The sequence below is a fragment of the Gymnogyps californianus genome, chromosome 3 (assembly GCF_018139145.2).
Source record: "Gymnogyps californianus isolate 813 chromosome 3, ASM1813914v2, whole genome shotgun sequence".
NCBI classification, from domain to species: Eukaryota; Metazoa; Chordata; class Aves; order Accipitriformes; family Cathartidae; genus Gymnogyps; species Gymnogyps californianus.
The window spans coordinates 20,282,080-20,397,542 of record NC_059473.1 but is presented as its reverse complement, the minus strand read 5'-3'; the positions used below and the strand labels follow the sequence as shown (position 1 = coordinate 20,397,542).

Genomic DNA, 115,463 nt, shown 5'->3' with positions numbered 1-115,463 from the left:
GCAGAAACACTTCTTAGCTATTGTGAAAGTTTAGAAGACTGAAGAGACCGATCACTCCATATCAAAAACAACCAATGAAATGACCAAGTGTAGAATATGTTGAACAAGTGGTATCTTTATGTGTAAGAAAACTGTCTTGGGACATTCTAGACTAAATACAAATGCTTGAAAAGCAAGAAACACTTCCCTTTTCTAGGTCTGGAAAGTTATAAAAGAAAAAAAACACCCTTGAATTTATCATTTATGGGCTGACTAGAACTAATAAAACTTTGGCTAATTTCTCTCTCTTTTTTTTTTTTTTCCCTTTTTTTTCCATTTTGCTTTAGAGGAAGATGGGGCAGGAAGTCCAGATCTGAATAATAGGAAGGAACTCTTTCATTAACAGGCTGGGTTTTTTGATGATAACCATGTGAGGCTGCTTTGGCAGAGCTGAAATATTATATTAGAGAAAATCCTGGAGAGATGGATTAGCAGTTGAAGCTGCATGATGAAGGTAATGAATTGTTTGAGTCCCTCCTAGCAGGTGTATGTGCGTATACTTTTCCTTTTCCTTTTCTTCTGCACCAAATTTGAGGTTGCTGGAAACAAACCAACTAACAACGAAGAACAAAGGAAGAAAGAATAATTTAGAACAATGGCATTTTCCACAGTACCAGCTAAATAAACGCTTGAACAGACACCTGCATATGCTTGCAACTTTCAAAAGATGAGATATGGATGAAAACCAACCGCCTTCCTTAAATAACATTTCCAGAAAGCATTCAACAGATAGAGGATTTGTAAGCAAATTACACTGGGCTGCGATTCCATCACTTCGTGCAGAGTATGGTCGGTATTTTAGTAAAGGAGTGGAATATGGAAAGCCAAAGCTTGGCTGGAGTTGCAACTGAAAGAGAACATGAAGGGCAACAAAAAGGGCTACAGGTACATCAGCAGCAAAAGGAAGACAAGGGAAAATGTGGGCCTGCTGCAGAACTGGGTGATTGACCTGGTGATAAAGGTCAAGGAAAAGGCTGAGATACTCAAGGCCTCCTTCACCTTGGCCTTTACTGGAAAAAAACCCTTCCACATCTCCCAAGTTTCTATGGCTGGTAGTAGAGTTTGGGGGGAGAGGGAGACTACCCACAGTAGAGTAGGATCAAGTTAAAGTCCACTGAATCAAACTGGGCATATGCAAGTCCACTGGACCAGATGGCGTGCATTTGAGTGTTGAGGGAGCTGGCCAGTGTTATTGTGTGCTCACTGCCTATGACATTTGAAAGGCTGTGGCATTTAGAATACTGCTGATGACTGAAAAAAGGCAAATGTTACGCCTTTAAGTTCAGTTATGTCTGACCCAACATCACTGACTTCGGGCTTAGTGAGCAAGGGGAAAGCAGAGTATGCCACTTAAACTTGACTTTATTAGGGCTTTTGATAGGGTCTTCCTCAGTAACCTTATAACTGGGGAGATGTGGATGTGGATGGGATGGGCAGACTGTGTGTGAAAAACTGGCTGTACCACCAGGCTTGAAGGGTAGCGCCTCATTGGTTTGAAGTCTGACTGATGCCCAGTTAGGAGGGATCGGGGATCGATACTGGAGCAAGTCCTGTTTGATATGTTCATCAATGACTCAGGGGGTGGGACAGGATGCACCCTCAGCAAGTTTTCAGCTGATCTCCATGCCAGACTGGGGAGGTCAGTTGACATACTGGAGGCCACAGCTGCCATTCCGAGTAGCCTTGGCAAGCTGCAGGAATGGGCCAGTGAAAACCTCGTGATGGTCAACAGAGACAAGTGCAGAGTCCTGAACGTGGGACAGACTATCCTCATACAATGCTACAGGCTGAGCGCCAACTGGCTTGGGAGTAGCCCAGCAGAAAAGGGCCTGGCCATCCTGGTGGACAAAAGAAATTCATCATAGGAGTTCAACACCTACAGGGCTGCATTATCAATATACCCAGCAGGTATGTACTCTCTGTGCAGCACTGGTGAGGTCACATTGGGTATCCACTGTCCAATTTTGGGTCCTCCAGCAACAGCCGGTTCAGTGGAGGCTGCTAAGGTGGTAGAGGCTGGAGCACGTGATGTACAAGGAGAAGCTGAGGAAGTGGGTTTGGCTACACCAGGATCTAATTACAGTGTTCACCTTCCCAGAGGGAATCATAGAGAAGAGGGCACAAGGCTTCTCTCTGAGATGTGCACCAACAGGACAAGAGACAAAAGTGAAAAGTTGCACCCAGAGAAATTCCAACTGTGTATAAGAAAACAAAAGTTCAAAGTGAGAGTGGTCAAGTACTGGAACGCGTTCCCAGAGTGGCTGTGGACTTTCCATACATGGAGATACAACTAGACTGGACAAGGCTTTGAGCAACCTAGTTTAGCTTTGAAGATAGCCCTGTTTGTAGCAGGAGGTTGAACCAGTGACCTGCAAAGGATCTCGCCCAACTTTAATTTCGTTGTGATTATAAATACACTTCCTAGAAGAATCCCTGTGGTATGGGGGGAACAATATTGGTGACTCAATAATTGTCATGTCTCAGGGGTTACTGATACTATGTCCCAAAGCTTCAGTAGGGACATCATGTTGTCGAGGATAAGGACATTAGTGCTATTGTTGTAACCTAATTAAATATTAGGTAATCACACTGTGTCTTCTGTCCGCCAAATTCATGTAACGTACACTGATGTTGACCTCTGCGCTCTCCTGGGCAATCACAGCATGGTGTGGTAACAAAAATAAATGTCAGAAAGTGCTGAGGATCCCATGTGGTATGGAATGTCCTGTTCAATACAGGGTGTGTCATATTATTATATGGTCAATACAGTTTCTCATAGGAAGAGTATACATGGCATGGCTTTCTCTGTATTTCTGTTGCCATAGGTGTCTTCCTGGATGCACAGGATGCCGTGTATTGGGAGAAGTCAGACTTCTCTGTGTGGGCAGATAAAGCATGCATGTGCAAGAGGTCTGATGCCAGAGTGGTACTTACTGTGCAACTTCTCTGAGCATGTACAGCAAGACAATACTGTATATGCTGTGAATCTGACATGTCAGACTTGCTTTACATGCATGATTTATCTGTCTGGGACTATCCTAGATATCAGCCTGCAAAATCTGGCTGTGTATACTGCGGTATATCAGTCATTTTCAGCTATATTAGGAAGTTATGTGTAGCCAGGATTTGGAAAGATGGTAAGCCACCGTGTCAATGCTTCAAAGAGATGTTTCCACACTTGGCAATGAACAGAATAACAGTGTGCTTGGACTTTTTTTTTCCTCCACGTCTTGATAGGCATAAATGTTCACTCTAACACTTAACTAAATCCCCTTCTGACCATTGTGTGCAGCAGGAGCTGGCAGGTATTCCACAGAAAAGCCTAGCACTGATTTTGTCCCATGGGGCTTTCCAAGCCCGTTGTTTAGAGTGTCTCCTGTAGTCTGTGTTCCTTAATATTAGTGTGTCAATTTCATGTCCAGGTCTGAGATGGGTTATCGGTGTTTTTGTGTGAGATTAGATTTATCTTTCTATTGTTGCAGTTGTTTTACTTTTCCTACTGGAGGGCCGCTCCCCTGACTTTTACTTCTTGCTGGCTCTCAAGGCAGTTGTTATTTCAGGCTTGTTAATTGTGTCTGCCAACTCCCACATAGCTCCTAGAGCCTAACCCTGAGTGGGGTAACACACCACTTTCTATTGCCTATTAGGACCTGCCTCTCCCAGAATATGTACACTAGTCCTTTCTCTCTGCTTTTTCTGTTTTCTCTAGGGGGTTATATTGCAATGAGCTCTTACACCTGGAACTAAACGTTCAAGACCAGGCATGTAGACTGTAATATCTCATATCCACTCTGGAATGGGCAGAGAGGGGAAATTATTACGTAATCACCAGCAGATTACATCTTAACATTAAGCTTGTGAATAGCTCCTTGGAGCCCTGGGATTACTTAGTAATTTTTTTTTCCTTCTTAATCAGGAATATATGGTTTTCCCAAGTCCGTGTTTAAAAAAGCAAGTGAACTGCCAGACCCTCCTTACTTGCTTTGGACAAGAGATTAAAGGTTAGTGTCACAAGAATGTCATTGCACTACTATTTAAGTGCCCCTTATTTTAAAAGAAATCACTAGTTTTTGTTGCAACTGTATCTTTGCTTAAAATACAACTTTCTGTACAAGCTTCTCCATCCTTGTTCGTGCATAGCATTTACATCAGAAATAAAGAGCCACAAAATTAGAGGAAAGGTGCCTTCATGTGGCTCCATACATTTACATCGTAAAAAGTCTTCACCACTTCATCTAATTTGTAACTGTTTTCCAGTACATCAGCTCTAGCACTTACTCTCATACTTAAGACCTCATAAAGTTTCAAATAGCTACCATAATAAAGAACGCAAGACACCACCAATAACCCAGCACAAAAATACTTCTTCTGCGTGCTTGAAAAAGAGTGTTGTTCCAGAACCATACAGACCTGAGAAGTAGGAGGGGGAAACAGAGTCATGGCACAACAGCATTGCACGGTATTGAAGGCTGATCACTCAAGCTCTCAGTAGGACACTCATGCAAGACAGAAGTTCCTTCTGTAGCTAACAGCAAGCAGTAAGATGTTAAACCCATGTGATCTGATGACCTTTAAACGTTACATTATGATTTTCAGAAGAGTTTATTCAGGTCCTTTTCCAAAGGCTTCTAGTATCTTATAGGTTTTTTTTTTTTGTCTTTGACTAATATACTTGGGTCTTTGGTACTAAACCAGCCTGATTTCTCAAATAGAAAATGTAATATTCCCCAAATTTTCTAAAATACCTGTTTTTTTAAGAGGGTATAATCTGTGGAGTATAGGCAGAGACAGTTTTTACTGACACTTGTTTGGGGTGACTAATATACCTTATTCGAATCTTTGCCTCACAAATAATATAGTCATTTCAAATACTTGCAGATTAAACCTTTATGCTTTTGTGGCTTCTCTCTTAAAGAAGAGTGCCAAGAGGGTTTCTGAAGCATGGTGTGGTAGGTAGGCTTTACTGACATTCATTTGGCTGCATTACTCATTACCAGTTTGACTAATGGGAAGACACCCTATGTATTGTCATTCCTATTTTTATCCGTCAGCACAAGATGATACAATATACTCAATTACGTCTGTAGAATTTTCGAATTAATTCCTAGTTTTCTAGAGATACTAACACCTTCTTTGTAAGCATCTCCTATTTAATAGCACTTCTTCAGAATGCCACATCTGAGAGAGGAGCGTGTCCTGCTGGATGCACTCAGAGCTGGGAGGCACAGTGGGAAGTAGTTCCAGCTGGAAGGAGGAAAGGGAAGTTTTGTGAAATTAGGATCAAAGGCTTGGTCTTTTAAATATTTCAGTGCACGTGTAGACATACTTCCATGGGTAGTACTATTTGCTGCATTTTCAGAGTTGAAACCTGGTATTATGAATTATAACAAATCTGTCACCTCGAAGTAGCTAACTATATTGCACACTGTGGCCACTCAAAACCTCACAATGCATTCTGAAATGAGCTCAGGCTTTCTCTCCTAAAAACAAAGGCTCCTGTCCCTGAAGCTAAAAGAATCCCCATGTGTTGTTAGAAGTCCACTGCCAAAGACGTGTAGTGCCAAAGACACAGCTGAACAGAACAAATTCCATTTTGCCAGGAGCATTGACACAAATACAAAGTAGGTAGCTTGATAAATCTGCTTTGCTGTTATTGTTGTAACAACGGTATTAGCAGGAAAACCTTGATAGAACTTTGTTTTTAAAAAACATAGTTCATTATATTCATCTAGCCTGACTTTATACATCTCTAAGTTAAGCATTTAGCCCAAGCTATTTTTCTAGGCTTCCTCTGGAGAGATGGAGGCACCTACAAAGGTGATTCATCCCAGATACTTATCTTAGGATGGGAGGAATCACTTCCTGGTGTCTTTCTCCATTGACATTAGGGGAAGCCTAGCTCAACTACATTAGACTACGTCACTAACTTGTAGGTGAGTAGAGTGAAAAGAGGTAAATTCTGGCCTAAATTCTACCACTGTAATGGTAGATTTGAAAAATGCAAACAGTGTCATCATGGGTGAAAGATGCCGATGTGCCATCGACAGTCACAGTAAGTTATGACAGTTGAACACCTACTCCTATATCACTGGGATGCCAACCTGTGGCTTTTGAATTGCATGCAGCTCAGAAGCCAAGTTGGAGCCATACTGTCACATCACTTCTTGTGATCTGTCACCATCTGTCTTCAAGGTCATAATGGTTCCTAATACTCAGCCATGGGAGAATACTAGCCAGGAAGGGATGCTGAGGCCAATATTGACAGATCACCTGAAGAAGCAGCAGGTCTCTAAGGACATCCTCAGGAAAGATCCTAGGATGACCTTCAGGGATCTCTGAGAATCAAGACCTACTACCTCTTACCTTGAAGCTGCTCCCAGAGCTTGCCATCCTCTTGATTCTTCAGGGTATGTGTCTTGTGACTCTTGGGCCTAGCTAGAGTCTAATAAATGGAGTTCATTAGATAGTAAAGGGTGGTCACTGCTGCTCAATTAGTTTTGTTGCTTTCAAAAATATGCACATTATTAAACTTATAGAAATATTATTATACTTGCACAGGAACAAAAAACAAGGTGAAAGCTTAGTAACCGTTACTGATTAAGTGCAGTAAGCATTCTGAATATACAAAACTGCCAGCAGTTTCTCATTATTCCCACAATCTCTTTTCCTTGGTAAGAACAAGAAAAATACAGGTATCAGGTATCCCATCTTAGAAATAAAGCTTTCTCAACAAAACTCTAAAATATACCCTTTTGTTCACTAAACCCATTCATTTTTCATATTAATTTTTAAATTTTATAAGGTCACTTACCCCATAACAGATACTTGCAACGCCTTCTTCAGCAATATTTTGGTAGCATTATTTCAACATTGAGAAGAGACTTAGGATCATCTATTTCATTGTTATAAAAGCTTGACCATCCAGATACCTTAAAATGTCTGGTACCATAACACATTATGACTTCACTGAAGTCTTATGAGATATTTGATGCTAAAACATCCTTAATCTGTCTTCTACACAGAACTAATATATTACTGCACAACTTTTATAATTGATTAAATATTAATATTTTTGATCATTATTGTTAATAAAATATTAATAACATTAACAAAATATATGCCCACTATTATGTGAAAAATAAGACTATGCTACTTTACATGTGTTCTAAAGTTTGTCATAGGAATAACAATTTTAGCTATGCTTTTCAGCACCTTTAATGGTTTTTATCATTTTACCTACATAACATGTATACTTATAAACTTTAATTTAGATTGTAAATAATTTAATGTATGTAACAAACCATATGGATATTTGGTCTGAATTTTTTCAGCTACAGATATTCTGAATACAAAAAGTTGAGGCACATTCAGATTGTCAACAGAGCTGCTTCCATGACTTTGCTTTTGAAACAAGTCTTCTTGAATAACATTGCATAGTTATTGCAGTATCAGGCATTTTCCAAACATAATTAAAATATTTAATTTTTCAGTGAAGCCTTCTAGAAGGCTCAACCTGCTGAATTTTAGGTTGGGCCTTTGTAATCCTTGGAGAACAGCGCTACTCCATGTTTCAAAAGGGAGCATTTTCAGGGGCAAGGCAATATAAAGCCTCTGAGATGGGAAAGTTTTGCTGCTTGGATAAACGTAATCAAAATAAGATGTAGAAATCATGTCTTCAGTGGTATTCAACCTGTGCTGATTTATGCTTTTCTTTTCTTGATCAGTGGACATATATCAGTCTTCTAATTTCTAAAGATGTTTTCATCAAGGGTTGTCAAGTTCAACTATCATTTTTATTTGTCGTTACATTGGATTTCTATTTGTACACATCAGGCTGCAAATTTTTCTTTCAGTTTTTTTAGAGGTTTTCATAGGCAGGAAAGACTATCGTCTTGTTCTGAGTGACACTGACATGCAAATAAATAACACTGAAACTCGGAAGAGTGTTAATTAGAAATTGTTATAACCTGACTGACCTGACTTGGCATTACGGTATCTTGCCAAACTGGCTTTTTATTCTTACGCGTGTCTGATTTGTGTTTGTGGCGGGAAGCTAATGATTTCATGGAATTGTTTGGCTTAATCCTGCTTTCTTTACACTGCCGAAGTTTTATGTGAGGAAGAATAAGTAATATCAGAATGAGGTTCACTGGCTATGACCCATGGTGATTACCCCAAATAATATTTGGTATAGCTGTCTATTTTAGTAAGTTTGGGTAGATGGTATATTGGACCTGTTATTTGTTTACTTAAATGAGATTTACATTGGTTTAAGACTGGCTTACACCTGGGTGATTCTACTGGCTTCAGTGCAGTTTTTTTGTAATTCTTATTGGTGTGAGGTCACAGTAGGGTCTATTGAAACAAATTAGCATTTATTGAATGACATAATTAATCAACAACAACATAAGACCAACTTTTTGTAACTTCTGATCACATTGCCATCCTTGTAGCTCTGTGGAAGAAGAGCAATTTAGGTGGCTGTGAACAAGAAGGACCGCTGTGTCTAGCCGGACCGGAACCTCACTTAAAGAGGTCCCTCAGTTAAAAGAGAAGCAGATCTTATCTTTACATCCATATGTTCTACATAGACATCAAAAGGCTATTTCTTAAAGTCTTTGAAGTGAGGTGGATCTAACATTTGGCCTACTCCTCATTCCAGTTCCCACAGGGACACTGGACTGTGGGCTGGGGCTATGGAAGCCACAGGTCTCCGGCCTTAGCCTGCCTTCCCAGCTGCTTGCCACGCTAATTAGCCGGGGTGGAGCGCCCTGATGACACACCTATACAGCATCTTGTTTTGGAGTTAGTTGGTAGGAGTGCTGCGCTGAGCTGTGCAGTCATATCCTATATTTAACTATAGATTTATATGAGTCATAAATCAGGTAGCTAAACCAAAGTTATTCAGAATATGTAGCACAAATGATGCAAATACCAAACAAACACTGTGGGACCCCACTCCGTGGCCAGTGCTGTATTCAGTAATTGTCTGTGTGGTTTGACATGTGGGGTTGTGAGCAGCACAGGAGCATTCTCAATATGGTGTATCACATTGTCCTTTTTGCATCTCCTGTTTTTCATAACTTTTTGTAATATTTCAGGAAGAATTCCTGGAGGTTATTTTTTCTGTTTCCTTAGGAAGGTATGTGGTAGTAGCCACAATCCGACATTACATTACATTGCATTACTTACAGTACATAAAACACGATATTTTTAACATCCATGTACCAGTAATCCCTGTAGGCCAGGCAAAGTGAACCCTATTTTTGTAGATATTTAGTACAAGCATAAAATTAATGTCTGTCCATGCCCCAGTAAGCTTACAGTTTAGAAAGAGGAGACAAAATGGGAAGGTAATATAAACAGAACAGTTTGAATAGGGGGGATTCTACTGTAGGTTTTTTCTTAATGTTGGCATCAGTCTTTCAAACTATTGGAAAGGAAGTTATTATTGAGAAGCGATGGGAAGGGGAAAGGGAAGACAAATAGTGGCACAGTGCTGTGAAGGGAAGGGGCTGAAAGAATAAATTTGAATCAGAGCTTTTGGTAACTGACTTCATAGAAATAATACAATAGCAAGGGGAGAAAAAGTCCATGGTCAAATCACATGAGGAGTCAGTCCAAAATTTCCAAATAGATTGCTGATGCTTGCTGGCAGCTTTTAACTTCAGCTGGAAGAAAAGAGCCTCTTTTCCCCACAAACTAGAATTAATCTGTAATGCTTTTCTCCTCCAACTCAAGTGACTTGTGTTAAGGGAGCAGCTTTCAGACAAGGACCCTGGACCAAGTCCTGTTTGGGTACAGTGGAAGATTTCCAGCTGTATTTTAAAGCACCATTCACCTCTTGTGTCTGAACTGTTAATTTGCAGTGGGATCACTCCCAACTTGCACTACTGCTAGGACATTAATGGTCTAAATAACTGCACCTGCTATGTTAATGAAAGTGTGCATGATAGCTCCAGTAATTTAGAAAATTAGGTATTGTGTTGGGGTGGGGAGGAGGAGAGAAGGGTATAAGGGGCGAGAACTTGGTCAAAAGAAATACAGATTTCAGATCACTTGCTGTATTATTGCCAGAGTGTTATCAGTGCTGCTAGTATAATGCTTTCAGTATTTTACCGGCTATATTCAGCTTTGCAGTTGAATGTGTTGAAGAGTGGGAGGGCTTTTTGAGTAAAGAGACAGGGAATTGGAATAATGTTAATTAAAAAAAAAATCCTTCCTGTTTTTCTGCTGGCAGTGTTTTAAGATTGTGAGATTTGTTTAAGACTGATCCCTAGCAGAAGATAGGCCATTAGACCTCCTTGAATCATAAACTCACAGGAAAACAGGACTGGAAGGGACTTTGAGCAATCCATTCCTTGCTCCAGTCTGCGAACATGTATACCAATATGATTCCTGATAAATGTTTGTCTAACCTGTTTTTTAAATCTTTCACAGCCTCCTCAAGCAATCTATTCAAGTCCTTAACTATGCCTACTGTTAAAAGGCCATTTCTAATGTCTAATCTAAACCTCCCACCTGCAGTTGACACCCATTACTTCTTACTGTGCCACGCTGGGCATGAAGAACAGCTTAATTCTCTTCCTCTCTGCATCCATCTTTTATGTATTAGATAATGCTGACATTCTTCTGAGTGTGCCTTTTTGTGTACATCTGGACTTGGATGAAAATAGGTTAAAGGAAAAAATAAGAAAAAAATACATTTCTGGCTGAGACAGTCATTTTAGCCAATCAGGCAGCAAGTGTCTGAAATGGAGGAGTTGGAAAACGCTGGGCAGGGCAGGGTGATCTGCTTAAGGCGATCTGGGGCCCTAAACATAGTGCATAAGAGGGAGGCTGGTGCGTGCCATGTGTTACACATCTCTTATGACAGTGCCTGTTTGGCATTTCTGTCTCACCTGCCCGTGTCTCAGCCTGTATCTCTCACCCGTCACCTGAACTGTGGCCAGGAACCGTAGGTGCTTCTGTCGAGCCTGATTTTCAGGGATTAAGTTAGTTCTCTGCTTCCATTTTTAGTTCTCTCCATTTCTGAAGTCAGAGATGGGTAAGAAAAAGTAGGGAATGAGAAAACTTGAAATGTGACAGCAGTTACAAGTTGCCCAGCTGGTGGGGACAGAGTTAGAATTAGGCCCACACTCCTTCATTCAGCCCTCAAATGTCGAACTCCAATATGTGCCAGGAAATACCTTCCTCCTTCCTTCTTCACATCTTACAGGTCCTGGCAAAGATCCCCAAAACTCTGTTGTTCAGAATGATCCCAAACATGAGTCCCTGACTGACCTCAGCACCTGCTCCAGACCAGTATCCCTTAGCACGCGTACTACAGAGGCTTCTCAAGCATCCTGCAGACATTGTGGTGGCCCCAGGCACTTAGGAACACCAGGCTGCTTGTTGTGACACACTTTGACTGTCCACTGTGTCCTCTCCCAACTGTCCACAGCCGTGCCAGCCCTTCCTGATGGTATTCGTTCCGAGTGTATGGCGTCTAAACTGAAGCTTTATGGTGACATGGTGTAAATTATGTTGTATGGTAGCCTGTATAATTGCAAATAATTTACTTGGTGCTGCCTACGCTTTGGATGCATGGAGCAGCTCTCCAGTACTCCAGGTGTAAGGTGTACATGTGGGTTGGTGAAACCAGCCGACCAGATAGATACACTCCTCATCTCATGGGGTCCTTTGTGGGGTTAACACTGGCGTGTCCCTTTGGAGCTGACAACTGAACAAAGACACAAAGCAGTTCACATGATTTAAAGCTGTTGTCTGCAAACTTGAATGATTATGCTGGGGTCACATTTTCTTTTCCGTGATGAAGACCACAAACTTACTTTTAAATTAAAAAACATGAAAACTCACGTTCTTCTGCTAGTTGTGTGATTCTGAGAGCTGGGACCTGAAGCGTAAGGCTATAGTGTTATGTGTACTGCCAAGATGTTTAGACTTTCTTTGAGTGAATGGGTTTCTTAAAAAACGGAGAGGAAATCATTGATTCTCCTCTTGCATAATTTTTGAAAGAGAAGGCCTATGGAAATTATTCCTCAAGTCCATGAAGTCTAAAATTGCCTCATTCCACTCTAGCAGTGAAAATACTTCACAAATGTGCAGTATGACAGGGTCTTACCTGTAGACTAAATTTGGAAGACAAGTCTCCATTTTGCTATAGTTTCTAAAAGAACACAGTTTGTATTAACTCTGACTGCTTTTTATTTTCATTGAGGAAACCATTTCCTTGTCTTGGAATGGGGGTGGCTATTAATATTATGGGTATAGGAATTGGTATTATCTCTGATGATATGAATCTGTTTTGAAATGAACCTGGAAAAGTCCTCCAAGCGTAGAGTTTACTGTTGATAATTCTGACACCCAGTGGTCATTTAAAGAACCGTAAAAATGTAGTACAGAATGACTGCAGTGAACCTAAAGGCTACACAAAGTACTGAGGTTTACACAACAAATGTGTGCTTTTAAGAGTAGTACTCTTTTCCTCAGTAATGTGTACAGATAGTAAAAATAAGCTATTTCAGCAGTTATAAGCCTTTCATCCGTTTAGTTTATGTTATACCATATTTAACAAATAGATATATACATTTGTATTTACGTGTACAAAGCTTTTTAATATCTTGTGAGGCTGAGGTTACAACTCCGATAAAACACACTGGATGACTGACAAAAAATTGCTTTATCGCTATGAAGTATGGAATGGCTTTTAATTCTTGTTGGCGAGAAGCTGGCTCAGAAGAAGTCTGGGAGATAAAGGGACCTTGTTTCCTCTCCTTTGTTTGCCACTGACTCATTGTGTGGCTTAGAGCAAATTGCTTGTGTGCATGGCTGATAAGTACTTCAGTCAGTACGTTCATAAAGGTGCAAGGTGTAATTAGTATTAGTCTAGGTGGCATTCACCTCCAACCACGTATGCCATGGTCAAGAATGATTAAATTATATGCTGTGTATAATGTGTCATATTTATATTCCAAAGCATAATATTACTTTATGAGCTGTGTTTTATTACAGAGCACCAGATACAGATTTAGTCCCATATACCTGGTAAATGAGAAATTAAATTCTATGGTTTATGGATCACTGACCATAAAATATTTACTTTTGATGGCATGTTTTAAATAAAGGAATACCATAAAAATTCATAATATCTAATTGCAGTGGACCAAGCAGCACATGCCCGTTATATATATTGTTATATCTATTGTTTGGGAATGTCTCATGGAACCACCAAAGCTTTTTCTTACAGGTAAGAAGAGTTACACAGCACAAGGAGCAATGTCAGAAGGCATCCACTCATAAACCTGGAGATCAGACAGGGCTGCAAAGTCAGTTATTGCCTAAGGCCCTCTTCTTGGCTGCATTAGCTGTGGCTGTACTGTGTGCCTCAGGAGTGCTCTTCAGCTCCCTGAGTGCGTGTGAGCTGTCTACATCCAGAATTGGGATGACATCTGAATTCCCACCTTTGTTCATCTCTACCCTACCCAGTGTCCTGCAGGGAAACTGCGGCCAGAAAGGGAGCAATGAGACATTCTGGCAAGTCCACTCCTATCAGGGTGAGGAGAGAACCAAGACAGACAGACAGAGAGACAGAGAGACAGAGAGACAGAGAGAGAGAGAGAGAGACAGACAGACAGACAGACACACACACACAAGCTGAAAGGCTGTGTTACAGCATTACTTTCTAAGAACATCAATATTAAATTTTTCACACTTTTTTTTTATTTTTTATGACCATCAATGTTTCATATTTAATAGGATCACATGAAATATTTGTCTTAACCAAAATCCTTAAATGCTGAATTCAAGATAAAAATACCTTAAAACAACTGCACATGTTGGAGCTAAATTGGTTTATCATGAAAAATACAGAGGTTTTATATGTCATTACCTGGATTCCTATAACATTTAGTAGTCCTAGTTTCACACCCTGCTCTCCTGATCTTTACAAGAACACAAAGAAAAAGTTAGTTCCTACTCTCAAAAGCTTACAATCTAAAGATACCACAGGTAACAATAGATGGAAACAGGTAGAAGAGTGCACCCAAAGAAAATGAAATAATACTTCATAAAATGCATTGTTTACTATGTAGACTAATAGATTGTCACCTGGTGTTCTTAACTGCAGGACGAAGAGTGGTTTTGTCTTCCAGCTTCTGATAAGAACAGAAGTATGTGATATAATGTTGTTCTAACATAAGAATATATACTGGTGCTTCCTGATATACTAACATATGTATACACTTGGTACAATTCTAGTTTGGTCTCCAGGAGGAGACCATGAACGGATCTTTTGCTTTTTAAACTAACCCTGAAATACGGATATTTGCTACAGAAATTTGTTTTTGCTTAGTGTCCCTCCACTGTTTATATTTGAATGACTTGAACTCTGGCTCTGGGTCATAGATGCCTGCTCTTGTTTTTTTTTATATTACATGTAGCTCGTTTCAATCCTACTACTAGTTTTTTTATTGTTGTTGTTGTTGCTTTTTAGCCTTAAAATTTGATTTTAGTCCTGACAGACTGGACAAACCATGTTAGAAACCAGTTTGTCTTCTACTTTGTTTATAGCATTTTTTTGCTAGCCAGCATAAACAAAGCCTGGGGCAATTTGCCATCCTATTCTAGACAGGATGTCTAACAAGTGTAGTAAGTGCAAGATCTTTTGTTTACATTGTGAACTGAGTTTGAGTTTTTTGCTGCCCAGTTCTGTATTCTTTATTCTAAAAGTGTTTTCTTATCCTATGAGGAGAAAGCTACCACTCACAATGTGCAAATCTGCATTTTTAGATAAAAGACGATCCAGATATGTGCTAGCTGGAAGAAATGTGTTCCAATACTTGAATTATAGGGGAAAGAGTATGCTGACAGAAGAAAGACGTCTGACATGTATGTTGGTATTTACCTTAGTTTATGTTTTGGGAAAAGCGTGCTTGAAAGAGCATGAGTAGTGATGTATTTTATCCCTTCCTGAACACTGGAGCCCAGCATGTACTGGAAGGGAGTCTCCTGGTAATTGTTATTAATCGCTATGATGTAGCACGCCAGTGGCTCATGAAATGTCTCCGATGTCTCACCGAAACCAAATGTTTCAGATACAGACGTAAATATCATAAAATACACTTTTCCCAATAAAGCTACACCCCTACTGATTAGCTGGTGCCCTGAGGTCTAGTGATAATAAGACCTTCTGACTTAAACCTCCACGCTCATCCCTCTTCACATCGCCCTTCTGTGACAAACCAGCTCTTCCAGCACTCAAGTTCATTTCAATAATTAAAAATTAGCTCCTCGCTCTCAAGAGCATTGAGGCCTAGCTCTTTGCAAGTGGTGGCTGCTAGATATACACATGAATTTATTAATTTCAGGGAGGGAAAAAAAACAGGGAGAAAGAAGAGAGCTTAGGACTGGAAAAAGAGCAAGAAGGTGGCTGCAGGAGCAGCGCCAGAGCCTGGAAGCAGGGTGAGCCACAGTGCTCTGTCAGGAGATCAGAACAAGTGGATCCACCCTCATAATCTTCTTGCACAACCCCTGACATGGCTGTGTGTGGATGTGTTTCACCCTGAAAAGAGATGAAAGGAGGACAGACTGCTGACTTACACAACAGTCAGAGGAGACAGAAGTGAATTTTTAGACTCAGCCCCTGCAACCGGTACACTGAGTAAAACAATAAGTATAAACGATGTAGTAAGCAAGTTGATTTTGTATCAGGGTCCAACATTTAATAATTATCAGGCCAAACTCCTGCCTTCTGGTGTTTTGAATGCTGAGGTATAAAACTAAAACGTGTGAAATACAAAACAGGATTTCTGGATGGTGGGAGTGAGCAAGATTTTATAAAGGATGTTTCTTTAAATACTGCTACAGCAGTTGTCATACAGATCATACCATCTCACTAAGTCACAGGAGTTCAAGAGTTGAAAATGGCCATTTAGGACTTGTGTGTACGAATAAGTGTCAGAGAAGCTGGATAAATTCTTTTCTCTTGAAGTTGAAAAACCTTCTCAGACACTACAAATGACAGAAATTTCATCTTGTTCACCAGAAAGCCTTTCCAGAACAGTTGGTGACTCGTAGTTTCAATGTCAGTCCTAAAAGCCTTCCAACATGAGGAGAATATGAAATGATGAAGCATCCTCTGCCGCGCGTCTGTTTGAAGTACAGCACAATGCCATCTTAGCACCAGTGTTTTCAGGAATACAGGCACCGGTCTCAGTCACTAAACACCCCTGTTGTGGCAAGACGGGACTGTCCCTTCTCTGTGGAGTTTTTATGGGGTTTTTTTCATCTTCAAGCACAGATAGCCAAGGGAGGAAGCAACTGACTGACTGATTCATTACTGTGACTACTGAACAAAGGCCCCTTTAAAGAAATGTCTTTGAGAATAAACAGACAAAATTATCAATTTTTAGCCTACTGTTGATTTACAGTAGAAAATCACTCAGACATTCTTCCTCGAAAAGTCCTGTCTGCCGCTCTGCAGAGGCTCAGATGGGGCACTGTAGCTTTGCTTCATCATCAGTTATATTGTGTACTATTCCAGGAGAAGTACAGGGAAGGGGCAAGAAACCAATGGAGAAATTTAAAAAGTTAGGGATATAAAATCTCAGCCATGGATTATAGCAGGATTTCAACGCAGCTGTGCTAGAAATGTGCTCTATTACTTTGGACAAGCCGTTGCACCTGTTGGCACCTCACACCCTTATTTGATTTAGGCCAGAAGTTTCATGATTAGCTTAAGCCATCTAAGACTGTACTGCTGCCAAAAGGACATTCCTCCCCCTTCTTAGATCAGACCAGGCACCCACATGACCATATAATAAACTGATCCAACTGAAAACCAGCCTTGGGGGGGGGGGGGGGGAAAGGAGACATTAGTTTTTAATTGAGTCTGGAAGTTAAGCAAGCCCTGTGTGCTGCCAGACGGTTGCTGTGCTAATGAAATGGATGGACTGGGAACAAGCAGCTAGGAGGAGGAAGAGGTTAGACAACTGCCCTCAGTGGCAATGAGATTCAACAGGTGAGTCTCATTTTAAGTGGGTACATCTACTTTAGCATGCAGTGTGGCCAAAGAAGATTTGCTCTGTAGAGAGAAACAGGTTGTGCTGCTGTCCCAACAGCTGTGCTGTGTGCTTCGGAGGGGTTGTGCTTTGGGTTAGCCCTAGGCTTTTCCCATGCGGGAGCTTGGTGTATTGGGTACGCTCCTGGAGCACATCTTCCAGCTTATGTAGATGCATCCAGTATGTACCTGGGGGTACCACTGGACTAATGTTTTTTGAAACGTCTAGGTGCTACCATAATATGAAAGTATTTAGAGTCTATTTAAACTCTTTGTTTGGGGGTGAGAGGCAGGAATGTAGCAGACCCGATGTTGAGCAAGGAAAGAAAGACTACAAGGATTTCCTGTGGTTTTATCCCCACAAAAGACTGAGTCTCTTCTGTGGTTCTGCTTTCAAGCAATGGAGGTGTGCCAAGGCTGAAGCTCAGGTCTCCGTGCGGTTCCCATTGGTGATGGTGCGCTTGATGCTTTTCGGGTGATGTTTGTGATCATTACCAACACACGGCTCCGCTCTTCTCAGCTCCTGGATGCTTCACCAAAACAGTCTGTGGACTCACACTCTAGTTTAAATGTGCCTTTTTGAGCAGAGTCCTTAATTTGCCCTTTGGGGGTGTTTTGTGCAGTTCAGTGCATTTAGCACTTTACGAATATTTTTCATCCGTCACTTCGGCAGTAAAAGGAAAGACAGCAGGGGGCACCAAATCTGCATAATTCTGTTAAAATGACAGCATCCAGGGCCACGCTCATAAAATTGACGTTGTTATGCACACTTTCAGTTTAACACCTGGAATTTCTTTCCAGCACTGGTATTTTCTAAGATACCTCTTTGCTTCTCAGGAGCTACAGTGGTGTAAGTGGGGGTCGAATTTCCACAAATGTAGAAATCTGGGCCAGTAGCAGACCTTTCTCCTGCCAGTTATCATCCCACTCCCTTCCCTACTTGGTGCTGTAGGCTCCAGAGCTCATGCCCAGGAAGATGCTCTCTCTAATACTAAATTCAGGAAGGCATTTGTATTGGCAGAATTGGATTAACTGAAGGTTTTGCCTTTCAGTTCCAGAGTATGGTGGTATCGGCATTGTGGAAAGATTTTGTGCTAAAATCAGTGTTGGACTTTCTAAACAACTTAACCTCTCAATGGCCATGCAAAATGCTTTCAAGCCTAAAATAAGTGATGTAGCTTAACTCTGCCTCTGTTCTTTTGCAGAAGCTGGAACTAAGCTTTCTTACAACTTACTTTTTAATAAAAAAAAATCCTCTGCAAAATAAAAATGAAACACAAAATATATTATCTCATGGTTCTTTGAGTATTGGTTTAAATGTAATCCAATGAGGTATGGATCTCATTCGAAAGCCTTCTTCATGTGAGTAGATCACACTCATGGAACATCTGTGGGTACACTCCGAAAAGTAAAACCTATTATTTGTATATATAATACATATATATTATTTGTATTTTAGAAGTGCTTCAGGATTGGATCCTCATTTGATAACATACAAAGGCACGTAACATTGCAGTTTGGCAGACACTTTGAGAAATCTATTAATTGGGAACTACTACTAGTGTATTTCTGTTACAGCCAAGGACCGGGAAGATGAAAAAACACGTTCAAACCTTGCTGAGATGTTCACGACATAATTTTTTTCTGCCCCGCCTGCCCAGTCTTGGATTTCTGTTCTCCTAAATTTACAGTCACTTTCCTTGAAAAATCAGGCCATAGAGAGATAATGAGGCAGAAAAGATAGTCATGTGACTAAGATGAGAGCCTAGGACTGAGACATGACTGCTCATTCTGTGGCTTTTGGTAAGTCATTTTAGGGTCAGATTCATAAAATCATTTAGTTATTTGAATTTTAATTTCAGCTGGTTAGGTGCACGCCTAAGTAAGTAGTGCTTCTAGGCTTATTTATCTACTTTAAATGTAATCACTCATTGGATAAAATAGGTAAACAACATATATACCTGCTAAGCCTTCCAGAACAGCATGGTCTTACACGTAATTGCTATTGTTTCAGACAGCAGGAAAATAATGTCTTGTTGTCAGATGACCAAAACTCAGATGATAACAGCTGCACGTGTGCATATTAACAGCTCAGTAACTGTCTAACGACGCCTGTCATGCTCTGTGTTGAATGGATGGCACATGCTCAGCTGATCTGTGCATAGACAGTCAGTCCAATATATTTTGATTCAGTGATATTGGCAGATCTGAAATGTTAAAACCAGGAACTAGAAAGCATGTATGCTTTCCTCCAAGGAGATATCTCCTCACTGGATTACTCTTCATGATTGGTTTACTGAGTCTTATCACAGCATTTTCTCTCGGGGTTCATGAATCTTATAGTTTTGACTGTGCAGTTTCACAGATTCACTGACCTTACAGCATTATTGTGAAGACAAGTACATTAAATATTGGGAAGAGAACTGATACTGCCATAATGGGGATTGCCTAAATATCTAGTCTAAATAGACTCTACGTTCCCGTGGATTTCTTTAGAGAATGTTTACAGCCTTGAACTTTTAGCTTCATTTGTCCTACTCACAATAGCAGGCTAAGACAATGATCTCAAAACCATACTTTACAGTCACCTGGCAAGAACTGTGTAAGACTCATGATAACAGTGTGTAAGATAACTTGATTAACGGTGTATAATTAACAGTATGTGATTAACAGTGTGTAAGATATCTTGATAACTGTGTAAGACTCTTGCTCACTCCATAGCTCTTAAACCTTGTCAGCTTGAAGCTCAAGAAACTGGGGCCTTTCTCACCCATGACCTACTTCATTGGTTTCTGTGGCATGACTCCTAAATAAAGTTAGGAAACCTGCAAAACAAACTGACTGCTCCCCATGCTCAGTAGCAGTGGATCATAGAATCACAGAGTCACAGAATTGTTGAGGTTGGAAGGGAGGTCTGGAGGTCATCTGGTCCAACCCCCTGCTCAAGCAGAGTCACCTAAAGCAGGTTGCCCAGGACCATGTCCTTGAATATTTCCAAGGATGGAGACTCCACAGCCGCTCTGGGCAACCTGTGCCAGTGCTCAGTCACCCTCACAGTAAAAAAGTGTTTTCTGATGTTTGGAGGGAACCTCCCCTGTTTCAGTTTGTGCCCATTGCCTCTCGTCCTGTGTTCAGACACCTCTGAAAAGAGCCTGGCTCCATCTTTGCACTCTCCCTTCAGGTATTTATATACATTGATATGATTCACTTGAGCCTGCTCTTCTCTAGGCTTAATAGTCCCAGCTCTCTCAGCCTTTCCTCATATGAGAGATGCTCCAGTCCTTTAATCATCTTCATGGCCCTTTGCTGGACTCTCTCCAGTATGCCCACATCTCCCTTGTACTGAGAAGCCCAGAACTGGACACAAAAATGCAACTCATAGGATAACTGGACCTTTCCTTTTTTAATAATTTGAGACATTTCTTTCTTCCCCACATTTCCATTGCAGCCTGCCTTCTGGGGGCTAAGTCACTTGTCCTACATGGCCATAACAAGTCTAATTTTCACAACCAGGTCATTCTTTGCTGGGATTTTCCCCTGGTAGAAAAACTGGTGGTTGGTGGGTGTAGATGTGTCAAAACTTCAAGCAGACATGGACAAGAAATCTGAGGATTTCCTTAGGCACTTCTTCACCATACAGGTCAGTACCTTGCACTGCTTATAGTGCTGAAAGGTCAGTCCCTGTCCTAATCCTCTCCTATCCCAGTCATATTTCATCTTCTTCTGTCTTTCCTACACATCTCCCACTTGTGGCTCTCTAGTCCATTCATAATATAATACCTAGCAGGCATAAAACAGCAGAATAAAAAATGACCGTAAACAGAGCAAAGTTGGAGTCAGACTGCTCTGAACAGGATGGCCGTATCCAGGCTTTTGTTTCAGACTTATGTAAAGACATCATGTACATTAAGTAAGTCCTCAAAGGTTTACAGTTCTATCCATTCTCAATTATTCTTTGCCATGAAAGTCTCCTACACCTGGAATGAAACCTGAGATAAATAACAGAAGTCACTCAATTGAGCTGATACTCTCAGTAAGCAACGAACCAACGTAGTTTGTGAGCTCTGAAGTACCAGAGTCGCTCAATTATTTCTAGATGTGCTTGTGCAGTTCAGCTGCCTGCTATAATGTTACATTTTAAGGCTACACTTTCCCCTGCTGTTTGTTTACTTCACTGCCTTTCCCTGTTCCTGCACGGCACTTACCAGTTGCAGAGAAATTAGCATTTCTCCTTCTGCTTGCCAATAAAGTATGATCCTCCACACAAACTCACCCAAAAGGTTCTGGCTGGTAGTGGGGTTTAATCTTCTTTCTGAAATTTAGCTACCCCATCCATCAGATATAATACCAGAAGAAGCAGTTCGAATATTGGGGCTTAAGAATACCTAGGTCTTCTCTTTTTTGAGGGAGTAAGTAGAAATTTTTAGAATGGATTTCAGATATTGTGCTTCCCTAAATCTCAAGAAACCGTTTGAAGAGACTTGAATAAAAGGTAAGAGATCATTTGGCCACAAAAATGATCAGATGATCAGAGGGATGGAACACCTCTCCTATGAAGAAAGGCTGAGAGAGTTGGGGTTGTTCAAGCTGGACAAGAGAAGGTTCTGGGGAGACCTTATCGCAGCCTTTCAATATAGAAAGGGGGCTTATAAGAAAGACAAAGACTTTTTACTAAGACCTGTAGTAACAGGACGAGGAACAATGGTTTTAAACTGAAAGAGGGTAGACTTAGATTGGAATAAGGAAGACATTTTTTATGATGAGGATGGTGAGACACTGGACCAGGTTGCCCAGAGAAGCTGTGGATGCCCCATCACTGAAAGTGTTCAAGGCCAGGTTGGATGGGGCTTTGAGCAACCTGATCTAGTGAAAGATGTCCCTGCCCATGGCAGGGGGGTTGGACTAGATGATCTTTAAAGGTCCCTTCCAACCCAAACCTTTCTATTATTCTATGATTTAGAGTGTGTTAGGTAAGGTAACGAATCTCTGGTTTGAAATTTGTAACCAAAATCTAGCTAACCATGCAGTCTTACACCTTAGATGGAGCATGCATGACATTTTCAAGTGTAGGTTAAGGAAGCATGGTTTGGTTGACATTTTTACATGACTATTAACATCTTGTTGGGAACATGCAAGTTTAGCAACATATTCTCACTTTTGTGTCTTTACCAATAGAAAAGTCTTTCTAATTTCTAATTTAAATCACTTTTTGTAATTTAAGACCATTACATTTTATTCTATCTGTAGTGGGCAAAGAATATTATATTCTATTTCCACACTCACTACCCCTTTACATATTTGAAGATTGTTTTCATGCGTGTCTTCAGAGTTTTCTTTAGGTGAAATGAGCTCAATTCTTTCTGCGTTATCTCAGAGGCCATGTGTTTTACATCTCTAATATCTCCTGAAGTATCTCCAAGTGGTGCATGTAGTTTTTACAAGTGTAATGTCCCAAAATGTCATTACTTCACATTTTCAGTGCTACATTTTGGTTAATATATCCCAGTACAATGTTTTCTGCTTTCATTCCAGATTGATACTATTGACTCACGTTCAGTTTGTGATAAAGTATGCAGCTATTTTTCTGAGGACTGCTGCATCGTGTTGGGAAAATGCATCTGGTTTTGCTATTCATGATTCACTGTTAAAGTGGAAGGATTTTGCACATGGGATTGTGTAAGATTCTACCTCAGGTCTAGCACTAGTCAAAACTTCCATTAATATTTTGGATAACGCAGTAGAGAGGATTATTAAATACCATTCAGCCACCAGCTGCAGGGGATCCCTTAACTGCCTGTGAAAGGGTAGGATGCAAGTTGAGAATCATCACAAGTTAAGAAATCAGTGTGAAAAGTATGCACAAGGACCTGCAGGAGGAAGAGACTTCCCCCGAAGCCTGAGGTGCCCTTGCAGAACCGCTTCACCACTCTGCAGACTGAAGAGGAAAGACTCGTCACATCAGGAGAGATGCTGGAGCTGAGTAAGGCAGCCTGATCTGCTCCCCATATAACAACCAGCGCAACTAAAAAAAGGCGACGGGTGATAGTAGCAGGTGACTGTCTTCTGAGAGGTACGGAGGCACCCATCAGCTGACCTGATGCACTCTCTAGAGAGGTGTGCTGCTTACGAGGGGCTCGTATCAGGGATGTCACCGATGACTACCAGGCCTCGTACAGTCCATTGACTATTCTCCGCTGCTGTTGTTTCACGTGGGCACCAGTGATACAGCCAGGTGCAGTCCGAGGAGTATCAAGAAGGACTACAGAGCTCTGGGAGCAGTGGTAAGGGACCCTGGAGCGCAGGTAGTTTTTTCATCAATCTTCCCGGTCAAAGGGAAGGGGTCTGAAAGGGCTAGTCAAATCTGGCGAATCAACAAATGGTTACGGGACTGGTGCCACAGCCAGGGGTTTGGCTACTTAGACCATGGGACTCGCTTTGAGAAACCTGGTCTACTGGGGGCTGACGGGGCCCATCTGTCAGAGAAGGGGAACAGCATCTTCGGTCATAGGCTTGCCAAGCTGGTGAAGAGGGATTTAAACTAAAGTTGCCGAGAGAGGGGAACCTCAATCCATCCCACTCCTACCAGTTTGATGCCAGTGCCAGCAATAGATGCCCAGAGCCTGGAGAGGGATCACAGGTCAGCTGGAGAGCAACTGAAGAGCAGCACAAAGGAATTCCAGCCAGTAAGTCAACTTCATTGGGGGCCCAACTTAAATGCCTCTGTGCAAACGCACATAGCATGGGGAACAAACAAGAGGAGTTAGAGACATGTGCACGCCTTCCAGGCTATGATCTTATTGGCATCATGGAGACGTGGTGGGATGGCTCCTGTGACTGGAGTGTTGGAATGGAAGGATACAGGCTCTTTAGGAAGAACAGGCAGGGGAGATGAGGAGGGGGTGTCGCCCTCCATGTTAGTGACCAGCTGGAGTGCATGGAGCTCCACCTGGGGATGGATGAGGAGCCGACTGAGAGCCTATGGGTCAGGATTAAAGGGAGGGCAGGGACAGGTGACATTATAGTGGGGGTCTGCTACAGGCCACCTGACCAAGAAGACGGAAAGAATGAGGCCCTCTATAGACAGATAGGAGCAGCCTCGCGTTCACAAGCCCTGGTCCTCATGGGGGACTTCAACCACCCCGATATCTGTTGGAGGGACAACACGGCAGGGCATAAGCAATCCTGGAGGTTCCTGGAATGCGTTGATGATAACTTCCTTCTCCAAGTGATGGAGGAGCCAACGAGGAGAGGTGCTATGCTGGACCTTGTCCTCACCAACAAGGAGGGGCTGGTGGGGAATGTGAAGCTCAAGGGCAGCCTTGGCTGCAGTGACCCTGAAATGGTGGAGTTCAAGATCCTTAGGGCAGCGAGGAGGGTGCACAGCAAGCTCGCTACCGTGGACTTCAGGAGAGCAGACTTTGCCCTCTTCAGGGGTCTACTTGGTAGAGTACCATGGGATAAAGCCCTGGAGGGAAGAGGAGCCCAAGAAAGCTGGTTAATATTCAGGGATCACCTCTTCCAAGCTCAGGAGCGATGCATCCCAACAAAGAAGCAGTCAGGCAAAAATGCCAGGAGGCCTGCATGGATGAACAAGGAGCTCCTGGACAAACTCAAACACAAAAAGGAAGCCTACGGAGGGTGGAAGCAAGGACAAGTAGTCTGGGAGGAATACAGAGAAATTGTCCAAGCAGCCAGGGATCAGGTTAGGAAAGCCAAAGCCCTGATAGAATTAAATCTGTCCAGGGATGTCAAGGGTGACAAGAAAAGCTTCTATAGGTATGTTGGTGATAAAAGGAAGAGTAGGGAAAATGTGGGCCCTCTCTGGAAGGAAACGGGAGACCTGGTTACCTGGGATATGGAGAAGGTTAAAGTACTCAATGACTTTTTTGCCTCAGTCTTCACTGGCAAGCGATCCAGCCACACCGCCCAAGTTGCAGAAGGCAAAGGCAGGGACTGGGAGAATGAAGAACCACCCATGGTAGGAGAAGATCAGGTTCGAGACCATCTAAGGAACCAGAAGGTGCACAAGCCCATGGGACCTGATGAGATGCATCCATGGGTCCTGAGGGAACTGGTAGATGAAGTGGCTAAGCCACTATCCATCATATTTGAGAAGTCATGGCAGTCCGGTGAAGTTCCCACTGACTGGAAAAGGGGAAACATAACCCCCATTTTTTAAAAAGGGAAAAAAGGAAGACCCAGGGAACTACAGGCCAGTCAGTCTGACCTCTGTGCCTGGCAAGATCATGGAGTGGATCCTCCTGGAAACTGTGCTAGGGCACACGGAAAATAAGGAGGTGATTGGTGACAGCCAGCATGGCTTCACTAAGGGCAAATCGTGCCTGACAAATTTGGTGGCCGCCTACGGCGGGGTTACAGTGTTGGTGGAAAAGGGAAGAGCAACTAACATCATCTACCTGGACTTGTGCAAAGCATTTGACACTGTCCTGCATGACATCCTTGTCTCTAAATTGGAGAGGCATGGATTTGACGGATGGACCACTCGGTGGATAAGGAATTGGCTGGATGGTCACACTCAAAGAGTTGTGGTCAATGGCTTGATGTCTGAGTGGAGAGCAGTGATGAGTGGTGTTCCTCAGGGGTTGGTATTGGGACTGGCACAGTTCAACGTCTTTGTCAGCAACATGGACAGCAGGATTGAGTGCACCCTCAGGAAGTTTGCCGGCGGCACCAAGCTGTGTGGTGCAGTTAGTTCACTTAAGGGAAGGAGTGCCATCCAGAGGGACCTTGACAGGCTTGAGAGGTGGGGCTGTGCGAACCTCATGAAGTTCAACAAGGCCAAGTGCAAGGTCCTGCATGTGGGTCAGGGCAATCCTAAGCACAAATACAGGCTGGGCGAAGAATGGATTGAGAGCAGCCCTGCGGAAAGGACTCGGGAATATTAGTGGATGAAAAACTGAATATGAGCCAGCAACGTGCACTTGCAGCCCAGAAAGCCAGTTGCATCCTGGGCTGCATCAAAAGAAGTGTGGCTAGCAGGTCAAGGGAGGTGATTCTCCCCCTCTACTCCACTCACATGAGTCCCCACCTGGAGTACTGTGTTCAGCTCTGGGGTCCCCAACATAAGAAGGACATGGACCTGTTAGAGTGGGTCCAGAGGAGGGCCACAAAGATGATCCGGGGGCTGGAGCCCCTCCCCTACGAGGATAGGCTGAGAGAGTTGAGGTTGGTTAGCCTGGAGAAGAGAAGGCTCAGGGGAGAACTTATAGCAGCCCTCCAGTACTTAAAGGGGGCCGACAGAAAAGATGGGGAGGGACTCTACCAGGGAATGCAGTGATAGGACGAGGGGTAACAGTTTTAAACTGAAAGAGGGTACATTTAGATTAGATATTAGGAAGAGATTCCTTACTGTGAGGGTGGTGAGGCACAGGAACAGGTTGCCCAGAGAAGTTGTGGATGCCCCCTCTGTGGAAGTGTTCAAGGCCAGGTTGAATGGGGCTTTGAGCAACCCGATCTAGTGGAAGGTGTCCCTGCCCATGGCAGTGGGGTTGGAACTAGATGATCTTTAAGGTCCCTTCCAACCCAAACCATTCTATGATGATTCTATGAACTCAATAAAGAAAAATGAGAAGTACTGCATTTAGGTAGGAATAATTAAATACACAATATTAAGAGTGGGAACAATCAGACAGCACTGTGAAACAGTGGCAAAATCACAGAGTTAGGATATATGGCTTTAATTGCTCATTCCTTTTCCTAAGACCTGTTACTTTGTTATAGAAAGAATTTTGTTTCATTTCATACAGTTTTACCCCGATTAATCATTGGTCCTTGCTATTTTTTTCTTGCTCTCTTCTGGGTACTTGTTTATTTTAAATTAACAGAAAAATAATGGAATAAATAATTAAACATGCCAAAATGTTTATCATTCTGAGGCTATTCCCTCTTCTGAAGATAGTTTTTATCTTTACCAGTCTTCTGGAACCTCATCTGTCTTTCAGGATTTCTCAAATATGTAGCTGGTCTGAGATTATAGCAACTTTTAAAATATAAACCACACTGGAAATGTGTGCCAGTCTCCTTAGGTAAACTGGCTTTCCTGTAGGAACATTTCATGCATGTCTCAGACTGTCTCATAATGTTCTGTAGTATTTGATAAACATTTTTATTGCTGTCAAAGATAGTAAAACATTAGTTATTATTGTGAAAAAGCACATTTTCACAATACATCTAGATACCATAAAACTTGCAAGTTGAAGCAGAGTCTCATTTAAGAAGTTGTGTAGACAGAACAGTGAATATCTGCTGTTAGCCCCTGTGAATTTGACAGATATTCAGATATGATATCATGTGGTCATCTACTTTCACAATATAATATGACAACAAATTCAGGTGCCTCAGATTTGAGGCCCAAAATTGCAGGGTTTGGAATTCACATCTGACGTTCAGAGACAGAAGACACTAAATAAGTTAACAAAAGAGACGGTGCATAAAATGAGTTTATACGACTATGGTTGGTGCAGCTTTGGACCAAAACAGAGTCAGATGATTGCTCTTAGTTTATCTGGAGACTCCCTCCATTTTGATTTCACATCTTGCCTAGGAATTCAAACAAGCTGAATATACCTTTGCCTTGCAGCACAGTTAAATTAATGTTTCTGTGATTTGAGTTTCTAAGCTGAAAGTTGTCTTCTTAAAGAAGACCCTGGCTGCGTAGTGGGAAAAATTGAAGATGTCATGCAGTATTCATGCACTTCTGTAGCTAACAGAGGCAATGGGTTTTTTTGAGTCTTACAAGTCAACAAGTCAATTTCATTCATTTTAACTTGTTCCCTCTGGTTTCTAAGAAATGAAAGTGAGAATATGTTGCTAAACATGTAAGTAAATGTACTCAGCTTAAAGCAACTCTCAGCCCCCTGTGCCTTTTACAGAACACTGTTAAATTACATCTTAAGAAAACACAGTACTACCCTTTGAACAGATGCTCAGTGTTTTATGAGCATTTTTTTTTAAGTTCAATGAAAGCCCAACACTTGTTAACAAAGAATATTGATAAATATAATCAAAGGACTGGAAACTACATAATGTGTTTGGTTTAATTCAGACCTGGCAGCCCTGCAGGATGAAATAATCCACGTAGGATAATTTTGGAATGGGTGAAGGTGCACATGCTCCCCAATGCAGTTTCTGGATATGAGTGTGGAGGCACCTTTTGTTGGAGCAGAAGAGTAATTAAGGCTTTGCTCCTCTTCGCTTGCACCGAGATGATTAGCAGGGGAATCTCGTTGTACTTGGTACACTTCTAGTTTTGCAAGGCAAACACTTTTCTCATAAGAGTTGGATTTGCTTATTTCAGACAGGCCAGTGAACAACCATCAGAGGACAACTTCTCTCGGCCGCTGTGTCAGGCTCAATGCAGTGTGTGCACACCTCGCCACACGCAGCTACCCTAGTTGCTCAGATGAGTAGTTAGTTGTTAGGCAGATCAAGCTGTTTACTCAGCTACTCAGCTCATTTGCAGTAATTCTGCCTTCTTCCTTGGGATGTACTAGTCCCTCCTCTTCAAGGTGAAAATGAACTCAGTAATGCCATTTGTGGACACAGACCATCTTAATTCATTTTCCCCGTGACTTTTGTGATAGACTTTTTTTCTTTCTGGGCATCTATTAGCCTGCTAGTCAGCTCCAAGCCACCTCCCCTATTTATGGGCATTTTAACAGAAAGAAATTAATAAGAATTCACATCGGGTGTGAATTTACAGTTCACTAATTCACACTATTCTTGCTGGAGACATTTCAGTGCTAAAGGCAAAATAGCTTACTGCACTTTCAAAGCAAGATTACTTTCTCCTAGCAAGACAAAGTGGCCTTAGGGGGAATTAGGGCAGCTAAGCTGCAGTGCTTGGAAATTTACACCCCAATTATCGCAAATTAGCTTCTCCATCTGGGCCAGAACAAATATATGAAGAATACTCAGGGGGTTGTCCAGTGTGTTACCTTTTCCTGCAGTATGATCTCCACTGAGATTTGTCTGGTCATATTCAGATCATCACAGTGGAAAAATCTTCCGCAGTTCAAATCAGCAAAAATGCTTTCTGATTTTCAGTTATCTGGATGTTCGAAGTAGCTCTGAGAAGGTAGCATACATATATACATTAGTGACAACAGTAACTGACAGATCATTAATATGAGTTGTAAATGCCAGTACTGGTAAGATGTCATCTTTGCTTCCATTTGAAGCCTGAGCGCCAACTTGATTAGCTTTGCTTAACTGAATAGTTTTGCTGATGTTAATTGTTTCAATGAATACGGAATTATTGCCACTAAAATGAATGCTTCAGAAGCCAAAGTAACCCCTCCACCTAAATACTTGCTGAAAAATATTTTTCTTTTAGATAACCATGTCCACAAAGAAAAACTGCCTGGAGTCAGTTTGATTTTGAGAGTTGCTTAAATTGCAATCCAAAGCACTCTTACAATATCTGTTAGGGAAAAAAAAAGTTCATTCCTATTATATGCTGTTTCACATCAGTTTATAGAGCAACAATTTATGTAACCCAGTCAGCAAGAAACACATATATATATAGCATCTACCCCTCTGAATCAATTAGCTGTCAGATGTCAAGGCAATTACATTAATGTAAGGCTGTTGCAGGTTCAAGGAGAAGAGAGCTTAGTTTCTCTATAGAAGAACTAAATGCCTTGAACTGAGAAACAGATTTGTGTGTGTGTGTGTGTGTGTGCAGTACTTGTGAGTCATGGTAGTTTCTTAAAGGCTTAACTTTCTGAAGTTGACATGAGTCATTCTTCTCTTCCCAGGTAATGACTAGTTAAGATCACATTTAACTCTTCCATTTCTCCAGTAACCTCTGAGATCTGTATTTCATTGATCTTCCAGTGAACAACTGCTTCAGAGTTCTGAGTGACAAAGTCTTTAAGAAATAACACAGGAGAGCTCCATTTGGAGAGCATGGATAACTAGAGCTGGCACCTGTTACTGCTCAGCCACTTTTGTCTCAGAAATAACAGTGGCAATTGGTTTAACAAAAGAAAGCATACCTTGTCCTTACTGATTAATGTAGGTACAAAACATACAGGACTTGGAAGAAGGCAGCTCTGAATGACATAGGTTTTATATTAACTTCCAAAAATAAGCCCAACAAGAGCAGAATTTTTACTTACTACATCACAATCACTGTTTCTCCTAGCTATTCCTAGAGTTAAATTGAGTATTTCAGATGGCATTCTGAATATTTACTAAAGATCTAGACCCAAACTTTCATTATATGGCCCTTGTGGTTTAGGCAAGTTTATTTAGATGTTTCAAGATAACAGAAAGAAAAAGAAGACATAACACAAATTAAGATATTTGTGGTATAAAATGCACTAGAACCTCCAACCAGGATTTCAAACCTTTCCTGTTCCCTTCTTCATAAGAGATGTGTAAATCGCAGAGAATCACCTTGTCTTGCTGGTTCTGCTTCAGACTGGAAATATTTTATATGATGTTAAAACCAGGATGGCTAATATATTAAAGGTTTATATTTAGAACAGGAATGATTTTTCAGCACAGCATTCTCATGACACTTCTTGCTAAACATATTCCCACTCCTCCATTGCCACCTCCAACCTTTTCTTCTGGTATTTTTCCAATTTACAATATGAATTCTTCAGTTCTTGATGTCCAATGCTAAAAGAGTTTTTATAAGGGACTTTAGCTGAACAGATTAGAAATTCTAAGTGATACAGAGTGCTACAATCATTAGTTTAACTCCTACAGTTTAAAATATCCCTATTTATGGGTTTTTCTTTTTCTCTCTGGTATAATATGAGGAATATGTTTCAAAGTTACAAAAGCTTAGGGGATCAGTTTGGACAACCTTTAATTAAATTCAGTGTTTGATAAAGAGTTCTGTTATTGATATGCTGATAACACAACTCGTGTTTTTTGGGCAATTGATTTTTTTTCCTTTAAACAGAGGTCAGTAAAACCTGATACTAATTCAACAGAGGTAGAGGACAAGGAGGCAGGGTTATAAGGCTCCTGAGCTGATGGCAGCCAGTCCATTTGTACTGTCACTGCAGTGCATGCTGCTGTACGTCTGCATAGCCTCTCCTTCCTGTCACATCATAGATGTACCCACCCCTCATAGAACTGCATCAAAAGTGAAAACACTTTTTCTGTATAAATGCAGCCATAATTTAATGTTTATGTGCTCATTAGTCAACACTGTTATTTATGCAGACCATATTGTAACTATTCATTTATGTGTGCAAGTTAAAAATGACTAAGACCATTAATTCAATTAGAACACATATGTTGGTTTGGTGAAATACTGAATTTTTTCTAAACTACAGCAAAGACACCAGGCCTTGGTTTACTGCACCAGATTCTTGTTTTCTGGACAGCAGGGATGAGCATTCAGTAGCAGTCTCAGTATGAAGAGATAAAGAGGAAGAGCATTTGGTTTAATATGAGAGAATTTAATCTTCCTCTGAGGAGAACTGTTGAAGGGCATCACATATTTGACTTTGTTCTGGCTTCTCTGTTCAGAATGATGGAGCCATGAGGTGTGATCTGATACAGCCTGCAATGGGTGCGAGCAACCAGCAGGGCTTGTAGATTGCAGAACATTTCAGGCTCTGGGGTGGGAAAAAATGAAACCGTTAAAATCATAGGAATTTGGCCCAGAATGTTATTTCAGTGTTTGGACAAATGCATACCTTATGCAAATTGTCTTATTAGCATAGCTGGCTCTGCAGGATCTTCAGTGACTGATGAAGGATTTCTCATAGGTTACTTATTCAGAAAATGTTATTCCATTTTCATTCCTTTGATGGAATTCAGTTATTCAGAACTGATAAAGTTGGAGCCCACTCTCTCCCCAGCACAGACTCAAATTATATTCCTTCTTAGCAGGATTAAGCAATGTTAGCAAGAACTACTTGTGTAAAGTTCCCGTGTACTGATTTGAAGCAAAACAGGTATTGTCAAAGGCAATTAAGACTGTTTCAGATATTCCATGTTAAGATCTTACTTTCTATTCCCTGCATAGGCTCCCATTTTTATGTTGGGCTTCCTCTCCAGACTAAAGGTCTTGAGGAGTTCAGAAAAATGTTCACAGAAAAAAAAGTAGACATGTTATTTTGCCAATTCTGAAAATCTTATTACTAGTTTATGGAAGGCTCCTGCCTTCTCCATGTACTGGAAGGACTTCACATCTGGAAGGAGGTAACTTTTGTAAGATGAAAATGACTTCTGCTGTTGCCATGAGTAATTATGATCTTTGGCTAATTCTAATCCTTCTGAAAATTTCACACATAGTTATTAGAGATTGGTTGAAATTAAGCCAATTCTTTCCCCATTCCATTTCACTGGTCGTGCTTTAAAGCAGGACCTCCCCTGCAATTGCTATTTCCACTTGCTTTTGCTACTCTGTCCTGGAACCAAGAGCAGACATCCTGTCTTTCTGGAGTGCTTAGTATCCTATCAGATAGTTCATCACTGGTGAGGAAGCAGTCTTAATGAACTCCCAGGAGAAAAAAGCTGAATTTGGAGGAGGTGAGGAAGTGGGATGCAGTGGATGGACCAGGCTGAGACTATGAACTAGCAAGAAGATAAGGGAAAGACAGACTAATGGGAAAGAACTGTGCAGTAGAGGGGAGAGGAGGCTGGAGAAATAGGGCAGAAAAGAATAGCTTAGGAATTAAGAGGTGCAGTGAGATCTACACACACAAAATCACTCCACTAGCCCTGCAGAAAATGGGAAAAGTCCCAGATTCCCTGTTGTCAAACACTCTTCTATTTGCTAGCTAATTATCAGTGACATGAAGAGTCAAAATGTGTATCATGCCTCTGTGGTGCTGGTTATCAAAGCATGGGACAGAACAGTTACTGAGATCAATTAGTTCAGGTGAGTGATCTAAGTTGCAAATCTGAAGCCCCAGTTTTGCCAGTGGCCATTACGGGCATGAGTGTGATATAGTGTATAATTCTGATATTGGCTGGCAAGTGAATAGTAGAAGCAAAGCAGTATAGTGTCATGCTCTGAACAGTCTTACTGTGCTATTTAGGAACATTTCTGTATTGCATATTAATCTATGCTTTTTAAAGTGGATTTCAATAATTAAACACGGAGATCATAGCCTGACAGGAACCTTACAAAATTCAACAAGGACAAATGTAAAGTCATGTACTAGAGAAGGAGTAAGCCTTGGCAATGATACCGGCTGGGAACTGACAAGTCTGCTGAAGACGACCTGAGACAGGCGGTGGAACAGGTTGCCCAGAGAGGTTGGGCCATCTCTGTCCTTGGAGATTTTCAAGCCTTGACCAGATGAAGCCCTGAGCAACTAGTCTGACCTTGCATTTGGCCCTGCTTTGAGCAGGAGGTTGGACTAGAGACCTCCCAAGGTCCCTTCCAACATAAACTTTCCTATGATCCTATGATAATGTAGATAAAATTTATTCAGCTGGTTCCTACAAAAGAAGGCAGAAACAGTATTCTTGCTAACAGCTGGTGAAATAGTGTATTTATTCACCTGGCAGTAAAATGAGATTATTGTCAGTGGAGTTGTGAACTATCATATTCTTGGTGTCTGAAAATAAGACTTCATTAACAAAATGTCACTTGCCTTTATTATTGCAAAGCTAACCTTTCGAAAATGAACTGACCATGAAGTAATACAGTCATTTCATCTGGAATCTGCAGATAATCTGAAATAATAATGCATAAGAGTATGAAATGCTTCTATTAATCTCTATGGGATATTAGCAGTAAAGCCCAATGATGGCAATTTGTATATAAGCATTGTTAATAATTTAGTATTACTTAAGATTCACAAAAGAGAGAGTCAGATGTATTATTAAAATATACTCAGTCTAATGAATGACAATTCTCTACTATAGTTAATAGCATGGCTTTTACTCTAACAGGCACTCAGTAATATGTTACACTTAAAACTACACATTGTAACAATAATATATGAATCTTAAAACTATGAACCACCTTGGCTGAGGGTACACCACCTTGTCGGTGGATTTATGGTGATTTTAGCCTCTCACTTCAGGGACTACTGGTCTTATAAAGACTTGTCCTTTAGGTTTATACAGTTATGGTACTTATTTGGGAGTTGAAAGGACTCGTTAGCCGTCCCTTCTCATCTCTGATGCCGTTCTATAAATTAGCCACTGGAAATTTCTTCCAGTACCTTCAAATTCTTTCATTATCTAGCACAAAAGGTCATTTTGTATAAAATCAAGTGCTCCAAGACCTGCTAACGTAAGGACACCCTGAACTCATAAATCTACTAAATCTAGTTTCACAACATCTATAGGAACATTGGACGTCATTTGGTTTTGAGGGCTGTCTGTTGCTCACCAGATGTACTCCTTTGTTATTATTTATCTAGTGACTGAATTTTTATGGTCCCTTCATAGAGGTCCTCACGAAGTAAAAAGCCATCCTTAAGTAAAAAATCCCAAATCCTCTCTGTTTGTGCTTTGACCTATGGTAGTATTTGCAGAGTGATAGCTTTGAAAATGAGCATCTCAGTACCAGTTGTACAAAAGCAGCACCACCATCTATCCTCTTGTGATGACTCTGTATGAAATTTGGATCAGACTATATTGCAAAAAAAGGTCTGCTTGATTCTCTAATTCCTTCAGGAACCTGCAATCATATTTTCCAATAAATATGCACGGCAAAGACAAATACTTTCTGTTTACAAACACCAAATCCAAACCACAAAACGTGCTTCAGTGATAACTGTAGCATTCCAAAATTTAATCTGCTCAAGTAAAGCAAGGACCCTTACAGTCTTTTGTAAAAAACCCTTTCTCCGAAGGTTTTACAAACACAGTCATGATCTGTTCGTGTGTATTGTGGGGGACAGCCTACAAAACCAGTTCATGTAAAAACTTATGCTGGGAAGTATTGTTAAGCTTGAAGTGCCTTGTGTGACCCATAAGCAAACACATTTAAAAGAAACAGCCTCATTTAAAGATGAGAGGAGAGAATACAAACCATTTTTTTTTTATCAGTCTGAACATGAATTTACTTTCCATTTCTTACTGACTTTCTACTTGGTCTGAAATTAATCTCCATGCTTCAGCTTTCTGCATATTTTTTGCTGCTGCATTCCGGGGTTACAGGTGTGTGCCGCAGGGTGAGAACAGCAGTCCCTTCTGGGAACAGCTTGGGAATACACAACCTGGAGGAAGCACAAGCATTTGTGAAATTTTGAAGACAGCAGAATGAAAGATGAGGTGCTAAATCTGAGACTGTGGCTGCTAAAACGAGCTGCTGAACACCAGAGAGCAAAGATTAGTGTATTTCCTAACAGACTGCTGCAGAACCTCTGGGCCTTTTATTTCTAATAATAGAAAAGAAACCCAGTGTGTCTCAATGTGTGGATATCACTTTGTTCATTGTGGGAAAAGTGTTGAAGTAGCAGTTTTGAAAGCAACAGTTTTTTTCTAAAGGTGGTTATACTCTGTCTGGTGTGCCTGTTCCAGATCCCTTCAGTTGATAATGCTGCATCCTCAGCTCCCATACCCTCTGTTCTGGCCTCTGTAATATGTATTATTTCAAAGGAGCACAGCTGGGTGCTGGACTATAATTTCTCATGCGGCTAGGATCAGATCCATCAGTTTATTTGAAGGTTAGGACCAAGACCTCAGAAGTGGATGAGGAGCTAATAGACAGACTGATGTTCCTGCTGTGTTCGCAGAGGCTTAAACCAGTAAGAAAAGGGTCAGGCACATCCGTACTATTTTCACCTTCTGCCTCAGATGCCGTGGTTTGCAGTAGTCTCATTCAGAAATGACAAAGGAACAGCTCCCTGCTGTCAGGTCCGCATGCCACAGAGAGCTGTAATGAGTTTGTAACGAGGCGGAGATAAGGAAGACTTTTTAGTGATTACTGAGACAAATCTCAGAGATGTACTGAGTGAAGGGTAAATCTTTCCACCACTCTCCATCACTTAAATATCTCAGGATACTTAAGGTATCCTCATGGTATAATGTAAGAGTAAGTCAGTAGGACAAAAATGTCCTAAATGCATCTTGATAGATTTTCCTTTCACTGTGTATCAGAAACTTTCGTAATTAGTCAGCCACTAGCAATGATTAATGACTAGAAATATGGCTAATGGACAATATATGTTTCAAAATCAATACCAGGAAAACTCTGATTGGAGGTGTTGGGCTGTGGAACTGTCTCCTTGCAAAACGAGAAACAAATATTTTGCCTGTGTGTTTATTGAAGAGCATCAAATACTGGATGTATTTGATGGAGCTGGAATGTAAATGAAGATGAGAGACACTGAAAAACAAAATATTTACCTTGGAGTGTAGTCCTAAACTGAGATTTAATGGTTGTTTCCACTTCAATACCTACAGTATATTTATATTTTTATAGATATGCATATATGTGTGTGTGTGTGTGTATACATAGAAGTGCTCCATAAAAAAATGTTTTATTTTGGTTTTCTTGGAAGCATCAGTTTTTCTGTGTTGAATCTTAACATAAGTAATATATATCCAGATATTAAAGTAACTGTGGCAAAAGAAAAAAAAATTCCAAAGACGACTTCTGTACCTCATTTACAGCTCTTTTCAAAATGTGTGGTTATGAATAAACCATTTACTTTCGCAAGCATATGCTTTGCAGGATTTCAGATATGAAAGAATTAAAAGGTCAGAGAATTACAATGCGTTTACTGCATCCCTGTATGACAGTAAAGCTCATTACTATTTGCCATGTTCTGTCCTTCTTAATTAAAGCATCAAATCACATGCAGAGTCTGGAGCAGCTCGATTATAAAAGGTTACATCCATCAGTTTATTCCTGACTGGTTTGTTAATTACTGGCCTTGACTCTTGATTCAAATCAGCACTCTCTCCTCAGGATAAAAGTGCATATTATGTTAAAAATAATATACCATAATTTTAAACAAAAATACATTGTAAACATTTAAAAAGAAAGCTTGTACTGAACTTGGCTTTGATGGAATTACAATCTCTTGTACCATGAAGTCTGACTTTTCACAGGTGACCACTGTCAAATTTCTAAATAGTTTTGTTACCGAATCCCCTGTCCTGTCCCACTCGGTGGGTGAGGGTGAGGTTAACCTTTTGATTCTCTGTGCGGTAATCCGCAGCAACGACAATTACTCGAGAGGTTCAATCAGATCACAACTTTACTCAAAACCTGCTTAAAACTTGGCAGAAAACAGCGGATAGTGGCTTGGCAAAACTTGTAACAGCATAACCACGACAAATTCGCAATGGTATTACCACGACAAACTCACAATGATACTACCCTTATGTGCCCAGAATAAGGTCAGAAAACAGGGAGAGAAAAAGACAGAGACAAGAAAAGGGGAGAGAAAGAGAAAGAAGGAGATCACCACCCTTGGATCCAGCGATGGTCTCTGCTCTGGGTTGCAGTCCTCCGGTGGCGGGCGCACGCAACGTGGCTCTTTGCAATTGTGTCTAAATCTCCGTCCACAGTCACGCCTCCTGAAGACTTACATGGGTTCATTCTGGACAGGTCTTGACATGTATGGTGCTATTCCAGAGGGTTCTTCACCTACTGAGCATGTGCGGCTTATTGGGGTGGTGGTCTTAGGGACTTTCCAAGGAGCTACAAGCCCCCTCCTCAAATAAACTTGGTGTGGCCTCTGGCCACATAGGGTGTGTTACCAGGCTGGTTCTGCCAGAACACGGGACTGCATACCCTCCGGCATGCCCCCTGTGCCCATGCCGACCCACTTCTTGCTGAGGCCCCTATTTGTTATGCAGACTATACCTTAATTGCTACAATGTTTGAGACATTGACAGACCTTAACTCCTTCAGTCCCTTACACCACCCCGTGGCTCAAACATTGTTTACATAGTCTTCTACAAGGTTAGTGATTTTCACATCCTAACATCAAAACTAAGAACTCACAAACAATCGGCGTAACACCACCCCGTGGCTCAAACAGACATCTCATCTTCTAGGGTGGTGATTCTTACGTAGCGAACAGAGGGAGAAAAGAGAGAGGAGAGAGGGGAGATGGCACGGGTAATCATACAACGAACAATAGCTATGCTGATCATTAAAAATACGAAACCAACAACTAATGTTAATCCTGTTTTTGTTAACCAAGCCCCCAATCCCATAAGTCCCAAGGATCGTAGGATGGACTGCAACCAAGAGTTCGGAGTCCAGTTACCAAATCAGTCTTTTGGCTGCACAGATTGGAGAAGTTCTGCTGTTTGATCTGCTATCTCTTTCATCTTTGCTCGAGCTTCTTCTGTTGAGGTAGTGGCGTTGTGTATGGTGATACAACATTCTCCGTCAGTGAGATTTAACATTCCACAGACTCCATTTTCCTTGAGCAGTATCATGTCCAGAGCCAGGCGATTCTGAAGGGTCATTTTCGATACCTGTTGGACCTGCAAATTTAATTCTCCAAAAGCGTATCTTGTCCAGTTGCCCAAAAGATGTACCTGCCAGGTAATATTTTCTGAGACAAACTGGTGTCGTTTCAAAGTTACGTATGGGGTAAAAACATTTTCAAATATTAATGAAGCTAATTGTCCATCAGTATAATCATCGGGAATCTTAACTCCACTAATCGCCCACTTGGGGCAGGTTTTAGGCTTATTTGCCTCCCTACGCGACCATCGGGGGGATATCACAAAGTCAAAAACACAAGATGGACACAGAGAAGGGATACCCAATCCACACTTTAAGCCACCATGATATTCTAATGTTAAAGAAGAATAAAATCTTCCATTTGAGCACCCCCAAGCCAATCCTGAGGGGGGCTGGATAAATGCTGGTTTCACAGGTACATTGATCTGTAAAATTCATAATGGTGATAACAGGTTTGGTGTCCAGTGTCCCTCGTATGGGGTAATGGGTGTAGGGCACTCCACACCTTCCCGCAAGGTCACCATTGGTGGTATTACAAGTAATGTCATTATTTTGCCATCCTTTAGAGGGATATCCCCAACATGTACACATATCTCAAATTAAGGCTCTGAGACTATTGATATGCCAAGTTTCTGGTGGATCCCCTGGTCCTGAATTGCAGGTGATCGTTCTAGAACAGTTAAAAAGTGGGCTTTCGGCCTCTCTGATAGATGGATTAAATCTAGGGTTGACAAAAGGTTGTGAGAGAATTGATTTTGACAAAGCCCACATCAAAGTTTTTCTATCCCGAGGGGTTATAGAGGTCTTATTTGGGAGTAAGATACACCACTCTGGGCCCCATCGGCAAACAGCGGGTCCCAGGGCTAAACTGTACAGGGGTAACTGCTAGTTTCTTTATCAAAGATAAAGTTACCAGCAGGGATGTTCCCCTTGTGGTTCTCAATTAAAGGGTTTAATCCATCTATCGGAGAAAGAATGGTAATATTTAGTTCCGGTATGGTAAATTTCCATCTTGCGCTATCCATCTCAATGGAGGTGTTTAGGACGGGGGGCTTATCCCACACCTGATACCAGGGGGATCCTAACATTGGGGTTTGCACCCAATTGACCCATGCCTCCTCATAAGTCCAGCTTGTGGGTAGATAAATCGGAGAGGTGGCATTGGTCACATTAAATATAAATGACAAGTTTACAGGCGACATAAAAACCTTAAACCTTCTTCGGTTGATCTAGGTAGGGCAATACACAGGCCCTTATCTTGGTGCCCCCACATCTGGATGACACCTTGAATGAGTTCCCAAGCTAAATTTGGGGTGTCTAAGCTTACGGGTTTTACCATGAACAGAGAAAAACAGAGGATAAGCAACCAAGTACATGGCTGCCGGCACAGATATCAACAATCATGGTTTGGTTGCTCGCTCCCCAGCGATACCAAAACAAGTTATAATGGTCTAAGTTGCGAATTTCCAAAACAACGTTTGCGACGATAGATACAGAATATGAAAACTATACGACACAACAATACAACAGCAACCCAAATTCCCCAAACCAACAATGGCTTCAACTTCTGAGGAGAAAGCTGCTTCCGGTACTTGGACCTGTTAAAAGAACAAAAGAAAATCCCGATTCTTTCGAACCGGTGATTAGAAAGACGGAATGATCCATCTGGTATTGATTCGATGTTCTTTTCCCGTGGGCATCAGTTGCTACCCATGCATGTATGTTAACTGGAATTTTTAGGATTAGTGGTACTTGTCCTGTTGTAGGTAATTTAACCAAGACCAGTTGTCACGGATAGTGAAGAGGACTTACAGGGTTTTTGGTCTCACACTCCCCAGGGAGTATGGATGGAGGCTTAGGGCAAGATGCAGTGATTCATGGACATCCATTAACTGCCCAACTGTCATTTACTCTGGTCATAGCTTCCCAGAGTCGTATGGACCACCCAGAGTTGTGGGGTCTCAAGAATCGTTTTAATCGTTTTAAGAGACCATTTGTCCTCTCTACTATCCCATTAGCTTGGGGATAATAGGGTGTATGAAATATCCACAGTATTCCCTCAACTTTTGCTCACTCCTGGACCACCCCAGCAGTAAAGTGACTGCCGTTGTGTGATTGGATTGCTTTAAGTTTAGGCAAAAAACTAAGCCACAATTTTAACTCTTTTACTCAATTTTTCCCAGTCGCTCATGTTACTGCTCCAGCCTGAACGAGTCCTGATACCACTTCCACCCCCACGAGCACATATTGTTTCCCTTCTGATTTTTTAAAAGGTCCTATGTAATCAACCTGCCATGTTTCCCATAATCCCTTCCCATCTCGCAGATGAAGTGGAGGATTTTGTAAAGGGTGTTTTTCCAGTCTAGTACGCCACAGACCACAGGCAGAAACGACAGTGTTACACAGCTCTCGGGTGACAGGCCACCCTCTACTTCCCACTTCTTTGAGAAGATCTCTGACTCCTGAGTGACCACGCTTGACGTGCAGCCACTCCAGTAGGTTTTTCCAGTTTTCCTCTTCCCCCTCTTTCCCAACAAATCCCACGCACTGGCCGTAATTAATCAATTCTCGTGCAATCTCTCCCCAAGTGAGACCTGGTCCAGCCTGTGGCCCTCCCGCCACAATGGCTCTTAGCCGGTCTTGAATTTGTACAGCATAGATTTTTAGCGAGTCAGGTAGTCCTCTAATCAAGGGGGTCATCCTATCTGGGTTAGCAAACAACAACATTGGAGAAGGTTGACGAGGGACTAAACGCCTATCATGCATCAATTGAAGGCAGGCCGCTTTCTGTACACTCTCGGTAAGGTGGCTTACCCCAGGGGTGGGAATGGCAATGGGATCTCCCCTCTCTAAGGGGTCTAACCCTCCGGCCCAGTACGCCACCCTCTGAGTCAAGGACCAGGGTTCCCGATTGTCCTCCACCGTCAAAAATACGCCTGGACTCCAATATCCTTGAGCCTCTTCTTCTGAAAGCTTTATTCTATCCCCACCAGTCAGAGACCCTCCACACATACTCGGTCTCAGTTTCCTTGGCCTGTCTACTATATTTTTCCTGTAACTTTGCCAATTCAATAACTGTATAGGTTGTCTCTTTAGTAGTAACGGCGGGTCCACTGTCTTCGCCGTCATATATGACTTCAGTTTTCATAAGTGGACGGAGTTTGGGGGCAGGAGCAGGTGCTGTTACTGCCTCTACTTCCCTCCACAGGTAGTGAGGGGCAACCTCTCTTGGTAAGCTGGAAAATCCCAGCTCACTTTCCAGATCATCCCCACACCCAGCCAGTTTCAACTTCAACTCCCTTTCCCTCACAAAAGCATCCCGCAGGCTGTCCTGTAAGTTTTCTGTGATTTCGTTTCTCATCAGCTACCGCCTTTTCGGCTTGTTGCCATTTCACCCGCTCTACTTCCAATTCTGCTTGCAATGATTTTACCAAGTCTCGCAAAGACTCACTTTCCTCCTGCTCAGCTTGTTTAACAACACGTTTATCTTTCTGGGCAGCCATCAATGTACCTCCTAAAACACAACAAACCATAGCCTTCCCTTTTCCGAGCCTCCACCTGCTCTCTTTTGCCAAGTCTTTTATCCATTCCGCCACAGTTGCCAGAGATTGGCAATGTTCCTCGGCCCAGCTACGCCCTTTTGGGGTCAGGCAAGCTTTATAATCTTTCAATAAATCCAACAGCGGGGAGCAGTCAAGATTTGGCCTATCCCAGGTTGCCATCATCTCTTGCTGGGGATTTCGGCTTCAACCGAAAATCAGTTCTCCTATCTGCAGCACTCTGGCTGATATCCCCTTTTATGAAACCTCTTTACCACTTCCCACAGAGAATCCTGTCCGTGACGCCAATTTAATGTCCCGTCCCACTCGGTGGGTGAGGGTGAGGTTAACCTTTTGATTCTCTGTGCGGTAATCCGCAGCAACGACAATTACTCGAGAGGTTCAATCAGATCACAACTTTACTCAAAACCTGCTTAAAACTTGGCAGAAAACAGCGGATAGTGGCTTAGCAAAACTTGTAACAGCATAACCACGACAAATTCGCAATGGTATTACCATGACAAACTCACAATGATATTACCCTTATGTGCCCAGAATAAGGTCAGAAAACAGGGAGAGAAAAAGACAGAGACAAGAAAAGGGGAGAGAAAGAGAAAGAAGGAGATCACCACCCTTGGATCCAGCGATGGTCTCTGCTCTGGGTTGCAGTCCTCCGGTGGCGGGCGCACGCAACGTGGCTCTTTGCAATTGTGTCTAAATCTCCCTCCACAGTCACGCCTCCTGAAGACTTACATGGGTTCATTCTGGACAGGTCTTGACATGTATGGTGCTATTCCAGAGGGTTCTTCACCTACTGAGCATGTGCGGCTTATTGGGGTGGTGGTCTTAGGGACTTTCCAAGGAGCTACAAGCCCCCTCCTCAAATAAACTTGGTGTGGCCTCTGGCCACATAGGGTGTGTTACCAGGCTGGTTCTGCCAGAACACGGGACTGCATACCCTCCGGCATGCCCCCTGTGCCCATGCCGACCCACTTCTTGCTGAGGCCCCTATTTGTTATGCAGACTATACCTTAATTGCTACAATGTTTGAGACATTGACAGACCTTAACTCCTTCAGTCCCTTACACCACCTTCCGTCCATAAAAGGACAGAAAAAAATGCTGTGAACTGAAATTCTTTTTAAGTTTTGTAAGGATATTTAAAATATATAGATTTCATCCATGGTTTTCAGAATATTTTTAAATGGGACTTCTGGTGGTTCTGTGGTATTTTCTCTTGAAAATTTTTTGCTTACAAACCTGCTGTATTGTGTCAGGTGATGTGCTCCAAAGAGGTGGAAGAACTTCTGGTGGTAAATCTAAAACATCTCCTGCAGAAACGGCTAAGTCACGTCTGGAGACACTATGGATGCTGTTGAAGACAAGGTAAGAAGGCAGGGGCTTACCTTTCCTTCCTTATTTTAAATATGTACTTCAGCAATTTGGATATTGTGTATACCTGAAAGTCATCAAGAGCACTCTCCCAATTTGTGGCATTTAAGAAAGGTTTGTCTTTACGTACTCTAACAGGAAATATCTTTTTCAAAGGGGAGGCTGATCCTACTTCGCTGCGCTACTCAGTTTCAGTTCATTAGATCCTAGGCTCGGTTTCTGTCCCCTCTCTCTCCATCAGAGGATGGCCACCCCAGCGCTGGCCTCCCCATGCCGGGTGATGCCCTGCCACCGGCTCGCCCTTCCGCCGGCCACGCTCCTCTCCTCGGCGAGGCCGAGGCGCCTGGACGTTGGGGCGCATCTCACCAGATCTACCCGATCCTAAAAGGAAAAAATAATTAAAACCCAAAGCACTTCCAAGTTTAGGCACATAATTATCTTCTCAGGATTTGGCCTAAACTGATCCCAGCCTACGCTCGTTCCTCTCACGCTGTCGTGATATATCACTTCAGTCAGAAACACGCAGCCGTGACGGCAGACGCCGCCCGAGTGGCGGCAGGACCCCGCCGCCGAGCCCCCCGCAGACGCCGCCCGAGTGGCGGCAGGACCCCGCCGCCGAGCCCCGCCGCTGCCGCCCCCGCTGAGGGGACCCGCCCCTCGGGGGCGCCCTGGCGGCGGGGGCCGCCCACCGCCGCGCCTCAGCGGGGAGAGGAGAGCGGCGGCGGTGGCGGTGGAGGGGTTGGGCCGGCCCGGCCCCCCTCGCCCCAGACGCTGACGGCGCTGCGGGGGTCGGGACGGGCTCGGCGGCGCGAAGGTAGCGGCTGTGAGGGGCGCGGCGGCCGCTGCCCGGCCCCGCCCCGCTCCGCTCCCTGCCCGTCCCGGCTCTGTCTGTCTGTGACACTCCCCCTCCGCCGTGAGGGCGCCCGGTCGCTTCGCCGCTCTCCCCGCTGGGATTTCGGGGGTCGCTGTTCTCCCGGTCGCCCGCCGGGACCCCCCGGGCGGCGGCGGGGGGGCGCGGAGGGCTCTTCCCGCCATGGCCTTCACCTTCGCTGCCTTCTGCTACATGCTGTCGCTGGTCCTCTGTGCCGCCCTCATCTTCTTCGCCATCTGGCATGTGAGTACCCTAGCTCCCACCGGCCCCTCCGCCGCCCGCAGAGACCGTTAAAAACGGCTCCAGCACCGGGGGGGGCGACCGTTAGGGGGGCGGCCGGGGGTCGTGCCGTGAGGGGAGAGGGGCGGCAGGACGGGCTGGGGCTGGGGTAGGCAGCCCCGCATCCGGGAAGCCGAGGCGAAGCCTCCGCTGCCGCCGTGTGCCGCCGGCGTCCCGCGGCGGGAGCGGGCGCTTCCCGCGCTTCCCCCGCCTGTCCGCCCTGCACCGCCGGCGGTGCCAGGACAGACAGACCGCGCCGTGAAACCTCTGCGTGGGTTATTTTATTTATTAAGTTTTCACAAGCGTAAAGACTAATGGCAATGCTTCTGTGAATAGCTTATGAAAACAGACCCGACCGTCCGCGCTTCTGGGAAGTGCTTGCAGCCTGAATGCTGCCCTAGCCTTGTGCGTGTGGAGACCTCCCTACCCTGTTGGCTTTAGCTGAGTTAAAAGGTGCTCATGACTCTAGCGCTGACTATGATAAAACATGAGATCTTCGAGGTAAGAACAACTGTTTTTCTTGCCTGAGAATAGAGCGTTGTGAGGGAGAAACAGCCCTGAACCTGATGAAGCAGTTAGGTTGGTTTTCCTTCAATAATTACTACGTTAATAACTTCTTTAAAAGTCGGATTTGAATGTGAAACTTCCTCATCCTTCTAATGCATGAACTGGATATTGGAGTCCACCTTCATTAATTTCACTCGAAGGTGGTGGTGCTCATTCCTTACTGTACACTGGGTGACTGTGGTAGGCGTAAGTGTGTAACTTAGAAAGTGTTTATTTCTGCAGCAGTGAAATTATTCTTATGCAGAATTTGCAATTCTTTTAAATGGTTATGTGTTTTGGAATTATTTATGCTATGTGTGTGCTACACAAATAACTTCATGCCATAAACATTCAGGATGGAACAGGGTAAGTTGAAAAATAGAGCAAGCCTCATGAATGCCTCTACAGATACCTGATGGAGTATGATAAAAAAAACCCCCTCCTTTGACTAACAAGCAAGGGAGATACAGAATTTATTTTTACTGAAACGAGAGTAAAGCTGCTAGCTTAGTTGTACGTAAGCGTATTAGAAGTATGAAACAGATCACTCTGTTGTGAGAATTCTTTAAAATCAAATTATTTTGAACTCTTAATGGTGCAGTTACAAGTTTTTTCTTATTAAAGAAACTACAATTTGGTAATGCCAAGTACTGCAGTGATGTCAAGTACTGGAAGGCTGAAAAGGGTCTCTAGCAGTCAACTACTGCACTCCTCTGAAAAAAGGAGTAGTAAAATTTAGATGATTAGTCATGTTTTCTTCCCTCCTCTTCCCTCAACCTTTAGGTCCTCAAAAGTGAGAATTCTACAGCTTGTTCAAAGAGTTTAGAGTTAAAAGTGTGTTCTACTGTGAATCTCTTGCTAAAAATTAAACAGTTATTTTCTTCATTACTATCACAATCTTAATGATTTTTTAATATATTTGAAGTCTGTTATGTCGTCTTTTTCCTGGACTGAAGTTGTTGTTGTCTGAAGACATACAGTACTTCTAGCAAATGCGGCAAATTATTCTTCCATAAATCAGTGTAGTTACAGCAAACTTATTCAGTGAAACATTTTTCAGCTTTCAGTCTGTAAACTCATGGAGAGCAATCCATTAGTTCTAGAGCTCCATAAGAGGCAACTAGGAAAGGAAACCTTTTGTCGATAGGCTTATGTTTATGGTGCATGTTTCTTACATCTGTTGCAAAATTATTGAGGGGTTGAAACTGAAAATGGCTGGAAATGCTGTTCTATTGTAATAGAGCAAGAATTGGTACTGTCTTTTCTTATAAATAGATAATAATTCTATTAAAATACATGGTTTATGAAGGTCATAGAATAACAGATTTAACACCCTGCCAGATTAAACTTTTAAGCATACCCGTTACGCACATATACAAAACACAAGAATTTTTACTATCCTTTCTATAAGAACGGTTATGATCTAGTTTCTTATTTCTTCTAAAATGTAGTCTAACATATAGCTTATGTATTGAGTCATAGGAGTTTCTTTCACCTTAAACATCTCATTGTGAAAATTTTTGCAAGAAACAAAACTCCTACTCCTTCACTGTGACCTGATTTTTTTCACTGTAATATACTTGTGAGGGACAGTAGATATATTTTAAATAGGATCTCATAAGGGCAGTGGAGGATTTTAATAATTATATTTTCCTGTTAAAATGCTTTTAAAGTGGTTTTGTTTTTTTAAAAAACACATCTGGTTATTAAGAATAAGTTCTTGATTTATCTGAGCATCCCATCACTTTGAAAGATTTCTGAGGTTCTAAGACTGAAAGAGAATTTATATTTTGTAAATTATTTTAAAGGACAAGAAAAAACTGTAGCATTTGGACTTGATATTGTTCTAACCTGAAGCTGGCTGAAGTTTGGGCAGTTATCTGGAATTAATTAACAGTGGATCAAATAAAATCTCATTTTCTTCCTGCTGGGAAGACAGATGAATTATAATTTTCATTGATATTGATATAATGGGTACAATAAAAATTGTGAAACCAAAACAAAAGAAGAGGGTAAAATGACAATTTTTATTTTTGGAAACTGTGCTTTTCTGATGCCTTTCCTCTAAGAAGTTAAAGGCTTTCTATACATTCCAGTGCTCTGTACTCTTTGGGGGCAGACAGAATGAAGCTGGTCAGAATATTTTAAAGGAATTGTAAATAAAATACAGAAACTCCTTCAGACATCTGGAACACGTAATAATTTTTTTTCCTGCCTCTGAGTGACCTTCTTATATAGATTGCCAGTGGTATCTGTCATGATAAAAAAAACCCCAAAACAAATTAGATAGTATCAATCAGAAACATTTCTTTAAACTATGCACAAGATTTATCTTAATGTATTATTGCTGGAATTTCACTCATACATATTAAATGAAAGAAAAGGGCTGAAAAATCGAATTCTCCATGTACTACGTAGTACCAATACCACTCTCTGTGGTACGGGAATTTTTTAAGCATTTAGATTGTTCAATGACCACATTACCTCTATCTGTAATGAGACAATATTAGAAACATCATGTAGAATTGGATGTTTTCATGCCACTGTTGTGGAAAAGTACTAGAGAATTTAGTAGAGGATGGTGACCTTTCTGCTTGGTTTCTTCTAACCAGCCTCTGGAATTTGATAAAACCTTACATTCCCATTATAGAATTATATAGGCTGTTTCAAACAACTCTTTTAGTGTTCAGAGTAAACTTTATGTAACACTATGAATTAGTCCTTTCAAAATTCAGGAAAAGTTTTCCATCTGAGGCCTAAAATTTTTCCCTGAGTTTGAATTCTCATAAGTATACAGTTTGGTAAAGTTGGTTATATTTGAAGCCATATTAGCCGAATGTCTATCAGCTAAATGAGACTGTCTTCAAATGAAGTTAGCGAGCGTCAAAATGTTGAGCGAACTTTGGTGAGTGAATATCTTGTGGGGGGGAAAAAGTAACACATAGAGATACCTCAGTACAGTTGATTTGAGTATATACTGCATGTGACTTGTTGCAGAAATGCAGTTACAATAGTGCGTGCTCTGCTTTACTAGCTGAGGTATCATTTAAATGTGTTTTGGCCAAGGTGTCCTCTCATCTGACTAATGCAACTGACCATATTTTGGTGCGGTTGCGTGATACAACTAACAGTAGAATTTGGTCTACTAACTACATAATTTTATATCCTCACCTGATCATGTTGTAAACTCGAGAACAGAGTATATGGTCTTCTTAGTAATGATCACAGATACTTTGTTTTGCTGTCCTCAGCTCTTGTTCTTCTTTATAAACAGCTTTTTATTAATCAGTTCTACTCCATTCCTAAACTATCTTGAACTAAGATTTAGCTTCCTGTTAACACTTAACTGAGCTATGTCAAGTCTGTTTGAACTCCCCACAAGATTTGACATAGCATTTCTAGTGTAGCTCCACTGAGTTGTGCCTGAAGTTGACTGAAGTTGACCAAATTGTGGTTTATTTGTCATCACTTAAAATGTGACATGCTTGTGTGAAATCCTGCAGCACTATTATTCTCTTCAAATACATTGGTTTTGGGTAGTCTGAGTCCTTCCCTTTTTTAAATATTTTAAGATGAAATTACCTGCTTTGAGATTTGTTATTTTAAGGAAAGCTTTAAGAAAAGAGCTTTTCAAAGTGTTCCATTTTATAATACCACAGTAAAACAATTCATAAATACCAAGATCATTACTGTTTAAAAAAAAGAATTTCTGTGGTGGGCCATCTCTTTTTGAACTCATACCAGTATATCTTTGAATGTGTGCAACTGCTTCATAACCAGTAGTACTTAAGGATTGCCAGAAAGTGTTAGGAGTATCATGCCAGTGAAACAATTAACGGTGCTAGCCTGAGAAGTTGTACCAAATTGAATGCTTTTTGGAGTATTCTGATATAATTGTGAATTCAAATGAATCTGGGAGCAACTCTCTGGCACGACAAGAGTTGCGTGCACTGAAATTGGTGACAGTACTTGAACCAAGCATAAGAAGAATAAAGCAGCAGAACGTGGAAATTTTTTGCTTTTTTTGTTTTATGCTTCCCCCCCCCCCCTCCCTTTTCTTTTGAAGTGTGAGGCTAGTATTAATCCTGATAAACTACCTTAATATGACTTTGGCTTGACTTAACAGTTACAAGTTCACAGGTATACTTAAAAACAGTGGGAGGCAGTGATTGAACAGAGTAATATAGGCTAAGATTGACTTTTACTTTTAAATTAAAGCATCCTTTTTTGCAAACACAAGGGAAATAAGCCCTTGGAATCTATATTCAGTGCTGTTTCTGCTCTTGGCTTTGTGTATTATGGTTAGCAGACAGCTTGAATTATCTATGCCTTGTTTTCTCATTTACTAAGCATGGGTAATAGAACTGAACTCCAAGTACTGCGTGTCATTTTATTTAACAGCTATCCCTAAAATGCCTTTGCTTTCTGACAGAAGGTGCTATGTACATATAAGATGTTGCCACTTCTGTTATTTGTCACTGTACTGTCCTGGTGATGTGGACCGTATTTTATTAGTACTCAAGTTGCAGTAGCTTAGGTAAAAAATTCAAAAGCTCTCCAAGAGTTGTATATGTGGAATTTGGTGAGTATTCAGTATTTGACTCACTTAGGCTTCCTCATAAAATTCCTAGCCTAATTTTTGATAAATTGTACAACCTTAATGTTAAAGATACGTAAAAAGTACACAGGAGAATAATTTAAAGCTTGGGTTGATAGCAAATTCAGTTGAGCAATGCACTTCGGTCACAAACTAGGTGCTAGTTTATCAATATTCTCTGTGTATCAGTGTCTTACTGTTTCTGTAACTTTGGTTTGGAGGATAGCTATCTGTCTTACCTGAAAACAGTAGAGAGATCCATGAGCTCAATTGAACCTGTGCTTCTCTTCAGTAAAGGCTGCCAGTCATCTCAGTTGAACCTCTTTACAATGCTTTAAAGCCTGTCTTGAAAAGAAAGTAATTTCCTTACAGACTTGTGGTCAAGCTTGAATTTTCTTTCAGATACTGGAGTTCAGTGCTGTCCTTTAATGAGTCACTAATTCAGTTCTCTGAAAATATTGGATAATTATGTGATTAAAAATAAAATCAGATTAAGGTTTGATGAACAGGAGCACAAATGCTGTTGCTGTATGTTATACATATTTCTTGAAGACATTTTTTTTTCTCTAAGCGGCTAAGCACATTGTCCCTGAAGGTTTCATAGTCATGACAGTTTAAGGAATGAGTCTGATATTTCCGCTCTTTTTAAAGACAGAGCACAACCAGATTGGTCTGGCTATAACATAGCTTGACAGTTCCCTTATAACTTCTCTTTCAGAAGTTTGTCACATTAATGCTGACAGACAGATATTAGGCCAGGCAGCACAGGCTGTGGAGCAAACTATATTTTATATATTGGAAAATAAGTATATTTCAGTTTAGTTACCTTGTCATGCTTAAATAATAATTAAAAAATCATAGAAGTCTTTGGGTTCTATGACACTTAAATGCTGTGGAAAGATTAAATTGGATCTCTGTGTATGCTTGAACTGTCATGATGAGATTTATTTGGAGAAAGGTTTTAAATTGTGAGTGGTTGCCACTGGCTGTAATTCCAGATGCTTCACAAGTCACAGTGACTCCATTATCTGTGTAAAATAAATTATGCTGTGGAGTCTCGTGCCTCCCACAAAAATGTGCAGAGAACTATTTAAATGTTATTTGGTTGTCATATATCCGATATTTTTTTAGTCTTAAGATTAGTTGGAAAATCTACTTACTAAAGGGATTTTATATCCTAATTGGTAAATAATGTATTTCTAGTGCTTTTTTTTAGACTGTTCAGCTTGTTAATAAGCAAGCCAATGTAGCTGTCATATTTTATTAGACCGTGAGTACAACTCTTAGATCGAGTCTGAGGCATGAAGTTATAGCTCATTACATATATTTGTGTATTCAGCCACCACATACTACATTAAATCACACTTAAAACATTGAATTCAACCCTCGGACCTCTGGCTTAGTTGATTCCCCCACCCCAACATAAATATCCTTTTACCAAAATATTTTTCAGAGAGAGGAAGAAGCTCAGCAGAGAATAAGACTCTTCTCCTTACAGATACTAGACCTCTCTTTGACCTGTTCCTCTTCCTCAGTGCCTCTGACATGCAGTTCATTTATAACCAGTGATGCTGCTGACAGCTGGAGGTGACTCTAGCAGGCAATGAAACTAGCTCTCACTTAAGTCATAAGCTGGAGATACTGAGAGACTTACTCTTCTGGAGGTTGGTGGTTTGGACAACACTTCCACTTTCTGTGGAAACAAAGTATCTCTCCCATATGAAACAGGTAAGAATTATTATTACTTCCACTCTGCAAAGAGATAGTCACTTAAATTCACAGGACAGAAGTCAGCTGATGAGGTAAAGGTAGAAGAATGTCAAATATTACTTGATTTACTAGATCAACTTCCAGTGTTTCACAGTTGGAAATTCCCGTCAAAGAAATTCAATTTGTGACCGTGATGCTGTGCAGAGAGCAAGATGCAATTTTATTGACAGAGTGGTTCCTATGTTTATTGATAATAATTACAACTTCAGAAATATCCAGTTCCTGTTAAAAGAAATAATAAAAGGTTCATAGAATAATTTTGATTGGAAGGGACCTAGGAAATAATTTAGTCAAATCTCTTCTTCAAGGTGGGTCTAATTTCAAAGTTAGGCCAGGCTGCTCAGGGCCTTGTCCAGATGACGTATGAACTCTCCATGGGTGGAGAGTCCACAGCCTGTCTGGGAACCTGTTCCAGTACTTTACTCCTCTCACTGTGAACATTGTTTTCTTACACACAGCTGGAATTTCTGTGGGTGCAACTTCTGACTTTTGTCTCTTGTCCTTTTGGTGCATGCCCCTGAGAAGCTTTGTGTTGACTTCTGCGTAACCCACCCCAGGAAACTGAATGCAGTAATTAGATCCCACCGTAGCCAAACCCACTTCCCTTAGTCTCTCCTTGTATGTCGTGTGCTCCAAACTTCTTTTGTCCACCAGAATGGCCAGGTCTTTTTCTGCTGGGTTGCTCCCAGGCTGTAGTGTTGCATGTGGATAGTCTATCCCAGGTGCAGGACTTTGCCCTTGTCTTGGTTGACCATCATGAGGCTCTCACTGGCTGATTCCTCCAGCTTGTCAAAGCTGCTCTTAATGGCAGCCGTGCCCTCCAGTATGTCAGCTGATCTCCCCAGCCTGGTGTCATCTGCAAACTTGCCCCATCTGTCTCATCTTCCAAGTCATTGATGAAGGTGTCAAACAAGACTTGCTCCAGTATTGATACTTGAGGAACTCCACTCCTAACTGGGCATCAGTCAGACTTAAAACCAGTGACCACTACCCTTTCAGTCTGATGGTACAGCCAGTTTTTCACCTTGTAGTCTGCCCATCCTGTCCCCACTAGTTTGAATAGAAAACTTTTCTGCTGGGACACGGCATCTTCTTTTTGTTTAGTGTTTCATTGTGTGCCCAGGAGAATTCAGAGGAACGTCAGTGCACTTTGTGAAGGCAGGACAAGAGTCTTTATATTTTTCTCCACTTCCCATTGCAAAAATGTTACTATATAAAGCAAGGATTTATTTTAGGAATGTCATTGTGAAAAGTTACATTAGAAGACACTGAAAAATCACAAGACATTTACAATGGAAGTAGGTTTTCTCAGCAAGATACTGCAGGAGTGCTGAACTTGCAGCTCCAGTTTTGATAATGTGAGCACATGAAGCAGAACATAGGGGAGATGAAGGAATAGTGCCTTCATTGAGTTGTTCCATAGTACACTGCTTGCAACTCCTCACCGACACAATAGGTCATGAAAAACCTTTGGGTTGGTTTTGGGTCCTTTTGTATTTCTACACTTTTGTGGGTCATGTCATATTCTAGCTATCAGAGATAGTTGTTGTTGGTTGTTTTTTTTTTTTTTTTAAATACAGCTGGAAGTCAAAGCTAAGCACATGACTGGAGGAACTGAAGTTTAAAAAATTAAGGAGATCTACGGTAAAACGGTGAGAATTAGTAAGTTATAGTCCTTGCAATTCTTGGATAACAGATACTGTGCAAGTGCCAGACATTGTTGATACAAGCGCCATTTTTTTGAATAGAATGACATTTGATTTTTCAATGCATTTAAATGCCAACCATCTTCATGCTGTGAGTCACTGTTTCACGTGTTTAATTGTTTAGTCAATCTTCTGTTGCATTATTATTTTATTGTGTTATGAGTTCTGGCTAAATAGTTCACTTTGTATCACCATCTAAGTATAAACTGCCTTGTACATTCACAGAATGGGCATTTATAAGCAAGCATAATGAAGGCTCCACTGAGATCAATTTGATTGCGTGTGCTTCAGAGTTGTTCTTCTCTCAGTATTACACAAACACTATTAGCAGATCCTTTAGAAAATTGATTTGCTAATCATTTAAGTGGCAGGCCTGTTCAGAGCTATGCTGAAATATATCCTTAGCCTTAATCATGCTCCTGTAATTAAATTAAGGAGTTTCATAAGAACATAGGTGAACAGATGAGGATGCTTTTTGGGCTGCTGTTATTTTACTCTCAAAGTTTGATCATTTTTACTGGCTGCTGTATCCCTTCCCCTGCCCTATTTCTGCAACCACAGCTGCATTGCTGCTGTATTGCTTTACCTTGCCTTATCTCTGCAAACACAGCTGTGTGGCTGATGGCCATTTCATGTATGTGTGTGTGTCTTGGCCATGGAGTTATTTCTTCCAAGTTCTGCCTGGCCTCTTTTTGGGAAAGAAAGAAAACGTGGGAAGATCTTGAATCTGGTCATCCCTGCCTGATGCCGCCTGCGTTAGAAGGGCTCCTGTTCCCTTGTCCTGCCTCTTGCTGGTCCAGCTGGGCTCCTGCTGTGCCACTGGGAGGCAGGAGGCACAGATCCGGCAGCATTTCTGCTTGCTGCCCCACAGCGGGCTCCTTTCTGAGACAGCATTGGTAGGACCCCACTGTTGAGTGGGTAATGGGGAATAAAAATGGTGTGGGAGGGGGGGAAATGGGACTGTGGGAGGGAGGAGTTCAGGGAGAAGGATGCAAAGGAAAGAGCAAATGAGAGGAAGAAAATATATGTATGAGTAAGGGACTAATAAGAGGGAAGATTGAGAACACAGAATTTTTGTTTGGGAGACAATTATTTGAGAAGAGAAGGCTGCCTGAATCCAGAAGGTATAGTTGAATTCAGGTGGTGGACATTTTTGGACAGCCTGTGTAATGAGTCTTCTGTGGGGGTATGGTATAATATGTGACATAGTTGAACAGATTTTTTAGTGACAGAACTCAGATGCCCTTATGCATTTCCTGGATTTTGGTGAATGTGCATAAATCACTGCTGGTAGGACGAGAACACGAGAGAGGGGAAAAGAAGTAGCAGCAGCAATGTGAAACCTGTGAGGAAATGGAAGAGAACTCAACGTAAGGAGCGTGTGGGGGAAAGGGAGGTAATACTTCTCCCAAGCATATATCAGTGTAACAGAAATAAAAAATGTCAAAATAATAACTTGTGACAATATATAGGAATCTTTGAAAGTTCAGGAATAGAAGAAATTGTGGTGTGGTGATTGGAAACTTGCTTAGAGACAGCTCTAGCCAACTGGCCAATCTCTCATCCATGACTTTTATCTTACTGATACTGAAAAAAATCTTCTATTTTGATCTCATTCTCTTAACTCCTTCTTTGGAGCAAAATTTTTTCCAGTTGTATCTGTTCTGATACATTTTCCCATCTGCTTGCTACCCTTTCCCTGAATTTATTCTGCAGAAACATCCTATTTAGTCCTAGCTTTGGGATTATCAGCTTTGTGCTGTTAACTAATAGAAAAAGTGCTTCGGTGCATTTTGAGAATAATTTATGAAGATGGAGCTTTGTGGCTTTAATGTGTCTGTGTCTTTCTTGCATATCCCCCATACTGTAGGTTTGATGAGAAGAAAAAGACAAGTAGAAACGTTGCATGGGACCACATTGCATTTAAGGTGGGGTAAATTAGAAATTATTTGTAATTTTGAGGAAAAACAAGGACAGAGGAATACACCCTCTCACACCTATATGTGGCCAGTTATGTTGCCTCCAGCCAGAATTAACCTGCTATTGGTCGAATGTGACCAGACTACCACCCTTCCTCCTGCCTTCTGCATCTGGCCAGCCTTTTGTATTAGGTCTTTCACCAACTGACTTCTAGCCTGTCCCCGGTTTGGTGTGGAAAAAGCTGGGTAATGAAGAATTTGGCCTATACAAGTAGAAGATGCACAAATCTGTAGCAATGAATCTGTGATATAGATGAGAAATACATCTTAGTTGTTTCATTTCTTACTGTGCTTTCTTAGTTAGTATGGAGTTTAGTATAAAGAGAAGCAAGGGCAAAGCAGTGCTCTCTCTTGTGCTGAAAGCAGAGCTCCCCAGCCTCTCCTGGGTGTGAACAGAAAATAATACTGTTTTCTTCTCACCCTGGTTGGTTGAGAGGTCTGCAAACCGGTTCATCTGCACTATCCATTACCTGAATCAGAGCCACAAATCTGAGGTCAACACCTCAGCTGTAAAGCTTGGATCCAAACTCCCATAATTTGCTTTTGGCCCATTGAAGAGATCAAGACTAGGAGTGAAGCTTTGGCCTAACTTTATACATCTGCTTATCCAATTTATCTGCAGATGTGGTCTCTGTTCACATCTGTTCCAGGACAGAAGAAAAAGCTGATGCAAGAGTCTTTATGACCTTTGCTAGGATGCCCTTTCTTAGCTTGCTGAATGTGTGGCTGTGACTGGGAATCCACACTGTAACAGATTGTTTGCTTTTCAAGACAGTCCTGACTATCAGATCAAGTTAGTGCCTAACTAACAAGTGACAGCATTCCTGATACAACATGTCAATTTATTATCGCTGGTGCTCTTTGAGTAACTGATCTTGGGGTTTTGGTGCTGAACTGAAGAAATCAGAAGTGGTTAGATACTGAAATATTTAAAAGGTTTTGATCTTATTATCATTTAGATAACAGGAAAAACCTGTTTGTTTTAGAAAGAATCCACATGAAGTACTCTATTACATGTAGGAGGAGGAGACCATATGCAGGGCAGAATATTGGCGGCATGCTTGTGTCGAAAGTACAAGGAGTGTGGGAGATTTATACTCAGTTCCCTGTTCCTGCAGAGATTCAACCTGTATTTCCCATAGCCTGCAAAGGTGCATAGATTTTGGGCCTTTTGGGCTGGTGGGAAACATTGTCAAATCATCTGTAAGATTTTATTGGTAGAAGAAGAGCACACATACGACTGCTTGGGAGTGCCAACTTCATATCTGCTGCCTTTGATTCAGACCCTGACGTTAGCTTTACCACTGACCTGTAGAGCCTCCAGACACAGGTATCCTGCTAAGTGGAACAGTCTCACATTGTATAAAATTCTTATACAGAAAAATAAGAGTAGGTCTCTTCCCTCTGTAATCCCTTCAGTGAAATGTATATATATGCACGGTAGCATGATACCGGCAGTGGAACTGACACAGTTATCCATGTTTCAAAAAAATGAGTAGCCTGATGGTTCAGGTTCTCTTGTGAGAGATAGAAGACATGATTTTTTAAGTCAACTGAGGCAGAAGAATTGTTTCTACCACACTAAACATAATTAAACTTAAGTACTACATCTTCATGTACATGCAAGCTTTTTTCTGCTCAGAACAATGTGGTGTATTCACCAATTTTGTTGCTAATTGAACATATGTTTTTTCTTAATATTGGTAACAACTGTTTGTGTCCCTTTAAAAAAAGAGGAGTGTGTTTGATTCACAGAATACTGCTACTTTCTGAACTGTTTCCCTGTACTGAATGCAGTAATGTAAGGTTTAAAAAAAAAAAAAAGAAAAAAGAATTGTGACAACAACATGATGAAATCCTTTGGGGTGGGAGGGAAGCATGGCAGTCTGGACTTACCTTAAAAATTCCTCCTCCGCTTGAGGTCTGTTTTGAAATGTGTTCTAGCTGCAGGGAGCAAAACTATCAGCCTGTTTAGAAACGTGGTCTGTACAGCTATATTAGCATCATCCCTCCTGCACAGCTTGCTTGCTTGCTTCTCTTAATGAACTGCAGTTTATACGTGCACAGCTGATTTTTGCTTGGCTGGATTTCAGCTGGTCAGACATTGGAAGACAGTGAGTGGCTATAAAGTTGTGGTACAAGCACAGGTAGTCTCTGAACTCTGTATTTGGGGAATAGGTGAGACATTTGTCTCCCTCCTGAAAGAGAGGGTTGACATCTCTCAGTTTCAGGACAACTGGGGAACATATTTCAGCCTCTGTGGTGAGCAAGTGAAATCTGTGTCCAAAATCCTGTTGTTAGCCACTAAAACTGTTTCTCCTTGCAGTTGGATGAAATTATTTTAAAAAGCCCATTTCATAGCAGTTGTAGAAATCTGTCAATAGATGCTTGTCAAATCATCCTTCTGGGAAAATTGTGTTTGCAACAGAATTTTGCAGCTGCTGAGGTTTTTTTAGTTGTTTTGTCAAAACTAATAACAAGTGAATTCCTTATATTCAGAAATCAGATGGCTATTTCAAATTCTTGTCTGCAATATTGCAATAATAACCAGTAACTCATGGAGATAGTAACTTTCATTTCAAAGCACTCAAAGCTATGTACAGTATGGTTGTATTCCTGAAGATAAATTTCTGTCTTTTTCACAACATGGATGGAGTTTTTCATTCTTGTACTAACAGGTGGACTGTTTCAGGTGACTGCCAAATAATTATTCTTCGTGGTTTCTCCTGCACCTCTCTGCAGACTTGGAAATCTGATTTGGTGTAGCTGAAGCAGTAATACTACTTTTGTCCATCTGTATAGTTTTGGGTTTTTTTTTCATTTGTATAGTTTTTATTTATGCAGGGGAATACAGTGGTGTAACCATACCAATGCAGACTGGTATGTTTGTGCATGTGTACTCTCAGCAAGAGAGCCTTTCTCTATGGATTTTCATCAATATTTAATTAGAGTAGTATAATTATACCTCTACATTTCCATAGATAGATAGGAAAGCCTTTTGAATCATTTTTGCAGAATGGAGATTATGTGGTTTTAATTTTGCATATTGGAGTTTCTATTGGAAAAAACTTAGGATCTGGCTTAAATACTTGAGAAATTACAATAAGATTTTCATGACTGTTGAGTTAGCTTAAGCTTCCAGTTAGAGCCTAAAAAGTTTAAATCGTGTTGGCCTAAATGTAACATCCTTTTACAGACAGAAAAACTTCAATAAAAGGTGAAGACTATGTGCTCAGGTGTATGTTTGTGCAGCCCTGGATGGAGCCACAAGAGCTTTGTTTACATTAGCAATGTGTTCAGATTTCTGCGTGGAGAGTTGTTTAATAGTGGCAGCATATGAAATTCAAGTTAAGTAGAGCACGGAAATGCCATACAATTGTTAGTGTGAAATCTGACAAATAGAACAATTTTCTACCTTTGAGTGATTTAAAACCATTTGCAATCTTAATCCAAAAAGGCACTGCTTAAAGCAATGCTCTGCTTAGAGATGAACAGTACAATAATCAGACAGAAATGCATAGTTTCACTTCTTATATGTTATTAGTCTACTGACAGTATTCTTTGTTTCCCCTAACGTTATATGATGCAGCAATCCGGAGGCTTTGGTTCTTCTGCCACTGATTCTGTAAATCATCTGATTTCTCTGAGCTTCATTTTTCCCCTTGTATAAAAAATGAAAATGATATTTTCCTTGCATTTGTTAAGGCCTTCATTGCCTTGAAGGGAGGTCTATAACTGCAAGGCATTGTTAGTTATTATTGTTTATTTTTATTACTATGTGGTGAATTAATAAGTGTAATATTCAGAAAAGTAAATACATTGGGGAGAGATAAGAGAAGAAAGGAATACCTTTCATCTCACTTTCCTCTCTGTACTTTGTTTGGCTGTAGTGTTAAGGTTCTCATCAAAACCAGCATTTCAGATACACTGGTCTGGCAAGCTACCGAGTTACATGGGCAAGTATGATGAAAACCAAGATTTGAGCCTTTTTTTCTTTTTTAATAGGAGATGTTTAACAGAAGGATATAGGCAAGGAATAAAATATGACAAAAAGGATAAAATTCTCTGGCTTTTGAGGCAGGTTGCCCATCCATTCATGCAATTTTGAATAATCTTTCTAAGCAACTGCTGTCTGTCACTCTCTAATAAAGGAGAGAAGAGCTCTTCATACTAACAGAAAGTCAGGAGGGGTGATTTCCACTAGAATTATACTTGACAGTGCAATGATCACTCCAAATTATTTTGCTCTATGTCCTGTCCTTGCTTCATTGATCATGTGACTGCAACTTCCAGAGGGATTTAAGCCTCACTTTAAATATAATTAGGATGCAAATGTGCCCTAGTATGGCAACTTGAAATACCAGGCAGGTTTGTAGCTGAGATCATATGGAGAAAGGCAGGGAACTAAGTCGTATGAGATAACATTGAGACATTGACTGATACACTCATGTGCTGGTTTTGGCTGGGATAGAGTTAATTTTCTTCATAGTAGCTAGTATGGGGCTATGTTTTGGATTTGTGCTGAAAACAGTGTTGATAATGCAGAGATGTTTTAGTTATCGCTGAGCAGTGCTTACACAGGGTCAAGGCCTTTTCTGCTTCTCATACCACCCCACCAGTAGGCTGGGGGTGCACAAGAAGTTGGGAGGGGACGTAGCTGGGACAGCTGACCCCAACTGACCAAAGGGATATTCCATACCATATGACATCATGCTCAGCATATAAAGCTGGGGGAAGAAGAAGAAAGGGGGGGACATTTGGAGTGATGGCGTTTGTCTTCCCAAGTAACGGTTACACGTGATGGAGCCCTGCTTTCCTGGAGATGGCTGATCACCTGCCTGCCGATGGGAAGTGGTGAATGAATTCCTTGTTTTGCTTTGCTTGCGTGCGCAGCTTTTGTTTTACCTATTAAACTGTCTTTATCTCAACCCATGAGTTTTCTTACTTTTACCCTTCTGATTCTCTCCCCCATCCCACCAGGGGGGAGTGAGCAAGCGGCTGTGTGGGGCTTAGTTGCCAGCTGGGGTTAAACCGTGACAACCCATCTGGCTAATGTGGAAGTGCTGTTACAAATATCAGAGCACTTGCTGGGTTTCAGAGATAAGCAGTTAAAACCAGTCAAATAAAGGGGGGAGGGAAGGAACGTTGTCAAGGATAGGCAAGGATTGGAGGTTTATTCTTTGATACTAACATACAACGTGGAGTTGCATATTTCACCTATTAGGATAATACATCCATGTAAAATTACAACAGTAGTAATGTTTAAGCTGAATGATGGTTTTTGTCTTTCTGACTTTATGTAGTACTTTTTCAGCGCATGTATGTTTAAACTTGCACATATTTTGCAATAGTCTGCCTGCTACAAAGAGACAGAGGTAATGCATCATTCGTGCATGTCATTGGGAGCTAAGACTGTATTCTGAAAGCTTGTGATGTGAACCAGGCAGGCAATATTTATTAACTCTGTTAATAGGTTCCTTATCTGAAGTACAAACCCACACAAGTACTGTAGGTATTTGGCCTACAGGGCTTTCTAACACCATTCTCCTGAATCTGAACTGCTATCTAAAGAAGCAGATCTTAGTGCATCTTTGGGTTATTTTTTCAAATAAGGGATATTGAAGTCCATAAATAGCAGTGGCGATATCCAGTATAAAGCTCTTTCCAATTTCTGGATGACGTGCTGAGTTCCATTACTAATTTGGAAGCTCCTGACTATTGAGACAGTTCCTACACCTGCCATATATAAATTCCTGCAATGTGGCTTTGATGCAGGGGTGGAGAATAGAGCTGTGTCAGGCCTTTCTACTCAAACAATTCCTAATCAAACTGAAGTTATTGAGATGCAGTCATATGGGTAGTGTGCAAGCAGCTTTTCTTATCTCTTTGGCCACAGCTTGACTGGGTAGATTTCCCTGCCTTCTGAGTCGTCTTCAGAGGAAATTCCGCTGCGCTTCCTTGTCAGGGACACCTCTTCCCTTGGGATGCAGTAGCAGGCACAGAGTTCTTTTTGGACTCTGTCCCTGCTTAGATCGGCAAGGAGAGAGTGTGGTGTCCCCTCAGCCACAGAGAGCTGAGCCTGCTAGATAGCCAGGTGAAGCCCCAAACAGGAATCTTATTTCAACATTTTTTATTTCTCTGCCGCTCATTATTGTGCTGTCACATTATCCATGGCCCTTTTGTCATGTTCATAAGGATCTTCCTTCTTCCTGCTGTTAGAAGTGAGGGGTTAATAATGCAGGGATAATTCAATACATGTAACTCATGTATAAAGGCTCTTGGCAAGAAAAAGGTTTTGGCTTTTTCAAAAAAGGGATTGGTTAGATCTAGTTTCTATTGGCAGGTGTCAGTATAAAAAGCTCCAGACACCCAAGAGTTAATCCACTGTTTTAGGAAAAAAAAATGAAGTAGAGATTTAGTGCCAGCATCATTTAGCTCTGTTATTAATTCACATACAAGGGCTGTAATGCATAAGATTTGTGTGTGTATGTGTGGGTTTGTATGAATGTCAATTAGGATGAGCTGGGATGGAGTTTCTGCTGAATTGAAGACAAATGGTTTTGGAGTTGTGCCAATTTTGATGCACGTTCCCACAAAATAAAACTTTCTCATTTTATTAAGTAGCTGTTGTAATGAAGCAGTCTTGGCAATGATATACATGGTTTGTGTTATCTCTGAACAAATTTAAAAGTTAGGAGAAGACTCCCAACAACCACAGCAGGCTTGTGCTGTGTTCCAAATGGAGCAATGAAAAGCGAAATCATATGCCTCCTCCCTGTTTTAAAAACAAGCTTGGTGTATTTACCACTTGGATCTTCTGATGTGGTGTCTGCAGAAACTGGGGGCTGAAGCTGACAGCCCAGGAAGTCCCCTACAGTTCTCTTGCATGGATTCTGTTTTCACAATTAACTGACAATAAATTACTGGCATTACTGTTTTATTATAGGACAAACAAGAGATACTTTGATCTAGAAAGTAAGAGAAAATGTTTCAGTCTCTACTAAGCAGTGTGTTTTCTTTAAAATAAATATAATGAAATATTGAACTGTCATATAATCTGATTTTCCGAAAACCAAAATAAATTCCGAAGCAAAAATGTAGTGTTGGAACAAATTTTTGCTTTTTGTCTTAAATCTGGAAATTCTTTCAGAATCAGTTTATTGGAAATGTTGGAAATACTTGTTCTTCTGACTTAGAGAAAATATATTATTTTGAAAACTCTGATACATACACCTAATCCTTTTCTTACTAAAAATGAGGATCTGATTCCTTGTGCTAGTTAACAAAATGCTAGTGTGCAGGATCATGGGTAGCTATTCTTTCTGGATGAAACAGGAGGCTAAAATAGACCTAAAACATCTTCTTGAAAGTTTGTATGTTTTTGACTTCCATGTCTTGATCAAACTGTAGCTTAAGTTTTACTTTCTGCTGCCTTAAATCCTCCAGTACTGCAGTTTCAATACGTATTTCTTCATTTCCTTCTCTGAACTGTTTACATAGTACTGATATTAATGATTACAGAGCAGCTGTATACCCCCCAGCCCCTGAGCAAGTAAGTATTAGTGAATCTGTACTATAACACATTTTGGATCCCCCGTAAATTGAAGTAGTTTGTTTTATGAAGAACTATTACTTTATTGGAGATCTTTTTACACCCAAAAAGATAGTCATGGGGTCATGAGTGAGAACAGCTTTGTAAACTTATAATATTGCACAGCTCCAGCATTTTAAAGTCAATACGCTTTAGTATCTAGCTCACTGAAATACTGAATTTACTACGATTACAATTGTAACCTTAATGAATAATTTAATGCTCTTTCAGTGGGTCATAGATTGAATTTGTGAACCTGAACATGAAGCAGCTCTGAGGCTTGCCAGAAAACCTTCGTGAGCTGTGTTAAGTACAGATCCAATACTGGGTACAGACCACTGGTATTAAGAACATGAGTAAGTAGCACTATAAATGCTCATCTTACTAAGTAAATATGAAATAAGAGTATAAAAAATCCCTCTTTAAGAAGTGAAAAGCAGACAGTTATACTGATCTGGAGACTTTCTGAAGGGTTTGAAAGTTAATGGCAAGACTTAGAACAGATTTTTTTTTTCAGCTTCCTGTTAGCATATATGATGATGCTGTGCAGCGTTGGCCTCTGTGTTTAGCCTATTTAATTTCTCCTGAATTAACTTGAGTGCTAACAGCCTAGTTTGTCCCCTGTTCTGAAGACGGAAAGTGACTTGTGAAGGGAATCTGAGAACTACTCTTTTGCTGCATGTCTACCCAGCTCCAGGTGTTTTAAAAAGTGAATCAGCTGATAACCCCTCTGTTACAAAGAAGTGCAGGTACAGTCTAAAGGCTTTGTGCATTTTCTTAACTGTGAGCCTGCATCCTTTCCATGAAGTTAATTTTCTATTTAAGATATAATTATAGAATGTTTATGAAGTGCATATGCACACATTCTGGATGTTTTCTCATCACTGTATCTTCATGTTTTTATTTGCCCTTTTTTGAGGGGCTGCAGGTAGATGATAGAGTGCAACAGCAGGCTGTGGTTTTTTGCAGTAGAAGTTAAGTTCTGTCTTTTCTGCCTTCAGAGGCTGTGAAAGTTGTGCTGTGTAGCTCAGTGGCAATCGATATGTTGTAGGAAGACATTGATTTGTTACAATACAATATGAAATGAGAGCTGAACACCATTTCCTCTGAGCAGCCAGCTCTTGGTTTCAGGGCCTTAAAAACCCCGGCCCATCAGACGTTTAGTAAAGTTTGGTAAAAACATATAATGAACAATATACTCAAGCACTGGCAAGTAAAAAAAAGATATTTCCTGCCATAGCACAACCTGCATTCCATCCTTTTCCTGCGCTAATGAACCAAAGTAGGCCAAATTGCTCTCTGGTGTACTCATGTATAGTTAGTATTGTATAACAGGATTTATTAGTATCACAGGCAGAATTTTTTCCCAGTAATTTGATTTCATTTTTTTCTCCTAGCCTAATGTCAGCACTTTATGGTGTTCTTAAAAGAAGATTGTCAGGTTGATTCAGACCTGGTTTCAGTCATCTGTGATGCTGTGAGTGCTGAATTTAACAAAAAGTGGTCCTGGTGAGGGGGAGGAAGACAATACTTAAAAAGCAGTTTAAATCTCACATCTACATTACTTGATGTGTCATGTATGGTCTCTGGGCCATATCAGAGACTATAACATTAATAAAATTATTTTACAGTCAACACCTCTTATGATTTATAGGGTATTACAAAAATGTTGAAAGTATTGTGACCAACAGCCACTTAAGCTGAAATGACCATTCTCATTGGAGATCGCAGTGGAGGTGTCGACTCACAGGAACCCTTACAGAGGAGAAAGAGTTTTCCTTGCTGTGTTTACGTTGCTTGGTAGCATGAACCAGATCAGTTCAACCAGAAGAGAAAGAGGGAAGAGGAACAACCATCTTGAACAAATGTTCACCAACCACATAGCTAAATTTCTTGTTCAGATTCATTTCATATCATGATAAGAATTGGGTAGCAAAAATTGTTCTCTCAGTCTGTCACTTTGTTGATGTCACCATTCTCTGCATCTCTCTGTGGGCTCCCCTTACTCCATTGTGTCAAGGCAGTGACTTATCTCCCATTTCAGGTCCTTTTGCATTCTTACCTGACTGACTGTCTCTCACACGTTTTGTCAGTTGCTGCTTCTGCTCAACAAAATCCAACAAAGTAATTCACCCAGCTTGCATCAACATGGTTCAAACATGATAAATGTTCAACCCTATTTCCCAAACACAGTAAATAAGTGTATACAGCAGTTGATGGGCAGGCATGAAGTTTAGGAGCACAGCATGCTCCTAAACCTGTTCACCTTCTGTCCATGTGCTGACTTGCAAACAGCCTATGAACTGCCAGTATGGGTGCTGTGAAAGCTGTGTATGAGAGTGGAGGGGTAGACAAATTGTTTAAATGAACCATTAAAGACAGTTTCTTCAAGATGGGATTGTGGTGCATTGACAGGGTGGTGGCAAGGAAACATATGTTTAAGTGTTACTGTTCTGTTCTGTGGTTAGTGTGGTTGTCATCAAGTTCTGTTTTATCTTAACTTTTCTGAGATGCCAATAAGCAATAATATCCAACTTCTTTGCTGTCACTGAATTCACACCCACACCAACTCCACTGACACCCTAAAACATCACATTCTCAATTAAAATATATTTCTGTAAGAGCTCAGTGATTAAAAAAAAAAGTATCTTCCCTAAAAATGAGAGATCATAATTCATTCCTACCATTAATAGGTAAAATTTTCAGTTTGATGGGTGCATAAGTATAGGAAGAAAACAAAATTCAGGTTCAATCTTATGTGAATACTTCATTATTCAAAGCTGTTATTGTCTGGAGAATGAGTACAGAGAGTGCAGGTAATGAAAACAAATTTTATAAATACCATTGCAATTGTAGCTGTATTGAAACATACGTTGTCATCACAATCTCATCTGTTCAGTATGTGTTTAAACTGGGGCAAGCTCCTTGCTGATTTACACTTGGAATTTTGAGATTTGCAGATAGTGTGAATCACCAGAGCATGCAACCAGTATTTTTATAAACCTTTAATTTTATTAGGTGGGTAACACCCACAAGTAGACCTCTATCAACAGAAAGAAGCATGGCTAGGGCAGTGGCAGAACAAACTTCCTGCAATGTTTTGCAATGTGGAATCACAGGGAAGATTCCCCAAGTCAGAAGGTAGTTCAATATCCATTGGCTATTCAATCTCTGGCCCCTTTCTCCAGTAATGATAAAAATTATTGCTAAACATGATGGTTTGTTTTTTTTCCCTGATATTGCTTTGCAAATAAACAGGTAACTTCTTTTTTTCTTGGAGTTCCTAAATAAATATCAAATGGTCCTTATTCTCTTTCTATGAAGCTGTGTACAACAATAGTATTTACTAATACAAATAAATTTCTCCTCCGTCTAAGTTCAGTCCCTGGCATATGTTTCCAAAATGCTATCCGCTTAGCTATCTGTTTAGCTTTGTGACTAGAGGCTAGTCATTTTTCTTCGGAACGGTCTGTTTATTGTGTGGCCTTTGGAAAAAGGCCACTTGGCTGCTTTTCACCTAAAATCAAATCCCCTTGAGGCACACATCGGACATCCCCATCCTTCCGCATCACCCACCAAGTGCACCCAGGTCCTTGAGCAAAAGCAATCCCACGAATGCGTTTGCCTTTGCCTGAGGCAGGAGTAACCTAAACTGTTTTTCCTAGCATATTTTTTATGTGCACTACAGGGACTTTATCCCCTTCTATAGTACGTAAAACTTCTGATTGGGCTGGGCCAGCTCGATTGACAGATCCTCTAGTGTTGACTAACCAGGTGGCTTTTGCTGGATGTGTATCCCAATGTTTGAAGGTCCCACCACCCATTGCTCTCAATGTAGTCTTTAACAACCCATTGTATCGCTCGATTTTCCCAAAGGCTGGTGGATGATAGGGAATGTGATACACCAACTCAATGCCGTGCTCTTTGGCCCAGGTATCTATGAGATTGTTTCGGAAATGAGTCCTGTTGTCTGACTCAGTTCGTTCTGGGGTTCCATGTCGCCATAAGATTTGCTTCTCAAGTCCCAGGATAGTGTTCTGGGCAGCGGCGTGGGGCATGGGATATGTTTCCAGCCAGCCAGTGGTTGCTTCCACCATTGTAAGCACATGATGCTTACCTTGACAGGTTTGTGGGAGTGTGATATAGTCAATCTGCCAGGCCTCTCTATAAAAAAAAAAAAAAAAAAATGAGGCCCATCCCTGGACTAACGGCCCCCTCGCGGCTGCCCAGCCCCCAGCCGGCCGCGCCACAGCCCAGCCCCCCCGGGCTCGCTGATGTCTAAGTATATGTATGTTTTGTAGTCTTAATTGCCACCTGGATCAAATTAGATTGGATAACTGAAAGATATTGAACTGTTTATGAAATACATTCCTTTACAAAGGTGAAATGATGGCAATTCATATCGTGAAATGCCCTGACTGGGATCTATTACGTTGTTTGCCTCCAAATGAACTACTCAGTCAAGATGCTGATAAGTGTGGCAATTTCAGAGGTGAAACAGACCTTGAGCATACCCAGATGCTGTCCCAGAGCATTCAGCAACTCTGATCGGCTGATGTGTGGGAAGCAGGTAGCTGTACTGTATCCAGCTGAAATGTAAATGGGCAGAAGATTGTTCCTCTAGTGTATGGCCAGAATACTGCACCTCCTGTGAAAGCATTGTGAAATACTTAATGGAGGCAAGTAGGTAGTTATTTGGGTTTTGTAGGGAAAAATGGCAACTCCGACCACACAATGCCCTAGGGCATTAAACTGCTACAGAAGGCTAGTTATAATTGAGAGAGGAAGACATTTCCTAATTAATTATGTAAACCACGCTGCAGCACAACCCAGCCTTATTTTCAGTAATACAATGTAATTTTTTGCACAGTTACGTAGTGTATTGTGAGCAACTGCCAATCTTAAGAAGCTACAGCTTTGTTTCCATCGTTTCTCAATTGCAGTTTTAGAATTAGGACACACAACATTGTGAGATTAAAAAAAAAAAAACACAAAAAACCATGCCCTCCAAAAACTTTGGCAATTTCTTTATATTCCTTCTAATTGCGAGCCTGCCTAATGTTACGCTTTCAAGCTTTTCACTGTGACTGAGAAATAGGAATGTACTTTTTCATAAATTAAAATAGATATCTTCATGTCATCTCTGGATTTCTATTCCTGGAGATTTAACAAAATGTAAACTATTATGGAACTTTTATGAAATAAAATATTAAGAATTGAGGAGGATTTATTTCTGTCAGCCTCCTTCCAGAGAGACACTGAAACTTTTAATGAAGAAACTTTCCTCCAGTCATCTGTGCTTGATACCAGACCTCAATCCATTTCTTGCAGGTTGTAGCAGGAATGTCTCCTAACATTTTCATAATTTGCAGGCGTCCCAAAAGGCTTGTCTGTGAGACTATTGTATTTACACTTACTGGTTCTATGAAAACGATGTGCTTAATACTGTCAGATTTGTTTCAATGCACTTAGATATAAAGCAAGCGTAACAGAAAATAAATTGTGTGCCAGCAGATAAAGAGTAGGTTTTTGACTACAGAGTTGGGAATGCTGGTTGAAAAAAAAAAGCAGAAAGCAAAAAATGAGGAAATCTAGATGTGTAGTATATTTGAGGCTAATCTCTTTTCCAGACTGTCATTTAGGATTTCTTCAAGACTTAGCTGCATTAGTTAAGGCTAGCTTAACAGAGCCCTGCCTTAATGGTTCTGTCTTTCAGAGTGACCTAGTTCTTCACCTCAACACGCTTCAGGGTTATCATCCTATTTCTGTGTTCAGTGAATCTTTAGAGGCTTTCCTGGACTTCTTGAAGGGGGTCCATCTTATGATTCCAGTATTTGGGTTCCTCGTGTTGTTGTCTCGGACCAGTCTTTCCTCACAGCATGAGCTGGATCTTGTACTGCCTGTCATTTCGTGATTATCTCAAACTCCTGCTTGCTGTTACTGACTACCAAAAGGAAGAGCACAGCACATTCACTCTTTTTTTTTTTTGCCCCCCCCCCCCCCCCCCCCCCCCCGGAAATTTCAGCTCATCTCTACATTTGCAACAGGAAAAAAAGCTGTTACCACTGTACATTATTAAAAACAGTTGTCACTCAAAGCTCGTAACAGTTTTCTATCTTAAAGCTACATTTGTAAGTACCAGTGCAGCGAGGCATGGAGAATTTAGGGGAGATGCACAGGATCCCAAAGTAATCAGTGGCACAGCTATGAACAGAGGCAGCTCTCTTGCCTGTTACAGGGCCATCCTTCCCCCTTTCTGTCAGTGCTGATGTTGATACCCAACTACAAACAGAAGCGTGTGCATCTGACTCTCATGGTTGTTACCCTCTTAACAGTTGGCCAGCTTGAGAATATGAAGACCGGTTTAAGAGGTATTAAATATAGAGGTGTCATGCGCCTTATTCTTCCCAGTTGTACTCCAACCCTCTCACAGTTTCTGTTATTTGCTCTTTTACCTTAGTCTCAACATCCGTTGCAGATCTAATTCCTAACTTGTAGAGATACTGCATCCATGGGGAGAAATGCTTCACTTGTAATCATGTTTTATAGTGCCCTTTGTGGTTTATTCTGGTACTTTGACTTGTCATAGTTGAATAAATTGAATTCTGTAGAGTGTTCTTGTAAAATGCCATACTCTTGATTTTAAATGTACTTCAGTGTGATGAATGCAGCATTAGAGTAGGATGCAGAGTAGTGCTTAGATTTGTGGATTGTAGCTCTAGGTTTTATTCTCAAGCCTCTCACCAGATTATTATATGAATCGTGGATAGGCCATTTTCAGGATTTCTGCTCCTGCATTCCATATCTGTAAAATGAAAGTGTTTTACCTAGGTCTGTGTTGACACCCAGTTGGTTACTTTTTGAACAGCTAGGCAGCAGGCATGCTGTAACATGTCATAGAATGGTAGTTGCACTCATATACTAATTACCTGGCTGCTACCTTGTACTTCCATCATCTTTTTATTGAGAACGAGTACTTTCCTGGGTTGTAAATTGTCTAAAAAGGAATCATTGTTTTAACATCTATTTATGTGGTGCCTGTCATAGTAAGCTTTCATTCCTTGGGTGAAGCAAGCAGAAGAAAAGGTATTACTAGAATACAAACATAAAATAATGTTAAGAACGTGCTTTCAGATCTTTGAATGAAATATGCTGAGGGTTATTACAGCTGTTTTCTTTCCAATAAAACATTATCAAACATTATTATTTTTATGGGCACTTTTATCTGCTGTACTTTAAAAGCAGGCAATAATTACCAGTGTGTCTCAAGCCATCAGTTAATGAAGAAGACTAAAGGACATGAGCAAAAGACATCTCTCCATTAATGAGGTCTGAAGTAAGGTTCTAAAACTTGCCGGAATTTAGGAAGGGCATCTTTTGCTCTGGAGTGGTTTACCTTTTGAGGAGTTTGCTTGATAATGAATAGCAGCTTAATAATAATTAAGCTGATACTAATTCAGAATTAGTATCTGAATTAGGTTTAACAACTAATAAAAAGGGGCTGTTGTGTATGTATTAAACCTGGAATAGCATATCTGATGCACCTCTGTGTTTTAGGCAGCTAATGACTTTTTCCATCAAGTCTGGAGATGTATTCATTTGTGAAATAGTTTTATGTCATTTGGAAGTTTGAGAAAAGAATTCTAGTTGATATGAGGGAAGAAATCTGGAAAGCAACAATGCTGAAAAGGCTATAGACATGATTTTACAGAGTGACAGATTAATGGATTCTAGGTGTCATTTGTAGGATTATCCTATGTTTTGTTTTAACTAGTTAGTTCTGAAAGGAGTGTGTTGGGGAAGCTAGTTTCCCATGTTTTCTCTGGAAAGGGAGGAAGGGAGGCAATGCATCTAACTAGTCCCTAAAGGAAAAATAAGTGTTTGAATGAGCATACATTACAATATTTGAAAAAATTGTTTTTCAGATAATCGCCTTTGATGAACTTCGAACAGACTTCAAAAGCCCAATAGATCAGTGCAACCCAGTCCACGCAGTGAGTACAACCAGTGGCTTGCTAAGCAACAGCTACTAAAGAAAGGGAGATGCACTGAGCTGTCAGTGAAAGTATGAATGTAGAGTCTGTTGTGAAGTCAACTGTAGTTTGGAAAATTGATTTATTGGGCCAGTCTTAGGAAGCCAGGTGGCAACTCTTTATGCTAATAGCTTTCCTTTTTGCTGAAGGAGGCAGGAAAATAATTTAGAAGTTCAAAAACTGAAGGATATATAATGTGATGCTAGTGCTTTCTTTTTATCTTTTCATTCTATGGCACAAGTCTTCCTTTTTGAAATAATTTGCTTTCTCTGTGTTCAAGCATGGGATGACCACCTTCTCCCATACTGTCTGTATCAATGAGTCAAAAGCTAGAAGGGATTTGATAAAAGGTGCATTCCTAGACCTCTCTGTCCCATGGCAGGGCTCTAAATTCTCCTGTGCTTTAAGAGTGAATAACATTCTGCTGCATCTGTTATGGAAAAGGTTAAATATCACCCTGGGACTGTAAACTCAGTTTTACCTAATGAACCAAAATGCAACCCAGATTTAAGCATATGAAAATTCCTCTGTTAATTAAAGCTGTAATCTAGGGTGATTTAGCTGACTACAGTTAAACATGCATCAGATTTGTACCACCAGAACTGAGAGCAGAACTTGGCTCCCCGTCATCTCACTGGGAATTACAATGATTATGACAGGTGCTGAATCTGATCTCTACAGAGTATCAAGTTATTGAATTACCTACAAATGATAACCAGATTCAGTAGCTAGTACTTTGCCATTTAACCTTGTTTCATAACTCAGCAGAGGATTTGCAGTACTGCTTAGACCAATGATGATTTTAAGCACAATCTTTACATGAATCTTCAAACAAGAAGACTTGTTTACTGTTTACTAACACATAAGCAAAGAATGAGAACAGAAGAAAGAAATTATATGAAGAAATCCTATAGAGGACTTCAATGGAAGTAATCTGGTTTTGAATTCACTTTATCTGTTTTTACTTCCCATCTGGAGAACTGCACACAAGAAATGTGTATTTATATGTACCAAATTCCAGTAATTTTTTCTCTTCCTAAAACTTGTAAGATGCTCCATGGAGATAATTTCCTCTTATTTTAAAATGGTAATGGAATTGGTCTCCAGGATAAAAAAACTTAGTAAGTCCCTGTTTCAGTCATATTAGTGGTGTAATCAAAAAGTTAATCATAGAGTTTCTAGTAAAACACAGCAAAGTATTCTGTGATCAGTTGACATATTTGACTCTCTTCTATGAAACTTTCTGTGATAACTCAAGCAATAATCTCAGATTGCTTTCTTCTGCACAGTATACATGTTGATGCCTTTTATATTGACATAAAAGGAAGGTTTTTAGCAGGTATTTCTTATATCTTTGGTCAAGTGTGTTTTCCTTTTCCCCTATGAATAGTTGCTCGTGCCCATATTCCATTTATTTGGTGGGGTAGTTTTCTTTATTGCACTATAAGAATGTCTGATGTTTACTCATGTATCTTCCACAATGTTTTCATGACCAAGGGTAGAGACTTTTTGACAAGAGAAGGCTGAATTAAGGAGAAATCAGAGGCAAAAACAATGGCAGTACTGAGAATTTAATTCAAATTTCCTGGTTCACACTCTGTTACCTACAGTTCAAAGCTAGACTTCCTACTTCTCCAAGGCCAGCTGCAGTTAGGCATCTGTCTTCTAAAGGCAATTGAGAGGATTATCTTTCACTCTCCACTTACCTCCTACTAAAGGCAAGAAAGCTTTCTGCAGCTTCACAGGCACATCCACACACATCCATTCTCATGTTTGCAACCGTGAGTCTAAAATTTCTGAATCTCTTTTAGATCACAGACACCAGAGAGAGGCACAATATTTGTCTGGTGCCTATCATCAAGCTGCCACTGTCTAATTGTCTTTCCAAAATGATACTTTTTTTAAAAATGGCTTAAACTTGGGGACAGGAAAGGAAAAGAGACATTTCTTTGGAGAATAAAAATAAAACTCAAACTTGGAGCAAATTTAAAACATTTGAAAAGCAAAAAAGCTTAGGGAGAGTTGGCTTCTCACATTGGTATATTACATCACCTGGTTAAAAAAGGTCATTGTTTAAAATATTTTTTCCCATATCTAAATGAACATATTACCAGACAGTCTTCTGAAGACAACAAAACCACTCTGCTTTCTGCAATGTAACCAACAGTAGAATCTTTCACAGTAACTCCAGTGATGGGGTTATGCAGAGTGAAATCTGATTTTATTAGCGAATTTCTCATTATGAGCCATTTAAAAGAAAACTTGTCTTTGACTTCTTTCTGTGAATTCAGCTTAGAGCATCTTTTGAGTCACAGTGCTTAATTACAGTGACTTTCAGTGTTTATGAATGCATGTGTTGTTAAAAGTGGCATTTGTAGGGCATTTCAGATATTCTTCACTAATGGGTTAAATTCTAATATCACATGTTGCTCAGGCACCCTCTTAGTGATAGACGAAGGGCTGCCATACCAACTTCATAGTTGTTTTTCTCATTCAGAATTATCTTGAAGCCAGAGGTTAGGTACCTGAAAATGCAAGACCAAGTCTCTGTGGTATAGATTGGCACCATTGGATAGAGCCACAAATGCTGACTTAAAAGAAGTTGCAGCCTCTGGCTCAAGGCTAACAGAGATTTGAATCCCCAGTTTATATTGTTACACCCAGTAACAGATGAAAAAATAACTTACTGAGACTTTGAAATGGGTAAGTCATTTGGCTTGCAAGCAGTAGGTAAGAAGTGGATACTATTGTTTCGGGTGAATAATGTGTGTTGCTTCCCTGCAGCCATTAATTATGACCTTGACCCGTTGTAATTGTAATATATTGTCTTTAATTTATGACATCAGCTAATCTCCTGCCTGTTTCCTACTTTTTCTTGACAGAGAGAGCGGCTGAGAAATATTGAGCGTATTTGCTTCCTCCTGCGAAAGGTGAGCATAAACTAGCCTAGAATTTGTGAAGTTTATAAGAATTAAAGCCATCCAGTGGTGATGTGCATTCATTTGCTCTTTGAATTATCCTCACACTCCATTGATGAAAGGCTGGATTCTACTGCAGAAGTGGAAGTCATGATGACCTTGTAAGGACAGAGTAGGACAAATTATAAAAGGTTAACATAATAGAGGATTTCTGGATAAGGAGTGAAACTTCAGAACATCAGCCCATTCATTTTGGAACATGCTTTTTGAAGGCGGTGAATCATTTTGCAGTTGCGGCTTGAGGTGTTTTTTTAGCCCTATCAACTGATGATATTGTTGTAGTACAGGCTATAGAAATACCCTTTTTTTGAACAGTGGCTTACTGTTTGATAAACTAAGCATTTTATTAGCTACATATCTAATGTTTAAGTTTTTTAATTGGCTGAAGAGAGAAGTTGATACAGTATTTATTTTAATTTAACACAAGAGAGATGCTGAGTGCCTCAGTTTTTGAGGGATTTGAAGGAGCTGATAAATTGTAGGATTGATACATTCATGGGTTACTCATCTGTAGCTTGAAAGAGGGTTTTCATAAACACTCATTGTTCTCCTGACTCTGTCCCATTGAAGTGAAAATGATCACAGTTCCAAACTATTTTATTCTATATATTCAAGTTTCTATAAATTGCCTTCAGCAGAGTAGTAATGGAGTCACCTAAATTATTCTCATTTTTGCTTAAAAAGGTCATCACTGAAGTGTGGACTGCTGACTGCATCCTAATCAAGCTAAGAACTAAATTGAGATATGGTTTTAAGAAACTGATGGCCTCATCCTTAGAGGTTTTGGGAAAGCCAGTACTAGGGATTATTAGTTTGGGGTGATCCAAAGCCATAACTGTGACTCCATGCGGAATCTATGAAGTGTCATTCTCTGATCAGTCAGAACCTGAGTCATATCTGTTTGGCACCATTATGAGCATGTGACTGTTAGGAGCCACATTTAAGTACTTACTTAACCTGTTTATGACACTAGGGATATGAAAATAAGAGAAAATACTTATCACCAATAGCTTTCCATTTTATCAAATAGGCAGCCAGCCAATTTCAAGCTATGTCCCAGTTTCTTTGATGTAAAGCAACTGGTGAGTGGTAATGTATTAATATATGTGAGCCCCATGGGAATGCCTTGCCTGCATCAGTGTTTAATTTTTATTGAGCCTCAGCCTCACTGTGAACAGCAAAATGGAGCATTTTGGCTAATTACAGACTCTGTATTCATAAGGGATTGGCTTGCTTCTGGTTCACTTAAACAGTTTGTTAATTCAGCCTCTTCTTCAAAGTTCTTTGGGGACACATTTGTTTTAATTGAGAGATTATATGCAAGAAGAGGAAGATGCAATGACTGCAGAGATTTGTAGTCTTCAAATCTGGCAATCACTAAAAATAGCTTTAATTTATGTAGTATAAAGGATTTACTGTTGGGGAAAATTCTGGAAAAACAGTAAAGAATTGAGTGCCAGCTATATAGATACAGGAAAATAGTAGTTAGGATGCTTTCAGCAAGCACTAAATATGTCCCTCATTATAACATTGTGTGGCTTTAGGTCTGTTTTTCTTTCTATGAAACAACATATCTGTTTTCCTATGTCTTGAAGTCAGATAATTCTTTTAAAGAGCTTTGAAAACAGTGATATCTTGCTATTTATGACATTAGAACTTAATGCTTAACATCTGCTGTAAATCTGTTTTTTAAAGAGATTATAGGTGGGCTATAAAAATATGTTCAGTTTCATTATATCCTGGTTTTAGAAGGGATTCTTGGGAATTATTAAATGGGCATACAATATGTCATAAAAATCTGATCCCAGTGGGCAAAGAGTTTCTTAAGGATGGATTTTTGGTTTTATCTCCAAAATACTTGGAGAAGATTATTAACAAACTGTGACCAGGTATGTGATATATGACCAGATATTATATAACTTATTTACATTTTCCGAAATAGAATGGAGCATGTAATTGTTCTGCAGCCAGGCATCTTCTGACGTTTGGTTTGGGCAAAATGTTTCTATATCATTAAAACAAGTAGGGATCATGTGAAGCAGATATATATGGTGCTGGCATGTGTACATGCATGTACACATGGGTCTGTGTTTTTATGGTGCTATAGAATTAGAATTAGATCAGCCTAAGTTTTCTGGTTACTGGAGAATGATTGATTATGTGTAAAGAAGCTATGACCTTTGTATAGCCGTGGTCAAATCTCTTCTATCCTGAAGTAAATGAGAGGAAGGACTTATTTTCTGAAGCCAGCACTAAGTGAGGTTCTCTCAGGACACAGGTATCTCATTTCATTCAGTGGTGTGTTTTGGGGGCTTTATAGTATATATATATATATGGGTTCATGTATGTGCTTGTTAAACTGTTGAATGTCCACCAATGTCCATTGTGTGGACATTGGTGCTTCATACAAGTGTTATGTGATTCACGTAGGACATACACTAGTTTTGGCGAATGCTGTGGAGTCTGTATCTGTGCTCTCTTTTTTGCTAAATTGCCTTTGTTTCTCTAAGGATATGATTACACGACACACTACAATGCTGTACAGAGAAATACAAACTAATTGTGAATGAGCTGTCTTGAGGTAGTGGAAGCAGTACAGTATACAGCAGGACAGGCTTCTTGGGCTCATAAGCCCCGCTGAGGAGTGGGATAGGTGAGGTGTGCCATATAGGTCTACCATGATTTTTGTGATTAAATATTTTGGTGGGGTTATTAAAATATATTCAGTTAATGGTGACAGCAATATTATGTAATTGTAATTGCAGTTGTATTTCAAGAAATCTACCTACCTGATTGGTTCCTGCTGGATATACTTATTTTAGCACTAAGGACAATTAGGAATTTCCTAGATTAAAACATGGTCTATTTCGTTAATCAACCACTGTAATATTATTGCTTCACCTTTGAGGAAATTTAAATTAAGTTGTGATTAGGTTATGCATCGTAATTTTTTAATTAATCTGATAAATCCCTACTAAGGAGGAGAGTTGATTGAACTTGCTTCCTGCTCAGCAAATGTATTTCAGACTTCAGTTTGCTCCTGCCAAACACTGCTGAACAATATAAGTGACCTTTCTCAAATTATCAGCAAATATTTGTTTTTAAACCTCATTAAGCTAAAGTAAGAGTGATTTATGAACAGCAAAACTGGAACTGGAACTTACCTGGGAGGGAATTGAAGTAGATAAAAGAAAGACTTTTACTCATTTTCCTGCTGTAGTGGAGCATTTTAGTTAAGTTAGGCATAAAATTCGTAAAACTGCAAGTGTAAGAAAATATTGTACCAGAGCTTAATCCTTTTTCTTGATTTTGGATTTTTTTTGTTGTTGTTTTGGGTTTGTTTTTTTTTTTGTTTAGTTGGTTGTTGGGGTTTTTTTGCAAGTCCTTAAGGGGTGATTGGAAGAGAGCAAATTCAGCAAGAAATCTAACCACAGGCAAGGTGACATTAATCTCAAAGATGTTCCGGATGAACTTGAACTGTCTTGAAAAATACAAACAAATACGCAGACAAAAAACCCTGCAGGGACAACTTTTGAATAAGCAAACTTAGCCAGTTCAGCACTCCAGTACTAGCAGTAGCAACAGCAACAGTAGATTGTAAATCAGGAGCTGGGGTGTTTAAAACAAAAACCACAAACCTCTTCACCTAATCTTTTTTGAAGCAAGTTTTAATGTTTTAGTTAGGAGGTTGGGGGTTGCCAGTGCTTCGTCTGTTCTAGTACTTCTGTCACTGTGGTTTCCAGTGGAGCTGGATCTGTGGTAGTAGTGGTGGAAATTTATTCTGTCCTCAATAGTTCTGGTGTTTACCAGATTCAAGTCTGGTTTTTACTACTCTGCAAAAATAAAATAAATCAATCTTTTAAATTAATATTCCATAGTATATACCCTAATACACACCACAGCTATGTTTTACTCTATTTACAGGTTTTGGTAAATAACCAAAACCAATGTTACCTTAAATAGCAATTATAGAAGACATTCCATTCGGATTGAGATACTGTAAATAAAATGTAAAACCTAGTGAGCATAATATATAATTCCAGACACCTGAGTGTCTGCGTGCTATTTTATTTTGGTATATTTCTATATTTAAATATTCTGTAAAAAAAGTCAAAATTACTTACATGTATGAAAGTAACAGTAATTCAGAGGCATGAGTAATCAGAAGCTTGAAGGGTTGTGGGTTAACACCACAGGTTCAACTGTAGATGGAGCATTCCAGGGAAGAAGATGAGGCTGGACCCTGTGTCTGTGTCATGCCTGTTTGTCAGAGTTGAATGCATCTACTCAAAACTTGAAAAAAACCCACATTGTTCAGTGAATGTTACTGATGTTACCCCTAATGTTCAGTGAAACATTACTGAGCTCACTGGATCAGCTAACAGGGAACAAGTTAGCTTTTTAGCTTTTCCTTAATAGCAGATGAAAACAGTATTTTCTGAGTATGGAGGTTCTTCTACTTTACATGTAGATAAATATTATGGGAAGTCAGCATTTTTAAAAAGTAGCGCCATCTTTCCTTGTTTATCCTTAATCAGCCAACATTTTCTTTCCTGTATATTTTGGATGAAGGAGACTGACCAATGTGCACTGGAGCAATAGCCATGTGAAATAATTTTTGGACTTGAACCTTATTGGGTTCCAGACCTTCACCTACCAGTAACTCCTACCATTCTCTGCATGCAGCAGCTACAGGGGACGTACCCCTTTGGAGAGTGTCAGGTGTCACAGTAACTGATTTCAATTGACTGATCATATTCGTTTCTTCTTGATAAATTTGCTGGTTATGATGATGATCACTCCTTCCATTGTTCTGCCTCATAGTCACTGGCAAGCCTGAGATAATGTGATGGATTTTAAGTGTGTGTTTCCGGATATGTCAGTTGATTGCTTCATCATGGATTTAGGGATTTATAGATGTGTGACATTCTTTTAGCCAGTCTGCAAGCTGATAGTCATTAGCAGAGTACTTCTGTAAGCCTATAGCATGGTTCATTAAAATGCTTAATGTAAGGTTATATAAGCAAATTAGCAAATGTGATGTATAATCACAAGGAATTTTTAAAGTGGTGTGTATCCATCCATATGTAAGAAGGAATCATACTTTCTTCCTGGGGTTTAAAAATCTCGTAGGCAGAAACTATAGCAATAAGACAATTAGTTTGTTGCAGAACTGGGAATAGCAGCAATATTTTTACCTTTTGTAGGGCTACACATTTTTTACAACCTCAGTAAAGACGTTTTAATTCCTCATTTAGTTACACTTGACAGAAAAAGAAAATGTTGCAGAATACCCATACTAGAGGGATAAGTCTGCAGGGTAAATACATAGCAGGTTTGTGGTATGCATTATATTCAGCACCTCCTAGCCAGTAGTAAGCATTTTGTCTTTGAAGTTTAGGTGCTTGTGTAATCTGAGAGGAAAACAGAATTTTTAGTCTAGTCATAAGGTATTTTTGGACTGTGGAAACAGTGGTATTCTGCCTCGCAGGACAAAGAGGCTGATGTTTCCAGAGTTCTGATAAACTGCTGCTGTAACAAAGATCACAAAGGCAACAAAAAATGGCACCATGTGACATTTTTCCTGTTAACAGTGATTTTTACAATGATGGAGCACATGAACTTTGTCCACTCTCATTAGAGACCAAAGAGCTCATCATTGTTACTGGTTTCTCAGTACATGTTGTATTTCTTGATGTATCTAATGCTCTCTCTTTTCATAGCTCATCAATATGATGAAACTGCTGAGTTTTGACTAATCATCTGGGCAGCAGGAAAACTGTCAGGAGACCCTTTCTACTGAGTGACTGGGAGCGTAAACCCTAATCAAGAGACAATGTAATAATTTCTGAAGAATGAATATAGAATTATGTGTATAGAAAACATACTGTGGGTACCCAGGTAGTTATTCAGTGTCTCCCTGTGACTCAGTGCAATACAGAAGCTTGTATCCAAGCAGGCATGGCTGTGTATGAAACGATTTAAGTAAATACTATGTATTTTTAAAATAATTTTTATTATCTCACATGCTCCCCCCCCCCCCCCCCCCCAATCTTTGCACTGCAATTCAGTGGTTCAAAACAGAGTTGGTTTATATCAAAAAGCTTTCTGAACGTCCTTGGATTTAGGAAGGGTTTGACTTCAATTTTGACATTCATGCTTATCATTCATCTTCTAAGATCGAACAACAACAAAAGCAGCTATGATAGCCCTCTGTGGGCATTCTCAGTCTCTCCTTGACATTGTCAGCTTGGAACAATCTCTGTTTATTGCTCTGAGATGAGAAACATGTTGATATTCAAGCATAAACCCATGTGGAACAGGCCTGGACTTAGATTTGGATTTGAAGTTCTTATAATTTAGACACCATTTAGATAAAAACTGTGTAGTGCATTGTTGGTGGTTATGACCAAATATGTCTGAATTTGTGTAGAAATTCCCAGTGAAACTCAGGAGAAACCACAAAGGTCAAACTCTCACTAGAATGAGGGGAAGAAATACAAGTTTTTGATTAGACAATTCAGCATATGCCTTCATAGCACTTCACTTGAGCTAGTAATGCTTTACTCCTTGGAAAATCATCATTTTTTTCCCTTTGGGTTTAGCCATTACTGGGAGAGGACTGTCTCATGAAAGAAGGTGGCTGGTACATATTTCCAAGAAGTCGGGGTGCCTTTTCATTGGATAGTTTTATCAAGATCTGAACTTTCTATTAACTGGCCTGATAAACAATATGAATATGAAACCGTTGTTCAGTAATCCTTTTTTTAAAGGTTTAAACATATGATCTATTATTGGGACTACAGTGATATTCTGAATTAACATTATCATATGAAAACTCTTTGTATTTTAAAGGTGTCTTCAGTAAATTCAAAAGGGTGGTTTCAGGCTGTTCTATTTGTCTTCTTTCTGGAAGAAAATATAATACAGGAACAAATCTGCTTTTGTTGTCTTTAGGTGGATATTCTGCTGTCTTACGTTTGTGTTACTCTTTGAATTTTGCATTCTTTTTTTATTTCCTTAGTTGGATGCTTTGATCTTTTAAAGGCCCTGTTGTGCTTCAGCCAGAGATTCCTTTCAGCAAGACTTGGCTCTCCTTTTCTATTATGTTTTCATTAGTGTTTGTGTTACAGCAATGCTTCCAGACTCAGGTAAAGAAGAAAGCCTTATTGTGCCAGGTGCTACAAAAACCACATGGTAATAAATATGAAGAGCATTTGTTTACACTCATAAGACAAGTGCACAACAGGAAGGGAAAGGTTGCTGATCTGATCTGATGATAGAAATCTTGTTTTCAGAGAGCTATTTCGTTATCTTGTTAGCAGGCATAGTTTGAATCTTTTATTTTTAATTGAAGCTAAAAATTTGTGTGCTGTTTTTGAGGGCTCTGATGGTTTATTGAGTTAATAATTGCATGTAGTCTTTAATCTCTACAGCAGCTGTTCAAATCCAGCCCAGTCTGGAGTCAGACTCAAACTACTGTAGTCCGATTGATGACTGTTGCGAGTAAAATTATCTTGTGTCATATGCTTAAAGACTTGTGATGCTTGCTCTACAGAAATACTAATAAACGTAGACAATATGATGAGATGATGGATCTCTGTCAACATCATAGGGAGTATGAGCTACATCCCCATGCTATACGTATGCACACATAATTAGCTGCCTCAGAAGAAATTCTAGAGTTTGCATGCGGGCACTGGAATAAAGGATGTTGCTGTTTCTAAAGCATTAATTAGATCTGCAGATTTTGTAGGATGTAAGCTTGCCATGCTGTATGCATTCTGTCAGTTAGGACTTGGACTGTAATGACAACATCTTTCATAAAACTAAATTCATTTAAGTTCTCTTTTGTTTGAAGTGACCTAGGACTTTGTAAAGTACATTAGACTCTGAGCGTGAGAGACATAAAACTGGTGTGTATTTCAGTACTCAGTACTTATTTGAAAGATACTGCTAAACCATTATTAGATGATAAAGCCAACTTTCTTCTGGCCTTCAGAGTGGGTCTGACGAGGTATTTTTATATTAGGAACAAATAACTTTACAGTCAAAGGGTAAAATTTGAAGTTAGCTAAAAATGTATTAGTACACAATTTTTAGTTTATGGAAATCATGACTTATGGATGAGTTCTTTTTAGACAATTTTGGTACGGTAGCTCTTGTTAGTCAAAAGAGGCATGAGATAAATTTTAAATCTGCTGTTCATGTAAACAGCAGGGTTGTCCTTAGGTTGTACAAGTGAAAGAAGAATGTAGCTTGACAGGGGAAGTGGGGATACAGGAAAAGCAAGTAAAATGTTTTTAACTGAAGTATTTTACACTTTCACTAGCTCTGTGTTGGTTTAATTGTTTTCTGCAGCTTGTCTAAAAGAGGATGGAGTTAACATATTGATAGTGATTGACCTTTGGTAGAGATTTTGTTTGCATCCGGAAACATGAAGGACGTAAAATCTTGCAATAGATTTGCAGTATAGACAAAACTTAGGCCTTCAGTACCTTTGTTGCTGAGCTGCCTTTTCCTCTTTTGCACTCTAATAGGAAATTCACTACAGATGATCTAAAAGCTTCTCTCCTTCCCTCTCTTAAGTCTTTTCTGCCTACTCTTTTGTTACATTTATTATCTATGAAGTGTGGAGTGGGATAAAATGGGGGTGTGCCCTATTCAATTAGTCTCTTGGGCACCCACATAGTTTTAATTTCATCAGAAAGAGTGGAACTTGGCACAGTAGCTATTTTGCAGAACTGATAGTAGAATTGGGACCAAAGAGCTGGCAGTATTTATACTTTCTGCACAAATAATCCCATAAATGTTGCTTGACTAGAGGTAGTGCATCTCTTCTTCACATTTTTTATTTTATTGTAAATATATCGGGTTCATATTTACTAGAAAGGTATTACTATTGCAATTAAAATACTGAACATAATCCCTTCCGTCCTTTCCTTGTATACAGTACCATATCTGGAAAGAAGGTCTTTAAGATAGGACTGAAGAACTTAGAGGCAGTATTTCTGGCAGACAATTCATTCACTACTGACGCTCATTTATTATGTGCATTGTGCCAGCACTATTTTTAGTCAAATGTACAAGTTTCTGAATTCAGCGCTTTTCAAAAGTTAGAACATAACAATTGTTATTTTTAGCAATCGTTACCTAAGGATGTCTGTGTGCTTACCTAAGGATAATGAAAAGATATATCCTGCTTTGCCTGCACAGGTGTTCAAAGCAGGGGTAGCTGGTAAGCGGAAAAGTTACAAAACTATTGCAACAGTGAAGAGTTCAAACTTGTGACTCAGTCACAGTTGGGTCCTTACCCCCCTTTTACTCCAAGGAGGAAGTAAGATTCACCAGTGTGATGCCTGATGGAAAAGGAAATATCCTTTGAAGGGACGTACATATGGTTATTCATAATAATATTACTTATGAAAATATTTACGTGTAAAACTATATCAGGTTAACTGACTGTATTTTGCTGTTAATCTCATCTTTAAATGTTTCTTTAATAATCAAAGTGGCAAACAAAGTATCACCCTGTAATAGATGAGCTCTTGCTTTACAATTCAGCTTCTTCCAGTACTGTTCTGGAGGATATGTAAACGTATGTCCTTATAGTATCAGAACATCACAAGTAACAGCAGAGTAAGGCTTAAGATGCAGCAAAAATGTAAATGAGTAACTGTTGCCTGTAATGTACTCCTGAGAGCAGTGTACTTCTCAGCTGCTTGGGGTAATGTAATTTATGCAACTGTTCCTCAGAGCTGTGTTGAAGATATTGGCAAAATTTGACTTGCTAATGGACTGTATTTGCTCTGATTTGGTATGCAATAAAGTAAATATTTGCATTTTAATAAAACTAAAGAAATTGGGGTTAAATCGAATGTCACTGTTTAGCAGAATGTTCATTGTGGATTTAAGTCAAGATCAGACTCTGTAAAGCCACTATGCAATTAAAAAAAAGCAATATAATACCTAAAAATAGAGTGCAATGATTTTACATCATACCTGTTACACTGATGAAAATTGTTTCTGCTGGGAGTTAAATGTGCTACCTTGCATTTAGATGCTGATGTTTTCAATAAAGCTGTTAGAATAGCAGGGCAGGGATTGTCTTTACCATGTCTGCAGTGTACCAAATCTGCTTCCTCAGACTGACAGTCTTTGCATGCCAGACACGGAAACAGCCCTTTAGTGAACACTTAGTTTTCAGCATTTATGAAACTGTCAATCTTAGGCAGACCCCCAGGAGAAGGCCTGAGGGCCCTTCCTGTGCCGTGCAGATGGCTGAACTTCATTTTAATGATCGCTGAGATTTCTGCATTCATAGACCTGCCTGTGAAATGAGGGGCTGGTTTTTTAGATCCTAACGAACAGCTGTGGTACTAATTGTCATTCTCACCAGTTTTGGGCGAGCAGACAAAGACGGCATGAGCTCTTGGAATAACCCAGCTGTGGGGCGTCCTGGCTGGTTGTGTCTGAAACACAATAGCGAGGTAGGGCAAGAAAGTGTTTGTTACCCTGTTTCATGTCAGTGTTGTGAAAATTAGAGAAGTTCGCACTCCAGGGTTGCTAACTCAGCTTCTGTTACTGGTTTTGAATTAATGTTAAAAAAAAGAAAGGTTGTGAAGATATCTCCTGATCCCTGCTGAGTGGCAAAGAACAGGTCGCAGAAGAGATACACTTGTAAGATCACAGCACATCTGCCTTAATGACGTGTCTTCCAAGGACGGGGCACTTTTTGAATTGTGCCGGTGCCCTGCAGGCCTTACAGTGGAGAAGTCTTTTTTTAAATCCTTTTCATAACCTCTTTACCTGTTGGCTGTTATGACCTCCCATAGGCTCTGCAATATAGAAATATTTATAGATATTCTTGATTAGTGTCCTATAAAGACCTGATCTTCCTCTGTCATGCTTGTTAAGGTTATTATTTGTATTATGAAAAAGCTTAAATATTCTAGTCATAAACTGGATCCAGTGGAATCTATAGATTTTTAATATAATTATCCCCATGTTGCAGAAGACAAAAATGAGACAATGAGAAGTGAAACGATAGGCCTAAATACAGACATGTTTAGTAGCTGAGATGGAAAGAGCATCCAGAAATCCTGTATTTTAATATTAGATCTGGTACTGTGTTACAGATGGATATGGAGTGCTTTATGAGAATGATAATTAGGTTCTTTGTGTTATTCATTTAATTGTCTGGTATTTGTGCTGTGGAGTGACTTATGTTCACATCCACTTAATATTGTTTAAAGAAATTCCAATAGTGCATTAGAATTACCTTTACAAAGCATTGGCTTTGTGCTGCTTTGCTTCATTGTGATCCAGAAAGGTAGACGGGTGAAAACACAGATATTATATTCTTTCATTTGTGCTCTGCATTTGGTCCGTAACATTGAGTCTTGCATGTGTGCACCATTGCTCTCCCCCAGATAAAATGTAGAGCTGTATATGTGAACTTAGTAGGTTCAACTGCGGGTTGTTCTTTTGATGATCTGGAATCCATTTTCTAGACATTTTCTTTTCAGCTAGTTGCATACATCTACGTAGCAAACTGCTAAATACTTTTAGAGGTTTGCATAACATGGTTTTGAATTACTTAAAATGCTTTGGTTATAGGTTTGTTACACAACAATTTTAACTACACAACTGAATTTCGAAGTGATTGCTATAAGCAACTAGAGAACAGAGCTTGTAGAGACACAAGCAAGTGTGGATTTTAACAGAAGAATTGAAAGAAATTGAACCTGAAAATTTGGACTGAAAACCTTAGTATATTTACTGTGACAGCATTGTATTGGGCTCTAGGGCAGCCTTTCAGAGGAGGTTTTGGAAGTCAACTCAAATCATTTAAAGTAGATTAGAAAAATACACTAGAAAATGTAAGTGGGAAGCCTTCCTGTATTTCAACAGTAAATTTAATGTTTCATGTGTTTGATCAATGCAAGCAGTATGTTTAAAACTGTTGCAAATGTTAAGATGCATGGTCTCTGTATTTAACTTACACAGAGTTGACCCTACTTCTTTGGTTTGTGCAACAGCAGGAGCAAACAGATAAGATTTGTTTCAGTGTATGTGCATTCCATATACATGCACAGTCTGGGCTAATGCACATACTACTGCTATTTTTCTGTGTGTTTCTGCTTTCTTTTTTTCACTTGCTTGCACTACACTGCTGACTTTTGTGGTCTGTGTTGTTCAATTAGGAGAATTTCACAGTCATTATTAAATAATCATCTCCCCTTGGCCCACAATGTCTTTAATTCAGCAGCTACTTCCTCCCTAGTAACCCAGGTTAGCTCTGGTAGGCTCTATGAGGGTGGGCTTACCAGTGTAATTAAAGTAACTCTTGTGTTCTGAAGACCTTGGGTACATCTCCATCCCCTCTTTCCCTGCTACCGATGAGGACCAACTGTACATGTCAGCTTTAGCAAGGGATATGGTGGAAAAAAGCAGCAAAGTGAGCACCATAGTGACAAGCTGCAGCCATCCTTTAGTGGAAGTAGGTGCAGTAGCATTAACCACTGCAATAAAGCAGCATGCACTTAGATCAGGCCTAATTTGAGGCCCTGGAGTGATTCTATGCATGCATGGTGTTTTCAGTTTCTTGTTGCTTTTAGGTGGATGGATAAGGGCTTGTGTGTTTGTAAGGTGAACAACTTGTTTCCACTTGGATAATCACCAGAGCTCTTACATTATATGAAGGAGATTCAACCTCCACTTCTCTTCAGTTTTTTTCCTGCCATCTGTGGGAGGAGAAGGCAGGCATTAAGAAGGGAAGTTGTCTCGGCCTCTAACAGTGTAATGAAGACTCTCAGAAACCCTGGGAAGGGTAGAGTGTCTAATGGCTGGCAATTTCCAGGTATGGTGTAAAATCTGTGGTTACAGTATGGAGGCTGGCGTGCACAGATGGAGACTGATGTAGACTCAGAGTCTTTTGGGGGAAGAAACAGCAATTCTGTCAGAATTACGATTATTGTGTAGCACTCAGGAGTATTGGTCCTGAGCAAAGTGCTGGAAAAAAGCATAAGGTCTTGACATTTCAGTGGCTTAACAGTGACTGGGAAAACAGTTTGATTCATTTGTTGCAGTTGATTTTCTAAGCATGAGAATTTAATAGCACTGATGAAGGGAGGTCACTATTCCTGCTATAATATCTTCCCAGTTTTGGTTTCTGTGAGGTATTATTTTATGTGCCCTGTTCAATGGCGAGACAAACTGTAAGAGTCATTCCATGTAAAAACAATATAATGTTCCGTAAAAGCAAAATTACATTTGAGAAGGAGGTATCCATATGTAATAAACAGAATACGGAGGAGAAGTACTGACAGAAAAAGATGGGTTTATCTTTTGTATAAGAACAACAGAATATATTTAGGAAATAGGAAACTGAATAAAATGATTTAGGACTGAGCTTTGCGAGAGATGCCCTTCTGCAGCTGCAATCTACAGGTCTTTGTATTCCTATAAACACAAAGAAGCTGCTGACAGGTGCTTAGCTTCAGTGCTTGTTTTCCCATGCTTTAGTTCAGCCAAACCTAGCTGTCTATACACAGCAAAGCCTACCTTATTTTCTTTGGAATTAGAGGGGAAGAATCTATCTACGTGTGCATGTATGTGTGTACTACCTTGTATGAGGACACATTGAATATTTATGGTGAGATGGTGATAATATGAGTATCATATCTACCTAAGATTTTACATTTTAAATGCAAATGATGGATTGTGAATAAGGATTTTGAATATTTACTGATATGGGTATTTACTTTACATATCAGAGCAAAACTTAGAAAAGTATAGTAGTTTCTTTCCCTTGCTTATGTTATAGCAAAAGGTGTTTCTGATTAGCAGCATTTTGGTCTAGAAGCTGACTTTTTTTTCAGGCTTTCCTGTGGTTTTCCACAGGTAAATGTCAGCCAGCAGAATTTCTGGTGATAAATTTGTAATGCCATTCATTAGCTTGGGTCTCAAAGTGACCAGGTTGCAGCCCTTAAGAATTGTGCTGCTTTGCCAGTTTCTCCTTCAACTCTGTGTTCCATAACCATCTCAAGACTTCATCTTGAGCTGTGTCAGAAAGCAGAGGTCGTTATCTGAATCAGGGTGTTCCTGGTTCAAAGTAGAAGTGTACTATTTATATACTAACATGTTTACCATCTGACAGCTTCGTATGCTCTCCCAGGAATGAATTAAAGATGTTAGTTTAATTCCTATTGCACAGCTATCTGTATCACAGAAGTTACTATTGCAGTTGACTACCTCAGCAGGAACAACAAGGACTGACTGTTGCTTGTCTCTCCGATAGTTTTCTTCTCTCCAGGAGCCGAATCCCGGGTTTGCTAAAGTTAATTGAAAGTTTCCATTGGTTTCAGAGGACATTGTGTCAAACTGCAGGATGATTCTTACAGCCAAGAACTGAGGCTGAGTGTTATTTTTTAGTTATTTAGTTATTCAGTGTACTTTTCCTCACAAGCCTTGCTGTTAGTGCCTTTCTACACTTTATGCTTTCAGTTCTCTCACCTCCTTTTAGACTTGGTCTCTTAGGTAAATCAGCTGAATATAAACTGTAATTGGCTTTGCAGACTGGGCTTTGTTTGCTTCTTGCATGAATTCTCTTCAGAAACTGTGATCAGCACTGATCCTTTATTTATTTATGTCCACAGGAAGATATCACTCCAAGAAAAGGGTGAAGAGACATAAATGACCCCGTTGTTGTTCTGTCAAAAGCATAGCTGGATTTAATTTACACCAGAAACTGTGACTGGAAAGTGAGTCTGTTTCTGGGAGTCCACTGCTTCCTGTGTTTCCTTTCTAGCTTCACAGCAGATTTTTTGTTTTGTTTTGTTTTTTAAGCGGTGCATAAATTTTCACCATGGGTTTCCTTCCCTGTTATTACCAGCCAGCCCACTGATCAGGCACCAGGGTTGTGTTCTTGCTAAGTTTGTGTATTGTGTTGGAATCAGAAATCAAATATGTGATAATGAATGTAATATGCTTTTAAGTGTTGTGATGTTTAGTGGTTAGACATACATCATGAAGACCTTTCTTGTCTGCAATTTGTGATGAAGGTGAATCATTCTTTGGGGAAAGGTTATAGTCATGTTGTAAATCACATTCTAAAAATGGAAAAAAAAAATCCAGCAGTGATAAATAACTACCATCTGGAATCTGAACTGTGTAATTGTATTATGATTTGTCATCCACATAAGATAAGCTTTTGAGAATGTTTAAGTTGAAGATGTAGACACAGAGATACCCAAATGTGTTAACTACTTCAAGTAGTGAAGTTAAATGAAAGTGAAAAAATATGTTCCATGTGAGGTGGAAAGACTCCTAGAACCAAGAAGAAGGAATTCATTGCAGCACAGCTGTATGGGAGTAGGTAGGCATTAGGAGTAGCTGTATAGTAGGGTTTACATTGTTTTAAAAAATAGGGATCACTTTAATTATTTGACAGATGAAAAAGAATTTACATCAAAAGAAGCCCCTCAGATGCTTTTTGTGATTTAACTTTGGTTGATGTAGCTCCAAGATGGAGCAAGGGATGCATATGAACTGTGTCTGGGATTGTCTAGCTTTGAGAAATATGTACTGCTGGAAATTAATCTCTTCTATGACTTGAAGAAAAGAAACAGGTTTTTCTGAGAAAAGGTGTTGGAAGAAAGCAAGAGAAGAAAGCCAGCTAAGAAATGGGAAAGCAGTGAAAAAAGCAAAATGCCTTTAGAAAGAACTGATCTGAATCAACATCACATAAATTTCTGCTTCTGCCAGCTGCCCACTCACTTTCTCTTTTAATAGAAAGAATCATCTTGGGTCTGAAACAAGTAGTGTGGGAAGCCATGGGTTTACTAAGGAAGTGAGTTTCCTGTCTTAGTGGGTTTTAGCTTGCAACACTGACTTAGTAATGGATTTGACCTCTTTAGGGTGTATATAACATACCAAAATGGTAGAAGCAGCCTTTTATTTTCCCAAGGACACTCCTCCAATATAGAAGTGAAGCTTCAGTAATAGCTTTATTATTTCCTTTCTGAATGCATCAGTAATGAAAGTTAGTTCTTCAAGAACTCTTTTACAGACATTCATTTACTCTCACAATGCTTCTGTGAGGAAGGCAGTAATATAATCTATGTTTTGTAGACAGAAATCTGGAGCACCAGCTAAGACAGTAAATGATTTGTCCCATGCCTCTCAACAAGCCCCTGGAGTACAGCCATGGTTAGAACCTGAACAAACCTGGCACTGTGTCTTGTGCTCATTGCTCATAACCAAGCTGTCTGTCAACTGAGGTATGTCTGGGGACAGACACAGACACATGGGAGACTTGCAGAGATGGTTTGTTTTCTGAAAAACTACTTAGGTGACTCAAATCAAAGAGGTGTTTTACTGATATCTGTTATTTCTGTTCCTTTCTTTTTAGCTGGTGTTGCCGGAGTACTCTATCCATAGTCTTTTCTGCATAATGTTTTTGTGCGCTCAAGAGTGGCTCACACTGGGGTTAAATGTTCCTTTGCTTTTTTATCACTTCTGGAGGTAAGCCCATCTTTTATATGCTGACTGCTTGTTAGCCTTATTTGCCAATGCAGCACACATGCAGATTGTATGAACTATGAAGTGCAGTGATAGGAGTATGGCTGAATATCTTTTGCCTAGAAGCTTTTGCCTAGAAGCAGCTGAAACTTATGTTTCCAGAGAAAAAGTAGATGTTTTTCGTGAACATTTAGGATGGGTAAAGAAAACACATAATAATATAAATGTGGCTTTCAGTTACTAATTTAGATAAATATTCCAAAGGGTGTCAGGATGCACTCACCACAACTGAATGAAAACTTGGAAATTAAATAGGCTGGAATCTGAAGGTGAGGCTCTAAATACTTCACAGATAGGGAGTTGTAAGGCAGTTCATATCTGAAAGATCTTGGACCTATTCATTCAGCCCTAGCAAGGAAACCTTTCCATTGGACTTGTGAAAAAGAGACTGGGCAGGTTGACAGAATTTTGCTTCTCATCTTCTCTGGCAGCTTTGTGCTTTTTTTTGCAGTATAAAATAAGTTGTTTCTTGCTGTACAGTAGAGAATTTCTGTTCTGCAAGAGAAGTCTCTCTTACAGACTCTTGAAGTAGGGATTGCAGTAGATGAAGAGATGTTGTCTTCACCCTGCCCACGTGAAAAAGTGGGGAGTGTTTCCGCTCTGGATCTCTGCTATGTGTTTATATTCACTGAGGGACTTTCAGAGTTGATCACATAAGACCTGCTGTTGAGCAGCTTTAATGTTTTCTGGACAGGCAGTGCAGCTGCTGCTGCTGCATCTTCCTCTGCATTCTAGTGGAGGGTCAGCCTTCTGTTGCCTCTGAAGATAACCATCAGTTTTCGTGGTTGTCAGTCTAGAGTCTTCACTAGTTTTGCATTTCCACAATGTTTGTAAAAGCACAGATGATTTTTGTCTGTCAGGGTCTCTTTGTGTTACAAAGATACATACGGTAGCAGATATCTCCTGTTGCAAAGTAGCTTGAAGAATAGTTCTGTAAACAATGCAAAACCATTATCTCAAAGAGGAACTAAAAAGTAGTAGCTTTTTTTACACTATTTTCTGCAAAAGCTTGGTAGTAATGCAGAGTCATATGATAAAGTGTATTATTCAGAAGTTAGAGTGCCAGTATAGTTCTCAGAAAGCTAAATGAAGTGAAGCTACGAGTGCTTTTCTCCCTATTGGTTGGTGCAATAAAAATAATAATGTTTTATGGCGCTGTTTTACTAAGGGTTAACAATCAAAGTGTGACAATAATACTGGTTTTAAAAGTTTTTAAAAACAAATAAAAAAATTTGTATTTTATGTCCAAGGTGAAAATGGTCAGACTCTAAATAATGATACCAACCTTTGGAGAGAACTTTTGATTGTCTTTGTTTCCATGATTCTCCATATGCTTTGCTATAATTACTGCATAATTTCTGCTGGTTTAACCAGACAGGTTTGGGTTCATTGTGTAAAGTTCTGCACAAAACCATGGGAAGATACTGTGTAATATCTTCATCCCAATGAAGATGATTAAGCAAGCTTTCACCTGTGGTCTCTGTAAAAGAATTTGTAATGTCATTAGAGATTGTAAGTGGATGTGGCTAATAATGGAAGGGAGGAAGGCAAAGTTATTATGAGAACATTTACTTTCAAAGTTTGCTGCTGGTCACTTGTTTGGGGGTTTTATATCTATCTATCTGTCTGTCTATCTATAAGCAATCCCAGCAATCTTCAGTGTTTACATTACTATTTCAAAGCAACAGAAATAACAATATTTCATCTGATTTGTGCTGATCTTAAAGCAGTTCATTAACTTTGTTGAGGACTTCTGTTTTGGTTTGCTTTTGCTTTTTACTGCAAAGTAACAGACAAAAGCTCCTTTGCCAAAAAAGTTCTTTTGTCAGGATTTTCTCAAACATCCAGTCATTGCTGAGAATAATTAGAAATTTGTCCTATGTAAGAAGAAAAACGTTTTCCAATTAAAATTATTTGGATGATAAATTTTTGAGCAGTGCTACGTGTAGAAAACATTAGTGAGCCAGCTCCTTATATTGCTCCATATTGACTTTTTTCCTTTTCAGAGTTGGAGGAACTGAGCTATGAGTTGGTTGAGACTGTCACCTTTCATCTTGTCTGAAATCAGTTGTGTAGATGCAGTTAAAGCCCAGTAATCCTTCCTGCATGCTGTGATCACAAGCTGCCACATATTGTCACTCACAATATGTAAGTTATTAGTGAGTAAGCCAGAAATAACTATATAGGAAGGGGGAATGTTTCAATCTAAAGAATTAACAGAACACAGAAAGTCCACATTCATTAATTGCTTGGTTCTATGAGAACAGTTTGCTTAGACTAGCATCCTGATTTTAACAACATCCAGAAGTAGAGGCTTGAAAAAGAGAGGAAAATTCCTCCTATATCACAGAAGATGGTTGTCTTCTGAGCTGGTGATCAGGAGGGTGTATATCTGCACATGTTTAATACAGAATATTACAGAGTCATTCCAGATATCTTCTCCTGCTCTTTCAGGTATTTTCGTTGCCCAGCAGATAGTTCAGAGCTAGCATATGATCCACCTGCAGTCATGAATGCAGATACCTTGAGTTACTGTCAAAAAGAGGCCTGGTGTAAGCTAGCTTTCTATCTCCTTTCCTTCTTCTACTATCTGTACTGGTAAGTCTGGTCATTTCATTAAGGAAATCGTAGTTGCTTTTCATTTGACATGTGAAATTGTATTTAGGAATGACTGGAACTAATTGGCCCATTTCCTTAGTCTTATAAAACTTGCTTCTGATCTTGATTCAGGGAAGCATGCCCACTTACAGCAGCTGTATCTGCTGACACCTCAGTACAGAATATTAAGCGTTTATCTAAGGCCTGAGCCAGGCCCCAGGGCTAACCCAAGGAAAAAAATTTTGCTCCTCTGCATAGTCTCTTAGGACGGGTGAAATAGCAAATGTTATGATAATGGCATTACATTAAATAAAAATGATAATTTTCTTATGATTCAGGAGAATCATAAGAAAAATACTACGTCTGCTGGTGTAGTGATGCTCAAGATGGTGAGTAAATGGGTAGGCAGATGGTGGGTAGGAACATGGGGTGCACCATGCCTGTAGTCATTCCTACAGGCTCCCTTTCATGACAGGATAAGCCTGTGTGTGGTCCAAACCCCTAATTTGAGTACATTCTTGAAGATATGCACCCCAGTTGCGTGTTGTTCCCCCTGCCCCTTTCAGCTGTCAGATATCCTTAGTGCACAGTCACAAATGCTCACTGCAAGAATATGTGAGTATCATATTTAAGGTAAGGCCTTGGCAGAATCCCTGTGGTTTGAGTCACCCCTGTAATCACACCATAAAACTACTTGACAACAAAGGTTAACACACTTTAAATGGAGGTGTTGTTTTATGATGCCTTTCTTCTAGCCCTTCTTCCATAATGTATTTGCATAGAGTGCCTCTTCAAGCCAGTCTTGCATGCAGTAATCCCTCTGTAAGGCAGGTTTGTACGCTGGTAGAAGAAGATAAATGTTATTTCTCCTTTGATTACTGGTCCGTTATCTGTTCTGTTGTTCCCCACATCTTGAGGAGTCGTTGCTGCAGGTTGTTGTTTCTCAATATTACTTTTAAATACTATTGAGAACAAAGTTTTCTGTCCGCATGTGCATGTGTATGTGCCTGTGTTTGCATACATGAGAAAGAGAAAGAAAGCAGAAGGGCCCAGACTCACAGAAGCTGGTTGGTGCCTAACTCACACTAAGATGGACAGGGCATGAGAATCTGAGCAGGAGTTTAGCATCTAGTAGCTTTGTGGGTTTGGGCTGAGTGCCTTTGCCCGCCAGTCCTCTTCACGGGGCTGAGAGTGGAAAGCATGGCAGTTATGCTAGACAAGCTCTGTTGGTAGTGCAAGGAGAGATGGTAAGACATGGCTGGAGAGAGAAGCATTTTTAACCCCACGTTTTTGTATTGGCTAAAAGACCCTGTCAAAGTCAGCTATGTAGTGTGGTCTAGCATTTCTGCTGGGACTCTACTGTTGTGCAGCTTCCTCTGAGCCCTGCTTCCTTCGTTCTAAAATGTGGCCATAATCCAAAATCCACTTCCTGGTGCTAAATAAAATAGTCTTAATTACATTCAATTTCGCTGTGCTTTCCTGGGTATTGTCAGAATTAGAATTCCAGTAAAATGGAGCTGTGGCAATATACTGCGATTTCTTCGCTTTCAGAGTTGCATTTAATATGTATGGATTCACTCCAGCTGGTGTCTGCATTTTATGTTTCTTCTACTGCATGGAGTTTTTTCCAAAGGAAACAAAATAATGCAGTTTCATGAGAAACCTTGCCTGCCCTGCCGAGAGTTGCTGCTTGAAGTTTTAAAGATCAAACACGCTAAAGCAAAATGGTTTTGTTTCTTCACTGTTCAAATTAAGATATCAGACTGCACTTTAATAAGCTCAAACACAGCTTGTGGTGCAGTAGGATGTCGATAATGAATTTGTTATTTCTTGAGTGCTTTTTGATACCCATCTTGAATACATCATAATTAAGATGCTTTAGAGATAGAAAGAATGCAAAGGAAAGCACAGGCCATTACAGTCAGACCTGAGGAACAGACAGTAAAGGGTTATAAAAATCAAAGTGCTCTGTATGCTTCAAAAGGATACTTTCATATTGTGTCTTTCTTTTACATTCAGCATGATCTACACTTTGGTGAGCTCTTAACTGAAAGATCATCATTAAAGACTGAAAACAACAAAGGCTGGAGGTGCAAGGACGAGTGAGACGAGTGATGCATGATTAAAAAAAAAAAACAAAGAGAGGAAAACTTTGAACCCAAGAAGTAAATAGAGTACATGAAAGAGAAACCCAGCAAGAAGAAGCAGAATACCATGGGAGAATGGCTGAGTTAACTGTGTTTATCTCCTGTTTCTCAATGTGTTGAAGTCAATGACTTTCAAAACCCAAACAAAACAGAAAAAAAAAGCAACAATGTGGGCCAAGTTACACAACTATTCACCTCTCCAGGGATAATGCTGCTTGGTTTAGTGGATTCATTATAAACTATAGTCCCTACTGTCTTCCAGGGAGCAAAGTTTCTTTTCTTAATGACTGTTCTGGACTGAGGAAGCAGAGGGCAATATCATCTTACACAGAAAGAACAGCTATACAACACTTTCTGAAAATGACCACTGACTGAATTTCAGATAAGATGTGTGACTGTTCTGCAGGGACGTTCACATGACACTAATCAAACAGGGATGTCAGATCTTGTGGAATTGCTTCAGTGGTTTTTTTTCCACCCATAACAACAATAACAAAAGAATTTGCAGTTGCAGTGTTCTGTTTTCTAATTATATGCTATTCCTGTAGGTTAACATTCAGTATATTCCTGTACTTCATTTGTGATGCACCAATAATATACAGTGTTATGTATAAATACATTGGGTTTGACCTAATCATGCCAAGCACTTACGAGAATAGTGTTCCTCTGACTGCAAAAAAAAAAAAAAAGGTAAAAGCTACATATATTAAGGAGGGTTGTAACATAGGTATTATATTCATCACAATGCTGGGTAACAAAATACTGGACCAGCTAATTGTGGTCTGTAATTCTGTTTTGCAGCTTTATTTCTGTCAAATTTAAGCTGAAACAAATATACAAAATGTTTTTGTCTTGTATGAGGTTCATATTGAAAGATGTGCAGTTTTTTATAATGTAGAAGTTTTTAAATTTTATCATATAATTCTCATTTAAATTCATATATATGGGCTGTATATCTTTATATGTATATACAAATACACATCTACATAAATACTCACAATCTATTTATATTTTAGGTTAATCTGTTTGATTGACAGGTCAAAGGCATCAAGTGTCCAGAACCACTGCTAAATATATTTCAGCGCTGAACCTAGTGGACCAGGGCTGGTTCCCTCAAAGTCACTAAGGTATTTCAATGCAGCCACTGGTGCTCTGGGTAGTAGGCAAGCCTGTAAGATCAAGACTAACACCAGTGCATGCACAGAGACCACTTGGATCTTGCATTGTGAATGAGCTAATAAGGTATGTCGCTACCAGAGACGCTGCAGAGAACAGTGCAGAAAAGGCCCATCTGTACCCCAGCTTGGTTACAGCTGATCTTGTTAGCACTAAGTCATTGTTGACCCTGTCAAATTTGGTCTGGCTATTGAGAGCCAATAGATTGTTCCTGTACCAAACTCTGAGGACTTTTTAGGCTGGGCACAGGACTTCAGCAGGAAAGATGCAGTCTCACATTCAGCACTGCCTCTGTGCTGACTACTCTGTTTCAGAGCATGGTGCAGAAACAATGGCTGAATGGAGTCATCTCATGTCTGGCAAAGTCCAAACTGAGCTGGAGTTACTGCATGTGTACGGTGCCAAGACTCTTTCTGGTTTGATCTGGCTACATTAACAAAATTAAATCCTGTTAGCCTGCAAAGCACAGTTGCTGCATGCAAACTGTCTGCTCCTGGACCATGCCAACTCCCAAATCATGCCTGGGCATTGCTTGGAAGAGTGCTAGCTGGTCTGCGCAAAAATTATACCAGGGGTCATTCTAACAATATTTAGATGATCAAGTTGTCCCAAGTGCTGACATTCTTTAATTTACAAATACAGACATAGCCAGTAGGTCTTACTGGATGTAGTTTAACTTCTTACAACATAGCATTCCCAGCTCTGGAAGCACACAACAAGGCTGCCAAATCACGTTACTTGGGAAGCTAATTTGGGCTCTGATGGTTCATTAGTTTGGATTGCACACACTACACAAGTGGCTAACCTGCTCTTGAAATCACACTGACCCTGCAAGCAATATAGATGTATTCACCTGGAGTATGCTTGAGCTTATAGATGTATTCACCTGGAGTATGCTTGAGCTAAGAAACTTTGCTGGGTCATTACAGAGCTAACTGATAAAGCTCTGCTGCCATGGTATAATTTATGCACAACCCATAAAAAGCTGATGATTGTCTGTAACTGAATTCCTTTTCTACATCCTAACTAAAGCATCTCGTTCTACAGAAATATAGGAACCAGATTCACAAGAACAAATCACAGTGAATAACTTCTAGATATCTTGCTACCTCAAAACTCTCAACTCTGAGCAGGTGACTGAATCTTTCCATGCATCTCCCAGGATGCATAGGAGGTGGAAAGTAATTAATTCAAGTTTCCTATATTCCAGATACATGCTTTAAAGTCAGTTTCATCGAAAAGCCTGGAATTTTTTTGTGAGGTTGGATGGGTGAAAGTATGATCACATCTTGCCAGAAAACATACAATTTTTAAATCCTCAGATTTAGGCATGAGCTAGACTGCAAGCAGGTCAATTGCTTGCCTACAGGGCTGGGTACAAGCTCTGTGAGTTTTTGTAACTGACATTGGCATCTAATTCTTGACTTTGCACAAGAGGCACTTACATACATAGGTCTTCTGAATGTAGCTTCAAGTGACTTCAAGGACATAATGCTTGAATGGACATACTAGGTCATTTAAAACAGGTTCTCTATTTCAGGCAACTTCATCAATATACTTATCATACTACTTGAAAGCAGAACAGTTTGTTTGATCCCACTACTGCTATGAGCAAGTGTTTCCAGGATCTCACTGCTCTGGTACTAGAAAGTTTTTCTGCGTTTCCAAAGTAAATTTATTCTTGGATAATTTATTCCACTTGCTTTTGAGCCAACATTAGCCTAAATACACCTTCTCTCATGCTGCTTAAGGCTCTAATATATAGAGAGAGCAGTCCTTTTCAGCCTCCATTCTGTTAAGAGTGAGCTGTCTCTTCTTCCATCCTCCTATAGAAAAGCTCTCCATTCTCCATGTCTTCTTTAAAGGGTTTCTCTGTTGTCTTTCCAGTCAAATTAATCTTTCTTAGGCGTGGATGATCACAGCTGTTCAGAGTGTATCTTACCCTAACTAGTCCTTACTATGAATGGACAATGAAAGTGAACATTCTCAGTTCTTTCCAATAATCCTTATTCAAAAAAATAATCCCACTGCTCTCAATAGCATTTTGTTTCTCTTCAGGAAAATCTTAATTTAAAGTCAATGGAAAAATTGTTTAATATGAGGATACTTTCCCTTTCATTGAATTTAGTGAAGCTTTTCCTGAGCAGAAATAATTTATGAAACTGGCTAAAGCATTAATTGGAGGAAGTTTAATGTAAGGCAGGTATCTCCAACCCAGAACTCAAGAGTAATGAGACCTTCTAAGGTGTCTGGCAGTATCAAGAAGCTGCTAGTGCTGTGGACCTCACAGACAGCAGTAGTAGGATGCAGCGGTCAGCATGTTCCTTGCTCTGTGTTGTTACCCAGGTGGGTTGCAGTATCTTGCTGGGTTACTCCAGCAGACTACCGCCACTTGGCTGCAGTCCAGTGCTAAACCATTACACGGTGGTGCTGCTGTAGTGGCAGGTAGACTTCAATACCATATTCATACTGGTATTCAAATTAGTAATTTTCTTACAATGGCAGAATTGTCTCTCTGGATTTGTCAAAGGGTACAAAAAACCCAATTTTTTTTTCTATAGTCAAATAGCTCTGCTATATAACAGGAAGTGTATGATTACTCTAAGAAGTCCAGAAATTTATCCTGGATTCTTCTGTGTTGTGGCTGTGTGGTCTGTCCTCTGAACAGTTGTACTCATGTATAGTGGATGTTCTCAAGACCAGATTTGTCATTTTCTCTGTTAGATTTGCCAGCCATATTATAAGAGAAGAAGCACAAGTAGAGGAAGAAAGAATGAGGAATACAAGATATCTGTTGCCCTCTTAATCCCTGGCCATGTATCTGGCTAAACACAAGCTAAGCATACTGTGACCAAAGCAAGGGAAGTGAAGAACTGCATAGCTGTTGATGAAGAACAGAAAAAATGCTGTGATCTTTGGTCACAAGGCAGTCTCTTCCCCATGTCACGCTTTTAAGGGAGAAATAATCTATGCTATTTCAGATTGCTATGCAATCCCTTTTGTCTCCAGTTCCTCTTTGTTGGTTGGTGGAGGCTAATTGCCTCCCCAAGCCTGCTCCCTTCCTGTCTCTTTTCCTGTAAGGGTGAATGTCATTGCCTAGGAGCAGCAGTTTTCTTTTCTTACATGCTCTGGTGATAAAGATAAATCCCACAAAAGTCATAAGAAAACACGTAATCTCCTTTTGCTCCTTTGAACAGGTGTGCAATGAGCACACACTTAAATGAGTGTTCATTTTCCTCATTTGCACCACCTGTAAAGTGAGAATGGTGATACCTAGCTTGTGAAATCTTTCCATACATATAATACTCTTCCCCGGGCCCCCCCCCCCCCCCCCCCAACTGTTGAATCAGCTTGAAGGAAAAAGGTAGGAGATGGAAAAAAATGTGAGAAGATGAGCCCTGAATGAGCTGCTTACCAAAGGGGTAGCTACACAGTGTGCTGGCCTGTAGCTGCCTGTTCCTGGAAGGGATAAAAAGGCAGCCGCGTTGGCAAGGTGTTGCTCTGTCGTTCTGCCCGTCCTATTTATAGTCAGGTAATTGCAGCGATGCTGAATAAAATTGTTGCTGCTATGACTGTTTCAGTTTCAAATACAGCAAATCAATGCTGATGGCAGAATGCTTCGCCTACAAATAATTAACTGCACTTAAGCTGTCAGAAATGTTTTTCAATCTGTTTCCTTGGGCCATACTCTTCCTTTTGCACTAAACCACTGAAAGTGGAAGAAAAAGTTCTTCAACCTACGCCTTCTTACAGAAACTGCACTGAGGTGGTTATGGTCTGGCACTGCTGTTGGGGTCATGATTACTCATACATTAGTATGGGTATTAGTAATCTATTGCTTTTCCTCTCTCCATTCTGTCTCCACACAGATATTTTTGTAAAAAAATTTTTTACAGGGCATGATCCAAAATCCTTGAATTTTCTGGAGATTTTCCGTTGTTTTCAATAGACTTCACTTAATGTCCATTACTCTACAGCTACATGGGAAATAGGTTCACACTGGAAAGTCCCTAGAGGTTTGCCAGTGGGGATCCCATCCTTTAGATCTTGATATCACATCCATTTAACTGAATTATGTTAATGGAAAAGGAACATGCATTTCAGAGGGATAAGTGTAACATTTCAATGCTGATGCCAGACTGTCATACAAAGTTATACCAACTTGGCAAAAATCTGGCTTCATGGAAGTTAATGGCAATCTTACCTCTTATTTCATGTGAGCCCCACTTAGCATTGTACAATTTCCACCAAGAGGTCAATGGAAATTAAAAATAGAAAAAAACCTAAACCCAATAATTTTAGTTAATAAAAAATGTTATTGGATGTTAGATAAAGCTTGGGTTGCTACAAATAGAACAGGAGATCAAAAGGTTGAAATAAAGCAAGATTTTTTTTATTTGGGAAGCAACAAATATTAGACTGCCATCCATGCTGCACTGAACTTTGCATCGGTGATCTCAGTCCATATTCCTGCTCTGGTGAGTTTTTTGATCATTCATTGCTCATGAACACATTGTTCTGATTTATTTTTGTTCTGCACAGTAATGCAATTGTAGGAGGGAAAATTCTGCTCTAAAATACAGCATTGCCCTTTTTTTCTCCCAGATAACCTATGAACATGCTGTAACAAAATTCTAGTGACATATTTCAGTGGGACACCTCAACTTAAGAATGAAGCTGTTTGCTGCAGGTAATATTCTGCTGCAATTTAATAAATCACAGTTCCAGAAATATTTTTAAGTGCTTACACAATTAAAGTAGTTATTTTGTTACCTTTAAATTGCTGGCTAACTTCTCATGTAAGAGAAAATGTACTTCTGTGGCCCAATTCCATGACTTTCTGGGTAGTCAAACTCTCAGTAAAGGTCTGAAGGATGTAAAGTGCTTTTTAATCTTTTTTTTCAAATAATGAGACCCCAGGTATAGATCATGTATTATGGAAATGGAGTGAAGAGTTGAAAAGCCAAAATCTCTTATTTAGTCCAAAGCTTGAATAGATGTTGCTCCTTTTTTCCCCGTGAAGTATCTCTAATATGATCAGTCTACTGACAGATCTGAAGAAATCTGACTGTCCCGCTGTTCTGACAGTTTCAGTCTTGTTAAACAGATTTGCAACCACTGTTCATTAGCATGAAACACTGACTGGAAAGCGTAGTTCCTACAAACCATACCAAGATTTATGGAAATGTCTTAAGTAACACAGCGGTGATCCAGTCTTATGGAATAGCTCTCACCTGTGCATAGTAATATAAAGTACCAAGCAAATAATAGTACAAGTAATATATAGTACAAGTCATATAGTACAAGCAAACCAGAATTTCTGCTCCATCTGTAATAAATTTTTTGTAGTACAGTATTTTGCTTGCTGTGAAAAGCAATATAAATTACAAGACAGAAGATAATCAGGCTGCGGCAGTTAACAGGAGTGCAAAGTTTGACCATAGTTATTTCTAAACATTTCAAATAATTACTGTTTCTGACAGTTATTGACAGCTCAGAGTTACTGGAGGTGCAAATTGTGATGTTAATAGTAGCTTTAGCAATACATACGTTCACTTCTTTTGGAATAAGAATCCATGTTTCTTTCTAAAACATATTTAACACATTTTCAGACCTTACCTGACTCTCAATATATAACAAATTTAAATGTATTACCAAAAAACCCAAATGAAATGCAAATACAAAATGTAGCAAACATGGCAGATTCTTTAGCAAATTTCTAGAGAGCTTTGTTATTCAAAGGTCATTTCTAGGTTTGATGCCATTTATTGTGGATATCTGGACTGTTGAAGCCCACTTGAATGCTGCCATTGTCAACAACAACAGTTCTGCAAGAATATGAGCAAATACAATCTTGGTTATGTCTTCCCAGCTGCCCAGAAACACCTCATCATGTAGCCACATTTAATACAGAGCAGATGACATCCACTTTGTCACTTTGAATCACTTGCCCTTTCAGGAGGTAAGAACATCACAGTGCAAAACTCTTAGCCATTTGCAGCCAATGGTGTTGACCTACCTTGCCTTTACAAGCACACACTGGTCTCCAGGTTGAAAAATACCATCAGGCAAGAGCAATTTACAGTGACCTGTTCTTGAGCTTCAGATTTTACTGTTTTGGAGTGGGGTTTTTTTGTCTGAAAAGTAGATTTATTTCCTATGCCTGATGACCAGCATCACTACATTGGTTTTGGAAGCCACCCTTTTGTTGGGTGCATTTTAGTACACGTTGAAGTGTACTAAAACCATGTCTTTGAAATGTGTTTCTCCTCAGGTCTGATTTTCAGCATTCCTGCTCTTTCAGTGCTGAGTAGTTGTCCCGCCATAAAGAGGTTTATAAATGAATTATAAAGTTGTATGAAATAACCAGTGGAGGAGTGCTCTTATCTATCCTTTCTAATAACATAAAAACAATGGGAGCACTGAAAGAAAATTGAGAGGCAAAGATGTGAAACATGAAAAGAAATATATGCCCCATTTTAATCAATGAATGCATTGTCACAAGAGATACAAGTATCACGACACCAAATATTCATTATTGTTCCATGTGAACCTATACCCTTATATAGATAACAAACACTTCCATAGTTAACATTTGAAAGAATAAAACTATAGAAGACTTAGAAACCCACAGCTTTCAGGAGCCATCCAATTGCTAATGGTTTGAGTTCAGAAGACTATTTACCCTATGACCAGCTTATCTATTACAAAGTATTTTCCACTTTGTTCTGAAATGTCTAGAAGTGGCTGCTATCAGAGAGCAGCTGAAGCCAGATGGACCATTACTGTGTTCATTCAAGGACTCAGATTCTGTTCTCAAATGACCATAAATCCAGAACATCTACTGAATTAGAAACTGTGTTTCAAATTATTAACTTCTCTACACTAAGGATAAAAATTTCAAAAGCTCCTAAATGACTTTGGAGTATAAGTCTGTTTTTCACAAATATTTGGATATTTACTTAATAGAGCTAAGGATCCTAAGAACCTCTTGAAAGTGAGATGAAACACTCGTCCACATACCAAGACTTCAGCACGCAGGAGAAAGCAGTAAGAATTTGCCACCTGGTAGCTATTCCTCACCAGGTCCTTGTATTTGCACTCTATACACTACAGCCTTGTAAAGCAAAGTCTGCAGTTTCACAGGTAGTTTGCACTGGAAGTGCCCACAGAGGAAGTTAATGCAGGATAGCTAATGTATTCTTCAGTCCTTTGTTGCTCTCTAGATTCACTTTCCCTACAGGTGAACCCTCAGACTCCTAAATACTTTAGGCACTTTAAAATGTTATTTGAGTGCAGTCTACTCACTCCTGTTAACTGCAGGTACATCCTCTAATCAGCTAACTAGAAAGGATATAAAAAAAAGGCAAAGCCAGATAATCCCTCTTTAAGAAATGAAGTTCTCATGGTTGAGTTTATCAGAACTGAGAAAATGAGAGTTCAGTTCTTGCCTGTTACACAGCCTTCCTTTGTCACTTTGTGCAGGCACTTAATCTCTCAGCTCACCATCTCCTAACTGGAGGTGATAGTGCTTCCTTTCTCCCTCATCTTGTCAGTTTAGATTATGAACTCTGGTGAGATGGAGCCGTTTTTCTTTCTCTGAGTAATGCCTGGCACTGCATAACTGAAATTGGGAATTACATGTCTAGATGGTATTATAATAATAAATAATTAATACTTTTTCTCATGGGAGGAAGCAACTGAATTCAGTGGAATTAGTCAAAATGTATTTGTTCCACTGTCACCAAGATTGGTACCTACCTGGTATGTTGCTGTGCCTTAGGGCCTACTGACAAACTTACGTATGCTTTAGCCTCTGAATGCATGTAATGCTGTAATTTGATGCTGCCAAAAAACACTAAAAGGTAAAGAATAAAAAAATCCAATCAGGTCCCCATTTCAGTATTTTGCACCCTTCTAATTCCTCTTTGCTCTACCCTTTTATCATCTTCCTTTATCACACAATGGCGTCCTGTTTTACTCATCTTTCAGTGTTGCATTGAAAGCAAACCCAGTGCAAGCTCAGACTAAAATGGTGGCACTGGTTCTAATCCCAATCATTTGTCTACTTGTGGACATTTATTTGAGAAGAAAATTATCCTATTTTGGTTTTAATTAGGTATAAATGGAAATCAGCTAGTTTGATAGAAATCCTTTTTATTCTGGAATATGAACAAAGCCACATGTGTACAGGAATATGATGTTTAAATCTATTTATTTGCATTAGCACAGATTTGTTATTAGACTAGATCAGAAGCATAGAAGTTACCTCCATTTGGCAAAGGATGATAGATTTTTATAGATATAACCTAGCTGCAAAACAGCAGAGCTGTGTTCACAGGCAGGAACATGCCCCAGTTGCAAGCCCTCTCTAACCTTTCATGGTGTGGAGTCATGCAGGTTACTGGTGGGCATCTGGCCTTGGAGCCAATGCACTTGATTTTACACTGCAGTGGCTGAGGAGCGTTCGCAGGTTAACTCCACTATGGGACCAGTGTTTATAATCAGAAGGGAAGTAAAACCACCTGGGAAGTTAGTATATTAAACAGTGCCAAACTTCTGCAGAGTGAATACATGTTTAACCCTTGTTTCTTCCACCACAGTTTATATCACCCTTGAATTTGGCCACTTAATATTTTGGTTCTAGATCCTTGAGTTCAACACTCAAGTAGACTGGTTTTTTATGTGTATGTATGTATTTTCTAAGAGGTTGCATGAGATGAACTATAAAGGAATCTAAGGTTTTTCTATATGCCTTTTATTGTCCATTTATAAGCCTTTAAATACTTTGGTATTTAACTTCATGCTCCTTGATATGCACAAACGCACACAAGCTCTCTAGAAGCTAAATAAATTCTTGTCTGTTAATATAATGAACAAAGGGAAGTGCTCTTCTGTTATCTCTGTGTATCTACCACTTATAGCAGGTCCAAACAGTAATATTACTTATGGGATTATACTGAGCAGGAAGGGGAAGCCGTATTTCTGGACCGCAGTGGCTTTTCTAACAAGTTCATTTACAATTCATTTTTGACAAGCACTGCTGGCGGGTTCAGAGGAGCTGCTGTGCGGTCATTGTAAGCTACACCACCTCAGGTCGTTTGAGAGCCTTTTTTCAAGGGACGTTGAAGACACTCCCTGAATGTGCTCATTCTTTGACTCTTTGGCCTTGAAAACCTAAATGCGGTTAGCAATGTCTGCGGGAGAAAAATTAAAGCTGATCAGTCCTGCCTGTCATCCAGAGCACTGTCATTCTTACAGCAGCAGCCAGCACTTTGGCTTTGAATATCTGTGGAGGAATCTGTTGTATTTTCTATCATGGGTTTGCCTTACGAGAGCAGGCAATGTCCCTTTAAGTTAATTATTAAATAAGATTGTTAAATTGTATTGGAAAATGCGAATGATTCTTTCAAAACCTGTTGCCTTTAAGTAGAAGCAGTATTTATCCTCCAAAAGCTTCCTGAAGTGGTAGCGGCAGCAGCAGAATTTTAATGTACCATCTCTCATTCATCATTTGAAGTCTGCAACAAGTGATGAATCTTTGATGAACCTTGTCAAGCTCCCTTCAGATTATAATAGCAGTTTTATAAGCTTCAAAGAAGTTCAGAAACAATTTGTTATGACTGTATCTACTTTTTTTCTCTATGAGCACTCAGCCCAGTGCTGAGCACTGATACATCACCAGATTAGAAAGTCTTGTCCCTGTGTTTCTAGTGTAAAAGAAAACCTATGTAGCAAATAGTAGAAGGATATTTCCCAGAGAAATCCCAGTAAAAGCTGCCAGACTACAGGGATCCTTTTAAAGATTTTTTTTTTTTTTTAATATTGTTGTTGTAAGTGTAATGAGTCCATTGACAGTATCTAGAGGCAATCTCTTATCCCGGAGCACTGGGAGTAATTATGAATTGGTGATGCTTTTTTCATGCAATTGTAGGGCTCTGTTTTCTCTCTGCAACATGTTTTAACATCCATGAAACTTCTATCTCCAGCAGATATCTTGTTCCCAGAGCTTGGTACAAATTTTATCAGAGACAAATAGTGTGTTCTCAAATGAGGACATTACTTTTGTCATTTCTTGTTTTGTCATCTTGTTTTTGTGCCTCACCCTGCTGGAGGCTAGAGGCTGAACTACTGCATGCAAGCACTGAAAACTTGAAGACCTGGAAATTTGTTTACTGTTAACACAACCTTTGAAGTCACTGGTATTGTTGGCTATGAAAATAACCTGCCCTTTTAAAAGTTTGCCGTGGAGCTTTATGACTTGCAGAAACTCTGGATATAGTTTCTCGCCTGGATTAAGGCATATCTGCATGGCTGCCTTGTTTCAAGGCTCTCATAAAGAGAGAGCAACCGATCTACAAAAGATTCTTGACACCTTGCAAAGCCCAAATGGAGCAGAGCTGCTTTGCCATGTCCTTGCCAAAGATCGGGAGCGATGGGCTCTTGGTAGGACTCCGTCCTGCCTTGCTGATTCTGACTGCTGGAGTGGCTCCTTGGGTACTGCTATTAGCTGGCCCATGCTAAGATCAGCTTTCTTATTATGTTAAATGATGAGCTACTCTGCTGGTTCTAGCTTTGTTTCTCCAGTGTTTCAGTTCAGCAATACATTAAAGTGATATAGTAAGCCTGGAGAGCTGGAGCAAAAATATACAAGTTGTTTAGTGGTCTTCTGCCAACTGGTAGTGCGGCTACAGACTCCTTATATCCTCTCAGGATAGACAGGTATCAATTCTACCCAACTGTGAAAATTTCAGTTTCAGTCACTGATGACTTAACTGCAGGCTATATGTGCAGAGGTGAATTTATCTGGAAAGCTTCTTCATCAATAGCGGGTGAAAGAGGTTACCAAGTGATACTGGAAGTGATATGTTCTCTTTTAAGCCTGACTTTTGAGTCTGTGGTTTCTCCAGTATGTTCAGAAACTGTCATAGTATTGGTTTGTGTAATTCATTTGACTGTGACTAGTGACCCCTCTTCACATGAGAATCCAACTCACTGGTTGGATTCTTGATCCACCTACAATCAGTCACGGTGGCTGAACTTCCAGCTGTCTCTCTTTGTTCCTTCTTGGAAAGCTTCCTCCATTGCCTGTCTTCTCAGTTTCTGCCAGGCGATGTCTGGAGCTACAACTTTTCACAAAAATGGGAAGTTTGTGTATTTACCCGAGGTGTCCATGCATAGCTCAGACGGCAGAATCCCAGGAAACCAGAGTATGGATGAGGTGGCTGTTCTGTGTCCTCACTGCAGGCAAAGTAGACTGACCTCATCCTGCAATAGATGCCAATCTTTGGTAACCCTAAGCCCTGTGAAGTGCCTGGGATGATCATATCAGTGGATGTTCATACCCAACTGTTCATACCGACTGTCTAGCTCAGTAACCTATTTCCTGCAGTGGCCAGAGTCTTAGAGGAACATCTAACAGTGCTTTAATAGATGTGGTATGATCTGTCCATCATGTTAAAAGTCTCATCCTGACCTCTTACAGCTGGAGATTGGTACAAGCTCCTGAAGCCTGGGGTGAACATCCCTGAAACATTAATTATAACTAAATTTTTTTATATATGTAAATATCCAAACTTTTTTGTTCCAACTAAATTTTTGGGTTTATGTTGCCATGGGCTCTAGAATTTTATTAGATGTTGTTTGGGGACAAAAAATTCTTTTACTGCTTTGGAATGTAGTCCTAGTTTCATTGAAAGTCCCCATTCCCTTTGGTTATGAGATTGGCAAGACAGAAGTTCCTGATGTATCACCTTTACAATATTCATTATCAAATTCTATCATGAACCACTTTGTCTTCTTTTTTTAGTGATCAATACCAGAATTCTGAGTGTTTCTGCACCTATTTTTCTATGCCTCATCTTGGCCTTTCTCCCTTTTTGTGATACCATAACTGCATATATTTTTAGTTTGAGTGATTTGAACAACATTTTTGTATTCTCTGTGTTGTTCACTGTTCTGCTTCACATGCAACTGTGCATGTTTATTTTTTTGTGTTTAAATTACAGCTGCCATGAAGCAGAAGTCTTCCCTGAGCTCTCTGACTGTGATAGCCAGTTGGGCAGATATCCAGCTGGGCACATTGGACTGAGATACCCAGTTGGACCAATTCCTTATTTGGATTTAGAATCCAAAACAGCTACTCTTAAAACTGAAATAAAGCTGTGTGCTAGCCCTTGCAACATACAATCCATTGACGAAACAGAGCTGTAGGGCAACTTCTTCGCTCTGGCCTGTGATTCTGCAGCAGAAGCATTACTTCTGACAAGGCACCTGAAAGGCACGTACACCCCCAAACAGAAATATTGCTCATCCTGATTGCTCCAGCTGAGAGGTGCAGCATTGTAAGAGGGAGAGGAGGGAGGGGACACAGAAGTGGATGAAGAAAATTAACTTTGGAAGGAAGCAGGACAGTATGGAAAGTGTATATGTTCTGAACCCATCTGACACTCGTAGCAGATAAACTGGAGTGTTTAGTGGCCCATCCATTTACCTGAGCAAAGGTGTCTGCCCAGCACTGGAGTTGCTTTTCCAGGTCTCATTGCAGCAGTTTATCAGTATTTACCCAAGCAGCTTACCTAGCTGCTTATCACCATTTCTCTTCTCGAAGCTACTGCCAAGATGGTTTTGCATGAGTGGTCCCTAATCCACATCAGTGAAAAGTATCAGCTCACATTTAGCAGGCCTTAGAAGTCATATGACAACACTGAAGACTCTATTGTCTGGGGAGCCTGCACACATCTGCTGGCTCTGCTACTTCTGGCGTGGTGCAGGGTGGGTGGTCACAAACAGAAGCATCTGAAACCATGGCAGGTGAAGCTGCTGGAGCTCCCGCTGGAGTCATTAAAGACCCTACGTGGAAAGCAATGACTTGTTTTTCTGGCACTCAGGGCATTATGTACTAGGTGGGAATGAGAAAAGACATTCAGATAAAATCGAAACTGCTCTGGCCTTAAAATCTGGACTGAATCTTTTTGGAGAGTCAGAAAATTTGGATCATCTCTTTATTCTCTTGTTGCTGGGACTGGAAGAGAAAAGTCAGAAAAAAGCAAAAATCTGTTCTTCCCAAACAGCCAATTCTTTTCCTCCAACCTGAGGAGGCTGGTTTGTTTTAATAATCAACAGTATGGGTAGGTGGTCATCTGAACAGGCCCACCAGACCTTTTGAGGTAGATTTTCTGTGTCATTGCTGCGGACTTGAGAGCAGATGAACTGTTGTACTCTGACACAGGTTCAGTATGTGATCATGGTCAAATGGCCTAACATTTCTACACTTCTGTTATTTCATCCTTACAATGGAGATTAAGATATTGTGTCTCGACACTGCATTGTAAGATTTATCTATTGCTTGTAAAGGAATTTGAATACAGCGAGTGTGACACATTTCACTAACAAAATAAATCCTTTTCTAATGAAGAGAGGCAGCATATTTTAATATTTTAAATACATGACAGGGAAGCCTAGGTTTATTTCTGATTATCCTAATGACTTATTGTCAATGAGGCATCAGTTCATTTTCAAGAACATTGATTTTCCCCTCTCTCTAAAATTGAGTCAGTGTTGAAATATCCAATTTTGTAATGAATAAGGAAATTTCCAGATGGAAAATATCAGAGAGGAAGGAATATTATCGATATCACAGCTCACAAATGCTATGTACCTTAAAGTCAAGGGATTTTGAATTGTTAACAAATTGCATGTCCTATTACAAAAGCTGCCTTGGCAGCAGAAGCTTTTAAAATAGTATTGTCGAATGACTTTGTTTTTAAGAAATTGTAGGTCCTTATTTGCATAATAGCCCAACAAGTTCATCAGCTCAGCTCCTGTTTGTAAGAAATCTAATGCATTTTGTTAGCACTCTGAGCAGTTCATAGACCTGTGGGTTGCGACACATGGCATAGAAGTCTTTCAGGTCTGACTGCATGATAGCTCTCAGGAATATACTAGTTGACTGACAGTTATCAGAAATACCTGGTTTTTCACCCCATTCAGCAAGTGAAGGGGAAGGCAATGGTTAAGGCAGTCTGTAAAATAGTGCTCCTGTAATCCTCTGATTCAGGTCAGTGAAGTTAATTCACCTGAGAATCTGTTTGAAAATGAAAACGCGCATAACTAATGTTGGTGCCTGACAAGTGATCACTCATTTCAATTACCAAAGAGCAATTTTTGCTCTCAGCAGCACAGCAGGTTGAGTTCTGACTTACAGAAACAATTTGTAATAGTGGATCAAAAATGCATTCATTTTCATTTGGAGTATTTAATTTATTAGGCAAGTTGGGGTTGCACAGTGGTATAGCAATTCCATTACATTTCCAGCTCAAAAAATGGCGGTTAAAAGCAAAAAACATGATATGCTGGCTATTTATTATGCTATCAGAAAGTTTGGCTGAAATCTTGGCAAGTCCTTAAGGAGATGTTACGGTTCTGTTCTCCAGGTTCTGAACTGTGGCTCCCAAGGTGGGACTGGGTCATTCACACCAGCGGTGTGCAAAAGCCAGAATTTCTAGGGCTCTTCAAAATCCTGCAGTAAAGAGCATAATTGATTTAGAGTTGGCTTGGTTTGGATTTGGTTGTTATAAAAGCATTTCATTTATTGTAGGAACTGCAAGTCCCTTCCTATCTCTGTATCAGAAAACATGTTAAAAGCAACAGCTACAAACTTTTAATATAACTTATGTTGTGCTCTGACACTATAGAATCACAGAATCATAGAATCATAGAATGGTTTGGGTTGGAAGGGACCTTAAAGATCGTCTAGTTCCAACCCCCCTGCCATGGACAGGGACATCTTCCGCTAGACCAGGTTGCTCAAAGCCCCATCTAACCTGGCCTACAGTAAGAGTAGAATTGCTGTTAATTTTATACATTAAATTTACTGTCTGAGCTCAAGCTGTGATACATACGAAAAAACTCAGTTTTATATTTATGTTCTCAGAAAACAATTTTGGTTTCACAATGAGACCAAACTCCTCACTGGGTTATTTGTAATTTGAGAATATTCTGCCTAAGCCCTAATTTGGCTTTCTGGTTTCCAAATTCCTTCCAGTCATTTGAAGAGGGAAAGGTTTATGAATACTTGCTAGAGACAAGAGGTGAGAAATAAGGAAAAAAAGTTAATTTCTGTTTATAAATTTAAAAAATATGCTGTTCTTGAAAATGTTTTCTCTACTTTTCTCTGTTGCTTTGGTAGTATCTTGGGGAAAATCTGCTGGTTCATGTTCAGAAATGAGTTAATTGATGATTAGGCTGATGTACCCAGGGGACAGACTCACTTCCCTGCTGTTTTTATTGCTGCTAAGAAGTACCCCGTGGCTTGGAAAAAGGCAAAAGGAATATGCTCTACTGTTAAAACCACTAAAGCTGCTACAAATGAAAAAAAAATGCAAAACCCCACAAAAACTGCAAAAAAGCTATAGACCCAAAAAACCGCAAAACCTGCTAAACCCAGTAAAACATGCTAAAACACACTAAAACATGCAAAAATCGCATAAAGCGCTAAAAGACACTAAGCCTGCTAAAACACACAAAACACACAAACACAAAACCACAATAAACCCACAAAAAACCACTAAAAATATGCAAAAAATGCAGAAACAACTATAATATGTTACAACATGCTAAACTACATAAAACATGAAAATCATGCAAAACCCACCAAACCAGCAAAAGCCGTAAGAACCACACAAATGCTAAACCAAAACAAAACAAAATGCTAAAAATGCAAGAAAGCTAAAGATGCAAGAATTTGGTCTGAAGGGACAATTCAATCCCTTCTCTGAAGCATCCATCAGTCTGGATGATTGTATTTCATGAGTAATACCCATTTCTCTATACTGCAGCCACTTTATAGCATAGAACAATTATTTCTGTAACATAGATAACTTTTACTAATAACATTTTGCTCATACACTATACATTACTTCTAAGAATCTAGGGGACTTTCAGCTTCTATTAGCATTACAATAAAGATGTGACACGCAGGAGCAGTGCTGGCCTCTGCGACACCGGATGAATTGGCCAAGCAAATGGCTGTATCCCTGTAGCTTACTCCAGCAGCTACATTACATCAGCTCTTATCCCTGTTTCACAGCTGGAGATTCAAGAAGACAGAGAGGTGAAGGTCAAACAGTCTGAACTTCAAAATAGGGCTCTATAACTACTTTAAAAATTCCATCTTACTGATTAGATATTTGCTGTCTGCTCGAGGACTGTGGGTACTTGTGATCCAGGTCATTCATCCCATGAAGTGATGACATTTGACATTCCGTGGATTAAACAGCAGGTGATAGAGGAACTAAATGAAGTCATCAGCTATCCCCTAAGCTATCACTATCACTGTCACTATCACTATCAGCTATCCACTAAGCACAGCAAACATTCTCTGAGAGACTTAAAGAATAATGATGCTATTTGCCTAATTAATTATTGCATAGTTAACTGCTTGCTTTTTACAGTAAAATTATTTTTAACGTAGATGTGTGGTCACATAGGACATTATATTTTTTTCACCTTTTTTATTTCATCACTTATTGCCCTGCCACTATTATGTGCTATGTTCCCATGGAGTTTAATCCACGTGTCTCTAAAATATTTAAGCCACTTGAGACACTAGGTCGATGTTGCCATGCACGCAGTGAATACTAATGCAGATGCTGTACTTCATATTCAAGACTGAGTGATGAGACTTCCAGGAGGAGGAAGGATCAGAAAACCTTTTAAGTGCTGCACGAGCATGACAGCTTTATTATAGTGTAAATCAAATCAAAGGAAACATGTTCAACAAAACTTAAGAGTTTGTTAGGGGTTTTTTTATTAATTAGAAAATGCCACATAGGAATTGTAATTTTAGTTTATGGTCTATATTAACTGTATGTCTAAATGCAACTGTGCAGTTTCTGTAAATGTGATGTATACAGAGAGTGAGTTAACCGTTGCATAAAAAGGGGCTAGAGAGAACACTTGTGTGAACAGCAAAGTCCGTACACAAACTAACATGTGCGATAGACTGTGATTTATTTCTTGGCATGTAAAATTGCATAACATGGAGTTTAGAGTTGCCTGGCAAGGGTCAGCAGTTACTGGTTCCAAGAGCTGCTGTCATACTTGTGTATTACCACAATATCTGAGCATAACATAAATATTTGGTGGGTCTTCATATTGTCTCACTGAACTAGAAGGACCTGGTGATAAAGGTATAAATTCAGGGTCTGTGCTCTGCAATCAGGAGGAAAGAACAAAGATGGCAAGAGAAGCAGACAGATAATCAGGCTAAATTAATTGATGGAGTAGACGCAAAAGTCCACTTAACAAGGGAGAAGAACAGATGAGTAGGAAGGGGAATTTAAAATGATAAATAAATTTGTTCTGTCTTTCCATATATGTTTCTTACTGGTCATTTGAGTTCCAAGAAAACACAATTCCCAGTGTGGAGACTGGGAAGCTTGCAATTACTCAGAGCACAGCAGTGAAATAATTGTGGCAAGTACAATCCCGAACTCAAGCTAGCCGATTTCAATTTCTAATCAGACCTGTCTCATGGCACAGAATAAACGATAATTATAAGCACTGCAGGAGCTTGTTGCTGTCACGACTGAAGTCTGATCATTCTGTATGTTATTTAATTAAATTTGCTTATACTTTCCACGTTACATGACATTAAAGATAAGATCCGAAGTTGTTCTTAATTTGGTTTCTTCTCACCTTTTAATCCATCAAAGTTTCTAAGCCCAAACTGCTCCATTATGCTTTCTTCCCTGAAAAGCAGATAGTAGTTAAATCTGTTATTTTTATTGTAACAGCCTGCTCCTTTCAAACTCATTCATGCATTGAAGCAAAGGGCTGAGTATTCCACGGCGACTTAAACTTTGACTTGTTTTTATTAAGCATAATGGGTCTGATTAGCTATTTACAGAGATAATCATATGGCTGCTGTTGCATAGCATCTGAACACCTGCAATAGTACAAAAATTATCACACAGGATTTCCAGCCTTTGGGGATTGTATTTCTGATTTCAGATTTAACAGCTCAGAGGCTACACAGAAAACATGTGTGTACAAGCATCTCACACGTTCTTTCCCTACTAGGGAGAAATCTAGGTGGAAACTTTGGGCAAAAGAACAGTTCAGCGAACCGAAGGAGGCTCAGCTCTGCCACTAATCTGCACACGGCACATTTTTTTTCGCCTTTTTCTTTTTTTTCCTCGATTTTTTTTGCCATTAACTTCAACGTAGCCTGAATTTTACTTACAGAATTGAAGGGACTGAGCAGTGGAAGTGACCACCTCTTTGGGGGTTTCATGCTTCTTGCAGCTGTGGTTATTTGATGCTACCATTTCTTAGTTTCTTGAGTAGAAGCCTTAACATCCCAGATTTTGCTTTTGTTAAAAATCTTGAATTATGTCTTTAGTGGTTGCACTGAACCAACATTTTTTCTTCAAAAGAATTCATATACTTTTTGTGTATTATGTCCTCTTTGCCTGGACTGACTTGGAATTATCTTATTCTTCTTATAGTTTTGGTGTCTTCATCCCTAACACAAATTGCAAGCGATCAATTTATGATGTTTATAAGGCTTAATAAAACTCACTTTTTTTCTTTTACCAGAAAAAAATATCCTGATGCATCAACATTGAAACTGAAAATTAATTTCACGTATCAGTCATCTACTGTAAAAACTGTTTCCTAATATTGCGTCCAGGTCTGCAATTCCTTATTCTACATTTGGTGCTGCTTGCTATCAAAGGTAGTTAATGAGAAGAGAGTTGATAAGAGTTGATGATGATCTGTGAGAAATATAGTGGTTTCACAGTAGTCTAGCATATTTTATGGATTGCATACGATACATTCTGCTCTTAACTACAAAGGCTCCTTTAAGCAAAAATGCCCTTTCGTCTTAGCATTCATTCATACATGACAACGCAGTGGCTCTGAAGAGCATTACATACTTCTGCTACTGCTCTGCATGTTTATGTTCATATTTAAATTGGCACTGAACTGCACTGAGATATCAATATCAGTTGACTAAAACCAATTTTTATATGAGATGTTAGTACAAAAGTCTGCATTATTTTAAGTAATGTGGTATTTGCATACCTAGTCTTCCTAAAACAAATCCTTTGTTATATCTTGTGTTTGGTTTTAAAGTATGATATTGCACCACTTTAACCTTCTTTGATGAAGATTAGTTGCATAA

At 39.9% G+C, this 115,463-nt stretch overlaps 1 protein-coding gene across 2 annotated transcripts; it reads left to right on the top strand.

Annotated features, from left to right (window-relative positions):
* Window positions 1-44,449: 44,449 nt before the first annotated feature.
* On the top strand, window positions 44,450-95,021 carry CNIH3 (cornichon family AMPA receptor auxiliary protein 3). Of its 2 annotated transcripts, XM_050894619.1 has the most exons (6): window positions 44,450-44,530; window positions 70,681-70,749; window positions 73,671-73,718; window positions 90,181-90,293; window positions 92,805-92,948; window positions 94,968-95,021. In XM_050894619.1, exons 1-6 carry the CDS (start codon window positions 44,450-44,452, stop codon window positions 94,993-94,995), a joined length of 483 nt encoding a protein of 160 aa, XP_050750576.1. In that variant the 3' UTR covers window positions 94,996-95,021. The 2 variants fall into 2 exon arrangements, with proteins under 2 accessions (XP_050750576.1, XP_050750577.1); XM_050894620.1 differs by lacking the exon at window positions 73,671-73,718.
* The last annotated feature ends 20,442 nt before the right edge of the window (window positions 95,022-115,463 follow it).

Excerpts from the sequence above, each read along its gene's own strand:
- CNIH3 (XM_050894619.1), top strand. The coding sequence starts at position 44,450 with ATGGCCTTCACCTTCGCTGCCTTCTGCTACATGCTGTCGCTGGTCCTC. Across the intron at positions 70,750-73,670 it reads AGTGCAACCCAGTCCACGCA|AGAGAGCGGCTGAGAAATAT; the intron begins GTGAGTACAACC and ends TTTTCTTGACAG. Across the intron at positions 90,294-92,804 it reads CTTTTTTATCACTTCTGGAG|GTATTTTCGTTGCCCAGCAG; the intron begins GTAAGCCCATCT and ends CTGCTCTTTCAG.